This window comes from Coregonus lavaretus (genome assembly GCF_964263955.1).
Source record: "Coregonus lavaretus genome assembly, chromosome: 15".
Taxonomy (NCBI): domain Eukaryota; kingdom Metazoa; phylum Chordata; class Actinopteri; order Salmoniformes; family Salmonidae; genus Coregonus; species Coregonus lavaretus.
In genome coordinates this window covers 12,182,391-12,326,569 of record NC_140002.1, presented here as the reverse complement: position 1 = coordinate 12,326,569, position 144,179 = coordinate 12,182,391, and the positions used below count along the sequence as shown (strand labels likewise).

Below are 144,179 nucleotides of genomic sequence, written 5' to 3'. Positions count from 1 at the left end.
AGTAGTAGGCTTGATTACCAACAATGACGAGACAGCCTACAGGGAGTAGGTGAGGGCTCTGGGAGTGTGGTGCCAGGAAAATAACTTCTCACTCAACGTCAACAAAACAAAGGAGATGATCGTGGACTTCAGGAAACAGCTGAGGGTGCCATCCCCTATCCACATAGACGGGACCGCAGTGGAGAAGGTGGAAAGATTCAAGTTCCTTGGCGTACACATCACTGACAAACTGAAATGGTCCACCCACGCAGACAGTGTGGTGAAGAAGGCGCAACAGAGCCTCTTCAACCTAAAACCCTCACAAACTTTTACAGATGCACAATTTAGAGCATCCTGTCAGTCTGTATCACTGCATGGTACGGCAACTGCACCACCCGCAACCGCAGGGCTCTCCAGAGGGTGGTGCGGTCTGCCCAACGCATTACCGGGGGCAAACTACCTGCCCTCCAGGACACCTACAGCACCCGATGTCACAGGAAGGCCAAAAAGATCATCAAGAACATCAACCACCTGAGCCACTGCCTGTTCACCCCACTATCATCCAGAAGGCGAGGTCAGTACACGTGCATCAAAGCTGGGACCGAGAGACTGAAAAACAGCTTCTAGCTCAAGGCCATCAGACTGTTGAATAGCCATCACTAGCACATTAGAGGCTGCTGCCTATAGACATAGACTATAAATCACTGGCCACTTTAAGAAATGGAAAACTAGTCACTTTAATAATGTTTACATATGTTGCATTACTCATCTCATATGTATACAGTGGGGGAAAAAAGTATTTAGTCAGCCACCAATTGTGCAAGTTCTCCCACTTAAAAATATGAGCGAGGCCTGTAATTTGCATCATAGGTACACGTCAACTATGACAGACAAATTGAGGAAAAAAAATCCAGAAAATCACATTGTAGGATTTTTAATGCATTTATTTGCAAATTATGGTGGAAAATAAGTATTTGGTCACCTACAAACAAGCAAGATTTCTGGCTCTCACAGACCTGTAACTTCTTCTTTAAGAGGCTCCTCTGTCCTCCACTCGTTACCTTTATTAATGGCACCTGTTTGAACGTGTTATCAGTATAAAAGACACCTGTCCACAACCTCAAACAGTCACACTCCAAACTCCACTATGGCCAAGACCAAAGAGCTGTCAAAGGACACCAGAAACAAAATTGTAGACCTGCACCAGGCTGGGAAGACTGAATCTGCAATAGGTAAGCAGCTTGGTTTGAAGAAATCATCTGTGGGAGCAATTATTAGGAAATGGAAGACATACAAGACCACTGATAATCTCCCTCGATCTGGGGCTCCACGCAAGATCTCACCCCGTGGGGTCAAAATGATCACAAGAATGGTGAGCAAAAATCCCAGAACCACACGGGGGGACCTAGTGAATGACCTGCAGAGAGCTGGGACCAAAGTAACAAAGCCTACCATCAGTAACACACTACGCCGCCAGGGACTCAAATCCTGCAGTGCCAGACGTGTCCCCCTGCTTAAGCCAGTACATGTCCAGGCCCGTCTGAAGTTTGCTAGAGTGCATTTGGATGATCCAGAAGAGGATTGGGAGAATGTCATATGGTCAGATGAAAACAAAATATAACTTTTTGGTAAAAACTCAACTCGTCATGTTTGGAGGACAAAGAATGCTGAGTTGCATCCAAAGAACACCATACCTACTGTGAAGCATGGGGGTGGAAACATCATGCTTTGGGGCTGTTTTTCTGCAAAGGGACCATGTCGACTGATCCGTGTAAAGGAAAGAATGAATGGGGCCATGTATCGTGAGATTTTGAGTGAAAACCTCCTTCCATCAGCAAGGGAATTGAAGATGAAACGTGGCTGGGTCTTTCAGCATGACAATGATCCCAAACACAACGCCCGGGCAACGAAGGAGTGGCTTCGTAAGAAGCATTTCAAGGTCCTGGAGTGGCCTAGCCAGTCTCCAGATCTCAACCTCATAGAAAATATTTGGAGGGAGTTGAAAGTCCGTGTTGCCCAGCGACAGCCCCAAAACATCACTGCTCTAGAGGAGATCTGCATGGAGGAATGGGCCAAAATACCAGCAACAGTGTGTGAAAACCTTGTGAAGACTTACAGAAAACGTTTGACCTGTGTCATTGCCAACAAAGGGTATATAACAAAGTATTGAGAAACTTTTGTTATTGACCAAATACTTATTTTGCACCATAATTTGCAAATAAATTCATAAAAAATCATACAATGTGATTTTCTGGAGAAAAAAAATCTCATTTTGTCTGTCATAGTTGACGTGTACCTATGATGAAAATTACAGGCCTCTCTCATCTTTTTAAGTGGGAGAACTTGCACAATTGGTGGCTGACTAAATACTTTTTTTCCCCACTGTATACTGTATTCTATAATATTCTACTGTATCTTAGTCCATGCCGCTCTGTCATTGCTCGTCCATATGTGTATATATTCTTAATTCCATTCCTTACTTAGATTGTATTGGGTTATGTTGTGAAATTATTACATATTACTTGTTAGATATTACCGCACTGTCGGAGCTAGAAGCACAAGTATTTCGCAACACCCACAAAAACATCTGCTAAACATGTGTATGTGACAAATAAAATTTTATTAGATTTTTTATTTGAAGCACACATAAACACACACACAAGCACACACACATACAGTGCATTCAGAAAGTATTCAGACCGCTTGACTTTTTCCAAATTTTGCTACGTTACAGCCTTATTCTAAAATGGATACAATAATTTTTCTTCCTCATCAATCTACAAATAATACCCCATAATAACAAAGTGAAAACAGGTTATTAGAAATTAAAAAACAGAAATACCTTATTTACGTACAGTGAGGGAAAAAGGTATTTGATCCCCTGCTGATTTTGTACGTTTGCCCACTGACAAAGAAATGATCAGTCTATAATTTTAATGGTAGGTTTATTTGAACAGTGAGAAACAGAATAACAACAAAAAAATCCAGAAAAAATGCATGTCAAAAATGTTATAAATTGATTTGCATTTTAATGAGGGAAATAAGTATTTGACCCGCTCTCAATCAGAAAGATTTCTGGCTCCCAGGTGTCTTTTATACAGGTAACGAGCTGAGATTAGGAGCACACTCTTAAAGGGAGTGCTCCTAATCTCAGCTTGTTACCTGTATAAAAGAGACCTGTCCACAATCAGATTCCAAACTCTCCACCATGGCCAAGACCAAAGAGCTCTCCAAGGATGTCAGGGACAAAATTGTAGACCTACACAAGGCTGGAATGGGCTACAAGACCATCGCCAAGCAGCTTGGTGAGAAGGTGACAACAGTTGGTGCGATTATTCGCAAATGGAATAACTGTCAAAATAACTGTCAATCTCCCTCGGCCTGGGGCTCCATGCAAGATCTCACCTCGTGGAGCTGCAATGATCATGAGAACGGTGAGGAATCAGCCCAGAACTACACAGGAGGATCTTGTCAATGATCTCAAGGCAGCTGGGACCATAGTCACCAAGAAAACAATTGGTAACACACTACGCAGTGAAGGACTGAAATCCTGCAGCGCCCGCAAGGTCCCCCTGCTCAAGAAAGCACTTATACAGGGCCGTCTGAAGTTTGCCAATGAACAGCTGAATGATTCAGAGGAGAACTGGGTGAAAGTGTTGTGGTCAGATGAGACCAAAATCGAGCTCTTTGGCATCAACTCAACTCACCGTGTTTGGAGGAGGAGGAATGCTGCCTATGACCCCAAGAACACCATCCCCACCGTCAAACATGGAGGTGGAAACATTATGCTTTGGAGGTGTTTTTCTGCTAAGGGGCCAAGACAACTTCACCGCATCAAAGGGACGATGGACGGGGCAATGTACCGTCAAATCTTGGGTGAGAACCTCCTTCCCTCAGCCAGGGCATTGAAAATGGGTTGTGGATGGGTATTCCAGCATGACAATGACCCAAAACACACTGTCAAGGCAACAAAGGAGTGGCTCAAGAAGAGCACATTAAGGTCCTAGAGTGGCCTAGCCAGTCTGTGGAGGGAGCTGAAGGTTCGAGTTGCCAAACATCAGCCTCGATACCTTAATGACTTGGAGAAGATCTGCAAAGAGGAGTGGAACAAAATCTCTCCTGAGATGTATGCAAACCTGGTGGCCAACTACAAGAAACGTCTGACCTCTATGATTGCCAACAAGGGTTTTGCCACCAAGTACTAAGTCATGTTTTGCAGAGGGGTCAAATACTTATTTCCCTCACTAAAATGCAAATCAATTTATAAAAACATTTTCATGCGTTTTTCTAGATTGATTTGTTGTTATTCTGTCTCTCACTGTTCAAATAAACCTACCATTAAAATTGTAGACTGATCATGTCTTTGTCAGTGGGCAAACTTACAAAATCAGCAGGGGATCAAATACTTTTTTCCCTCACTGTAAGTATTCAGACCCTTTGCTATGAGAGTCGAAATTGAGCTCAGTTGCATCCTGTTTCCATTGATCATCCTTGAGATGTTTCTACAACTTGATTGGAGTCCACCTGTGGTAAATTCAATTGATTGGACATGATTTGGAAAGGCACACACCTGTCTATATAAGGTCCCACAGTTGACAGTGCATGTTAGAGCAAAAATCAAGCCATGAGGTCGAAGGAATTGTCCGTAGAGCTCCGAGACAGGATTGTGTTCAGGCACAGATCTGAGGAAGGGTACCAAAACATTTCTGCAGCATTGAAGGTCCCCTAGAACACAGTGGCCTCCATCATTCTTAAATGGAAGAAGTTTGGAACCACCAAGAATCTTCCGAGAGATGGTTGCCCGGCCAAACTGAGCAATCGGGGGAGAAGGGCCTTGGTCAGGAAGGTGACTAAGAACCCGATGATCACTCTGACAGAGCTCCAGAGTCCCTCTGTGGAGATGGGAGAATCTTCCAGAAGGACAACCATCTCTGCAGCACTCCACCAATCAGGCCTTTATTGTAGAGTGGCCAGACGGAAGCCACACCTCAGTAAAAGGCACATGACAGCCCGCTTGGAGTTTGCCAAAAGGCACTTAAAGACTCTCAGACCATGAGAAACAAGATTCTCTGGTCTGATGAAACCAAGATTGAACTCTTTGGCCTGAATGCCAAGCGTCACGTCGGGAGGAAACCTGGCACCATCCCTACGGTGAAGCATGGTGGTGGCAGCATCATGCAGTGGGGATGTTTTTCAGTGGCAGGGACTGGGAGACTGGTCAGGATCGAGGGAAAGATGAACGGAGCAAAGTACAGAGAGATCTTTGATGAAAACCTGCTCCAGAGCGCTCAGGACCTCAGACTGGGGTGAAAGTTCACCTTTTAACAGGACAACTACCCTAAGCACACAGCCAAGACAACGCAGGAGTGGCTTCTGGACAAGTCTCTGAATGTCCTTGAGTGGCCCAGCCAGAGCCTGGACTTGAACCCGATCGAACATCTCTGGAGAGACCTGAAAATAGCTGTGCAGCGATACTCCCCATCCAACCTGACAGAGCTTGAAAGGATCTGCAAAAAAAAATGGGAGAAACTCCCCAAATACAGGTGTGCCAAGCTTGTAGCATCATACCCAAGAAGACTCGAGGCTGAAATTACTGCCAAAGGTGCTTCAACAAAGTACTGAGTAAAGGGTCTGAATACTTACGTTTTCTTTTTTTATATAAATGTGCAAAAATGTCTAGAAACTAGTTTTTGCTTCGCCATTAAAAACAAACAATTTAATCTATTTTGGAATAAGGCTGTAATGTAACAAAATGTGGAAAAAGTCAAGAGGTCTGAATACTTTCCAAATGCACTGTACACACACACTGTCACGACTTCCTCCGAGGCTGCCTCCTCTCCTTGTTCGGGCAGGCTTCGGCGTTTGTCGTCACCGGCCTTCTAGCCACTGCCGCTCCTCATCTCATCATTCCATTTGTTTTGTCTTGTTTATTACACACACCTGGTTCATATCCCCTCATCAGTACCTTTAAAAATGTTCCCTCTGCCCCCTTGTCTTTGTGTGTGATTGTTTATTGTGAGGATAGTGAAGCTCGTTTGAGCTCCTTGTATTTTGTATCGCCAGGTTATTTTTCCCCATGTGCCTTGTTTGGTTCCAGTGCGCCTGTTTTGCGCACTGGACTGTTTTGACGCTTTACTGCGTAACTCTGTATTTCGAAATAAATCCTGTTATTCTGTGATTTAGCCTCCTGCGCCTGACTCCTTCAAATCACCCATCACACACACAGACACAGACACAGACACACACACACACACACACACACACACACACACACACACACACACACACACACACAAACACACACACACACACACACACACACACACACACACACACACACACACAGTCAACGCTGCTGTTCTATTGTATACTATATTATACTGTGCGACCAAGACACTATCCACTTTATATTTTTAAACACAGTCATACGGTGTATGTAACAATAAAAAAATAAAAAATAAACATAAATAACATAAATAATTTATACTATATATCCTGCTATGTACATTTCAGTTTTATTTCTAGCATACTACCTTCTTCTAATTACTTGCTAGAGCTAGCATGTAAGCATTTCACTGCACCTTTTATTCCTGCTGTAAACTGTGTACTTGACAAATACAATTTGATTTGATTTGATGTCCTTCATTGGTCCATTATGAGAAGGAAAAAGACAGTATTTTTTAATTAAGTCCTTTGCCAACCCCCTGACACCACAAACACTCAGGCTGGAGCACAGATTCTTGACTAGAAGTATGATGCGTTTGTGGCAGCTCAGGAGTCAGTGCTATAGTTTTAGGGATCCATCAACACTAAATCTGGAATCTTTACTCACGCACTTCTAGCGATTGCGTGAGCATCACAAAGTGAACCTGCCTGTCTGCGTTCTCTAGGGAGAATGCTATATTTGGATGAACCTGTCACTTCCGTTTTATATCATACACTGTATGTGATGTGTATGCGTGTTTTTTTAATATAATTGAAAACCGATTCAATAAAAGCATATGCTTGCACACAGAGTAGGCACTGTAGCCTAATTATGCACAGTTATGCTTTGGATATAACCTTTTTGCATAGGACCTGTATGACACACCATTCCTGCAATGCAATTATAATCAATATTTATTCCATTATGTGAGAAGTTAATGTGATAATTTGCCCACTCAGACAGACCAAACTGCATTTGAACTGTCTAAGGGAGCGGTGTGATGATTGCTCCTAAAATAACACCACAGAAGAAGAGAAATGAACGGAGAAGTGGAATCATATTATCATAACACCACAGGGTAGGGAAGTTAGTAGAGGAACATGGGGGCTAACATTACTCATGATGAACTGCATACAGAGACTGGAAAGATCCCACATGAAACAAGGTTTTCACATCAGCTATGGTACTGTTCTGCCTGAACAAAGTATGACATGTTAGATACAGTATGATAAAGGCAACAAATAGCTGTTTATTAAGATTATCCAATATCATGGAGAATTTGTATTTATTTATCAGCAAATAAGATGCCTAAAGATCAGGTGAATAAAGGGCACTATTTCAAATGGTTACTTTCCCCACATATTTTGTTTATCCATTTGTTTTCTGTAATAATATGATAATTAAGAGAAGTTATAGACCTACCTAATGATGACATTTACAGTATTTGGCACTCATTTCCCACTAGGTACAAACCGGTTGAATCAACGTTTCAATGTAATTTGTCAACGTATTGTGACGTGGAATCTACGTGGAAAATACATTGGATTTTTAAAAGGCATCAACGTAAACTGTTGTTCTGAGGGTGAAATTTCAACCACAGGATTATGTCATCATGGTAACCAAATTTAAACATAGACAAACCTTGTATAAAATATGTTGAATTTGTACCTTTGAAACAACATCAGATCTTCAACATTATATCCACTATCAGAAAAAAACAATAGGCTGGGCAGCACCTCCTACTGGAGAATTCATCTTTCTACCGCTACCCTTTGGTCTCCCATCCAGGATTTTAACCTAGCCCTGCTTAGCTATGATATTTGTTACTGACTATTACCAATGTGCTATCTTGAGAATGATTGTTGAGAGATCTCCACTTAAAAATGAAATAAATTCACTGTTGCTATCGAAGTCATTCCAAAGGGTAGGCTAAACAGAGCAAATTAAATATGACCATAGTTTATCACTCATATAGGCCTATATAGCATTTGCAAAGTCATCAGCAGCTATTGTTTTTCAATTCAACCCAGAATTCAACAAAAAATAGACAATCAAATCAAATTTTATTGGTCACATGTGCGGAATACAACAGGTGTAGACTTTACCATGAAATGGTTACTTACGAGCCCATTCCCAACAATGCAGAGTTAAAAAGTAATACAAATATTTGCTGAATAAAAAAAGAAATAGTAGCACGATAAAATAACAATAACGAGGCTACATACAAGGAGTATCAGTACGAGTTAATGTGAAGGGGTACAATGTAGTTGAGGTAATACATGTAGGTAGGGGTAAAAGTAACTACGCAATCAGGATATATAATAAACAGAGTAGCAGCAGTGTACAGTGCCTAGGGAAAGTATTCAGACCCCTTGACCTTTTCCACATTTTGTTACGTTACAGCCTTATCCTAAAAATGATTAAATTCCCCCCAAAACATTTTTTCATGTACCCTATAATGACAAAATGAAAACAGGTTTTTAGACATTTTTGCACATTTATATATATATTTAAAAGATATTAAAAACATACTTACAATAAGTATTCAGACCTTTTGCTATGAGACTCAAAATTGAGCTCAGGTGCATCCTGTTTCCATTGATCATCTTTGAGATGTTTCTACAACTTGATTGGAGTCCACCTGTGGTAAATTCAATTGATTGGACATGATTTGGAAAGGCACACACCTGTCTATATAAGGTCCCACAGTTGACAGGGCATGTCAGAGCAAAAACCAAGCTATGAGGTCGAAGGAATTGTCCGTAGAGCTCAGAGACAGGATTGTGTCGAGGCACAGATCTGGGGAAGGGTACCAAAAAATGTCTGCAGCATTGAAGGTCCCCAAGAACACAGTGGCCTCCATCATTCTTAAATGGAAGAAGTCTGGAACCACCAAGACTCTTTCTAGAGCTGGCCCCCCGGCAATCGGGGGAGAAGAGTCTTGGTCAAGGAGATGACCAAGAACCCGATGGTCACTCTGACAGAGCTCTAGAGTTCCTCTGTGGAGATGGGAGAACCTTCCAGAAGGACAACCATCTCTGCAGCACTCCACCAATCAGGCCTTTATGGTAGAGTGACCAGACGGAAGCCACTCAGTAAAAGGCACACGACAGCCCGCTTGGAGTTTGCCAAAAGGCACCTAAAGACTCTCAGACCATGAGAAGCAAGATTCAACTTCTACAGTTGAAGTTTACATACACTTAGGTTGGAGTCATTAAAACTATAGTTTTGGCAAGTCGGTTAGGACATCTACATCTAATTTTTCCAACAATTGTTTACAGACAGATTATTTAACTTATGATTCACTGTATCACAATTCCAGTGGATCAGAAGTTTACATACACTAAGTTGACTGTGCCTTTAAACAGCTTGGAAAATTCCAGAAAATGATGTCATGGCTTTACATTTACATTTACGTCATTTAGCAGAAGCTCTTATCCAGAGCGACTTACAAATTGGTGCATTCACCTTATAGCCAGTGGGATAACCACTTTACAATATGTATATAATTTTTTTCTTCTTTCTTTGGGGTGGGGTAAGGGGGGGGTAGAAGGATTACTTTATCCTATTCCTTAAAGAGGTGGGGTTTCAAGTGTCTCCGGAAGGTGGTGAGTGACTCCGCTGTCCTGGCGTCGTGAGGGAGCTTGTTCCACCATTGGGGTGCCAGAGCAGCGAACAGTTTTGACTGGGCTGAGCGGGAACTGTGCTTCCGCATATGTAGGGGGGCCAGCAGGCCAGAGGTGGATGAACGCAATGCCCTCGTTTGGGTGTAGGGACTGATCAGAGCCTGAAGGTACGGAGGTGCCGTTCTCCTCACAGCTCCGTAGGCATGCACCATGGTCTTGTAGCAGATGCGAGCTTCAACTGGAAGCCAGTGGAGTGTGCGGAGGAACGGGGTGACGTGAGAGAACTTGGGAAGGTTGAACACCAGTCGGGCTGTGGCAATCTGGATGAATTGTAGGGGTTTAATGGCACAGGCAGGGAGCCCACTGCTTTAGAAGCTTCTGATAGGCTAATTGACATCATTTGAGTCAATTGGAGGTGTACCTGTGGATGTATTTCAAGGCCTACCTTCAAACTCAGTGATCTTTGCTTGACATGGGAAAATCAAAAGAAATCAGCCAAGACCTCAGAAAAACATTTGTAGACCTCCACAAGTCTGGTTCATCCTTGCGAGCAATTTCCAAATGCCTGAAGATACCACGTTCATCTGTACAAACAATAGTATGCAATAATAAACACCATGGGACCACGCAGCCGTCATAACGCTCAGGAAGGAGACGCGTTCTGTCTCCTAGAGATTAACTTACTTTGGTGCGAAAAGTGCAAATCAATCCCAGAACAACAGCAAAGGACCTTGTGAAGATGCTGGAGGAAACAGGTACAAAAGTATCTATATCCACAGTAAAACGAGTCCTATATCGACATAACCTGAAAGGCCGCTCAGCAAGGAAGAAGCCACTGCTCCAAAACCGCCATAAAAAAGCCAGACTACAGTTTGCAACTGCACATGGGGACAAAGAGCGTACTTTTTTGAGAAATGTCCTCTGGTCTGATGAAACAAAAATATAACTGTATGGCCATAATGACCATCGTTATGTTTGGAGGAAAAAGGGGATAGCTTGAAAGCCGAAGAACACCATCCCAACCGTGAAGCACGGGGTGGCAGCATCATGCTGTGGGGGTGCTTTGCTGCAGGAGGGACTGGTGCATTTCACAAAAAGATGGCATCATGAGGAAGGAAAATGATGTGGATATATTGAAGCAACATCTCAAGACATCAGTAGCTCAGCTGGTAGAGCACGGCGCTTGTAACGCCAAGGTAGTGGGTTCGATCCCCGGGACCACCCATACACAAAAATGTATGCACGCATGACTGTAAGTCGCTTTGGATAAAAGCGTCTGCTAAATGGCATATTATTATTATTATAAAGCTTGGTCGCAAATGGGTCTTCCAAATGGACAATGACCCCAAGCATACTTCCAAAGTTGTGGCAAAATGGCTTAAGGACAACAAAGTCAAGGTATTGGCCTTGACCTCAATCCTATAGAAAAGTTGTGGACAGAACTGAAAAAGCGTTTGCGAGCAAGGAGGTCTACAAACCTGACTCAGTTACACCAGCTCTGTCAGGAGGAATGGGCCAAAATTCACCCAACTTATTGTCGGAAGCTTGTGGAAGGCTACCCGAAACGTTTAACCCAAGTTAAACAATTTAAAGGCAATGCTACCAAATACTAATTGAGTGTATTTAAACTTCTGACCCACTGGGAATGTGATGAAAGAAATACAAGCTGAAATAAATCATTCTCTCTAGTATTATTCTGACATTTCACATTCTTAAAATAAAGTGGTGATCCTAACTGACCTAAGACAGGGAATTTTTACTAGGATTAAATGTCAGGAATTGTGGAAAAACTGAGTTTAAATGTCCTTGGCTAAGGTGTATGTAAACTTCCGACTTCAACTGTATATGTTGTTTAAACGTAAAATCCATATCAATCCAAATGCCTAAGTATATATATGCGGGAACATGTTCGATTGGAGAACCATCTAATGAGCGAACATGTAGTTCATCTAAAACATTCTTACGAGAGTTTAAAAACAACATGTATTTCATTTTGCCCATATTAAGCACAAGTTTTAATTCAGCAAGGGATTCCTGCATAGCTATCAAATCTGACTGTAGTTTTTATACTTAGTGATGGTGTTGGAATTGTGCGCAGCCACGCAGTCGTGGGTGAACAGGGAGTACAGGAGGGAACTGAGCACGCAGCCCTGATGGGCCCCCGTGTTGAGGGTGGAGTGCAATAGAGATTGATTTGTCTGTGGATCTATTGGGGTGGTATGCGAATTGGAGTGGGTCCAGGGTTTTGGGATGATGGTGTTGATGTGCACCATGACCAGCCTTTCAAAGCACTTCATGGCTACAGATGGGAGTGCTACGGGGCGGTAGTCATTTAGACAGGTTACCTTGCCATTCTTGGGCACAGGAATTATGGTGGTTTGCATGAAACATGTAGGAATTACAGACTGGGTCAGGGAGAGGTTGAACATGTCAATGAAGAGACTTGCCAGCTGGTCATTGCATGATCATTGCATCCTGGTAATCTGTCTGGCCCTGCGGCTTTGTGAATGTTAACCTGTTTAATGGTCTTACTCACATCGGCTACGGAGAGTGTGATCATACATTCGCCCGAAACAGCTGGTGCTCTCACGCATGGTTCAGTGTTGCTTGCCTCGAAGTGATCGTAGAAGGCATTTAGCTCTTCTGGTAGGCTTGCGTCATTGAGAAGCTCTCGGCTGGGTTTCCCTATGTAATACGTGATAGTTTGCAATCAATCAATCAATTTTATTTTATATAGCCCTTCTTACATCAGCTAATATCTCGAAGTGCTGTACAGAAACCCAGCCTAAAACCCCAAACAGCTAGTAATGCAGGTGTAGAAGCACGGTGGCTAGGAAAAACTCCCTAGAAAGGCAAAACCTAGGAAGAAACCTAGAGAGGAACCAGGCTATGAGGGGTGGCCAGTCCTCTTCTGGCTGTGCCGGGTGGAGATTATAACAGAACCATGCCAAGATGTTCAAAAATGTTCATAAGTGACAAGCATGGTCAAATAATAATCAGGAATAAATCTCAGTTGGCTTTTCATAGCCGATCATTAGAGTTTAAAACAGCAGGTCTGGGACAGGTAGGGGTTCCATAACCGCAGGCAGAACAGTTTAAACTGGAATAGCAGCAAGGCCAGGCGGACTGGGGATAGCAAGGAGTCACCACGGCCGGTAGTCCCGACGTATGGTCCTAGGGCTCAGGTCTCTCAGTTGGCTTTTCATAGCCGATCATTTAGAGTTGAAAACAGCAGGTCTGGGACAGGTAGGGGTTTCGTAGCCGCAGGCAGAACAGTTGAAACTGGAATAGCAGCAAGGCCAGGCGGACTGGGGGCAGCAGGGTGTCATCATGCCCGGTAGTCCTGACGTATGGTCCTAGGGCTCAGGTTCTCAGAGAGAAAGAGAGAACGAGAGAATTAGAGAGAGCATACTTAAATTCACACAGGACACTGGATAAGACAGGAGAAGTACTCCAGGTATAACCAACTAACCCCAGCCCCCCGACACATAAACTACTGCAGCATAAATACTGGAGGCTGAGACAGGAGCGGTCCGGAGACACTGTGGCCCCATCCGAAGAAACCCCCGGACAGGGCCAAACAGGAAGGATATAACCCCACCCACTCCGCCAAAGCACAGCCCCCGCACCACTAGAGGGATATCCCCAACCACCAACTTACAATCCTGAGACAAGGCCGAGTATAGCCCACAGAGGTCTCCACCACAGCACAAACCAAGGGGGGGGGGGGGGCGCCAACCCAGACAGGAAGATCACGTCAGTAACTCAACCCACTCAAGTGACGCACCCCTCCCAGGGACGGCATGAAAGAGCACCAGCAGGCCAGTGACTCAGCCCCTGCAACAGGGTTAGAGGCAGAGAACCCCAGTGGAGAGGGGAACCGGCCTGGCAGAGACAGCAAGGGCTGTTCGTTGCTCCAGCCTTTCCGTTCACCTTCACACTCCTGGGCCAGACTACACTCAATCATATGACCTACTGAAGAGATAAGTCTTCAGTAAAGACTTAAAGGTTGAGACCGAGTCTGCGTCTCTCACATGGGTAGGCAGACTGTTCCATAAAAATGGAGATCTATAGGAGAAAGCCCTGCCTCCCGCTGTTTGCTTAGAAATTCTAGGGACAATTAGGAGGCCTGCGTCTTGTGACCGTAGCGTACGTATTGGTATGTACGGCAGGACCAACTCGGAAAGATAGGTAGGAGCAAGCCCATGTAACGCTTTATAGGTTAACAGTAAAACCTTGAAATCAGCCCTTGCCTTAACAGGAAGCCAGTGTAGGGAAGCTAGCACTGGAGTAATATGATCAAATTTCTTGGTTCTAGTCAGGATTCTAGCAGCCGTATTTAGCACTAACTGAAGTTTATTTAGTGCTTTATCCGGGTAGCCGGAAAATAGAGCATTGCAGTAGTCTAATCTAGAAGTAACAAATGCATGGATTAATTTTTCTGCATCATTTTTGGACAGAAAATTTCTGATTTTTGCAATGTTACGTAGATGGAAAAAAGCTGTCCTTGAAACAGTCTTGATATGTTCGTCAAAAGAGAGATCAGGGTCAAGAGTAACGCCTAGGTCCTTCACAGTTTTATTTGAGACGACTTTACAACCATCAAGATGAATTGTCAGATTTAACAGAAGATCTCTTTGTTTCTTGGGACCTAGAACAAGCATCTCTGTTTTGTCCGAGTTTAAAAGTAAAAAGTTTTCAGCCATCCACTTCCTTATGTCTGAAACACAGGCTTCTAGCGAGGGCAATTTTGGGGCTTCACCATGCTTCATTGAAATGTACAGCTGTGTGTCATCCGCATAGCAGTGAAAGTTAACATTATGTTTTCGAATAACATCCCCAAGAGGTAAAATATATAGTGAAAACAATAGTGGTCCTAAAACGGAACCTTGAGGAACACCGAAATGTACAGTTGATTTGTCGGAGGACAGACCATTCACAGAGACAAACTGATATCTTTCCGACAGGTAGGATCTAAACCAGGCCAGAACTTGTCCGTGTAGACCAATTTGGGTTTCCAGTCTCTCCAAAAGAATGTGGTGATCGATGGTGTCAAAGGCAGCACTAAGGTCTAGTAGCACGAGGACAGATGCAGAGCCTCGGTCTGACGCCATTAAAAGGTCATTTACCACCTTCACAAGTGCAGTCTCAGTGCTATGATGGGGTCTAAAACCAGACTGAAGCATTTCGTATACATTGTTTGTCTTCAGAAAGGCAGTGAGTTGCTGCGCAACAGCTTTTTCTAAAATTTTTGAGAGGAATGGAAGATTCGATATTGGCCGATAGTTTTTTATATTTTCCGGGTCAAGGTTTGGCTTTTTCAAGAGAGGCTTTATCACTGCCACTTTTAGTGAGTTTGGTACACATCCGGTGGATAGAGAGCTGTTTATTATGTTCAACATAGGAGGGCCAAGCACAGGAAGCAGCTCCTTCAGCAGTTTAGTAGGAATAGGATCCAGTATGCAGCTTGAAGGTTTAGAGGCCATGATTATTTTCATCATTGTGTCAAGAGATATAGTACTAAAACACTTAAGTGTCTCTCCCGATCCCAGGCCCTCGCAGAGCTGTGCAGATCCAGGACAGCTAAGCCCTGGAGGAATACGCAGATTCAAAGAGGAGTCCGTAATTTGCTTTCTAATGGTCATGATCTTTTCCTCAAAGAAGTTCATGAATTTATCACTGCTGAAGTGAAAACCATCCTCTCTTAGGGAATGCTGCTTTTTAGTTAGCTTTGCAACAGTATCAAAAAGAAATTTTGGATTGTTCTTATTTTCCTCGATTAATTTGGAAAAGTAGGATGATCGAGCAGCAGTGAGGGCTCTTCGGTACTGCACGGTACTGTCTTTCCAAGCTAGTCGGAAGACTTCCAGTTTGGTGTGGCGCCATTTCCGTTCCAATTTCCTGGAAGCTTGCTTCAAAGCTCGGGTATTTTCTGTATACCAGGGAGCTAGTTTCTTATGACAAATGTTTTTCGTTTTTAGGGGTGCAACTGCATCTAGGGTATTGTGCAAGGTTAAATTTAGTTCCTCAGTTAAGTGGTTAACTGATTTTTGTCCTCTGACGTCCTTGGGTAGGCAGAAGGGGTCTGGAAGGGCATCAATGAATTTTTGTGTTGTCTGAGAATTTATAGCACGACTTTTGATGCTCCTTGGTTGGGGTCTGAGCAGATTATTTGTTGCGATTGCAAACGTAATAAAATGGTGGTCCGATAGTCCAGGATTTTGTGGAAAAACATTAAGATCTACAACATTTATTCCATGGGACAAAACTAGGTCCAGAGTATGACTGTGGCAGTGAGTAGGTCCAGAGACATGTTGGACAAAACCCACTGAGTCGATAATGGCTCCGAAGGACTTTTGGAGTGGGTCTGTGGACTTCTCCATGTGAATATTAAAATCACCAAAAATTAGAATATGATCTGCTATGACTACAAGGTCTGATAGGAATTCAGGAAACTCAGAGAGGAACGCTGTATATGGCCCAGGAGGCCTGTAAACAGTAGCTATAAAAAGTGATTGAGTAGGCTGCATAGATTTCATGACTAGAAGCTCGAAAGATGAAAACGTCATTTTTTTTTTTGTAAATTGAAATTTGCTATCGTAAATGTTAGCAACACCTCCGCCTTTGCGGGATGCACGGGGAATATGGTCACTAGTGTAACCAGGAGGTGAGGCCTCATTTAACACAGCAAATTCATCAGGCTTAAGCCATGTTTCAGTCAGGCCAATCACATCAAGATTATGATCAGTGATTAGTTCATTGACTATGACTGCCTTTGAAGTGAGGGATCTAACATTAAGTAACCCTATTTTGAGATGTGAGGTATCACGATCTCTTTCAATAATGGCAGGAATGGAGGAGGTCTTTATCCTAATAAGATTGCTAGGGTGGACACCACCATGTTTAGTTTTGCCCAACCTAGGTCGAGGCACAGACACAGTCTCAATGGGTATGGCTGAGCTGACTACACTGACTATGCTATTGGCAGACTCCACTAAGCTGGCAGGTTGGCTAACAGCCTGCTGCCTGGCCTGCACCCTATTTCACTGTGGGGCTAAAGGAGTTAGAGCCCTATCTATGTTGGTAGATAAGAGGAGAGCACCCCTCCAGCTAGGATGGAGTCCGTCACTCCTCAGCAGGTCAGGCTTGATCCTGTTTGTGGGTGAGTCCCAGAAAGAGGGCCAATTATCCACAAATGTTATCTTTTGGGAGGGGCAGAAAACAGTTTTCAAGCCCTGACACGTCCGACGAGCGACAGAGCCGGTGAAGTGGGATTCGATCTTAGTCCTGTATTGTCCTGTATTGACACTTTGCCTGTTTGATGGTTCTCCGGGGGGCGTAGCAGGATATTTTAGAAGTGTCCGGATTAGTGTCCTGCTCCTTGAAAGTGGCAGCTCTAGCCTTTAGCTCAGTGCAGATGTTGCCTGTAATCCATGGCTTCTAGTTGGGAGATGTACGTACTGTCACTGTGGGGACGACGTCGTCGATGCACTTATTAATGAAGCCGGTGACTGATATGGTAAACTCCTCAATGCCATCGTGATGAATCCCGGAACATATTCCAGTCTGTGCTAGCGAAACAGTCGGACCACTTCCGTATTGAGCTTGTCACTGGTATTTCCTGTTTGAGTTTTTGTTTGTAAGCAGGAATCAGGAGGATAGAGTTATGGTCAGATTTGCCAAATGGAGAGAGAGGGAGAGCTTTGTATGCATCTCAGTGTGTGGAGTAAAGGTGATCTAGAGTTTTTTTCCTCTAGTTGCACAGGTGACATGCTGGTAGAAATGAGGTAAAATGGATTTCATTAAAATCCCCAGCCACTAGGAGCGCCGCTTCTGGATGAGCATTTTCTTGGGACTTCCTTAATATTAGAGATCGCGCACCAGCTGTTGTTATCAAAGAGACTTACACCATCCACAGATCTTACCGGACTCTGCCGTTCTGTCCTGCTGATGCATAGAAAAACCAGCTAGATGTATATTATCCATGTCCTTCTTCAGCCATGACTCTGAGAAGCATAGTATATTACAGTTCTTAATGTCCTGTTGATGGGATAGTCTCGAACGGTGCTTGTCCAGTTTATTCTCCATCGATTGCACATTCACCAATAGAACAGAGGGTAGATGCGATTTATTCACTCACCGCCGTAGTCTCATCAGGGTGTCCACGCGTCGGCCTCTATAGCACTGTCTCCTCCTTCTTTGAGTGGCGGGGATTTGGGCCTAGTCCAGAAAAATCAACAATGTCTTCAGAAAGTATTCATACTCCTTGACTTGTTCCCAATTTTGTTCTGTTACAGCCTGAATTCAAAATGGATTCAATATTATAATTTTTTACCCATCTACACACAATATCCCATAACAACAAAGTGAAAACATGTTTTTAGACATTTTTGCTAATTTATTGAAAATGAAATACAGAAATATCTCTTTTACAAACAGTGCCTTCAGAAAGTATTCACACCCCTTGACTTTTCCAATTTGTGTTGTGTTACAGCCTGAATTTAAAATGGATTAAATTGAGATTTGTTGTAACTGGCCTACACACAATACCCCATAATGTCAAAGTGGAATTATGTTTTTCAACATTTTTATAAATTAATAAAACATTTGAAAGCTGAAATGTCTTGAGTCAATACGTATTCAACCCATTTGTTATGACAAGCCTAAACAAGTTCAGGAGTAAAAATGTGCTTAACAAGTCACATAAATTGCATGGACTCTGTGTGCAATATAGTGTTTAACACGATTTTTGAATGACCCCTCATCTCTGTACCCCACACATACAATTATCTGTAAGGTTAAGTTAATAATTACACTTTGGATGGTGTATCAATACACCCAGTCACTACAAAGTCACTACAAAGATACAGGGGTCCTTCCTAACTCAGTTGCCGGAGAGGAAGGAAACCTCACAGGGATTTCACCATGAGGCCAATGGTGACTTTAAAACAGTTACAGATTTTAATGGCTGTTATGGGAGAACACTGAGGATGGATCAACAACATTGTAGTTACTCCACAATACTAACCTAATTGACAGAGTGAAAAGAAGGAAGTATGTACAGAATAAAAAATATTCCAAAACATATATCCTGTTTGCAATAAGGCACTAAAGTAGTACTGAACAAATGTGGCAAAGCAATTATATTTTTGTCCTGAATACAAAGTGTTATGTTTGGGGCAAATCCAATACAACACATTACTGAGTACCTCCGTATTTTTAAAGCATAGTGGTGGCTGCATCATGTTAAGGGTATGCTTGTAATCGTCAAGGACTGGGGGTTTTCAGGATAAAAAAATTAATGGAATGGAGTTTAGCACAGGCAAATTCTGAGAGGAAAACCTGGTTCAGTTGGCTTTCCACCAGACACTGGGAGATGAATTCACGTTTCAGCAGGACAATAACCTAAAACACAAGGCCAAATATACACTGGATTTGCTTACCAAGAAGACAGTGAATGTTGCTGAGTGGCCTGTTTACAGTTTGACTTAAATCTGCTTGAAAATCTATGGCAATCCTTGAAAATGGTTGTCTAGCAATGATCAACAAACAATTTGACAGAGCTTAAAGAATTTCAAAAAGAATAATGGGCAAATATTGTACTATCCAGGTGTCCAAAGCTCTTAGAAACTTACCCAGACAGACTCACAGCTGTAATCACTGCCAAAGGTGATTCTAACATGTATTGACTCAGGGGTGTGAATACTTATGTAAATTACATATTTCTGTATTTCATTTTCAATAAATTTGCTACAATTTCTAAAAATATATTTTCACTTTGTCACTTTGTCACTTTGGATTGCACACCTGGATTGTACAATATTTGCACATTATTATTTTTAAAATTCTTCAAGCTCTGTCAAGTTGGTTGTTGATCATTGCTAGACAGCCATTTTCAAGTCTTGCCATAGATTTTCAAGCCGATTTAAAGGGGGATTTCACCCGGAGGTAATGTGGGCTTGTTTTCATCATTCAGGCATTTCTAGGTCATTGAGATGTGCGTCACACATAATTGCCCAGGAGGAAGGCAGGTCTGGGTTTCGCACGCTGAATGATACACCCTATGATGGCTTCCGGTGTATTGATGGGGGACTACAACTCGTATGGGTCAGTGCTTCGTGCTCTGGCCCCGTCCCTCCCCCAAGGATAGCTTTTTTGAAAAGGAGGCGGAGACTAACACAATCCTTTGGGCAAAACTGAAAGAATTAACCAGACCACAATGGCTTCAAGTGATTCCTCTCATCAACACAAATTCGACAATGGAGCATTTTTTGATGTTCTATTAGCTATATGGTGACATTCAACCATACATGTTTCAACTGGAATATAGCGAAGAGGATTCGAAACAAACAGTTAGATTTAGCTAGAAGCTCAGCTACAACTGATGCCAGCACCAAGAGGGAAGATGACAAATATGGTGGCTAGCTAAGTAAGTAATTTTTCCTGCAAGCCACCGAGCTATCTAGCTAACTTTATTTTATCTACTGAAACCCATATTGTGTATTGTGTTACAGTGGCGGGAAATCAAATTATTTTTCTGTTTGCTAACTTAGGTAGGTAGCTAGCTAAGTTAGCTAAACAACTACAGGTAGCCATATCTATGACAAAAAATTGAAGAGGTTTTACAATCGGAGATCTATTGTATCTCGATTGTAAAACCTCTTCTCTTTTTAGTCGTAGATATGGCTACTAAACAGCAAGCTACAACATTACAACCAGCCACCTAAAGTTTGGTATACCAGCAAACGTTAGCATGACTGGAGTTGGCTAGCTAGTTAGCCTGGTGCCTGCTAACTTATGTGCCACGCCTCACATTTGTAACTTTTTAGCAAACGTGTCACATCAGCAACTGAATGAGCCAAGATGTCTGACAAGAAGTTACTTGTGAATACTTGCAGGCGCGCGCACTTAGACATGATGGCGTATTGAATAGAAAGCGGTACAAACCACCTCAAGATAAAAACATAATATTTGAAATCAGTAAGTTAGACTAAATATTAGCATTTCATATATTCGCAGTAAATAAAATTCAATCTGGATAATAACACAAAACAAATCATAAGGCTAGAGAAATATATCGACAAATATTACGACAACACGCAACACCCAAACATGGCGGAAGATAAACGAGGAGAACCAATCCCCAAGAGAAAACGCGACTCGTCGACTGATACACATGATATATGCTTTTCATCACTGGGTCTGGTAAGTGTGGAAAGCGACCTGTTGAAGTCGATAAATGACAAATTGGGCATACTAGAATTGGTCAGTAAGGACGTAAAAGAGTTGAAAGCGAGTCTTGAAATGAGTGACGAAAAAGTATCGATAATGGAAACAGAAACCAAAAATTTTTTTAAAATGACAGTAACTAAGATGGAAACGGACGTTAGGGAACTTAAAAAGGAGAACAACCTTCTGAGAGAAGCCTTACTAAACATCCAAACTAGATCGATGAGAGAAAATCTAGTACTTACGGGTATTCAGGAAAAGGAGGGAGAAATAACTGAGAATATTATGAAGGATTTCCTGCATACAGCGCTTCAAATACCACTCGAGGCTGTCGATAAAATCCAACTCGAACGTGTACACCGTTTCGGACAAAGAAGACAGAAATATGATCGCCCTATCGTTGCCAAATTTGCATAAAGCTATGGTTAAAAGCCTAGGAAAAAGACTTGCTGGCACAAAAATAGGCATGAATGATCAGTTCCCGAGGGAGATTGCAGAAAGGCGCAAAGTTCTGTATCCAATCTTCAAGGAAAATAGATTAAAAGGGAAACGTGTGGCACTTGTGGTCGATAAACTATATATTGACAACCAAATGTTCAGAGACACAAAGACTACTCCATGGCTATTCTAAAAGTTGTAATAGAGGAGTTGAATAATGGAACACCCAATACTAGCAATGATAGGGATTGGAATATTAAATAACATTTATAGTAAGTATAGTATTTAAAAAAGGATAAAACGATATAACAAGAAAAGATAACAAGCAGAATAATACATCTTCAAATACAACTAATTAGAACATGGCTTTTTTGGCGAGCAATTGTTGGGGTTGGTCCTGTGTTCTCCCTGGCGTCCTTTCCCCCTTGTGGCAGGTGTGGGAAGTGGGTGCGTTTGCACGCTCGGCCCATTTCCTCCGCAGTCAACCATGTGGTGTGCATTTTTGTGTTTGGAAAGGTGCAGTGTTAATTGAGTGAGAGTGGAAATGGTTGCATATCCTAGAGTCGACGGGTATCTATGAGCAGGGGTAGTGAGAGAGAGCTTTCAATTTTGTGTAGATGAGGGATATACATTTTTAAATATAGTATACAGTGGGGGAAAAAAGTATTTAGTCAGCCACCAATTGTGCAAGTTCTCCCACTTAAAAAGATGAGAGAGGCCTGTAATTTTCATCATAGGTACACGTCAACTATGACAGACAAATTGAGAGAAAAGAAAATCCAGAAAATCACATTGTAGGATTTTTAATGCATTTATTTGCAAATTATGGTGGAAAATAAGTATTTGGTCACCTACAAACAAGCAAGATTTCTGGCTCTCACAGACCTGTAACTTCTTCTTTAAGAGGCTCCTCTGTCCTCCACTCGTTACCTGTATTAATGGCACCTGTTTGAACGTGTTATCAGTATAAAAGACACCTGTCCACAACCTCAAACAGTCACACTCCAAACTCCACTATGGCCAAGACCAAAGAGCTGTCAAAGGACACCAGAAACAAAATTCTAGACCTGCACCAGGCTGGGAAGACTGAATCTGCAATAGGTAAGCAGCTTGGTTTGAAGAAATCAACTGTGGGAGCAATTATTAGGAAATGGAAGACATACAAGACCACTGATAATCTCCCTCGATCTGGGGCTCCACGCAAGATCTCACCCCGTGGGGTCAAAATGATCACAAGAACGGTGAGCAAAAATCCCAGAACCACACGGGGGGACCTAGTGAATGACCTGCAGAGAGCTGGGACCAAAGTAACAAAGCCTACCATCAGTAACACACTACGCCGCCAGGGACTCAAATCCTGCTGTGCCAGACGTGTCCCCCTGCTTAAGCCAGTACATGTCCAGGCCCGTCTGAAGTTTGCTAGAGTGCATTAGGATGATCCAGAAGAGGATTGGGAGAATGTCATATGGTCAGATGAAACCAAAATAGAACTTTTTGGTAAAAACGCAACTCGTCGTGTTTGGAGGACAAAGAATGCTGAGTTGCATCCAAAGAACACCATACCTACTGTGAAGCATGGGGGTGGAAACATCATGCTTTGGGGCTGTTTTTCTGCAAAGGGACCAGGACGACTGATCCGTGTAAAGGAAGAATGAATGGGGCCATGTATCGTGAGATTTTGAGTGAAAACCTCCTTCCATCAGCAAGGGCATTGAAGATGAAACGTGGCTGGGTCTTTCAGCATGACAATGATCCCAAACACAACGCCCGGGCAACGAAGGAGTGGCTTCGTAAGAAGCATTTCAAGGTCCTGGAGTGGCCTAGCCAGTCTCCAGATCTCAACCCCATAGAAAATCTTTGGAGGGAGTTGAAAGTCCGAGTTGCCCAGCGACAGCCCCAAAACATCACTGCTCTAGAGGAGATCTGCATGGAGGAATGGGCCAAAATACCAGCAACAGTGTGTGAAAACCTTGTGAAGACTTACAGAAAACGTTTGACCTGTGTCATTGCCAACAAAGGGTATATAACAAAGTATTGAGAAACTTTTGTTATTGACCAAATACTTATTTTCCACCATAATTTGCAAATAAATTCATTAAAAATCCTACAATGTGATTTTCTGGATTTTTTCTGCTCATTTTGTCTGTCATAGTTGACGTGTACCTATGATGAAAATTACAGGCCTCTCTCATCTTTTTAAGTGGGAGAACTTGCACAATTGGTGGCTGACTAAATACTTTTTTTCCCCACTGTACATCAATTTTTTTTTTTTATTGTCCTATCATGATGGAAAGATCCCCAACCCTATATCCTGGACACCCACCTGAGTGACCCATACACCAAAGAGAAGTTCCCATCACTTTTATGGACCTGCTTTGAGTATGCAGCCTAAACAGAGAAATAAATGCGATCAGAGACCTACCTGAGCAGCACCGCCCCCTCAGGATTCTGAGCCTGCCTGGCAGGGTTGGTCCTACAAAGCCAGAGCCCCCTGGTGGGAGAGCATCATATACAAGGAAATTCTCAAAGCTGCTAATGAGAACCTTGACAACCTTTTACCTAGCCGGTGGGGATTCCGGTGGTAGTGGCAGTGCTGGTAGTGACAGTGCCCACCCAGGTAGTGGCAGTGCTGGCAACACTGGCTGCAGTAACCCATGGGGAGGGGGTCACACTCGGACAATCAGAGAGGGGGTTTATCATTGTGGCCCAGGTGGCACAAAATAATCAAAGGTCTGACTGCACGGGATATAACAACCGTTGAGTATCTGATTTTATGGTGGATTGTGGAGGAGGGGGGATGAGTGTGATGGAGTATGTGAGTATGTGCGTGTGTGTTTGTCCGGCATCTGTTTTGGGGGGGTGGGGATGTTGGGGGGGGGTACGGGATGGACCACTGTAATTATTTGCTAGGATAATAATTGCTTGTCAATAAATTAAATGTAATACAATGGCAATCCGGGTTATATGTTAAAATCCTACGTATGAACTGCCAACATTATTACGCATATTAATTATTAATGATGGAAAATAAGATATGCAAGATATTTTAATAGTTATATATAGAGGTGACAGCATTGGAAATGCTTTTGGCGGTTAATCTTCTTCTGTTTTGTGCGTGGCACTGTGTGCTGTTTTCGATGGATGGGTCCTGGCCTCTCGGGGCCCTAGGGATCCGGAGGGATGTGGGTGGGATGCCGATCACTGGGATGACGGCTCAATTTGGGATGGGGAGGGGCTTTAGCGGGGGAATTAGTGGAGAACAATTGAAGGGATACTTAGTAGCAATGCAAATATCATGGTACAGTTATATGGACACTCAATCATTACGGGGTTTTTTAATGGTACATTTACAAACATATATAGTGATAAATAGACTTGAAACTTGTATCTCATTATGGTGTATGGTGAAATAAGTATAGCCAGTTATAATTGTAATGGCTTAGCTGATAATAACAAAAGAATAACAATATTTACATGGCTCAAAGAGAAGGAATATAATATCTATTGTTTACAGGAAACTCATTCAACAATTCTAGATGAAGTTGCGTGGAAAAAGGAATGGGGGGCGAAATATACTTCTCCCATGAGCAAAGACATTCAAAAGGGGTGATGATATTAATTAATAGTAATTTCGATCCGAATGTGCAAATTGTCCAAATAGATACGCAAGGTTGATGGATTATTTTAAATATGTTATTGGACAATAAACAGATATGGCTCATTAACATTTATGGACCAAATAATGATGATCCACACTTCTTTGACAATATACACTGCTCAAAAAAATAAAGGGAACACTTAAACAACACAATGTCAATCACACTTCTGTGAAATCAAAATGTCCACTTAGGAAGCAACACTGATTGACAATACATTTCACATGCTGTTGTGCAAATGGAATAGACAACAGGTGGAAATGATAGGCAATTAGCAAGACACCCCCAATAAAGGACTGGTTTTGCAGGTGGTGACCACAGACCACTTCTCAGTTCCTATGCTTCCTGGCTGATGTTTTGGTCACTTTTGAATGCTGGCGGTGCTTTCACTCTAGTGGTAGCATGAGACAGAGTCTACAACCCACACAAGTGGCTCAGGTAGTGCAGCTCATCCGGGATGGCACATCAATGCGAGCTGTGGCAAGAAGGTTTGCTGTGTCTGTCATCGTAGTGTCCAGAGCATGGAGGTGCTACCAGGAGACAGGACAGTACATCAGGAGACGTGGAGGAGGCCGTAGGAGGGCAACAACCCAGCAGCAGGACTGCTACCTCCGCCTTTGTGCAAGGAGGACTAGGTGGAGCACTGCCAGAGCCCTGCAAAATGACCTCCAGCAGGCCACAAATGTGCATGTGTCTGCTCAAACGGTCAGAAACAGACTCCATGAGGGTGGTATGAGGGCCCGACGTCCACAGGTGGGGGTTGTGCTTACAGCCCAACACCGTGCAGGACGTTTGGCATTTGCCAGAGAACACCAAGATTGGCAAATTCGCCACTGGCGCCCTGTGCTCTTCACAGATGAAAGCAGGTTCACACTGAGCACATGTGACAGACGTGACAGAGTCTGGAGACGCTGTGGAGAACGTTCTGCTGCCTGCAACATCCTCCAGCATGACCGGTTTGGCGGTGGGTCAGTCATGGTGTGGGGTGGAATTTCTTTGGGGGGCCGCACAGCCCTCCATGTGCTCGCCAGAGGTAGCCTGACTGCCATTAGGTACCGAGATGAGATCCTCAGACCCCTTGTGAGACCATATGCTGGTGCGGTTGGCCCTGGGTTCCTCCTAATGCAAGACAATGCTAGACCTCAAGTGGCTGGAGTGTGTCAGCAGTTCCTGCAAGAGGAAGGCATTGATGCTATGGACTGGCCCGCCCATTCCCCAGACCTGAATCCAATTGAGCACATCTGGGACATCATGTCTCGCTCCATCCACCAACGCCACGTTGCACCACAGACTGTCCAGGAGTTGGCGGATGCTTTAGTCTAGGTCTGGGAGGAGATCCCTCAGGAGACCATCCGCCACCTCATCAGGAGCATGCCCAGGCATTGTAGGGAGGTCATACAGGCATGTGGCCACACACACTACTGAGCCTCATTTTGACTTGTTTTAAGGACATTACATCAAAGTTGGATCAGCCTGTAGTGTGGTTTTCCACTTTAATTTTGAGTGTGACTCCAAATCCAGACCTCCATGGGTTGATAAATTTGATTTCCATTGATAATTTTTGTGTGATTTTGTTGTCAGCACATTCAACTATGTAAAGAAAAAAGTATTTAATAAGATTATTTCATTCATTCAGATCTAGGATGTGTTATTTTAGTGTTCCCTTTATTTTTTTGAGCAGTGTATATAATAAATGATCAACCCTGCAAGCAATTCAAGACAATATTATTATGGCGGGGGTTCATAATACTGTTTTAAATAGCTCAATGGACCGTAAAGGAAATCACACCACAAACAATCACCCACATGCTCTTAAGGAAATCGTGAATGTCATGGATACATTAGAACTAGTAGATATATGGAGGCTTAAATATCCTGATCTAGTGAGATATACATGGCGGAGACTCAATCAAGCTAGTCGTCTTGACTTCTTTCTTATCTCATTCTCGTTGGCGCCAAAAGTTACAAAAGTGTTGATAGGGGACAGAATGCGGTCGGACCATCATATAATTGGCATATACATTACCCTTACTGAATTTCCACGTGGGCGAGGATATTGGAAATGTAATCAAAGCCTATTGGATGATAATTTATTTATAATTAGAACAAAGGAATTTATAACTGACTTTTTCCAACATAATATAGGTACAGCAAATCCCCTTATTGTATGGGACACCTTTAAATGTGTCTTTAGAGGCCATGCTATTCAGTACTCATCTCGAAAACAAAAGCAATTTAGGTCAAAAGAGTTTATACTAACAAAGGAAATAGAAAGTCTAACAGAACAGATAGATGGCAATAAAAACTGTAACATAGAGGCTCAGAATAAATTAGAGGAAAAACTAAAATAAATGGAGAAACTTATTCAAGAAAGAGCAAGTGTAATATATTATAAAAATAAAGCAAACTGGATGGAATACGGGGAAAAATGCACCAAATTATTTTTTAATCTTCAACATAGGAATGCTACCAAAAATAATTTAATGAAATTGGTTACAATTGACGGAGTAACCCATGATTCACCAGATTATATTTTGAAGGAGGAAACAAGGTACTTTAAGCATATGTTTTCGTTTCAGTCGCCTCCATCTCCTCTATCTGAAGCTAATTGTAGAGATGTTTTTTCTATTGATAATGTAAAATTAACAGCCAAACAGAAAGACTCATGTGAAGGTGAAATTACAGAGGAGGAACTTCTGGATGCAATTAAAGACTTTAAGTCTGGGAATGTCACGGTTCAGACAGACGACCAGAGGACCACAATTGCGTCACACCAGAAAGTTTATTAAAACTTAAGGGAAAAGGGAAGTAGGGAGTGAATGAAGGCTCCAGGGGTAACAGGGATCCCGTCCAATGTGCTGGGTCTGTGCCCCCCCCAGTGGCAGCGATGCGTCCTATGAAGCCGGTGGTGGGTGGTCCAGAAGTCCTGGGGGGGGGAGACACAGACACAACAGGGCGGAATGAAACAAGGCAGCAGTACAGTTCAAGGGAAATCCAAAATACGTAGTAGCAAGGCAGAAGGCTGGTCAGAGTTACCGGGATTGAAGAGTAGTCAGGAGTCGTTATGGCAGAAGCAGGTCTGGATCTCCTGGGGCAGAAGAGTATCCAAAAATCAGGCAGGTCCGGGGTCACAAAACCAGGGTGAGCCAGAAGCGCGAGCAAACAGGTTCCGGGTGTGAGCTTTGCAGACGATCTGACACCGGAGAGCTGAAAGACAGGGCCTTAAATACTGGGAGAGGTAGTGGGTAATGCAGCGCAGCTGGCAGAGTAATTAGAGCAGAGCAGAGCAGGGACAGGTGGAGCTAGTTAGGCTGAGTAGAGAGAGTGGTGAGCAGAGTGGAAGAAAATTAAGGTGGTAACCCGGTGGAGTGAGAGGCTCATGACAGAACCCCCCCCCCCAAGGGACGGCCCCAGAAGTCCCAAGAGCAACACCACGCCGGGCGGGAGGAGGGGAGCCGGAGGAGGGCTAGAACTCCTCCGAACGGTCCGAGTGAACGTCCTCAACCTCGGAGGAAGCCGGAGGGCCGTGGTCGGGAGATGGGACAGGTCCCGAGACAGGATCAGGCACAGGACAGGAAGCCGAGCGGACAGGACGGTTAGGGACCCCTCTGGGGCGGCCCCTACGGATTGCAGGTTGATCAGGATGCCGTTGGTGGAAAGCGGTGATGAGAGTCCTATCCACAATCCGACTAGCTGGCACCCAGGTCCTTTCCTCAGGTCCATAGCCCTCCCAGTCAATGAGGTACTGGAGACCCCTACCCCTCCGTCTGGACCGAAGCAGGCGGCGGACGGTGTAAACCAGACCACCATCGACGAGCCGTGGAGGAGGAGGACAAGGCGCAGCAGGGACCAGCGGACTCTCATGGATGGGCTTAATCTTAGACACATGGAAAGTGGGGTGCACCCTCAGGGAATTAGGCAGTTGGAGCCGGACAGCAGTTGGGCTAATCACTCTTATGATAGGGAATGGGCCAATGAACCGAGGTGCCAGCTTCTGCGACTCCACCCTGAGTGGCAGGTTCTTCGATGACAACCACACCCTTTGACCAACATGGTAGGTGGGAGCAGGAATTCTCCGACGGTTGGCCCCGGTAGTGTAGCTGGCAACGGATCTGAGGAGTGTGGCTCGGGCTTGTGACCAGGTGCGGCGACATCGACGGGCAAAAGCAAGTGCAGATGGGCAAGTAACCTCCTCTTCCTGGCTGGCAAATAGAGGAGGCTGGTATCCATAAACACATTGGAAAGGGGACATACCGATGGCAGAGCAGGTCAGAGAATTGTGTGCGTACTCCACCCATGTCAATTGCTGCGACCAGGAGTGGGGGTTGCGTGAAGTCATGCATCGCAGTGCCTTCTCGAGCTCCTGATTAGCCCGCTCTGACTGCCCATTGGATTGGGGATGGAATCCGGAAGTCAGACTGACTGTGGCTCCCAGCAGGTGACAGAACTCCTTCCAAAAAGCGGAGGAGAATTGTGGACCACGGTCAGAAACTACATCCTTTGGCAGTCCGTGGATCCGGAAGACGTGTTCCAGGACCACCTGGGCGGTCTCCTTGGCGGTTGGGAGCTTGGGGAGGGGAATGAAGTGTGCCATCTTGCTGAAACGGTCAACTATGGTGAGAATGACGGTCATGCCACTTGAAGGGGGCAGCCCCGTGACAAAGTCAAGGGCGATGTGAGACCAGGGACGTCTGGGCACAGGCAGGGGCTGCAGCAATCCGGCTGGGGGCTGGCAGGACGACTTGTGTTGGTTGCAGATGGGGCAGGCTTGGACGAATTCCCGTACATCCTTTCTCAGAGAGGGCCACCAGAACCTCTGGGCGAGCAGGTTGTAAGTGCGGGTGGAGCCAGGGTGACAAGCTAGGCGGGAGTCATGTCCCCACTGAACGACCTGGGACCTCAGGTCTTCGGGGACAAAAAGGCGGTCAGCTGGGCAAGTGCTGGGACCTGGCTGGTTACGGAGAGCCTCCAGCACCTGTTCCTCAACAGCCCAGGTCAGAGCTGCAACGATGCAGGGACTTGGCAGAATCGACACAGGGTCCTTGGAGGGGGTGTCATCCTTCTGGAATTGACGGGAGAGGGCGTCTGGCTTGGTGTTGCGTGATCCAGGCCGGTATGACAGAGTGAAATTAAACCTGGTGAAGAACAGGGCCCAGCGGGACTGCCTGGAGTTCAACCGTTTGGCCGTGCGGATGTACTCCAAGTTCTTATGATCGGTCCAAACGAGAAATGGAATGGTGGACCCCTCCAGCCAGTGACGCCACTCCTCCAAGGCAAGCTTCACAGCCAGCAGCTCACGGTTCCCTATGTCGTAATTGCACTCAGAGGGGGACAACCGACGTGAGAAAAAGGCACAGGGATGGAGCTTCCTATCCTCCGCAGCCCACTGAGAAATCACAGCACCAACTCCCACATCCGAGGCGTCCACCTCCACAATGAATTGCCGGTCCACATCAGGCATCTGGAGGATGGGAGCGGAGGTGAACCTCACCTTGAGGGTACTGAAGGCTTTGTCGGCTGCTGGGGTCCAGGTGAAGGGTTGCTTGGTGCTGGTTAGAGCAGTGAGAGGGACAGCAACGGTACTGTAGTTCCGGATAAACTTTCTGTAGAAGTTAGCAAACCCCAGAAACTGTTGCAGCTTCTTTCTGTTCTCCGGAACTGGCCATGAAGTGACTGCTGATACTTTGGCAGGATCCATTTGGATACTTCCCTCTGCCACTATGTACCCCAGGAAGGCCACTGTCTTGACGTGAAACTCACATTTCTCTGCCTTGGCGTAGAGGGAATTCTCCAGAAGACGATGAAGGACTTGCTGGACATGGCGGGTGTGTTCAGACAGGTTTCTGGAGTAGATTAAGATGTCATCCAGGTAAACGAAGACAAACTTGTTTAACATGTCCCGCAGTACATCATTCACTAGAGCCTGGAACACAGCAGGAGCATTGGTGAGGCCAAAAGGCATAACCAGATACTCGTAGTGGCCTGTTGGTGTATTGAATGCGGTTTTCCATTCATCTCCCTCCCGGATCCGCACTAGGTGGTAAGCGTTTCTGAGATCCAACTTGGTAAAAACAGTGGCTCCCTGGAGCAACTCAAAAGCAGAGGTGAGCAGAGGCAGAGGGTAACGGTTTTTCACTGTGATGTCGTTGAGTCCCCTGTAGTCGATGCAGGGGCGAAGAGATCCGTCCTTCTTCCCCACAAAGAAGAAGCCAGCACCAGCAGGAGATGAAGATGAACGGATTAATCCTGCGGACAGAGAGCCATTGATGTAGTCCTCCATGGACTTTCTTTCAGGAGCAGACAACGAATAAAGACGACCCTTTGGAGGGGCTGTTCCAGGGAGGAGGTCGATGGCACAGTCGTACGGTCGGTGAGGGGGCAGAGATGTGGCTCTTGCTTTGTTAAACACCTCTCTGAGACCATGGTAGCATTCTGGGACATTGGAGAGGTCAGGAGCGGAGTTAGTAGGTACTGGCCGAGGGGGTAGTGCGGCAGCAAGCAGGCAGGTTCGGTGGCAGTCCTCTCCCCACTCCCTGATCACCCCGGTCACCCAGTCGAGCTGAGGGTTGTGCCGGCGGAGCCATGGGTAACCCAGGATGAGGGGTTGGCCTGGAGAGGGGAGCAGGTGAAACTGGATAGTTTCTTGATGGTTTCCGGACAGACCCATCGAGACCGGGGCCGTGACATGAGTGACCGATCCGAGTAAGTGTCCGTCCAGTGCCCGGGCAGGAATAGGAGGTGTCAAACGGAGGTTCTCCAGTCCCAGTTGGCGTGCCAGCTTGATGTCCATTATGTTGGCTTCGGCGCCAGAATCCACCAGAGCAGCCAGGGTGTGAGTTGAGTCAGAGAGGCGGAGGTGAACTTGCAGCAGGGGTTTGCGGTCGGAGGACTGGATGGTCATTGAACTCAACCGGACTCCCCCTATGCCCGGTGAGCTTCGGCCCTTTAAAGGGCAGGTTACCACACGATGTCCATCACCTCCACAATAGAGGCAGAGGTTTGAGGTGAAGCGGCGCTGGCGCTCTGCAGGAGTGAGAGAGGCTCGCCCAATCTCCATAGGCTCAGACTGATCAAGCTGACCTGGGTGAGTGGCAGTAGATGACAGGAGCCCAGTCGGATCTCTCCGAATGCCGGTAGTAGGTGGACCTTGGCGCCCCCTCTCACGACGACGGGTCTGTATCCTTCTGTCGATCCTGACAGTCAGTGCGATGGCTTCATCAAGAGTGGAAGGCAGTTCATGGGAGACCAACTCGTCCTTGATATAGTCAGCCAAACTATGGAAGAACGCGTCCACCAACGATGGTGTGTTCCAAGAACTTCGTCTAGCCAGGGTTCGGAAGTCGATGGAATGGTCTGCGACTGTACGTCTGCCTTGTCGAATACTGAACAGTTCACGAGACGCCTCTGCGGTTGGTGAATCCAGGTCAAACACCTTCAGCATCTCCTCAGCAAACAGGTCGAAGGTTGCACATGCGGGGGTTTGACGTTCGAACTCTGCTGTTCCCCAGAGTCGAGCTCGGCCCGTCAGGTGAGTGATGGCATACCCAACTTTAGCCCCCTCCGTGGCGAAGGTCCTTGGCTGCAAGGAGAACTGAAGTCGGCAGCTAGTCAGGAATGGCCGGACCTGGGTTGAGTCGCCGTTGAACCGCTCGGGGTTTCCAATCTTGGGTTCCGGAGCAGCGGCTGCAATGACCGGGGCAGGTAACTCGGGGGCAGGGCTGGTGGGCAGACTGGCTGGGGTAAGGTTGGTGAGGAGTTGAATGATCATGGCGAGTTGTTGTTGCTGCTGCTGGAACTGCTGCTCATGCTCATCGGTTTCCATGTCGGGGAAAGTGTGCGCTGAGTCCATAATGGTCAGATCGTACTGTCACGGTTCAGACAGACGACCAGAGGACCACAATTGCGTCACACCAGAAAGTTTATTAAAACTTAAGGGAAAAGGGAAGTAGGGAGTGAATGAAGGCTCCAGGGGTAACAGGGATCCCGTCCAATGTGCTGGGTCTGTGCCCCCCCCAGTGGCAGCGATGCGTCCTATGAAGCCGGTGGTGGGTGGTCCAGAAGTCCTGGGGGGGGGAGACACAGACACAACAGGGCGGAATGAAACAAGGCAGCAGTACAGTTCAAGGGAAATCCAAAATACGTAGTAGCAAGGCAGAAGGCTGGTCAGAGTTACCGGGATTGAAGAGTAGTCAGGAGTCGTTATGGCAGAAGCAGGTCTGGATCTCCTGGGGCAGAAGAGTATCCAAAAATCAGGCAGGTCCGGGGTCACAAAACCAGGGTGAGCCAGAAGCGCGAGCAAACAGGTTCCGGGTGTGAGCTTTGCAGACGATCTGACACCGGAGAGCTGAAAGACAGGGCCTTAAATACTGGGAGAGGTAGTGGGTAATGCAGCGCAGCTGGCAGAGTAATTAGAGCAGAGCAGAGCAGGGACAGGTGGAGCTAGTTAGGCTGAGTAGAGAGAGTGGTGAGCAGAGTGGAAGAAAATTAAGGTGGTAACCCGGTGGAGTGAGAGGCTCATGACAGGGAAAACTCCAGGGTTGGATGGCATAGCAGTCGAAGTATACCAAACCTTTTTTGATATACTAAGAGGACCGCTATTAGCATGTTTTAACCACTCCTATGTAAATGGTAGATTATCTGACACTCAAGAAGAAGGTCTGATCTCATTATTACTGAAACAGGACCCAGGTGATAAATATAAAGATCCAGTCCATTAAAAAAATTGGAGGCCCCTTACACTTCAGTGTTGTGATGCAAAGATTCTAGCAAAATGTATAGCGCATAGAATTAAAAAGGTATTGTTGGATATTATTCATTCTAATCAGACAGGTTTTTTACATGGAAGATACATTGGAGATAATATAAGGCAAGTATTGGAAACAATAGAACATTATTGAAAATCGGAGAAACCAGGCCTGCTATTCATAGCAAACTTCGAAAAGGCATTTGATAAAGTACGACTGGGGTTTATATATAAATGCCTGGAGCATTTCAATTTTGGTGAATCTCTTATAAAATGGGTCAAAATCATGTATAGTAACCCTAGGTGTAAAATAGTAAATAATGGCTATTTCTCAGAAAGTTTTAAACTGTCAAGAGGAGTGAAACAAGGTTGTTCACAATCGGCATATCTATTTATTTTGGCCATCGATATGTTAGCTATTAAAATCAGATCCAACAATAATATCAGGGGATCAGAAATCCAGGGCTTATTATTTTTATTTTTTTGTCATTTAGCAGACACTCTTATCCAGAGCGACTTAGAGGAGCAATTAGGGTTAAGTGCCTTGCTCAAATACACGGACAGATTTTTCACCTAGTCAGCTCGGGGATTAGAACCAGCGACTTTTCGGTTACTGGCACAACGCTCTTAACCACTAAGCTACCTGCCGCCCCACTTAAAAACAAAGGTGTCATTGTTTCATGTTTTCTTTTAAATCCACAACTAGAATCACTCCACAGCCTCATAGAGGATCTAGATACATTTTCTAACCACTCTGGATTACAAACAAATTATGACAAATGTACTATATTACGTATTGGATCAATAAATAAATAAAAAATTATATTGCCATGTAGTTTACCAATAAAATGGTCTGATGGTGATGTGGATATACTCGGAATACATATCCCAAAGGAAATAAATGATCTCACTTCAATAAATTATAATAGAAAGTTAGCAAAAATAGATAAGATCTTGCTACCATGGAAAGGTGGGTGCCTGTCAATTTGTGGAAAAATCACCCTGATTAACTCTTTAGTATTATCCCAGTTTACCTATTTGCTTATGGTCTTGCCTACGCCTAGCGAACAGTTTTTTAAATTATATGAGAAAAAAATATTCAATTTTATTTGGAATGGCAAGCCAGACTAAATTAAACGGGCCTATATATATAATGAATATGAATTCGAAGGACAGAAATTATTAAATATAAAAGCATTAGATCTATCACTAAAAGCTTCAGTCATACAAAAGTTATACTTAAATTCAAACTGGTTCTCTATCAAATTAGTAAGATTGTCTCACCCAATGTTCAAGAATGGCCTTTTTCCCTTTATTCAGATTACAACCACTCACTTTCAGTTATTTGAAAAGGAAATCATCTCCCAGATATCACTATTTCTAAAACAAGCCATAGAAAGTTGTTTGCAATTTCAATTTAATCCTCCAGAAACGACAGAACAAATAATGCAACAACTATTGTGGTTAAACTCAAATACACTAATTGACAAAAAAACTTATTTTTTTGACAAAATGTTTAAAAAAGGTATAATCTTTGTAAATGATATCATCGGTAGGACTGGTGGAGTTATGTCGCACATGCAGCTAACAAAAACATATGGAAATGTCTGCTCTACCCAAAATTACAACCAAATAATTGCAGCCTTACCGCAAAAATGGAAGAGGAAAGTGGAAGGAGGAGAAAGTAAGGAACTTGTCTGCCGGCCTTGCATTAAAGAACATAATTGGTTAAGGAAAACTGTGATAAATAAAAAGGTATATCAGTTTCATTTAAGGACCAAAGGATTGACAGCCGTCCCATATAGATTGCAAAATAGTTGGGAAGAGATTGTTGACGTACCAATCCCATGGCATAGTGTTTATGAACTGATACGCAAAACGACACTGGATTCAAAACTTAGAATCTTTCAATTTAAATTATTATATAAAATTCTTGCTACCAATAGAATGTTATTTATATGGGGGATACAATCTTCCCAGCTCTGCAGATTTTGCTGCGACAAGACAGAATCATTAGATCATTTGTTTTGGTACTGTCCATTTGTAGCTTGTTTTTGGACACAGGTCCAGGAATGGCTAAAGGATTGCAGTATTTACCTGGAGCTAACCCTGCAGATAGCATTGCTACTGATCTGAAAAGTCATAGTCAATCGATCAATAATATAATAATACTATTAGCAAAAATGTTTATTTTCAATTCACAATCTGTAGAAACAATGAGAATAGAAAGGTTCAGAACGTTTGTAAGACATCACAGTACAGCTGAAATATATATGGCAAATAGAAATCCTATATGGATGGTATTAAAAGATAGATGGGAGGTGTTGAATGGAATTGAAGGATGGGACTAATAACAACTAACAACAAACAATAACAAGATAACTAATAATGTAGACACACTGTGTCCATAATAAGTGTATGGGTTGTAGGTTGGGAGCTTTTGTGAAGGAGCACAGTTAGAAAGATATGGCATATAGAAGTAAACCGGATGGACATCATGAAAATGATCGCAGAGGTTGAGAGTAGAAGAAGTTCAGGAGAAAGAACAAACAAAATATAATTACTGTAAAATTGACTGTGTCCATAAAATGTAGATAATGGGTATGGGCTGGAAGTAGAGGCCTAGGCGTTGTTGTTCACTAGTTTGCTCCAAGTGGGGAAAGGGTGGCGGGGTTGGAAAGTAATAAAGGGGAATATATATATATTTTTTAAAGGATATGTATGTATGTATGTATGTATGTATGTATGTATGTATGTATGTGTGTGTATGTGTGTATATGTGTATGTATGTATGTGTGTGTATGTGTGTGTATGTATGTATATATATCTATGTATGTGTGTATGTATGAATTTATATATGTGTGTATATATATATATATATATATATAAACATTGGGGATTGGAAGTGATGCAGACAATTACATTGATGGAAGTTACAATCTATCTGCAATATTTAAAAAAACAACAACATCCAAACAGATGTAAATATTAATTATCGGCTATCCAGCTAGCTAGCTAGCTAGCTAAGTTTACTAGCTAACAGTGAGGAGAAACAATAATACAACAATTTACTGTTGTAAATCACAAACTGATAAGCTGGTTTTACTATAAAGATATTTGCCTAGGCATGCCTGATAGACATGGCTGTAGCTAGATACTGTCTGCCTACCTACCTACAGTGCATTAAAAATCTGTAATTTAAAGGGATTTTTATTTGGATTTCATGTAATGGACATACACAAAATAGTCCAAATTGGTGAAGTGAAAAAAAAAAAACTGGTTTCAAAAAATTCGAAAAAATAAATAACGGAAAAGTGGTGCGTGCATATGTATTCACCCACTTTGCTATGAAGCTCCTAAATAAGATCTGGTGCAACCAATTACCTTCAGAAGTCACATAATTAGTTAAATAAAGTCCACCTGTGTGCAATCTAAGTGTCACATGATCTGTCACATGATCTCAGTATATATACACCTGTTCTGAAAGGCCCCAGAGTCTGCAACACCACTAAGCAAGGGGCACCACCAAGCAAGCGGCACCATGAAGACCAAGGAGCTCTCCAAACAGGTCAGGGTTGGGTTATAAAAAAATATCTGAAACTTTGAACATCCCACAGAGCACCATTAAATCCATTATAAAAAAATTGAAAGAATATGGCACCACAACAAACCTGCCAAGAGAGGGCCGCCCACCAAAACTCACGGACCAGGCAAGGAGGGCATTAATCAGAGATCAACAAAGAGACCAAAGATAACCCTGAAGTAGCTGCAAAGCTCCACAGCGGAGATTGGAGTATCTGTCCATAGGACCGCTTTAAGCCATACATTCCACAGAGCTGGGCTTTACGGAAGAGTGCTGTGGGGATGTTTTTTATCGGCAGGGGCTGGGAAACTGGTCAGAATTGAAGGAATGATGGATGGCGCTAAAACAGGGAAATTATTGAGGGAAACCTGTTTCAGTCTTCCAGAGATTTGAGACTGGGATGGAGGTTCACCTTCCAGCAGCACAATGACCCTAAGAATACTGCTAAAGTAACACTCGAGTGGTTTAAGGGGAAAACATTTAAATGTCTTGGAATGGCCTAGTCAAAGCCCAGACCTCAATCCAATTGAGAATCTGTGGTATGACTTAAAGATTGCTGTACACATTTTACATTTTAGTCATTTAGCAGACGCTCTTATCCAGAGCGACTTACAGTTAGTGAGTGTATAAATGTTTCATACTGGCCCCCTGTGGGAAACAAACCCACAACCCTGGCGTTGCAAGCGCCATGCTCTACCAACTGAGCTACACCGGGCCCAGTGGAACCCATCCAACTGGGAGCTGGAGCAGTTTTGCCTTGAAGAATGGGCAAAAACCCAGTGGGGGGGGGGGGGGGGGGGGGGGTGATAGTTATGCATGCTCAAGTTTTCTGGGTTTTTTTTGGTCTTATTTCTTGTTTGTTTCACAATAAAACATATTTTGCATATTCAAAGTGGTAGGCATGATGTGTAAATAAAATGATACAAACCCCAAAAAATCAATTTTAATTCCAGGTTGTAAGGCAACAAAATAGGAAAAATGCCAAGGGGGGTGAATACTTTCGCAAGCCACTGTAGGTACATTTGTACTGTTCAAAGGTTGAGGGTTATGGCATATTTCTTTCTATTAGGCTAGATATTGTTCTATATGTAATCTCTGTGCCTGTGGACATGTATGCATGTTCAACTATTCTACCCTAATGGTGATGTCAACTGTCATTCAAACTGTACAATAAATTATAATTTATTATCTATTTTTGTCTTACAGACAATACTGTCTTGCGCCTAGGCTTCTTCCTGGAGTGGATTCTAGATGGAGAGAAACATAATTCCGTGAACTGTATCCCTTTCAATGGATTGGACATTATGTTGAAATTCAAGCAGAAGATGTCTCAAGAGGACCTGAATGGCAGTTTGATCATGACATGTCTGTACAAGTATACCCTGAACTTTACTACATTGATCATACTGTATTTTCTTACTGTATGTTTCTGTGTGATTGACAATTTCATCATGACCACCTCTCCCATCATCTGCTAATCACCAGTTCTCTTAGCTAAAGATTGTTAAACCAGAGAATGTGATTTAACCAAACAATTTTGGTATTCATTACTAGGAGTTTTCAACCAATCTTAGCTTGGCGATGCTGTCGTCGTCCTCGATTTGTGGAAACAGCTGTCTCATAAAATGTCTGTGTCCAGTTGCAGGAGGTCAGTTTGAATTGAGAAAACGCTCCATTATTAAAATTAATACTTTTTTTGCTCCATGAAATAATCGAACAATGTGTATGCCCCATCTTGTCTATTTCAAGTCTTCTCTCATTGACTGAGACAGGTGTCTGTCACAACTTTCTTTTTTTTTTTTTACGGACAGTCAGGTGCACACTCCAACACAATTTACAAATGCAGTATTTGTGTTTAGTAAGTCCACCAGATCAGAGACAGTAGGGATGACAACACGTTATTTGTATTAACTTATTTAATCTGAGTAGCCCAATTGAGACCAGGGTCTCATTTTCAATGGTGCCCTGAGACCACAAAATATTAAAAAATATATAATAACAAGTACACGAGAACATCACCAACATCACAGCCATCATAAACAAGTTACTAAATCAATCAATCAATACAATTGCACACCTCGGTGAACTAATTTATTATCAGGGTTTTAAAATGCCCAAGTGGCACCAGGGAATCCAAATGTAATGAATTTTGTAAGTGATTCCAAAAAATGTGGAGCGTGCAAAAGCGGATTTACCTAATTCCGTGGAGACCCGAGGAATCTGAAGAGTTAACCAACCATGTGAATTGGGTTATATTTATAGGTGCGTGAATTGGACCATATTACTGTTCTGCCTGTGCATTTGAAATGTAACTAGTACTTTTGGGTAACAGGGAAAATGTATGGGAGTAAAAGTAAAAAGTACACATTTCCTTTAGGAATGTAGTGGAGTAAAAGTTGTAAAAAATATAAATAGTAAGGTAAAGCACAGATACTGATTTTAAAAAACTACCTAAGTAGTACTTCAAAGTATTTTTTCTTAGTTACTCTACACCACTGGTATTGTGTTTTGAGAATCTGCAGAGAGAAGAATGAGGTGGTTGTGTCATTACTGTTGTAGTCTTGATTTTATATCTTTCAGTGTCCCTTGCTGGTTTCTGTCCCACAATCTTGTTGTGCTCCATAACCCCAAGGTGTGTCCCCTCCCTCATGCTTGTGTATCCAAAACTCAGCCGATTTTGGGTATTTTTCAGCAGGACACTGTGGAAGGACTCCAGATAACCTGAGTTTTACAAAGACAAAAGGTAAAAATAGAAAAAGTGTTAGACTAAATTGATGATATGGTCTGGAAGGTTATCTGTGGACCTCAGGCTACAGTGGCTTGCGAAAGTATTTACCCCCCTTGGCATTTTTCCTATTTTGTTGCCTTACAACCTGGAATTAAAATGGATTTTTGGGGGGTTTGTATAATTTTATTTACACAACATGCCTACCACTTTGAATATGCAAAATATTTTTTATTGTGAAACAAACTAGAAATAGGAAACAAATCTAAAAACTTGAGCGTGCATAACTTTTCACCCCCCCAAAGTCAATATTTTGTACAGCCACCTTTTGCAGAAATTACAGCTGCAAGTCTCTTCTATAAGCTTGGCACATCTAGCCATTGGGATTTTTGCCCATTCTTCAAGGCAAAATTGCTCCAGCTCCTTCAAGTTGGATGGATTCCGCTGGTGTAGCACAATCTTTAAGTCATACCACAGATTCTCAATTGGATTGAGGTCTGGGCTTTGACTAGGCCATTCCAAGATATTTAAATGTTTCCCCTTAAACCACTCGAGTGTTGCTTTAGCAGTATGCTTAGGGTCATTGTCCTGCTGGAAGGTGAAACTCTGTCCCAGTCTCAAATCTCTGGAAGACTGAAACAGGTTTCCCTCAAGAATGTCCCTGTATTTAGCGCCATCCATCATTCCTTCAATTCTGACCAGTTTCCCAGTCCCTGCCGATGAAAAACATCCTCACAGCATGATGCTGCCACCGCCATGCTTCACTGTGGGGATGGTGTTCTCGGTGTGATGAAAGGTGTTGGGTTTGTGCCAGACATTGTGTTTTCCTTGATGGCCAAGAAGCTCAATTTTAGTCTCATCTGACTAGAGTACCTTCTTCCATATGTTTGGGGAGTCTCCCACATGCCTTTTGGCGAACACCAAACATGTTTGCTTATTTTTTTCTTTACGCAATGGCTTTTTTCTGGCCACTCTTCCGTAAAGCCCAGCTCTGTGGAGTGTAAGGCTTAAAGCGGTCCTATGGACAGATACTCCAATCTCCGCTGTGGAGCTTTGCAGCTACTTCAGGGTTATCTTTGGTCTCTTTGTTGATCTCTGATTAATGCCCTCCTTGCCTGGTCCGTGAGTTTTGGTGGGCGGCCCTCTCTTGCCCTCTCTTGGCAGGTTTGTTGTGGTGCCATTTTCTTTCCATTTTTTAATAATGGATTTAATGGTGCTCTGTGGGATGTTCAACGTTTCAGATATTTTGTTATAACCCAACCCTGATCTGTACTTCTCCACAACTTTGTCCCTGACCTGTTTGGAGAGCTCCTTGGTCTTCATGGTGCCGCTTGCTTGGTGGTGCCCCTTGCTTAGTGGTGCTGCAGACTCTGGGGCCTTTCAGAACAGGTGTATATATACTGAGATCATGTGACAGATCATGTGACACTTAGATTGCACACAGGTGGACTTTATTCAATCATTATGTAACTTCTGAAGGTAATTGGTTGCACCAGATCTTATTTAGGAGCTTCATAGCAAAGTGGGTGAATACATATGCACGCACCACTTTTCCGTTATTTATTTTTTCAAATTTTTTGAAACAAGTTATTTTTTTCATTTCACTTCACCAATTTGGACTATTTTGTGTGTGTCCATTACATGAAATCCAAATAAAATGTATATAAATTACAGGTTGTCATGCAACAAAATAGGAAAAACGCCAAGGTTGATGAATACTTTTGCAAGGCACTGTACATCTAACCACCTGTAACCCATAACACAAACCCATTCAAACACTACCCAATTAATGTTTATGCCATGCTTACTGTAAATTGAGCTACCTTAGCCGTCAGCTTGTAAATATTTTTGCCAACTTACCTTAACCTTGTGCAGAGCTAGGGGTTGTAAGCACATGCAGATTCTGTACCACCTATAACAAAACACACAACAATACACAATTGAACCACCCCACTAATTGTATTGATCTCTATCAGACGATGACTAACTTACAAAGAATGCATTAATGATTAAAGCATAAAAGGTTGATACTGTACTGATATGAATTGTTTCACATAACAGGCTGTGATTCATGTGAGGAACATTAGGGGCTAGGATGAGATAAAACGTGTATTTCTTATAGATAAGACTTGTATTTCTCACAGATACGAACACTGCCTCTTTGTTGTCTGTGAACCATCCTTGAACGTAGTACAGTGGAATGGTGTCTTTTGGGTGCTGACTCCACAGGTTGTTATGATAAAAACGTATGCCTGGCAACAGTGTGCAACAAGTGGAGTGCCAAGAGGCTGGGACTAGCCTGTGCGCCAACGAATTGGCTGAGTAAGTCTAAACCACGCTCAGTCTCTACTCTGATTGGCCAGCAGAGAGTGGGAACTATCTCTGTCAGAGTATTTGAAGAAGAACCTGTAACAATGGATTAGTTCTCTGTCTGCCCTGCGTGGTATTTCAGTGAGGGGGGTACTTTAAAGTAGATTAGACAGTGCGAGCTATGATAAACTCATAGGAGGTACTTTAAATTAGATTAGACAGTGCGAGCAATGACTGGAGGCTCATAGGGGGTACTTTAAAGTAGATTAGCCAGTGCGAGCTATGATAAACTCATAGGAGGTACTTTAAATTAGATTAGACAGTGCGAGCTATGACTGAAGGCTCATAGGGGGTACTTTAAAATAGATTAGATAGTGTGAGCTATGACTAGAGGCTCATAGGAGGTACTTTAAAAGTTAGACAGTGCGAGTGTTGTCGTATGCATGAGAGTGTGAATGATAAACCTGTATACCTTGATAGAAAACTAATTGGGCTGTCCAAACTGTATAATTTGGGGATAACTTTTGGGTTTGTGGTTGCTTAAACCGTATAACCCGTTAATAACAATTGGGAACATAAAGCTAAAGTGATGAATTGTCTGACTGAACTGAGGCGTTTGAGCTGATATGATTGAACTGTGGCGTTTGGTGTTAGACATTGCATAATACTGGTTTTAGGTGCTTGGGTTGAGGCTTTTTGGTTGATTATTTGATGTAACGTTTGATGTTTGACCCTGCAAAATACTGGTTAAACAATTAGACTGAAATAATTCGGTTTATCGTTGAAATATAAACATGTACCAACTTTAACTAATTAGGTGGGAATCATTTGATTTAAATAAATAGATTAAAGTACTTTAAATAACGACAAAATATTGGAAACACTAAAACGAGAAATAGCTCCTCAAAAGCCTACTCCCGCTGGAGAGGGAAGAGAGAGTTGCGAGGGGAGGGGCTGGAGACAGCGAAAGTGTGGCTTTTGGAGCCCTGATAGACTGGGAGTTGGCTGGGAACACCACGGGGCGATTGTTTGAGAGGTACCTATAAATTTATAACGATATATACGTATGGGCTTGCTCACCCGAACGTAGACGTACGTCATGGGTGAGAAAGTAGAGAATATTTACATTTGCATTTTTGGTAATTTGGCAGACGCTCTTGTCCAGAGCGACTTGCAGGAGCGATTGGGGTTGAGTGCCTTGCTCGAGGGCACATCGGCAGATTTTTCGCCTGGTCGGCTCGGGGATTGGAACCGGCGACCTCTCGGTTGTTGGCGCGGCGCTATTGGTCACTAAGCTGCCTGCCGCCCCATATGAGTTTAAGGTTGTGCCGTTGTTTGATCATGTGATAAGGTTTAATGGGTAATCGGACCATGACTAATGTGGTTATGGAAGTAATGTATCAATAGTGGAGAGCCAATAGGGGGCTCCATTGAACTATTATGGTTTATTTGGCATTTCAATGGCATAAGGGGAAATCTGTATGTATGAGGGGAATTCGATTATGTATTATTAAAGAGAGGACAAAATACTTAAAAAAAATAAAAAAGATTAGAAATTGAGAGCTGAACATGTACAGTGGGGAAAAAAAGTATTTAGTCAGCCACCAATTGTGCAAGTTCTCCCACTTAAAAAGATGAGAGAGGCCTGTAATTTTCATCATAGGTACACGTCAACTATGACAGACAAATTGAGGAAATAAAATCCAGAAAATCACATTGTAGGATTTTTTATGAATTTATTTGCAAATGATGGTGGAAAATAAGTATTTGGTCACCTACAAACAAGCAAGATTTCTGGCTCTCACAGACCTGTAACTTCTTCTTTAAGAGGCTCCTCTGTCCTCCACTCATTACCTGTATTAATGGCACCTGTTTGAACTTGTTATCAGTATAAAAGACACCTGTCCACAACCTCAAACAGTCACACTCCAAACTCCACTATGGCCAAGACCAAAGAGCTGTCAAAGGACACCAGAAACAAAATTGTAGACCTGCACCAGGCTGGGAAGACTGAATCTGCAATAGGTAAGCAGCTTGGTTTGAAGAAATCAACTGTGGGAGCAATTATTAGGAAATGGAAGACATACAAGACCACTGATAATCTCCCTCGATCTGGGGCTCCACGCAAGTTCTCACCCCATGGGGTCAAAATGATCACAAGAACGGTGAGCAAAAATCCCAGAACCACACGGGGGGACCTAGTGAATGACCAGCAGAGAGCTGGGACCAAAGTAACAAAGCCTACCATCAGTAACACACTACGCCGCCAGGGACTCAAATCCTGCAGTGCCAGACGTGTCCCCCTGCTTAAGCCAGTACATGTCCAGGCCCATCTGAAGTTTGCTAGAGTGCATTTGGATGATCCAGAAGAGGATTGGGAGAATGTCATATGGTCAGATGAAACCAAAATATAACTTTTTGGTAAAAACTCAACTTGTCGTGTTTGGAGGACAAAGAATGCTGAGTTGCACCATACCTACTGTGAAGCATGGGGGTGGAAACATCATGCTTTGGGGCTGTTTTTCTGCAAAGGGACCAGGACGACTGATCCGTGTAAAGGAAAGAATGAATGGGGCCATGTATCGTGAGATTTTGAGTGAAAACCTCCTTCCATCAGCAAGGGCATTGAAGATGAAACGTGGCTGGGTCTTTCAGCATGACAATGTTCCCAAACACACCGCCCGGGCAACGAAGGAGTGGCTTCGTAAGAAGCATTTCAAGGTCCTGGAGTGGCCTAGCCAGTCTCCAGATCTCAACCCCATAGAAAATCTTTGGAGGGAGTTGAAAGTCCGTGTTGCCCAGCGACAGCCCCAAAACATCACTGCTCTAGAGGAGATCTGCATGGAGGAATGGGCCAAAATACCAGCAACAGTGTGTGAAAACCTTGTGAAGACTTACAGAAAACGTTTGACCTGTGTCATTGCCAACAAAGGGTATATAACAAAGTATTGAGAAACTTTTGTTATTGACCAAATACTTATTTTCCACCATAATTTGCAAATAAATTCATTAAAAATCCTACTATGTGATTTTCTGGAATTTTATTTCTCATTTTGTCTGTCATAGTTGACGTGTACCTATGATGAAAATTACAGGCCTCTCTCATCTTTTTAAGTGGGAGAACTTGCACAATTGGTGGCTGACTAAATACTTTTTTCCCCACTGTATGTGTGAAGATAGTTTATTAACCACACCCGTATGTCAGAGGTTTTGTGCCCCACAGGTGAACTAAAGGAGAAGGTGACCCACTCTATCTAACCAGGAGACTGGTGAGCATCCAGTCCCTAAAAAAAGAAAAACTGGAAGCAGGCCTGTTGGGAAGGGCCCTACCAAGTCCTATTAGATCCACCTGGGTGCATGTCACACACTGCAAAAAGGTAAACCCAGTTACACCTGACGAACAAACACAGAGTTAGGAGAAAGAACCGATCACCACTAGGGCTCGGGGGTTGGCTCCTTAACGAAGATTCCCTTACCCTGTCTGATCATCCCTGTGTGAGTTCGATAGAAGGTAAAGCAATGGGTTGGCCTCTGGCGTCTGACATGTTCTCAGGGCGAGGGTGGGGATTCACAGGTCTCCCGACGGTAGGTAGCTGTCTGATTGTGGGGGCCATATTCCTAACACACTCAAACCCTCCTGATTAGCCAGAAGTAGTAGTTAACCTAACACAAGTTGATAAAATAATACCTGAGCACAGTCTACAAAGGCATAGGAGACAGCTAGACGTAGGGAAAGGGGAAGTACTAGGGACTTTAGAGAAGGACATCACCATATGTATGTCACCATGTACATCCTGGGACTATGTAGTTGCTCATACCAAGCGGGGGGGGAATATGTCAATCTCCATACACAGTTTAGGGACAGGTGTAGTATTGTGAAAGTAGGGAATTACCAGAAATGGCAGTGCAACCCATATAAGGGTAGGTACTGTCTGAAAGTCTAAATTACGCTAAAACAGGTTACAGACCTGAACAAGTGAGATATCCTCCTCAACTGGGGCACCCTATAGAGTAAACCTCTCTGAGGGAGGTAGTGAGACCGGGGCTGTGGTGAAGATAGTGCAAACTATAGACCTGAAGAAAGTAGGACAGGTGGAGACGGGGTGTAGAAATCTTGACCTGTGGTTGGAATGGGTTCAGTATACGGCAAGAACTATGTCTAAAGAGGACTGTTATGCCTGTGGGACAGCCAAACCAAGGCTAACAACTACTCCGTTCCCCTTGACAGGCTTTAACTCTCTGTCAGGTTTATCCTCCATGCAAGCCACCTGGGAATGTGGTGAAGGAGTCTTATGGTAACTTGCACTATCTGTATCCCCCGATAACAAAGTCACCCCGACCTAGGTTGCCTCCGTTTGAAGTCTCAGGGGATTCTAATTGTTTTTCTAGGACTAGTAAGAGAGGATACAGGGTAGGGCATCTTAGCTACTGCTCCCACACAGAGAATGTCACAACTAAAGAGACCATGACTAATCTCTCCTCTTTGTTGCAGCCAGAGGATTTTAGGAACCAAAACCAGGCCCGTGCTGACATCTGATGGTTGTGTGGTGATAACAGATTGTGAACTCACCTACATACTCAAACAATCAAACGTGTCAGAGACTGGTGAGTTGTCACGTAGAAAGTAGGACCTCCTCCCGGTATCCTTTGATGAAAGGATATATATTGATGGGATAGGAGTACCCCGAGGGGTTCCAGGAGAATTCAAAGCTAGGAATCAGATCGCAGCTGGGTTTGAATCAAGTCTTTTCTGGTGGTCAACAATTAATAAAAACGTAGATTGGATGAATTATATTTACTATAACCAGCAAAGATTTATAAACCACACTCGTGATGCAATAAAGGGATTAGCTGAGCAGACAGCGGCAACTAGCTTAATGACATGGCAGAAAAGAATAGCTTTAGATATGCTTTTGGCTGAGCGGGACGGGGTTTGTGTTCTGTTTGGATCTATGTGTTGTACTTTCATCTCCAACAATACAGCACCGGACGGGTCCGTGACCAAAGCGCTTCAGGGACTCACCACGCCGGCGAACGAACTGGCTGAGAACTCTGGTATTGATAGTTCCCTAAACGGTTGGTTTGACAACATATTTGGTAAATGGAAAACTATTGTTGTAACTATTCTGGGTGAAGTTATAGCTTCTATGGGTATACTTGTTCTTTGTGGATGTTGTCTTATTCCCTGTGTCTAAGGGTTGGTGAGAAAAGGAGATGGAGAAGGTGGTTTCCCAACAGATGGTGAGATACGGCCCAATCCCGGACTCCGACCTAAGGAATGAAGGATATGACCTACCAGTCTTGGTGGAATCACACCCTAGAGGGTGTCTAAAGGGGGCCAAAATTTACTTCCCTGTTTGTGTTTTATGTTTTAATAATCTTGTGTTTTGTGTTCTATTAATCCTGTGTTTTATGCTTTATTAATTAAGTTAACCATTGTGATTATTTATTCCTCCTGATGTGAAGGTAAAGGATTCCTGGGTGGCTGGTAGCCAACTCAGTACATGTTAGGTGTAGGGGAGGATTGTCACGATCGCTGGAGGAAGTGGACCAATGCGCAGCGTGATGAGTGAACATACTTATTTATTAGAGAACAACACAACGAACAAAACAACAAACCTACGGTTACACAAACCAAACGGAACAAGATCCCACAACACACTGTGGAAAACAGGCTGCCTAAGTATGGTTCCCAATCAGAGACAACAAGCAACAGCTGATTCATGTTGCCTCTGATTGAGAACCACATCGGCCAACATAGAAACAAATGAACTAGATAATAAACCTAGCACACAAAACACATAGAAACAACACACCCTGGCTCAACATAACAGAGTCCCAGAGCCAGGGCGTGACAGTACCCCCCCCCCCCCAAAGGCGCGGACTGCGACCGCGCCAAACATAAACCGAACAGGGGAGGGCCGGGTGGGCATTCCTCCTCGGAGGCGGTTCCGGCTCCGGGCTTGACCCCCACCCTCCAACAAACCCCCCAAAGCGCCCCTGGTCCGGTCTGGCCCTGCTGGCCGGAGCTGGACTGAACACTGGTGGAGCGGATTGCTCTAGCTCCGGAGTGGAGCAGCTGACCGGTGCCGGACCAGGCACCGGTGGAACAGGCACGGGCTGTGCCGGACTGACGACGCGCACCACAGGCTTGGTGCGGGGAGCAGGGACGGGCCGGACCGGGCTGACGACGCGCACCATTGGCTTGGTGCGGGGAGCAGGGACGGGCCGAACCGGGCTGATGAGGCACACCACTGGCTTGGTGCGGGGAGCAGGAACAGGCCGGACCGGGCTGACGACGTGCACCATAGGCTTGGTGCGGGGAGCAGGAACAGGCCGGGCCGGACTGACGACGCGCACCACAGGCTTGGTGCGGGGAGCAGGGACGGGCCGGACCGGGCTGACGATGCGCACCATTGGCTTGGTGCGGGGAGCAGGGACGGGCCGAACCGGGCTGACAAGGCGCACCACTGGCTTGGTGCGGGGAGCAGGAACAGGCCGGACCGGGCTGACGACGCGCACCATAGGCTTGGTGCGGGGAGCAGGAACAGGCCGGGCCGGGCTGGCGACGCGCACCATTGGCTTGGTGCGGGGAGCAGGAACGGGCCGAACCGGGCTGACGAAGCGCACCACTGGCTTGGTGCGGGGAGCAGGAACAGGCCGGACCGGGCTGACGACGCGCACCACAGGCTCGGTGCGAGGGACAGGAACAAGCCGGACCGTACTGGGGACACACACCACTGGCCCTACGCGGGGATCAGGAACGGGCCGGACCGGACTAGCAACACACCCCAGTACCTCTCGCCGTGCCTCTACATTCTCCTTCCCCCTGGTGACCAGTGACTCCCGTAACCTGGCGGCCTCCTTTGCCAACCCGCTGAACCACTCTATCCCGGCCTCCTGCTGCCCCGTCGTCCACGGCGTGAGCCCCCCCCTAAAAAATGTCTGGCCGTCTCTCCTCCCCGTGGGCCAGGCCTCCATGGCTCTCGCCAGACTCTCGCTCCTCTGCTCCCAAGTCCAGCCTCTCTCCTCCTCCCGCGGCTTGACCCAGTCGAGGTTGATATCCTTTAGAGCCCTCTCTGGTGTTGGCTCCTGGACAAGCTGCTTGGTCCAGTTATGGTGGGATCTTCTGTCACGATCGCTGGAGGAAGTGGACCAATGCGCAGCGTGATGATTGAACATACTTATTTATTAGAGAACAACACAACGAACAAAACAACAAACGATACGAAACGTGAAGTCCTACGGTTACACAAACCAAACGGAACAAGATCCCACAACACACTGTGGAAAACAGGCTGCCTAAGTATGGTTCCCAATCAGAGACAACAAGCAACAGCTGATTCACGTTGCCTCTGATTGAGAACCACACCGGCCAACATAGAAACAAATGAACTAGATAATAAACCTAGCACACAAAACACATAGTAACAACACACCCTGGCTCAACATAACAGAGTCCCAGAGCCAGGGCGTGACAAGGATGGAAGGTTTTTAACATTTATTTTCTTTTATAATAAAATGTTAGTGTGAATCTATTTTTGTTATGCTGTTATCCTCATGCTTACTTATGTGTTGTTCAACTATGTTATTTGGAGTGACACCATAAATGGTGTCAAAAAAGGGAATCCTAAATTTTCCCTTAACATTTTTTGGAATAACACCCAGTGGGTGTGAAAAGGGGGATTGTGGGGTTCTATTTTCTCATAACTGGATGGGATGACTAACTTACAAAGAATGCATTAATGATTAAAGCATAAAAGGTTTATACTGTACTGATATGAATTGTTTCACATAACAGGCTGTGATTCATGTGAGGAACATTAGGGGCTAGGATGAGATAAAACGTGTATTTCTTATAGATAAGACTTGTATTTCTCACAGATACGAACACTGCCTCTTTGTTGTCTGTGAACCGTCCTTGAACGTAGTACAGTGGAATGGTGTCTTTTGGGTGCTGACTCCACAGGTTGTTATGATAAAAACTCATGCCTGGCAACAGTGTGCAACAAGTGGAGCGCCAAGAGGCTGGGACTAGCCTGTGCGCCAACGGATTGGCTGAGTAAGTTTAAACCACGCTCAGTCTCTACTCTGATTGGCCAGCAGAGAGTGGGAACTATCTCTGTCAGAGTATTTGAAGAAGAACCTGTAACAATGGATTAGTTCTCTGTCTGCCCTGCGTGGTATTTCAGTGAGCCCGTATACGAACCAACATACTTATCATACATACATTTTGCATATAATAAATTTAGCTTGGATTGAATATCTCTTGATTATGTTTTCTCTTATTCCAATACCAGATTTGAATTACGCAATTTCTAACACTAGCTTGACACACCTAACATGGACATTTCATTATTGTCAGCTTGCTGTTAGCTAGCGTCACTAAATTGGCAGCAAGATTGCTAGCCAGCTGAGAACCAACGAACCAACCATAGACAATTTATACACATTCACCATTGCTACCAACACAGAAACAGAGTGAGTGAGTTAGCTATGTTGACAATTCAATGTTTTCCAGAGAAGGGTGGAACTGATGGCTACCAGATTGAGTGACTCTTATTTGCTAACGTTTGTCAAATATAGAACGAACAAACAAACATGTTTACTCTGCTGAAAGTACCAGTCTAACAGTGACTACCATGGCATAGGCGAAATTGATTGACAGTGTGTATCCAAAAGATAGCTAGCTAGCTGTATGATTTAGCTGATGGCTTTCAGAGTTCAATACAGGACTGTAACATTAGCTAACTAGCTAACTTACCAAGTCCAGCTAGGCTAGCATGCTAGCTAATGTTACATTACATCTAAACGAGAATATTACATTTTGTTGTGAAGGGAAAAAACGATGGTATCTCATCACTTCTCAGCTGTCGTCGAAATGGATTCCCCATCATTTCATCTTGAAAATCCCTCTGATAATATTTGGTCACCGCAAACATCATTCTTGATAACCACAAGCCACTGGCAGCATCGGGGTAAGTCTCTTTTTTATTATTTTATTTATTTATTTATTTAACCTTTATTTAACCAGATAAGCCAGTGTGGTGAAAAGACAAACGTTGCTGATAATGCCGTGATGATAAGAAGTCCGCTGACACTGTACTTTGTTTATAAAGGTTTATTATAACAAAGAGTTTCAGCGTCAGATTTACAGATACCTGCAGATATCTGAAGAACAGCCGGAGCCAATTCTGTAATTTGCTATTCCTATCTCCTCTCTTCAAGACATGGTATTTATATCCTATGTGACATAGTATGGCGTGATTTTAATACCCAATCCCTGGCTTTTCTACATATCTTCCCATATCCTTTTTTCCAGGAATTTAGTAATGCTTTCCAGATGTTTCAGCAAGCAGAGCCAAGTTTCCTCTAACACACTTTTTGCAAACGTCAGCACAATCATAGACCCTAAGACACTACATATTTCCCCCCTTCGAGACTAATTAAGTCTCGAAAACAAAAAGAATAGGATTATGACAAATAACAATTTTTGTTCTTGAGTAACTTTAGCAATAAACCAAAATGTATGGAGAGTAAACACATGTTTATATACACACATTTTTGTATGTAGTGTAAATACATTGTTATGGAGTGTAAATAAATTGTTATGGAGTGTAAATAAATTGTTATGGAGTGTAAGAGCGAAAAACCTGTCTGGCAGCTTTCATTCCAAATATCCATCAGTCAGTCAAGACAGGAAAATTCTCTCACGGCCCCTCTGCCCTAGGCGACCACCTAAGTACTCCAGATCAATTTATAGATCTTTATCAATACATTTTAAGCTATGATGCAATTTAATACACATGAAAACCCCAGCAAACAAAATACAATCAAAATGTCCACATTCAGGCTGGTCGACCCATCGGACCCTCCTGTGGATTCTCTCTGTCCTTGCCTAGACCCAATATCCCTAAGCTTCAACGAAATAAACAAAAACATCTGAGGTCCCCACATGTACCCAACAACAGAAAACATAATTCTTCAAAAGATTAATACAGAAAGAATATAACACTGGAATGTAGTCCACTACACTGCAGCTTCCACAGTGTCGACTTTCAATGCATCGTTGATGATGGAATCGGAACATTTCCACTCCTTCCTTGTTCCACTTTCTCCAGTCCATTCATATTGTCCATGTTTGAGTATTTGAGTCCCTCTACATATTCCCCCATATGCTTCTGGAAGAAAAGAAAAGACCAAACAGTATCTTTTGCAAAACAACACATTCAAATTAAAACTTCAATATCAACTAAAAATATAAGAATTCCAAAAATGATATGAATTCCATTTCCCCCCTTTGATTCATCACAATAATATAATTATCCCACAATCAGATATTCCAAATTTCCTAGAGTTATTTGAACCCTAGTTTTCATAGCATTTTAATCTGACTTTTACCAATTTTTTCAAAAACCATTTCACTGATTTATTCACAAAACTCTTTCCCATTTTCTGAGGATATTAAATCGGGAAATTCCCACCTGCTTATGACTTCTTTACACAAGAACTTTGCAACCGACTGAGCATATTTTAGCTTAGTTGAACATCTTATGCACCACTTGGTATATGAATGTAACCAAGAATAACAGTCACACATAATTTTTCAGACAGATTGTGCACCTGCCTATGACATAGTCAATCTATTTAAGAAAATATGGTTCCAAAAAACTCCTACTCCTTTGTGATCTTTATCCTAATCTCCCCTCTTGCAACATTAGCTAACCCATAGCTTCCTAAATCATCATGGTTTCTCCAAAACAATAATTGATTGCTACTCTAAGGATTTTTTCATTGTCTTCAAAACACTTGCTTTCGAAAGTCCTTCAATTTCTGGTTCAATCCCTTGGATTGCTTCATCTTTCAATGGATACTGATTCTTCCAAGGAGGTCTGCCTCCTGGTCGAAGTTCAACTTTCACCTCAATTGGGCTGATTTCACAAATCCAATATCGGTACTGTGTTGATATCACAAACATTCTTGAACTTTTTGCAACATCTCTTCTTCCATAGATTCTCAATCCATCTTCACACTTCAAACAGATTCATTTATCATCCGTACAGCTTATGACTCTCCTTGTCCTTGAGCCAAAATCATCATTTTCAGAAATCGCTGATCTTCACTCCTCCAAATCCTTCTCCTAATTAGTTGATTTTACATAGTGAGATGTGTAACCTCTTCAGGCTGAACACAGATAAAAGCCTTTCTGCTATCCATCATCACTTCCCATAGTCCAGGGCTTAACTTCATTCTAGGGGGCTTAACTTCATTCTAGGGGGCTTATATTTCCTTATGAAAACAAAAATCCCTGTTCTCAACCAAAACATATATATATATGTATAAATCTCTAACATAGATCTTATTGTAACATGAGTCGACACACAGCTGGCATACATCAAATGCAGCGGCTCACTCTGTCTCACACACACAGGCTCCGTTTTCTCATACACACACGAAAATAATGGATCCGTTTATACAAAGCATGCTTACCGCCGTTCCTATTTTCCTTTATATTCCATTCTAAATTTCTGCTACCTCAGGTTGTAGACATTCAAAAGAGAGGATTACTTCAGACAAATACTTCGTCAAATAGATTCTGAGCGGTAACATACAATTGAATATATCTTCTACAACCTGCAGTTCCCAGAACTGACTTGAGAGTTAATCTAATAACTATCAAGATTCATGGCCCATCATTTGATCGCCTTGTTTTCAAGGGCTTCCTTAAATTAACGGCGTCCTAAAAGTATACTTTTTCGTTATTTTATAGCCTTATTCCTTCATGCCTTTCCTTGGACACTCCTTTTACTTTTATTCAAGCCAAATATCGGTGTGCCCTATCGGTGTGCCCTATAGACACTCCCCCCTTTTTGCGTTGTACCCAACGCAACGAATTTAGAAAATGTTGAACGGAATTCTCATCACACAGCAAATACCAGCAAAACGCACACATAAGTAATTTAACGGTACATCCCCTCTGCGCACACACTCTGGACTCACAAAACGACCAGCGCCCAATGTTTGTGATTAAGCTCACCTTATCTGCCGGCTTCTTGAGCGGGAGTCACTTTGTAGCCCAGGAATGGAATGCAGAGAAAAGACGTAACACGTCCCAAAGACCTCGCCGCCATTAATGTGGTGAAAAGACAAACGTTGCTGATAATGCCGTGATGATAAGAAGTCCGCTGACACTGTACTTTGTTTATAAAGGTTTATTATAACAAAGAGTTTCAGCGTCAGATTTACAGATACCTGCAGATATCTGAAGAACAGCCAGAGCCAATTCTGTAATTTGCTATTCCTATCTCCTCTCTTCAAGACATGGTATTTATATCCTATGTGACATAGTATGGCGTGATTTTAATACCCAATCCCTGGCTTTTCTACATATCTTCCCATATCCTTTTTTCCAGGAATTTAGTAATGCTTTCCAGATGTTTCAGCAAGCAGAGCCAAGTTTCCTCTAACACACTTTTTGCAAACGTCAGCACAATCATAGACCCAAAGACACTACACCAGTTGAGAACAAGTTCTCATTTACAACTGCGACATGGCCAAGATAAAGCAAAGCAGTGCGATAAAAACAACAACACAGAGTTACATATGGGGTAAAAAAACATAAAGTCAAAAAAATACAACAGAAAATATATATACAGTGTGTGCAAATGTAGCAAGTTATGGAGGTAAGGCAATAAATAGGCTATAGTGCAAAATAATTACAATTAGTATTAACACTGGAATGCTAGATGTGCAAGAGATTATGTGCAAATAGAGATACTGGGGTGCAAAAGAGCAAAATACATAACAATATAGGGATGAGGTAGTTGGGTGGGCTAATTTCAGATGGGCTGTGTACAGGTGCAGTGATCGGTAAGGTGCTCTGACAACTGATACTTAAAGTTAGTGAGGGAGATAAGAGTCTCCAGCTTCAGAGATTTTTGCAATTCGTTCCAGTCATTGGCAGCAGAGAACTGGAAGGAATGGCGGCCAAAGGAGGTGTTGGCTTTGGGGATGACCAGTGAGATATACCTGCTGGAGCGCAGACTACGGGTGGGTGCTGCTATGGTGACCAATGAGCAAAGATAAGGCGGGGATTTGCCTAGCAGTGATTTATAGATGGCCTGGAGCCAGTGGGTTTGACGACGAACATGTAGTGAGGACCAGCCAACAAGAGCGTACAGGTCACAGTGGTGGGTAGTGTATGGGGCTTTGGAGACAAAACGGATGGCACTGTGATAGACTACATCCAATTTGCTGAGTAGAGTGTTGGAGGCTATTTTGTAAATGACATCGCCGAAGTCAAGGATCGGTAGGATAGTCAGTTTTACGAGGGCATGTTTGGCAGCATGAGTGAAGGAGGCTTTGTTGCGAAATAGGAAGCCAATTCTAGATTTAACTTTGGATTGGCGATTCTTAATGTGAGTCTGGAAGGAGAGTTTACAGTCTAACCAGACACCTAGGTATTTGTAGTTGTCCACATACTCTAGGTCAGACCCGTCGAGAGTAGTGATTCTAGTCGGGTGGGCGGGTGCCAGCAGCGTTCGATTGAAGAGCATGCATTTAGTTTTACTAGTGTTTAAGAGCAGTTGGAGGCTACTGAAGGAGTGTTGTATGGCATTGAAGCTCGTTTGGAGGTTTGTTAACACAGTGTCCAATGAAGGGCCAGATGTATACAAAATGGTGTCGTCTGCGTAGAGGTGGATCTGAGAGTCACCAGCAGCAAGAGCGACATCATTGATATACAAGAATTGAACCCTGTGGCACCCCCATAGAGACTGCCATAGGTCCAGACAACAGGCCCTCCGATTTGACACATTGAACTCTATCTGAGAAGTAGTTGGTGAACCAGGCGAGGCAGTCATTTGAGAAACCAAGGCTATTTAGTCTGCCAATAAGAATGCGGTGGTTGACAGAGTCGAAAGCCTTGGCCAGGTCGATGAAGACGGCTGCACAGTACTGTCTATTATCGATCGCGGTTATAATATCGTTTAGGACCTTGAGCGTGGCTGAAGTGCACCCATGACCAGCTCGGAATCCGGATTGCATAGCGGAGAAGGTACGGTGGGATTCGAAATGGTCGGTGATCTGTTTGTTAACTTGGCTTTCAAATACTTTCAAAAGGCAGGGCAGGATGGATATAGGTCTGTAACAGTTGTTATGTGCTCTGGTAGGTAGAACGGTGAAAGAACGGCGAAAGATAATGCATTTTCGCGCTTGTTTGTAATTAGCACAGCCAGACACACAAGGGCATGATGAGAAATGTAGTGAAAAACTAACCTTTTCAAAAAAATCTTGCCTAGAGAAGTTCTGAGTTTACTGTGTGTTGGTCGTTCAAAGTAAACAATGCCAAGTTTGTGGGCACGCCCCCTGTACCTAGCGGGGCGGTATATGCATTCGCTATGAATGCCGGACTTTGTGGTTCACTATGAGCAGCCGAATACTACCAGTGAAATGAAAATGTGCTTGTTCTAGCTTGTGGTTTGGATCATTTGTATTTTTATGAGAAAAACGTAATGTTGTTAATATAGTAATGACTATATGCAATGTCAGAGCCAGCGTGAAATTTCCCTTTAAGTCAAAACTGTAACTAGGCCAGTCAGGAACATTCAATGTAATCTTGGTAAGCAACACCAGTGTAAATTTGGCCTTATTGTCCTGCTGAAAGGTGAATTTGTCTCCCAGTGTCTGTTGGAAAGCAGACTGAACCAGGTTTTTCTCTAGCATTTTGCTGACCTCTATTCAGTTTATTTTTATCCCCAAAAAACCTCCCTTGCCCTTGCTGATGACAAGCATACCCGTAACATGATGCAGTCACCACCATGCTTGAAAATATGAAGAGTGGTACTCAGTGATGTGTTGTGTTGGATTTGCCCCAAGCATAACGCTTTGTATTCAGGACATAAAGTTAATTTCTTTGCCACATTTTTTGCCGTTTTACTTTAGTGCCTTATTGCAAACATGATACATGTTTTGGAATATTTGTATTCTGTACAAGCTTCCTTCTTTTCACTCAGTCATTTAGGTTAGTATTGTGGAGTAACTACAATTGTTGTTGATCCATCCTCAGTTTTCTTCTATCACAGCCATTAAACTCCGTAACTGTTTTAAAGTCACCATTGGCCTCATGGTGAAATCCCGGAGCAGTTTCCTTCCTCTCTGGCAACTGAGTTAGGAAGAAAGCATGTATTATTGTAGTGACTGGCTGTATTGATACACCATCCAAAGTGTAATTAATAACTTCACCATGCTCAAAGGGATATTCAATGTCAGCTTTTTTTTTTTATGTTTACCCATCTACCAATAGGGGCCCTTCTTTGCGAGGCATTGGAAAACCTCCCTGGTCTTGTGGTTGAATCTGTATTTGAAATTCACAGTTCGACTGAGGGACCTTACAGATAATTGTATGTGTGGGGTACAGAGATGAAGTAGTCATTCAAAAATCATTTTAAACACTATTATTGCACACATAGTGAGTCCATGCAACTTATTATGTGACTTGTTAAGCACAGTTTTACTCCTGAACTTATTTAGGTTTGCCATATCAAAGGGGTTGAATACTTATTGACTCAAGACATTTCAGCTTTTCATTTTAATTAGACCGTTGGCTTTCATACTTTTTGATTTCTCAGTGGGGATCAAGCAATTTCTCCAACTGTCAACACACTGTTAACACATTCAAATGAATAGAGGACGCGTATGCGGAGGTAGGTTGAAATTTTGGGGAGGTGTGCGTTCGGGCTGTGCATCCCCTGCTGACAGTGGTCTCAGAGCTGCACAGCTATGTCACAATGGGACGCCGGACTACCGTGTATCTGTATCATTGCACTCTGAATAACTCTTGAAGGGTTTAATCATAGTCCAAAACATGAGTGGCGCAGTGGTCTAAGGCACTGCATCGCAGTGCTAACTGTGCCACTAGAGATCCTGGTTCGAATCCAGGCTCTGTCGCAGCCGGCTGCGACCGGGAGACTCATGGGCGGCGCACAATTGGCCCAGCGTCGTCCAGGGTAGGGGAGGGAATGGCCGGCAGGGATGTAGCTCAGTTGATAGAGCGTGGCGTTTGCAACGCCAGGGTTGTGGGTTCATTTCCCACAGGGGGCCAGTATAAAAAAATATGTATTCACTAACTGTAAGTCGCTCTGGATAAGAGCGTCTGCTAAATGACTAAAATGTAAATGTATGCATATGCATAGCAGTGTTCTATAATATTGTACCATTGGCTTTCATACTTTTCAAAATCTCAGCACAGCTGAAGCAATTTCTCCAACTGTCAACACATTCAAATGAATAAAGGATGCGTACCAGAGACACGTTGGTTGGGAATTGTGGGGAGGTGCATGTTAGCGCTGTGTGTCCCCCATGGATGGTGCCCCGGGGCCCCAAATGCGGTAGTCCGGCCCTGCTCAGAACTGTGTATATATCTCACTGGGACACAGGACTATTGTGTCTCAGCCTCTGTGGTGGACTAGCTTTAAGTTGAAGTCAGTGGCACTTCAAATGTTGATATTTGGTTGCGTTGACAACCAAACACAATTCAATATCACTTTTGCAATACAGTAAATAGCCTGTTAACTTGTCGACAAGTTAACAAATGATATGTTGGATTCTCCATCTAAACCAAAAACGTAAGTACAAAAATAGGATGAAGCCCGTGGCTCAGACGAAACTATCCAAGCATTAGATGCATCTTCTTTATATGCTGATGTTTGGTTGCATTGCCAACCAAACACAATTCAATATTACTTTTGTAATACAGTAAATAGCCTAACGTTAAGGCTTAAGGCTATCTTACAAACTAATAACAGCATTTATTTAATGTTAAAATGATAAATGGGAGATAATGTCTAGATGCTTTCTACAGTGTAGATCTAGTATATAAATCGCCTGGCTGAGCTGATGAGACAACGGATTGCGCAGTCAGATGGAACAGAGTAAATAGGCATTTCAACTTCATAGATTTAGCCAGTGGTAACTTGTGGAATAGACACCAGCTGGAATGCAGTTTTAACCAATCGGCATCCAGGATTAGACCGACCCGTTGTATAATTAAAAACATATACATTCTGTTTTTAGCATCAACAAAACTCTCTCTATCCTCTATCTTGTTAAGAGTGTTCATGTGTGTTGGCCGCGCCCACTAATTGGCCACACCTGATCTTAATGAGTGCTTGTCTTTGAAATGCGGTCTGTTTGAATAGCCTAAAATAAACAGCTTTGTATGCGTAACAAAAACACGGCATCTTAGCTCCATTCTGCTGGAAAAAGTGGACTAATTCCATAAATAGAGAACAGAATATCATAGGTTTGAATCTCACTAATGCTGTGTCACAATAAAAAAGAAATGTGTTTGCATGATTAATGCCTAAGGCAGCGTTTCCCAAACTCGGTCCTCGGGACCCCAAGGGTGCACGTTTTGGTTTTTGCCCTAACACTACACAGCTGTTTCAAATTATCAAAGCTTGATGATTAGTTGATTATTTGAATCAGCTGTGTAGTGCTAGGGCAAAAACCAAAACGTGCACCTCTTGGGGTCCAGAGGACCGAGTTTGGGAAACCCTGGCCTAAGGAAATGAAATGAATTTCCATGTGTCCAATCTGTGCTTGGAGTTCAAAAAAGTTAACCCAAAATAAGCTAGCAGTGTTATTAAAGGTCTAATTGAAACATTCAGTGAGAGTTTTAAGGAAGTTATTCAAAAACCTCAAAATAACCTAGAATTTCCATTATCTTTAATATAACCTCCAAGGAAAACTTTAAAAGAACCAGAGTAAAACGTTCTCAGAACCTCCCTGCTACAGGTCTTCACCAATATAACCGAGCCTGATTACCCGAGATCTGGCCCGGTATATGACTGGGATCCAAAATTCTGTAGTTGACCCTCAAATCTCGGGTTGGATCACGCTCGGTGGCCACGGACCTCGGAACTGTGTGACAATATGTGAAATACCGACAAGATCCAAAATTGTATTTGAAGAAGAAAATATCTTGATAAGAATATCCTAAATATAATTTATAAATCACTTTTGCTACGCATGGCAGAGTTGGTTCAGGTTCCTTCAATATATTAATCTCGCTCCTCCGCCTGTCTGCCTCTCTCTGTCTGGCTTGAGTTCTAGCTATAGGGAACTTGCAACATTGTTTCAACTGGACTGGTGGGCCCTCACTGTTTCCTGCGCCAACGATGTGCTTGCATGGGAGAAGTGTTCAGGAAGCCTATTTTATGACCACTGGAGATATGGGATCAGAAATATGTTGCTAAATCACACCAAGGCGCAATGGTTAGGCCTATCAAGAAGGAGAGTGTTGGAAAGATTTTTCAAATACAGTGAGGAACTATTGACAATGGATATAAAACACTCTATTGACTTTCTGTGTAAGGTGGCGAAGAAATACTTTGAGAAGCTGCGAAGCTCAAGTGGTGGTTAATCAGAAATACTATCAGACATCACCAAATGGGAACTTTTAGGCCTATGGGCCTACATTTTCACACAGGCCAGGTAGGCTACTTCTATGCGGGCTCAAGCGAAATATAAAAATAATAAACATGAACAAAAAGGGTAAACAATTCACATAATTAAATAATGAATGCGCACAAATTAGCAGGAGACAGAGAGTATGGTAATATTTTATGTATCATTAAGGCAAATGTTGGGAAATGTCAAAAGTAAAATTTAGTAAACATGATTGACATTCTATAATTCAGATGTATGTTTAAATAAGCAATATAGCCAATACAGTGTGTAACCATGCCTTAATGTATGTATGTGTATTATTTTTGAGAAAGGGTCTGCCACCAATATAATGAGATAAGAGGAAGAGGTCATATGGAAAAGTTCACATAGCCTTTTTGGAGAAAACAACATGTGACATCTAGACGTTGAAAGATAAGGGTGGCGTGGCCATGAAAGAAGTTAATCAATTATCCTAAGGGTAGTAACAGTATATGCTATCTAAGGATGACTATGCACTTGTATTTGTATAAAAGGAGATCTTTGAGCCAAGGAGAGCCAGTTGTTCCATGGAGCAAGCTCGGCTTTGTTATGCAATAAAGTCTAATTCTTGGATTCACAAGCTCCGGTGTCTTGAGAGATATTTTTGAGTTGATTATTTATTAGTCAAATATTTCTACGACAAGAGCGCATTCTGGAGAAAGACTGGCCTATGCGTCTCCTCCACACACCCTATCCCTTCTTCTTGTATAGACATTTTCAATTAGGGATGTATTTTATGAAAATACTAAGCTCTAGTGTTGATAACAAATACATTATTTTAGATACATCTGAAAATGCATGTAAATTTTAACGTTCACTGCCAGACAAGTCAAAACAATTTTGCTGGCTTTCGTGGCAATAAAGCAGAATTGTTTTATCTTTCCGACCCAATTTGGATCCAATTCTCCCTCGTCTCTGACATATATTGGGTCGAATCTGGTCCACCTCGGATCCAAATCGGATCGGGTATTGATTTTTGTCAGTCTCGATTGGGGATTTCACGGATCCAATTCGGTTCAGATCTGAATTTTGGGATCCGAGAAGACCTCTACTCCCTGCAACCTAAAAATAAACATTCCCAGAACAGGCAAAACGTTCACTTCTGTTCTCAGAACATTAAAGAAACGTTCAGTTTTACCGTTCAGGAAACATATGACTTTGTTCCCACAACAACTGTCAAACCAAAAACACAACTTCCAAAGAACCATAATGTGCTAGCTGGGTTGCACTATTTGATGAAGGTTAGTGACAACACGTTGTTGTAATAAAATACAAAATATCTGACATTGCATTTCCATTTGAACTTTGTTGTGCTTTTACAGTGAGGGAAAAAAGTATTTGATCCCCTGCTGATTTTGTATGTTTGCCCACTGACAAAGAAATGATCAGTCTATAATTTTAATGGTAGGTTTATTTGAACAGTGAGAGACAGAATAACAACAACAAAAAATCCAGAAAAAACGCATGTCAAAAATGTTATAAATTGGTTTGCATTTTAATGAGGGAAATAAGTGTTTGACCCCCTCTCAATCAGAAAGATTTCTGGCTCCCAGGTGTCTTTTATACAGGTAACTGTCACGGATTCTGCCGAGGCTGCTCCTCCTCCTTGTTCGGGCAGGCTTCGGCGTTCGTCGTCCCCGGAGTACTAGCTGCCACCGTTGAATGTTTCTTTGTTTGATTGCTTTTGTCTGTCTATTGCACCTGTGTCCGTTTGTGTCTGATTATGTGTTCTATAAGTTGCCTGTTTTGTATTGGTTAGGTTGTGTGTTGTTTTTCGCCTGTCAGTTAGTGCTGCGTGTTTGCTCTGTTTGTTGTTTTGGAGATTACGCACAGTTTGCGTAATCGCTCGCCTCTGTGTGTTTTTGAGGCCGTTTATTGTATTTTGCCTAGTGGTATACTAGTAAACTTTGTTGGACTAAGCTTCGGTGTCCTGCGCCTGACTTCCACACCACACTTACATCAGCCCTTGACAGTAACGAGCTGAGATTAGGAGCACACTCTTAAAGGGAGTGCTCCTAATCTCAGCTTGTTACCTGTTTAAAAGAGACCTGTCCACAGACGCAATCAATCAATCAGATTCCAAACTCTCCACCATGGCCAAGACCAAAGAGCTCTCCAAAGATGTCAGGGACAAGATTGTAGACCTACACAAGGCTGGAATGGGCTACAAGCAGCTTGGTGAGAAGGTGACAACAGTTGGTGCGATTATTCGCAAGTAGGAAGAAGCACAAAACTGTCAATCTCCCTCGGCCTGGGGCTCCATGCAAGATCTCACCTCGTGGAGTTGCAATGATCATGAGAACGGTGAGGAATCAGCTCAGAACTACACGGGGTGATTTTGTCAATGATCTCAAGGCATCTGGGACCATATTCACCAAGAAAACAATTGGTAACACACTACGCCGTGAAGGACTGAAATCCTGCAGCGCCCGTAAGGTCCCCCTGCTCAAGAAAGCACATATACATACCCGTCTGAAGTTTGCCAATGAACATCTGAATGATTCAGAGGTGAACTGGGTGAAAGTGTTGTGGTCAGATGAGTCCAAAATGGAGCTCTTTGGCATTAACTGCCGTGTTTGGAGGAGGAGGAATGCTGCCTATGACCCCAAGAACACTATCCCCACCATCAAACATGGAGGTGGAAACATTATGCTTTGGGGGTGTTTTTCTGCTAAGGGGACAGGACAACTTCACCGCATCAAAAGGACGATGGACGGGGCCATGTACCGTCAAATCTTGGGTGAGAACCTGCTTCCCTCAGCCAGGGCATTGAAAATGGGTCGTGGATGGGTATTCCAGCATGACAATGACCCAAAACACACGGCCAAGGCAATAAAGGAGTGGCTCAAGAAGAAGCACATTAAGGTCCTGGAGTGGCCTAGCCAGTCTCCAGACCTTAATCCCATAGGAAATCTGTGGAGGGAGCTGAAGGTTCGAGTTGCCAAATGTCAGCCTCGAAAACTTAATGACTTGGAGAAGATCTGCATAGAGGAGTGGGACAAAATCCCTCCTGAGATGTGTGCAAACCTGGTGGCCAACTACAAGAAACGTCTGACCTCTGTGATTGCTAACAAGGGTTTTGCCACCAACTACTAAGTCATGTTTTGCAGAGGGGTAAAATACTTATTTTCCTCATTAAAATGCAAATCAATTTATAACATTTTTGACATCCGTTTTTCTGGATTTTTGTTTTGTTATTCTGTCTCTCACTGTTCAAATAAACCTACCATTAAAATTATAGACTGATCATTTCTTTGTCAGTTGGCAAACGTACAAAATCAGCAGGGGATCAAATACTTTTTCCCCTCACAGTAAATGGATCAAAGCCGGGTGATAACACATTTTGATGACAACTAAACCAAAAATCAGACATTGTTTTCCATTGGAATTTGGTTGTGCTTCTAGATGGTTAAAAGGATAGTGATAACACATCGGGAATTCAACAAACTACTGGCTGTCTTTTTGAGTGGTTGAATAAAGGTTGAAATCTCATTGATCAACATCTCAACCAAATGTTAACCAAGTTGAAATGACATGGTTTGCCCAGTGGGTTATTTACAGGCTGTCAGTAGGCTATGTAATATTATGAAGATAACGAGGGGAAATTCATTCTACAATAGAATGTAGAATGAATGGGATATTTCCATCATATTCCCATCATTGCTATCATGAGTCATGGCCACAACCTTTTCGTACACTTTTGTAATGTTTTGTTTTGTGATTTCCGAGAGCAGGGCAAGGAATAACGTCAGAGCTAGTGCCTGTGCTATCAGCTGATTGGAGAATGAATCCCGATGTGCGTGCATACCGCCATACAGAAGTAAAAGAGTTACGGGAAAGACGCGACGAAGAGGAAGACGGGTATTGTTAATAAATATCAAACAAAAAGTCTGAGAAGTGAACGTTACGTTTAAATATAGGATTTTGCTTTTCCATTCTCTCGCAATGGAATGTCGAAATGTAAGTATCGATCTCTAGGCTACATTTGTCAAAATTATGAAGTGCAAGCATTTGAAATGTCTTATGTTTTAGGCTACTTTGTTAGATGTATTTCATAATGAAAATAACGGGAGACAAGTTAAAATAATGGATATAGTAAATCAATCTGATAAAACGACATTCAGACATTGACATGACGTTCCAATGCACAGTTTTATTCCGACAAAATTGACGTTCCAAAGTCAATGTGATTTTGGTGCGTTTCTGAAAAGAAAAGTACTCCAAAACAAAAGATGACCAGAGACTCAACACAAAATTGCACAACGAATTTGGATCAATGTAGATATGATGAGACAATGTAATTATTTGGTTGGGCTAGCCTACTAATAATGGAGTTGGGAGAGCAGCTGCAGGCTCAGACTTGCATTATTTGATTGATTTCAAATCAATAGTGCATAGAACTGTTGACAGATCATATGTGTTTAACTCATCAGATGTAATTTACATTTTCAACAGTTTTTGTACTGTTTTAGTAAACTGTGTTATCGGCTGAATTTCATTTTCAGTCCAATGTTCATTTGCATAATAATTATTGGAAAGATTTAAAACTATGCTAAAACATAGGATGAGAAGTGCCAACCATGGGTGGACTGGGACAAAGAATTATCTACACCAGCCCACATCACATCACTGCCCGCAACCCAACGCCCGCACCCAAATGGTCTGCCAAATGCTCAATATAGATTATTATGACAAATTGCTCAAATGTCATAAAAAAATAAGCAGGTCCAAGGACCGCAGGCAGTGTCATAAAAAAAAGTGTTTATAATTATTTAATGTTTTTAAAATGTAAACCAGCCCACCCTAATAAAAGGTGGTCCGGCCCTTCTGACATTTGGCAGAATTGCCAGACGGCCAATTCGCCATGGTGCCAACATTTGATTGGGGGTGGTGAAAAGATATTGTGCAGGGGTTTGGACTGGTTCCAAGAGATAACATTAACCTTATTGACCTTCGGTATAATAAGCACAGGCGCATGCAAATCACTCAGGAAAATCCAGGCTTGAATAAGGACAAACATTTGGTTAACTACTGTATTACCTGTACTCCAATGACTGGTTTGTGCGGTAATGCAGGTATAATGCATTATACACTACATGACCAAAAGTATGTGAACATCTCATTCCAAAACCATTGGCATTAATATGGAGGCTTTCCACTAGATGGCTTTCCACTAGATGTTGGAACATTGCTGGGGGACTTGCTTCCATTCAGCCACAAGAGCATTACTGAGGTCGGGCACTGATGTTGGGCGATTAGGCCTGGCTCGCAGTCGGCGTTCCAATTAATCCCAAAGGTGTTCGATGGGGTTGAGGTCAGGGCTCTGTGCAGGCCAGTCAAGTTCTTCCACACCGATCTCAACAAAGCATTTCTGTATGGACCTCGCTTTGTGCACGGGTGCATTATCATGCTGAAAGGGCCTTCCCCAAACTGTTGCCACAACGTTGGAAGCACAGAATCGTCTAGAATGTAATGTATGCTGTAGAGTTAAAATCTCCTTTCACTGGAACTAAGGGGCCTAGCCTGAACCATGAAAAACAGCCCTAGACCATTATTCCTCCTCCACCAAACTTTACAGTTGGCACTATGCATTCAGGCAGGTAATGTTTTTCTGGCATCTGCCAAACCCAGATTCATCCGTCAGACTGCCAGATGGTGAAGCGTGATTCACCACTCCAGCTGACACTTAACATTGCGCATGGTGATCTTAGGCTGCTCAGCCATGGAAACCCATTTCATGAAGACGAACAGTTATTGTGCTGATGTTGCTTCCAGAGGCAGTTTGGAACTCGTTAGTGAGTGTTGCAACTGAGGACAGATTATTTTTACGCGCTACGCGCTTCAGCACTTGCCAGTCCCGTTCTGTGAGCTTGTGTGGCCTACCACTTTGCGGCTGAGCCGTTGTTCCTCCTAGACGTTTCCACTTCACAAAAACAGCACTTACAGTTGACCGGGGCAGCTCTAGCAGGGCAGACATTTTATGAACTGACTTGTTGGAAAGGTGGCAACCTATGACGGTGCCACATTGAAAGTCACTGAGCTCTTCAGTAAGGCCATTCTACTGCCAATGTAGAATGCATGGCTGTGTGCTCGATTTTATACACCTGTCAGCAACGGGTGTGGCTGAAATAGCCGAATCCACTAATTTGAAGGGGTGTCCACATACTTTTGTATATATAGTGTAACACAGGTATAACGCATCATAAGACTTGTATGACCCCTTATAATGTCTTATTATCATCTCATAATGACCCTGACTGAATACCAGCCACTTTGAGTCAGTTCAAATGAAATGTGGACACATTATGAGACATAACACACCCCTTGTTTATAAGACATTATAAAGGTTAATACATTCTTATAACAAGTTATAAACCATTACACCTGCAGGCTTTAAGTTGAGTGCTACCAAGTTCATAACCTGGTGTCTGCACAAGCCTGCACCTGCAAGGCTGCCCTGTGTACTGTTACCAGTTCAGTGGAGATTCTTGATTCCTATGGTATAGTAACACGCAAGCTTAACCTTTTACTGCAGTGGACTAAATCAGGGTTGTCTTAAACAAATCTACTTTGAAACAAAAGTATACACCTCACACATATGGTTATGGGCTTAAAAAAAGAAGACACCTGTCAGATATAGAGTTGAAATGTATTACATTTTGAGTTTGCATCCCAAGATTACACTTTATATACATCATAGAAGACTGAAATATAACAAAACTGTCTGACATAGAAACACTGGATTTTCGTCTGGTTTTTTGAAACAATGTTTATTAGCAGCTGCATAATGTGTAGCATACTCACTGAACTTGACTCTGTGAATCATTTTAGAAAATGAGATATTCAAAAGCAATCCGACATAGACAACTTGGTCTATTGGGATTTGAGCAAAGAGAGATATATTCAGTAGGGGTGGATGATTTCATGCAAAGTGTTTGGCTTTCATTTTTTTCCGGTAGGGATAGAACCAGTTGGTACATTACACAACTCATCCTTGCTGAACTGTGTGGGCTTGAAAATTGTGTGTTTGTAGGAGGACCTTAGACTTTCGAGAAACTTCAATTATCTGTGTATCATTTGAAGACTTGCTACCATGTGCTTGTGAGTAGAGTAGACAGATGGTAATTTGTATACTAACTCTCACCAGTCATTTGACCTGCATAATTTCAAGATCTGTTATGTCAGAGATGACTTGGTCAATGATTGATAATTACATAAAAAGTATATAGCTTGACACGTAGCTTGGATATTTTGAGCTAGGGTACATTTCTGTTATGTTTCTGCCCAATAACATGGCATTCTATTGGAATATTAAAAAGAGATGGGGTGGCACTTGACCTAAATATTCCCTCTTCAATCTCTTGTTTCCACTCATAGTATACCCACTAAGATGTGTTTGGTAGCTGAACAATGGGTCTTGGGAAATGTAACTGCCACCAAGTTATTTCAGTGGTAACCACCCCTCAAACCACTCCTCGTCTTTGGTTTTTGTTTTGTGACCACATAATTGAAATTTTTACATTTTACATTTTAGTCATTTAGCAGACGCTCTTATCCAGAACGACTTACAGTTAGTGAGTGCATACATTTTCATACTGGCCCCCCGTGGGAAACGAACCCACAACCCTGGCATTGCAAGCGCCATGCTCTACCAACTGAGCTATAGGGGACAATAACTCAGGTCAACAGGTATAATGTATTATAACTTGTTGTAAGTAGGTATGAGCCCTTATCATGTTTAATTAAGCACTCATTAATGCCTAGGGCTGATTATTCAGGATTAATCAGGAATAATGTTAAGACATCATACGGGGTCATATGTGCTTATGTCAATAATGCATAATGATTATGCATTATTACTGCATCATAATGAATTATGGCCTTTGTCCTTAAGTAAAGTGTCATTGTCTCACGTCAGATGGCGTCACTTCATTACCCTTTGCGAGATACGAGACAGATCAGTGCAGGTGGAATCTGATGTAAGACAATGGTAAAGTGTTGGAGGCCATTATCTAAAGATGGGAAAAAAACATCACCCACTATAGTGGCCTATCGATTTACCTCTGTGAAAGTCAGATAGTTTAGGCCTCAGGAATATGTTATACCTGCGAGGCCACACTTGTTTTCTTTGGCATGAAATTCACATGAGGATGTTGCTTTCATTTCACCAAACTACCATAATGTACTAGCAATCTTCAGTAGACAAGGAAGGCTTCTGGCCTCTGATCCCTGACACTGAAACAAACATCAGCTGTGTCCAAAATGTCACCCTATTCCATATATAGTGCATTACTTTTGACCAGGGCCAATAGGGCTCTGGTCAAAGTAGTGCACTATACAGGGAATAGGATTGCAATTGGGACACAACTGTCCCCTAACAGCCAAGAAGAAATAGATGTGCAGATGAAACTCAAGTCCCCATAGGACCTGGGTGGAGAGACACAGTCAGAGCACAGGAAGCTAATGTGCTTTTAAACAAAGCGTAAGGGATTCTGTTCCTTAGCCTATTCATTAGAGGTGAACAATGCACTCTGAGAGTCTGTTTATCGCTCCGCAATGATATGACAATACAATGCCCAATGTCACTGTATGTTATTGGTATAGAATGATAAATCGACTTATTAGCAATTCGTTTTTTAAGTAAACTTTTTTATTTATTAAGGTATTGTTTATTAACGTCGATTATCTCGTATTTTCCATGTGCAGACGGATTATTAGGGATAAGCAGGTCCCTGTGGTAGCCTATGTTCTGGTACTACACCTACACTGTGTTCTAACCCTTGTCACTCTGTCTTTTTTATTTTCTTGTCTATTTTCAGTTCATTTTTAGCACCATTTGTGCTCCACTTTCATTTGTATCAAAGTGTTTGGAAATTATACCTCATTACTTGGAGTAGCATATTTGGTCCACTTGACTCATAGCCATACTTGTTGCCCAACTCTCCATGCAGACCATACATCAAACCATGTTATAAGAGCTAGATAGCAACCTAAACGTTTATGAGCTATTTATATAGATGACTACAGTAAGTTACATCTGCCCTAGACAGATATACAGATGGTTGGCCAAATCAATGGAGCTTTCTTATAGCCTGTATCTGTTACTGTATTCAGAATTACAAAAACGTTGCCTTCCATTGTTTGGCTGGACAGCAACAAGTTGGCTAAAGCAGAGACAGACATGGCACCCAGGCTAGCTTTCACATTGTACAAGAGAGACAGACATGGCAGAACAGCTGACATTGGCCTTGGTGTTTCAAAGAGAATAAAATAAAATAAATGGAATTCCAGTTAAATTAATTGAAATGGAACCGACCCCATCCCGGTGTTTGTCCCCCTCAGGATAGGTGTCCCAGGACCCACGAGGATGACATCATGGACATCCCCCTGGACGACCCCGAAGCCAACAAGGCTGCTGCCAAGATCCAGGCCAGCTTCCGTGGTCACATGACTCGCAAGAGAATGAAGGAAGACAAACCAAGAGAGGAGGTGAGAGCTTCTGCAGAATTAGGGTAGCAAAATTCTAGTCTACTAAGCTAACATATGAAATTGTTTTAAGATGGTCATACCATGGATCTTTTAGATATTCCATTTATTTTTTATTTATTTTATAACATATTGAATTTGGCATTTACTACTATCGCTCATAGAAACACATTGAATAACACATTCATTCATAAATGGTCAAACAGACAGTCAAAAAATAATGATAAGGAATAAGGTTTTAAAGTGTCTGTCCTATATCTAGGTGATAAAAGAAAGCTCAGGAAATATTTGTGTTTTTTTGGACACATATTTAAACCCATTTTTTTTGTTAGCTCAAAACTACCTCCATAAACCTGTACCGGGTTACCTTCAAACAAGTCTCGTGACACTTGTGGGGGTTGTAAAGCAAAACGGAGAACACCATCGTGTTCATATGAGTCTCCCCTTTCCACAGTGGGTTCATATTAGCTCAAACGGTTTGGACGCTACAGACAAAAGATGGCACATCGGCGGTACTGACTTCTTCTATTAGTCAAAGATGCAGAGCAAACCCTTTTCTATTATCATACACCAGAGAATGAGGGGAGATCTTAAGTGCCATCTTTTTGTGTTACAGATGTAGGATCTTAATTTGAGCCAGTTTGCTACAGCAGGAAAATAATCCTGGATAAACAGGAAATGTGAATTATTATGTGGATTATAATTAATGGACATTTTTTGTAGGAGTTGATACATTTTTCTTTGGGGCAAATATATTTTTTGAAAATGTAAAGTGGAAATTACAAACTTTAGAAGAGTTTTAAAACATTGAATACACTACAAGTTTGCATTTTAGAGATATGACTTTGGTGCATACACTGTGATCTTTAAGAAGTTATTCTAGTGAATAAATAACTATGCATAATGAAGATCAACTGTATTGTACAATGTAAGAGGTCATACGAAAGTGAGTTACTTTGTATACAGTGTGGTTTGTAATATTAGAGGACTGGGAAAGAAAGTGGAAAATAATCTTTAGTCACATAGTAGTTACATTGATCCGAAGAGAGTGATTCATTACCATGTTATTACATTATACTAATATGCAATAACACTCACTGTCTATCATTCATTGGACACAACTTCAGGTTTCAAATTCCAATAAATCAAAGGTCATGTCATTGATACCCACAGTAGGGATGACTGGCATATATTAGCTGCATTATCAGTACATAATAATTGCCAAGGCATGTTTCCTGTCAGAGTAAAGGTAGTCTTGTTGCTATTACTTACTATTACTCTTAACGTTAGTCTTATTCTTACTCTTTCTATTACTAATATACTCTTAATCGTTGCGATACGCTCAACAGAGTGTTAGCAAACTGTGTGTGTTCCCTCAGGAATCAGTAACCCAGCCACCCTCCTATCGCCCAACCCCCGAATGGGAAAAAAAGCTTTCAGAGCGATGCTGACTTAATTGCGTGTTGCTAGGCAATAATACAGATGGTATCCAGTTAATGTCATGAGAGTGCAAGATCTCGACTGTGTTTTGTATGAGTAATTAACACTTACACCAGTCAAATACCTTTGTAGACGAGGAAGAGTTTTGTACACATTTTCTATGATTTAATTTACATTTATAAGTTGTTATAGCATTGTTATAGCATTATGTCTGACAGTTCTTCACGATATGATTTACTTCATAATACTATCTTTGATCTTGATGATCTCACAACTTTTAGCACTACACAACTGCTTTTAGCACAAAATATTTAAAGGTGCGCATCTAGGATTGATGTTCCAAAAAGCTTTCTTTCTTTCCATTTTCACAGTTGCTAATGTACTGGTGGTAATATGCTCTCATCATACAGTGAACCCTTTAAAAGCTGTCTTTTTTAGATCACCTTCATTATGCTAATGTTTTGGACCAGTCATATCCTGCCATTCCAGCCTGTGATGCCGTGTGTGTGTGTGTGTGTGTGTGTGTGTGTATGTGTGTGTGCTTTTCAGAAGCGACGGGAGCAGAAGTAGAGGAGAGAGATGATGCGTCAGAGCTTGAACTGCTAGGTCGTGGTTCCTGGCAGAAAGACGCATGCCACTCCAATATCAAGAGCTCTTATTATGAAGAGAAAAAAATGTCACCGTACCGTACAACACAAATAGAACTAGATCTAGGTTTGGAATACCCCCACATATGAGTGAACTCTCTCTTTCTCTAATACACACACACACACACACACACACACACTCTCTTATTCACAAACACACTCTCCTTCCTCCTATAGTATCAGGGTCGATAAATGCCTATGACCCAAAATAATATTTTACAGCATGATTTTTTTTGTTGTAAACAAAACAAGTGCACTCAAGTGGAAAATAAGTTTTGATGGATTTGAAGGGTGAAGTGGCACTTTGCTCTTTCCAGAGCAAGTGTAATAGCAAGGTGGCAAGGGAATGGCAAGGTGTGGACAGTTGATTTGGGGGAATGTACGTTTGTACTCACTTAACTGGCTATATAATCGTATACATTTTACAATAAAGAAGTATGACTTTTCTGATCTGACAGTTTAATAACTTTTTTAATGTGTGTGTTTTGTGCAACTCTAATAAAGTGAAATTGATTGAAATAGAATTGATAGGACTGCTCAGTACGTAACGTATTCAATTATGTTAACGTTTTATTATTTAGGGACGGATGATGCAATGGACCCATTTTCTTTGTACTTACTCTTTTATTTGACTTTCCTTGGTTGTCTTGGTTGTCCCTGTGTGTATATATATAGTAACAGTAAAGTATCTACATGGTTCAATAAAAACTGCTAAGTGTGAAAGTCTGTATGGTGTTTGGCAGGTTTGATTGCTGTGAAAAACGAATAAATAGAGGAATAGCGATTGAAGCAATAATATGAGCGCAATGTACAGTTTGTTACCTTCTTCTTGCCATAGGCCCTTAAGAGCGTGATTTCCTTCCCTTGTGTTGTGGCTAATCAATCTTTTAAACCTGGCAAATTTGTCTCTCATGTAGAACTGATTGCATGTTAAAAATGTATACAGTGAAATGCGCTCACCACTCACTATGTGCAGTCTTGCAGAATAACACATTACAACACCTTTACACTGAATGTTTGGATTCATCTGTTTGGAAAGCTTTTCGGTGGATATGACTTGTAGCCTACTGCACCAAAGGTATGCACGCCCACCAACCCTATTTCTCTCTCTCTATTTGCCCCTGTCTGTTTCACTCACACACACCCATCCACACACAGGCACCTCCCCAACACACACATACTGTATACAACAACAGCAATGATAAAACCCACTCCTGAACACCTTCCACCTCCCACCTTCCCCTTCATCCACCCCCATCCTCTTTTGACATTCTAGTCGCTCCCCACCCTGCATGGCTCCTCCCTGAGCTAATACACTGTGTGCAACCTTATACCAGCAGCACTCATGTTTTAATTACTATGCACAAATCACAATGGACAGGAGAGGACAAGGGAAACTGGAGCGTGTGGTAATTATCCCATCCTGCCTTCCCTTCCGGATAGTAGCTACCTCAGTTATATTTAACGCCAGCTAAAAGGGCACAGGCTGAATCACGCTACCGATGCAGGATTCATACGTTAGCCACATCAGCAACTGTTAAATAAGACAGACCATCATGGTGCTATTGATTGTGGTGGTGGTGGTTGCTATGGAGTTGCTGGAGGGGGTTGGTGGTTTTTGGTTGGTGGTTGATTGTCGTCTAAAAAAGCCAAGCTGCTGTGTAGGGATTTTATCGCCATTTCTTTTGGAGTTGCCATCTCGGTCAAGAAATGCTTGGCTGTACCATACAAATTTGACCTAGCTTTGCAACTGTTTCTTTGCTTATTCTCAAGGATAAGAATAGTTTGCTGGTGAAATTGCCTCAAGTGTGCCGTTTTCTGAACCGGAACCCCCACCATGAAACAGACACTGTAGTATAGCCGCAGACTAAGCAGCACAACATATTAATTCAAACACCCTCATTACTAACTATAGCTCATGTAGCCAGTTTTGCCATTTGAATTTATACCAGCAACACAACCTCAGATGCAGAAATAGCAGCGACACAACAGCCCCAGCTGTATGCCATGGAGCCGCACAGCAGATATTTTCAAGTTGCACTTCTTGAAGTTGAACCCTCCTGTGTAGACTTGCACTCGGGCCGCTCAGAGCCCAACGGCCTCCCACGCAGGCTCCCTAACATGGAGTGGGAATCAGCTCTGGGATGCTAATGCAGGCTCAAATCACTGAGGTGGGAGTTATGAAAGATGATTTTTTTTAGAGGGTTTCCAATAGCAACCCACCACCGCCACTGTTATCGCCCTCCGCCCCCTCTGGTCTTGTCGGTTTGAAACATGCCACTTGGAGTTGTGGAGAGCGAATGAGTATGACTCATGTTTAGCAGATTAACACACAGTTTTAAAGAGAGGCATTACCCACTACTACAACTGGGAAGAGCCTGTCAATGGCTAGCTACATTGTTAAAACACAGACACACTGACATAGCCAAACAAACTCATGTGCAGAGTACAGGTAACTGCCAAAATAAAGGAAACAGAAACACCAACATAAAGTGTCTTAATAGGACATTGGGCCACCACGAGCCGCCAGAACAGCTTCAATGCGCTTTGGCAATGATTCTACGAGTGTCTGGAACTCTATCTGGATCTTCCATAGGTGTTCAATTGGGTTGAGATCTGGTGACTGAGACACACACACACACACACTTTAAACCTCCTAAACTCCTTTGAGACCCCTTTTTCAAAGTCACTGAGATCTCTTCTTACATTTTACATTTACGTCATTTAGCAGACGCTCTTATCCAGAGCGACTTACATTATTTATTTTTTTCATACCCCCTGTGGGAATCGAACCCACAACCCTGGCGTTACAAACACCATGCTCTATCAACTGAGCTACATCCCTGCCGGCCATTCCCTCCCCTACCCTGGACGACGCTGGGCCAATTGCGCGCCGCCCCATGGGTCTCCCGGTCACGGCCGGCTACAACAGAGCCTGGATTCGAACCAGGATCTCTAGTGGCACAGCCTGCACTGCCTTAGACCACTGCGCCTTAGACCACTGCATCACTCGGGAGACCTTCTAGCCATGGTAGCCAAAGTAATGGGCATTTTTATACATGATCCTAAGCATGATGGGATGTTAATTGCTTAATTAAGTTAGGAACCGCACCTGTGTGGAAGCACCTGCTTTCAATATACTTTGTATCCCTCATTTACTCAAGTGTTTCCATTATTTGGCAGTACCCTGTACTTCCAGGGTTTAACATGGGGGGTTGGGTGTGATGGAATGGAATTTCACCACTTCAGGTTGGGAGACAACACACAATAACTGTTTTTCCAATAGAGATATTAAAAAGCACCACAACCTACAAAATCACAATCTAAGCCCCTTATAAGCAAGGCTACTAAAGTGCACAAAAGTACTACGTCAAATTCACTGTGAAGAAACGGAAGCAAATGGAGCAAAACAAGGAGGGACTACCTGAACTTGTCCAATTTTCATTGTAAAATGTTTTGCTACGATGTGCATTAATGAATACGACCCCGTTGACTCCTGTAGACACATTTGCTGAGACGGATTCGTTTGTAAGGAGACACATTGTGGGAGATTTTTTATAAAAATGTTCTACGTTTTCTAAATTTCTACAATGAAATTATTATTATTATTATTATTTGATTTTTTTTTGGGGGGGGGGGTGAAAATGGTTGGTTTTGTCATTATTGGCCACTATTCTTGTAGCTAGGTATTACTGCACTGTTGGAGCTAGAAACATAAGCATTTTGCTGCACCTGCGATAACATCTGCAAAATATGTGTACATTACCAATGTTTTTTATTTTAATTTTATTTAGTCATGTGGCCACTGGAACTTGCTGTGGTGTAATGTCAACAGCAGAGGGTGTCATCAGAGCATAACAACTGTGACAAGTGCCATCAGCCTAGTCTCATAGACTAGATGTAACATAGTAAATGTAAATCCGGGATGCTCAAATTAGTATGATATGTTACGTTTGGTATGGTTACACAAGGAGGGTGTTAGCGAACCCTTCCCCTAACCCTAACCTTAACCCTTTAACCTAACTCCTACTCTTAACCCTAACCCCTAACCCTAACCCCTAGCTAACGTTAGCCAGCTAGCTAACATTAGTGTTAGCCATCTAGCTAGTGTTAGCCACAACAAATTGGAATTTGTAACATATCATACGTTTAGCAAATTCATAACATATTGTAAGTTAAGCAAATTCGTAACATATTGTACGTTTTCTGAAAATCTTAACATCACATAATACAAAATGGATGATGGACACCACAAATTAATACATACCATACGAAACGTAACATATCATACTAAATGTGGTCCTCTGTAGCTCAGCTGGTAGAGCACGGCGCTTGTAACGCCAAGGTAGTGGGTTCGATACCCGGGACCACCCATACACAAACATGTATGCACACATGACTGTAAGTCGCTTTGGATAAAAGCGTCTGCTAAATGGCATATTATTATTATTATTATAAATGGTGTGTTTCAGATTTATGTACAGAATAATACAAAATGCTCTGAGACCAGGTTGGTGCCAGAGGGGATAGATGGAAACAACCAAATAGAGTAACCTAGAGGTCATATTACACCCATCGATTTGTGAAATTTCAATTAATCGACCGAAGGTAACACAGTTAACAAAACGACCTATTGGATACAGTTTATCTCAATATAAGACTATGTTGATATCAATGAGGTCACTTTGCTGAATTATTTTATTTGATAAGGGGGGTGGGGGGGGTCTGCGCTTTTAATTACATTTAGTTAGTCGTTTTACAGTGTCAGAAGGATGATGAAAGGTGACATAATGGATATTCGTGGGACACCCAATGGGACACCCTGCCCCTTACAATCAGTTTCTGCTTCAGTGACTGATCAGTGAGAACAATTGATGCCCTTGCAGCTCCTCAGGAGAGTGAAACTGCAATATTAACACTTCTATACTTCCTCTACCACCTCTGATCTTAATCTGTACTACCGTAATCATAGTTTATTTGATGAGTTCTTAATGTAATGAGTACTTTAAGTGACATTAAAAGTTTGTCAGATGTTTTCAGACCTCTAATGTCATGGGACGTGGTTTCATAACAATAATAATAATATAATTTCATCTTGACATTACTCTACTTTTGAGGCGTGAAAAGATGGAGCAAACGTCCATTTATGAGTGAAATGTCCCTTTAAGGTAACCAAATAAAACAAAAACAATTTCTTCCTCTCACAATACCTACATTATTCAGCAAATAAATGCAATTTACCAACCCACCTTCGAATGCTATCAATCCCCCTTCCATTCATCAAGAATGCTGTTGTCTGTTTTTAGCTAGAATGGATGTGGGGGCTAACAGAAGTGCTCTTCTATACAGATGATTGACAAGTTGAGTTCCAAAATGTAAATGAGAACAGCCAAAACAACAAAGGATAGTGCCTCCTGTTCAGTTTTCTCAGGCTTTACGATTTTGATAGTATACCTCTCGCTACCACCCATAAACCATGTTGATGTCCAAATACCAGAGAGAATATTTATCATCCCACAGATGACGTTTTTTAAATGAAAAATCTATGGTTATTGTACAGGAAAAACAATGATTTGAGCGAAAATCCCTCTCCCCATGAAGTGTATTTGGCCCATATACCCTGTTGCGTCCCAAATGACACGCTATTTTGGGCTGTTACGGTGACCGTATTACTGCCACACCGGCGGTTATGAGTCATGATGGCAGTCAAATTCCATGTGACCATTTAGTCACGGTAATTAGGCTTCTCCAAGCTCTGATGCTGCTGATGGTCATTAGTAGCCTACCAAACTTGCTAACTGCCTGGTACTCAGCACTCTATTGTCCCTCTACTCACGCTGACATCAATGCAAATGTGATCGAAAATCTAATCAAACACCTCATGAGTGCCCATGAGCTTATTTACATTTACATTTACGTCATTTAGCAGACGCTCTTATCCAGAGCGACTTACAAATTGGTGCATTCACCTTATAGCCAGTGGGATAACCACTTTACAATATTTTTTTATTTTATTTTTTGGGGGGGGTGGGGTAAGGGGGGGTAGAAGGATTACTTTATCCTATCCCAGGTATTCCTTAAAGAGATGGGGTTTCAAGTGTCTCCGGAAGGTGGTGAGTGACTCCGCTGTCCTGGCGTCGTGAGGGAGCTTGTTCCACCATTGGGGTGCCAGAGCAGCGAACAGTTTTGACTGGGCTGAGCGGGAACTGTGCAGAGGTAGGGGGCCAGCAGAGGTAGGGGGCCAGCAGGCCAGAGGTGGATGAACGCAATGCCCTCGTTTGGGTGTAGGGACTGATCAGAGCCTGAAGGTACGGAGGTGCCGTTCCCCTCACAGCTCCATAGGCAAGCACCATGGTCTTGTAGCAGATGCGAGCTTCAACTGGAAGCCAGTGGAGTGTGCGGAAGAGTGGGGTGACGTGAGAGAACTTGGGAAGGTTGAACACCAGACGGGCTGCGGCATTCTGGATGAGTTGTAGGGGTTTAATGGCACAGGCAGGGAGCCCAGCCAACAGCGAGTTGCAGTAATCCAGACAGGAGATGACAAGTGCCTGGATTAGTACCTGTGCCGCTTCCTGTGTAAGGCAGGGTCGTACTCTCCGAATGTTGTAGAGCATGAACCTACAGGATCGGATCACCGCCTTGATGTTAGCGGAGAACGACAGGGTGTTGTCCAGGGTCACGCCAAGGCTCTTCGCACTCTGGGAGGAGGACACAACGAAGTTGTCAACCGTGATGGCGAGATCATGGAACGGGCAGTCCTTCCCCGGGAGGAAGAGCAGCTCCGTCTTGCCGAGGTTCAGCTTGAGGTGGTGATCCGTCATCCACACTGATATGTCTGCCAGACATGCAGATATGCGATTCACCACCTGGTTATCAGAAGGGGGAAAGGAGAAGATTAGTTGTGTGTCGTCTGCGTAGCAATGATAGGAGAGGCCATGTGAGGATATGACAGAGCCAAGTGACTTGGTGTATAGCGAGAATAGGAGAGGGCCTAGAACTGAGCCCTGGAGGACACCAGTGGTGAGAGCACGTGGTGCAGAGACAGATTCTCGCCACGCCACTTGGTGGGAGCGACCGGTCAGGTAGGACGCAATCCAAGAGTGAGCCGCGCCGGAGATGCCCAACTCGGAGAGGGTGGAGAGGAGGATCTGATGGTTCACAGTATCAAAGGCAGCAGACAGGTCTAGAAGGACAAGAGCAGAGGAGAGAGAGTTAGCTTTAGCAGTGCGGAGAGCCTCCGTGACACAGAGAAGAGCAGTCTCAGTTGAATGACCAGTTTTGAAACCTGACTGGTTTGGATCAAGAAGGTCATTCTGAGAGAGATAGCAAGAGAGTTGGCTAAAGACGGCACGCTCAAGAGTTTTGGAGAGAAAAGAAAGAAGGGATACTGGTCTGTAGTTGTTGACATCAGAGGGATCGAGTGTTGGTTTTTTGAGAAGGGGTGCAACTCTCGCTCTCTTGAAGATGGAAGGGACATAGCCAGCGGTCAAGGATGAGTTGATGAGCGAGGTAAGGTAAGGGAGAAGGTCACCGGAGATGGTCTGGAGAAGAGAGGAGGGGATAGGGTCAAGCGGGCAGGTTGTTGGGCGGCCGGCCGTCACAAGTCGCAAGATTTCATCTGGAGAGAGAGGGGAGAAAGAAGTCAAAGCATAAGGTAGGGCAGTGTGAGCAGGACCAGCAGTGTCATTTGACTTAACAAACGAGGATCGGATGTCGTCAACCTTCTTTTCAAAATGGTTGACGAAGTCATCCACAGAGAGGGAGGAGGGGGGAGGGGGAGGAGGATTCAGCAGGGAGGAGAAGGTGGCAAATAGCTTCCTAGGGTTAGAAGCAGATGCTTGGAATTTAGAGTGGTAGAAAGTGGCTTTAGCAGCAGAAACAGATGATGAAAATGTAGAGAGGAGGGAGTGAAAAGATGCCAGGTCCGCAGGGAGTCTAGTTTTCCTCCATTTCCGCTCGGCTGCCCGGAGCCCTGTTCTGTGAGCTCGCAATGAGTCATCAAGCCACGGAGCAGGAGGGGAGGACCGAGCCGGCCGGGAGGATAGGGGACATAGAGAGTCAAAGGATGCAGAAAGGGAGGAGAGGAGGGTTGAGGAGGCAGAATCAGGAGATTGGAGGGAGAAGGATTGAGCAGAGGGAAGAGATGATAGGATGGAAGAGGAGAGATTAGCGGGAGAGAGAGAGCGAAGGTTGCGACGGCGCATTACCATCTGAGTAGGGGCAGAGTGAGTAGTGTTGGAGGAGAGCGAGAGAGAAAAGGATACAAAGTAGTGGTCGGAGACATGGAGGGGAGTTGCAGTGAGATTAGTAGAAGAACAGCATCTAGTAAAGATGAGGTCAAGCGTATTGCCTGCCTTGTGAATAGGGGGGGACGGTGAGAGGGTGAAGCTAAAAGAGGAGAGGAGTGGAAAGAAGGAGGCAGAGAGAAATGAGTCAACGGTAAACGTAGGGAGGTTGAAGTCACCCAGAACTGTGAGGGGTGAGCCATCCTCAGGAAAGGAACTTATCAAGGCGTCAAGCTCATTGATGAACTCTCCAAGGGAACCTGGAGCGCGATAAATGACAAGGATGTTAAGCTTGAATGGGCTAGTGACTGTGACAGCATGGAATTCAAATGAGGAGATAGACAAATGGGTCAGGGGAAAAAGAGAGAATGTCCACTTGGGAGAGATGAGGATTCCTGTGCCACCACCCCGCTGACCAGATGCTCTCGGGGTATGCGAGAACACATGGTCAGACGAGGAGAGAGCAGTAGGAGTAGCAGTGTTTTCAGTGGTAATCCATGTTTCCGTCAGCGCCAAGAAGTCGAGGGACTGGAGGGTAGCATAGGCTGAGATGAACTCTGCCTTGTTGGCCGCAGAACGGCAGTTCCAGAGGCTGCCGGAGACCTGGAACTCCATGTGGGTGGTGCGTGCAGGAACCACCAGGTTAGAGAAGCAGCAGCCACGTGGTGTGAGTTGTTTGTATAGCCTGTGCGGAGAGGAGAGAACAGGGATAGACAGAGGCATAGTTGACAGGCTACAGAAAATGGCTACAATAATGCAAAGGAGATCGGAATGAAATGAACTAAACATCTGGGAAAGCGAGAGAGCGGGGCCTCCCTCACTTACGTTTCACTGAAACACCCAAATTTAACTCTCCCAACTTCCACCTCAGAAACTATAATTGTTGTAAACTACAGCGGTTCAATGTTTTCTAGGAATAGACTAACTTAGTTTATTCAGCTAGCTAACTTGGTACAGTATTCTTCCGTGAAAACCGTCCAGGGCACCTAGTCATATGACGCCACAGCCAACTAGCATGCCGGACTCCAACAACACGGTTTAGCACCAATACTCGGCCACAACAAACCACCAGTGTGTCAACACGCCAAGCAGATCATTCGTGTCCGTGTCTAACGTTGTGGGTTAGTCCCGACAGTAGCTTCGTGCTTCACCGGGCAATACTAACCTACAATAATTACATACAACAACCCACAATAACTACCTACAATACCTAACTAACTAACTACAATCTAAATACATAGTTTAAGCTTTACTCAACAAAGCCCAAACTATGTAAATAAGCCATATAAACCAAGCTTACCTCCCGCCAGAGAGAGACACAACCTCACCCGACGACGACGAAACACGAGGGTTGCGCTTATGTTGCGCAACATTTCTATAGGCTATGCAATTGCGTGAGAAAACAGAGTTTTGATGGCCTCTATTAAAAAGAGGAGGATCCCATCAGCTTTCTATAGACTAGGCCTGCAAAATTTTATTTATTAACTTTCCTAATATTAAGCACATTGATTCGCTTTAACACAGGAACATAGCCTACCTGGCTGGCATGAAAATGAACCATGGGAAATGCATCCTCCAATCGCTATTTAAGTGCATAAATGACATGTATTTTTTTCCCACGCCCTGTTCCGAGACAGTTGCATGATAATGGTCCATTATAAATCAAAACTAATTTCACACATATATTATTTAGTATATATAAAGACAACATTAAATGAAGAATAGTCTGATGGGTGACAATATTAGCCTATCACTTGTGAATTATGTATTATTACTTGTGAATGATGCCCAGCTTGTGCATTAAGGCAAGAAACAGTTGCACACCTCATGTATCCTAGCCCATAGGCCTATATGTTTTGATAAGGTGTGTATCACAACTAAAGTGGCCAAATAACTTCAGCTTTATAACCGGTGTAAAGCCTAACTGGCATACATAGGCTGTGTGTGAGTTTCAAGTTTGGGGAAGCTAATTTTCACCATAAAAATGCACCTTTATAATAAAGCAGTACATGCATAATCACATTTGCCATCACTTTCGAGAACAGTTTTTTCCCGCTAATTGGTTGCATTTTGGAACATCCGCGCTTATAGCCTACTGCTGTGTGTGTTCATTACTGCGCTTATAATGTGAAAAAATAGTCTAATAGTTTATCAATATTTTAAGCTAAACGATCAGCCAAGTTTTTTTGATGCGAGTGGTTGTATTGATTTGGGATCTATCGCATCCCACAACTGTCCCAGAGTATGTTTGGAATATTTATTTATTGCACAGAAGGACAAGTTGACCAATATAATATGTCAACTTTTATACTATGGGGGATAGTAGATTGACATAGACTAGTGCTTTTGCTGTTCGTTAGGCCTACTCATCTTTTTGGCTGATGAAAAGTAGGCTAAATGTGGACAGTTCCTCGGAATTCGATAACAGGGTCACACAGTTGCGTCCCGGATGTGTATGCCTTCATTCACTTGTAGCCTACTTCTTAGCTGAAATGCCTGTGAGAAGGACCCGATCACATGACGGGCATTGGCTACATCTGAGAGAGCTATGTGAGTGAGAGGTGCTTCGGAGCAAGGCAGCCGGGAGAAGGGAATTATAATTAACCTATTATATTCAGGCCAAGGGCACAATGGCCAGTTTGGCCGCAAAAGGCATGGATTTTTTAGGGTGCATTACGGCCACACAAGGGGGATGCCGGCGAGAAATTCGAGGCCTGGTATATTATCAAGTGCTTGTCAAATTGTGAATGTGTCACGTCTACCCCCGCTCCCCCGCTTGACGTCACTGGTCTACTAACCACCGGTCCTGGAAACCATCATTATGCACACCTGGACTTCTTCACTCCCTGATTACTTCCCCTTTATCTAGCACTCCGTTGTATCACCCATTAGGTAGTATTGTTTCCTGTTGTCATGTTTAGACGCTACTCCTGTTTTTGTATTCACTCTATGTTCGTTCCTATTAAACTCACTGACTGCACCTGCTTCCTGACTCCCTGCGTCTCTGTTACAGAATGAGAGACTGATGAAGTGTGTGCAGCTTGCGACTTTTTTCAAATCATCATTAGAGTCCCATCATGCAGCCTTATAATGTATTAAAAATCAAAACATATAGCCCAATGTTTGTATCACAACTAAAGTTTCATAAATAACTCTAAATTAAGCATATAGGACCAGTTTCTTTGTTAACCGCTCAACACAGAATAGCCGCATGTGCATGCTTCCTTTGAAATCATTTGGATACAAATATTTGTAGGCTGTGTGTGGAAGCCAGGAGATGTTAAACGTGTTTGTGCTAATTAACGGTCAATTACAGTGAGACGGGCAGTGATTTGCTTGACAATCACCAGCTGACAAAATTTCATGACCGCCACAACCCTAACCCTATTCCCTTTATAGTGCACTACTTTTTACCAGGGCCCAAATAGCACTATAGGGAATATGATGCCATTTGAGACGCAGGCCTTTCCTTTACTCAGCAGGACCATTAGAGGAGGGCCCTCCTCTCTATGCCCCTTATATTGAGAACAGAGGAACAACAAGTGGCTCCAGACTGAGGCAGAGTATAAACATTCAGTTGCCAGGGTAAAACCTGAATAGCCTAGGTCTTGCCATGGCATTGTCAGCTCATTTTGGCCATTTCCATTTCAGGAGTGTATTTGAATAAGCTTAAGTGACGTTTTAAAGGGACATTTATGTATTCATTGAGGTGCTGCACTTGGAATGTAACTCATGCTTAGAAGCTTACTATGCAAGTTTTAAAAGTAGTCTAACTGCAAATCCAGAATTGTACAGAAAATAAACAAGATGTGTGCTTTATTTTCTGTACGATTGTTCTACTAAACACACACACACACACACACGCTGCTGTTGTGTTGCTTTGTTGTGCTGTGCACCCAGTCCTAGTGGAGCCCTGCCTTGGAGGAATGTCTGTGTGCTCTTTCGGGGGACGTGCCCAGAGTGGACAAATCATGCTAATTGTCTGGGAGAGAAACGGAGCGTTAGACCCAAGATGAAGGCAGAGAGGGAGGCTCTCTCCAAAGCCATAGCCGCTCCTCAACTTTTGCTGCTCTGGTGTCTTCTTGTCTCATCACAGTCAGGTAAGGGAAACTATCCCCTGTTTTGGGGCAACACATCTGTGCTGACTTAAAGGAATGTGTAGTGTTCACTTGCAAGGCTAAGACAATGTGGGTGGGAGGTATTTAGAGTGGAGTGGGCAAGTGTACAGTAGGTTGGTTTATGCATATTTTCTGACTGACATATTTGTTTGGCTGATAGGTTGGACACATACATTTTGTGTTTTTCATATCCTACTTGCAAGAATATGTTAAATTATGGCTACTTTAAATGTTTTCATGTAAATTAATCTATTCAATCAAAATATATGACTGTCTTAATCATTCAACACCCCCTAATAAGGCCCCTATTATGAATTTAAATGTCTCAGCATATTTATTGAATGAATTAAAATGTAAATTTGATTAGCATATATGCATAAATAGCATTTAATTACAAAAACAACTACATAAAACACAATTTCCATGTCAAACAAGCAAATAAACATTTCCTTGTTGTGTACTAGCTTATATTCCGATAAAACCCCATTTAAAACATTCAAACTGACTGCACATTGCCACACAGTACGTCTTTATATTACTATTCCTAAATTACTAGAACAAAAATGACACTCTGATGACACTCATAAAACTATACATAATCTGCAAATATAAAAAGAGATTGATGAAGATATATTATTTGGCAGAAAGCAGTCACAATGGGACCCAGATTAAATCCTGGAGTAAAATGTACTTTCAATGTACATTCTCTATTGAGAACGATTTTTAGTCCAGGACTGCTTAGTCTGGGTTTGGGAAACTGGCAAATAGAGTTTACTTTAGAGAGTTTAGGCATTCGTTCTGGAGTACAGAAGCTGTTTAGTTCATATCAATGGTATTTGATCTCTGTAGAGCCCATGTGGAAACTACGCTACTCAGATGTCTTCCAGTTGGTTCAGCAGGTTCGCCAAAGCCCTCCACCAGTATTCACGGTGATGTCATTGAACCAAACTGCTCTGTGAGAATGGCACAATCAGAGGATTCTCCAAGATGAGAGGATCATGGTTAGAAGGAAGATGTTGGTTGGTATGACGTTGGCGAAGGACCTGATCTCATGGTATTGAGGTGTGACCTAGATACATAAATGGGAAGCTATATGCGGAGTCTATACTTTTGTACATACACTACCAGTCAAAAGTTTGGACACACCTACTCATTCAAGGGTTTTTCTTTATTTTTACTATTTTTTACATTGTAGAATAATAGTGAAGACATCAAAACTATGAAATAACACATATGGAATCATGTAGTAACCAAAAAAGTGATAAACAAATCAAAATATATTTTATATTTGAGATTCTTCAAATAGCCAACCTTTGCCTTGATGACAGCTTTGCACACTCTTGGCATTCTCTCAACCAGCTTCATGAGGTAGTCACCTGGAATGCATTTCAATTAACAGGTGTGCCTTCTTAAAAGTTAATTTGTGGAATTTCTTTCCTTCTTAATGCGTTTGAGCCAATCAGTTGTTGTGACAAGGTAGGGGGGGTATACAGAAGATAGCCCTATTTGGTAAAATACCAAGTCCATATTATAGCAAGAACAGCTCAAATAAGCAAAGAGAAATGACAGTCCATCATTACTTTAAGACATGAAGGTCAGTCAATATGGAACATTTCAAGAACTTTGAAAGTTTCTTCAAGTGCAGTCGCAAAAACCATCAAGCTCTATGATGAAACTGGCTCTCATGAGGACTGCCACAGGAATGGGAGACCCAGAGTTACCTCTGCTGCAGAAGATACATTCATTAGAGTTACCAGCCTCAGAAATTGCAGCTCAAATAAAATAAATGCTTCACAGAGTTCAAGTCACAGACACATCTGAACATCAACTGTTCAGAAGGGACTGTGTGAATCAGGCCTTCATGGTCGAATTGCTGCAAAGAAACCACTACTAAAGGACACCAATAAGAAGAAGAGACCTGCTTGGGCCAAGAAACACGAGCAATGGACATTAGACAGGTGGGAACTTGTATTTTGGTCTGGAATCCAAATTTGAGATTTTTGGTTCCAACCGCTGTGTCTTTGTGAGACGCAGTGTGGGTGAACGGATTATCTATTTCCCACCGTAATGCATGGAGGAAGAGGTGTTAGGGTGTTGGGGTGCTTTGCTGGTGACTCTGTGATTTATTTAGAATTCAAGGCACACTTAACCAGCATGGCTACCACAGCATTCTGCAGCGATATGCCATCCCACCGGTTTGGGCTTAGTGGGACTATCATTTGTTTTCCAACAGGACAATGACCCAACACACCTCCAGGCTGTGTAAGGGCTATTTTACCAAGAAGGAGTGATGGAGTGCTGCATCAGATGACCTGGCCTCCACAATCCCCCGACCTCAAACCAATTGAGATGGTTTGGGATGAGTCGGATGGCAGAGTGAAGGAAAAGCAGCCAACAAGTGCTAAGCATATGTGGGAACTCCTTCAAGACTGTTGGAAAAGCATTCTAGGTGAAGCTGGTTGAGAGAATGCCAAGAGTGTGCAAAGCTGTCATTAAGGCAAAGGGTGGCTATTTGAAGAATCTCAAATATAAAACATATTTTGATTTGTTTAACACTTTTATTGTTACTACATGATTCCATATGTGTTATTTCATTGTTTTGATGTCTTCACTATTATTCTACAATGTAGAAAATAGTAAAAGTAAAGAAAAACCCTTGAATGAGTAGGAGTGTCCAAACTTTTGACTGGTACGCTATATCAATCTAATTGTTTATGAGATATATCAAAAAGGTGTGCAGACTCAAACATAGAAACATGATACTTGGTACTTTTAGAGGTGCGGTTGTGTCATGTCAATGCAGTTGTGTTGTCATCAGCAGAATCACTGGGGCCCTCTGTCTCCGGGCTCAGCCAATCGGGGAGCTTGTGTTGCTCTGAGGCCTCTTTTCATGGGCTGCCAGGGAGGAAATTGGTCCAAACAATCCCCCCTTTTGTCAGCTTATCCCAGCCATCCAAGAGGACTGTGAGCCGTTACCACGGCGATGCAGTGCTGCCACGCAGGCTCGCTCCAGCGCACTCTGCCCCGACGGAGGAGGGGGCCCGGTGCCCACAGTCGAGTCATCAGCAGCCTGACGCCCACAACAACAGCCAGCAGAGTTAGCTACAGTCATTTGGCTTTCACTTTATAAGCCCACTCTGATCACACACTGTAGGCTATTTCCCTCAAAAAGAAACCTCTGGTCAATCAACTGAAAGAATTGCTGCAAAATCTGTTGGCCATAAGTTAGACAGTTTGAGATATGCCTTGTAGTGAACTTGTTGAACTAGCTAAGGGGCTGAGAGGAAGCTTAGCATAACCCAGACAATAACCTGTTAACGATGTCACACCTTCCATCCACAAATGCATGTCACTTAATCAAGGACGGTTTAGACACGACTGGGATGGTGGTATTGGTGGTGTGGAGATTGTGGACAGTCCAATATTCTTCAGAATACTAACCTTCACAGTGTAATGGAATAGAAAGGTCCACAGGAGGCTGCTGAGGGGAGGACGGCTCATAATACTGTCTGGAACGGAGCTGATGGAATGGCATCAAACACATGGAAACCATGTGTTTGATGTATTTGATACCATTCCAGTAATTCCGTTCCAGCCATTAACACGACCCCGTCCTCCCCAATTAAGGTGCCACCAACCTCCTGTGGAAGTGGGCCAAGTGTCCTTGGGTACACGATCTGGTTAAAGTTTGTTATTGGATGGCTTGATAGTGTAACCAGTGTGAAATGGCTAGCATTTCAATCGTTGAGGTGACAGAGGGTCCCTTGTTCGAGCCCAGGTTGGGGCGATTAAAGGGACGGAAGCAACACTGTTACACCAGGCCTATTTAAAAGACACTTGTAGCAACCTGAAATGGCATTGCAGGTAGGATACACCTGTACCCTATTGCGTTGTAATGCATGTATCAGTTTATCCATGTCACACATGCGTGTAAGTGGTGGAACACATGTTCCATTCGTATAAACTGAGACGGGTATAGAATAGAAATCTGCTAAATATACAGTATAACCTAAATAAATAGACTCTGTTCCATCTCCTCTGTATCCAGGAAGTGTCAAGGGGGTCAACATCACCAGCCCTGGCTCTCTGATCCGGGGCACATTGGGCGGGGAGGCTCTCCTCTCCGTTCGCTACAGCAGCTCCAGCCCTGACGCGCCCGTCATCAAGTGGCAGCTGAAGAGGGATGACAAGCCCGTCACCGTGGTCCAGTCCATCGGCACCGAGATCATTGGGAACCTGAGGCCCGAGTACCGGGACCGCATCCTGGTGTTTGAGAATGGCACCCTCCTACTCCACAACCTCAAGCTCTCTGATGAGGGCACCTATGAAGTGGAGATCTCCATCACGGATGATACTTTCACCGGAGAGGGGAGTATCGACCTGACTGTGGATGGTAGGTGGTCCATAGTGTAAGCAGGAGCCTATCTCCTGATTCTGTAGCGTGAGGCAGCTTGATGTACAAGTACACCCCCTGGACAGGATGCTAGTCTATCACAGGGTCTTACCTCCTTAATGCTGAGATGCATTGGGCACCATTTTTAGAGTCTTTGGTATGACTCGACCCTGCAACCTTCCAATCTCAGGGAAGACACTCTAACCACAAGGCAATTGAGATGGTTGGTGCATAGTCTAGGATAAGTTTACTTGTCCTTCATGACATGACTTGCATGAAAGAGGCTCTGCTTGTAGGAACTTCTGGGATTGTCTGTTATAAAACCAAATTATTTTTATCCTTTTTGTTTATACAGTATTTCTCACATATTTGTATGACCTTAACATTGGCTGAATTGTCAAGGAAAGTGCGGGGGACAATGGTCCAAACCGTGTTTGTTCCTGTAAAGTCATCGTCGCATAGAGGGTCACCTGAGAAGTTGTTTATGTACACCTGAGTTCATTAGCTCACCTGTAACTCACATATTTTTTTTCTTCTTAAACTCATCATATCAGTATAACATTTGACCCAGAAGGAACAAGAGATCCTAATCTTTTAGTTGGGGACATGTCTTGACGTGTCTGACTACTATACTTCTTCTCCATAGAGCCCATATCCAGACCTTACATCCACATGGAGGCCTCCTCAGTACTGGAGCTCAGCGAGCACTTCACCCTCAACTGCTCCCATGACAACGGAACCAATGCCAAGTACAGCTGGCAGAAAGGCGGGAAACTGTTGACCAATGAGACGCGTCTGCAGCTGTCACCTGACCAGAAGCTCTTGACGATCGTGCGGGTGCTGATGGTGGATGATGACATCTACGGCTGCTCTGTGGAGAACCCTATTGGCAGCATGAAGAGCCTGCCCATCAAACTCACTGTCTACAGTAGGCTACACAGTGGTACTATAGGCTTGAACCAGTGGCAATTCAAAGCCACAATCTGTAATCCGGTTTTCGGTCAAACGGCAACCCTGCCACTTGCTTTGCTATAAAATTGAGGGATGGGGCTGGATGACTCCTGTTATACTCTCTGGCTCTCTAACCCACGATATAGATGACTTTAGAAAGTACTCACTAAATCAATGTAATCTCAGAGCGCTTTTCCCTATAGTCCTACTTGGTACTGGTTCAAGCCTAGGGCATGCAACAAATACTTCACTGAAAAGCAAGTCCTTGTATGTGAGAGAAGGGGTGAAAAAAAGGCAAATGCAAGCTATAGATAGTTTTTATTTTACTAACTGTAGCCTAATGTACCAGCAGCAAAAAGATAATGCGTGGGAGGGAAGTTGATCACTGGCTATACATCCAGTACATCACTCCATCACAGAGACATGAGTGTGTGCGTGGGATGACGGGGGAGGAAGTACATACTGTAATTCAGCTTGAACATATTGTTAAGTAGTTCTACTGTGCCGTTTGTTTTCCTATTCCCTATATAGTGCACTACTTTTGAACAGAGCCTTATGGGCCCTGGTCAAAAGTAGTGCACTAAATGTGGAAAAATGTGCCATTTGGGACACAATCTATGACCCTCTTCCCCTCCTGACCCTCCCCCAACAGGGAGGAGTTCCCTCTACATCATTCTCTCCACCGGGGGTATTTTCCTCCTTATCACCTTGGTTACGGTGTGCGCCTGCTGGGGGCCATCAAAGAAGTAAGAACCAAACCCACTTTTGTCTCACTCTCTACATGTTTCTGGATGCTTCTGTCTGTTCCCGGTCCTACGGGTTGGGAATACAGTGAGAAGCTTAGTAAAATGGCAGAAGCATATTGATAGTCAAGTTCATTAATGCAATCCAGTTAACGTGATAATAATTATTGAATTATACAATTATTAATCAAATGTTTTATTAAAATAATAATTACAATGTTATAATACAATAATTGTACTGATATACTGTAGTGTTAAATTTGACATGAACAATGTTGTTTTGAACAGTTTTATACTGTATAATTTTAGCACACTGTTGAATCTCATTTACATTGTACGTTTATTGTGCAGAGAGCGGCAGAAACGGCAAATGAAGCCCAGAGGTTTGGCAGGGCTGCCAAGACATTTAATAGAACACCCTGATTATTCCCCAATCAATCATGCAGGTAAGGAACCTACAAATTACTTTGATTTATATTTCCTAATTATTCATAAGAATGTATAAATTGTTTTGCTGCACCAAAGGTTTTCATCCAATGTCATTTTCATCCTGTACAGTTGACGTTGTACCAAAAATGATGACTGAACATGAACACAAGAATCCAGTGGCACTCTACATCCTCAAAGAGGTACCTCTTTAAATAACAAAAAATATATAAAGCTGTCATCAGTATCTGACTCAAAACATAGCTAAATAAACCTTTGTTTGAATAAATTTGAATGTAATAAATCGATAAAATGCCCAGAGATATGGTGGGGGCTTGTAGGTGTTTATTTCTCAACCCTCATTCAGCTGTTAAAATGACTACAATAGTTCAATGTAGAAAACAATACAGCCAATACACCTTAGTATTGTTTGGGACCTGTTCAGAGCATTGTGTGTGTGTGTGTGTTTCTGAGTATTGACTTGGTTTCCCTCGTTGTAGGATTCCCATCAGGGCGACCATGACTCACCCGGCAACATGGGCATGGGCCCCCCCTCTGAACCACCCAGCAGTCCCCCCAGCTACAGCAGCTCCTTGCCCCCCTCCTCACGCTCCCCTGACCCCCCCGCCCGCTCCTCTCGCAGGTACCCCCGCACCCCAATCAGCTCCCCCCCTTCGCATCACAACAATAAGGTGCAGAGCAAGTCCTCCACCCCCTCCCCACCCCGCACTCGAAGCTCCGGGCGCATATTCCGCGCCCCAGTCGGCGTACCGCCTGCCTGTCAGTTGGAAGAGCCCACCCCCACACTGGAGAGCAACGGTACCACTCAGCCGTGATTGTCTATCTACAAGTCCTGGAGGGATAAAGTGTGTGCAGACTTATGTTTCAGCCCAACACTAAGACATCTGGTCTAAATTGAAAACTGTGACTAGTTGAAACAGGATCGTATTCATTAGGCACCAAAGGGAACAAAATGGCCTGAAACAGGGAGGGACTAACTGGAATTGTCCAATAAGAAATATTATTTTTCTTTTTTCGTTGCAAAACGTTTTAAAACATTTTGTTTTGAGTGGCCTAATGAATATGGCACTGGTGTGTTGAAGCTGGGCTAGGAAAAAAGCTGGCACACAGTGTGGCTCCTGTTGTCCACCCCTGGTCAACATGCTCTTCCCCCCTCCATGCCTTGGTGCTGCAGAGAGACATGTATATCTCTGTATGTTCACATGGTGACTGTATGTATATACAGTACCAGTCAAAAGTTTGGACACACCTACTTATTCCAGGGTTTGTCTTTATTTTTACTATTTTCTACATTGTAGAATAATAGTGAAGACATCATAACTATGAAATAACACATATGGAATCATACAGTAACCAATGTTTATTTTTTAAAATCTAAATATATTTTATATTTGAGATTCTTCAAATAGCCAACCTTTGCCTTGATGACAGCTTTGCACACTCTTGGCATTCTCTCAACAAGCTTCATGAGGTAGTCACCTGGAATGCATTTCAATTAACAGGTGTGCCTTGTTAAAAGTTAATTTGTGGAATTTCTTTCCTTCTTAATACATTTGAGCCAATCAGTTGTGTTGTGACAAGGTAGGGGTGGTATACAGAAGATAGCCCTATTTGGTAAAAGACCAAGTCCATATTATGGCAAGAACAGCTCAAATAAGCAAAGAGAAACGACACTCCATCATTACTTTAAGACATACGGAAAATGTGCAGTCGCAAAAACCATCAAGCGCTATGATGAAACTGGCTCTCATGAGGACCGCCACAGGAATGGAAGACCCAGTGTTACCTCTGCTGCAGAGGATAAGTTCATTAGAGTAACCAGCCTCAGAAATTGCAGCCCAAATAAATGCTTCACAGAGTTCAAATAACAGACATATCTTAACATTAACTGTTCAGAGGAGACTGCGTGAATCAGACCTTCATGGTCGAATTGCTGCAAAGAAACCACTACTAAAGGACATCAATAAGAAGAAGAGACTTGCTTGGGCCAAGAAACACGAGCAATGGACATTCGACCGGTGGAAATCTGTTATTTGGTCTGATGAGTCCAAATTTGAGATTTTTGGTTCCAACCGCCGTGTCTTTGTGAGACACAGTGTGGGTGAACGGATGATCTCCACATGTGTGGTTCCCACCGCGAAGCATGGAGGAGGAGGTGTTATGGTGTGGGGGTGCTTTGCTGGTGACACTGTCTGTGATTTATTTAGAATTCAAGGCACACTTAACCAGCATGGCTACCACAGCATTCTCCAGCGATACGCCATCACATCTGGTTTGCACTTAGTGGGACTATCATTTGTTTTTCAACAGGACAATGTGGGTCACACCTCCAGGCTTTGTAAGGGCTATTTGACCAAGAAGGAGAGTGATGGAGTGCTGCATCTGGTTGAGAGAATGCCAAGTGTGCAAAGCTGTCATCAAGGCAAAGGGTGCCTACTTTGAAGAATCTAAAATCTATTTAGATTTGTTTAACAACTTTTTGGTTATTACATGATTCCATATGTGTTATTTCATCGTTTTGATGTCTTCACTATTATTCTACAATTTAGAAAATAGTAAAAATAAAGAAAAACCCTTGAATGAGTAGGTGTGTCCAAACTTTTGACTGGTACTGTATGTAAATATGTTTTATATGACGTTATAGTGCAGTAATGTTTGTCTCAGAACCCAAATACACTGTCATCCTCCACAACTGTATGGGTCAGTTTTAGGTTTTAAGTTATGACACGTTAGTTAGCCTACTATTTTTTCTTCCATTCTATTATGTCCTATTCTTTAAGACCTGTTAAATTGTATAATGTAGAAAACCTCTCTTTAAAGATACCAATTTCTTCATATGTTGGTACATTTTGTATTGTGTGGATGTTTGTTATTTAACTAATAATTTTCTGTTTTATTTTGTATCATAGCTGAATAACCATTAAATGTTTTTCCTTTGTATAGATTCATCGAATTTTTAAGAAAATCAAACGATACATTGTACATATCAGTAGAGATGTTTATTAAAGGCATGATGAGGAGGAAATATTGGTTGTCATTTATACATTTGTTTCACTCAAAGTTAAACTTCAGTGAATCTTTGAATGTTTCAAACACTTTATCCTCAATATTGTCAGTTTGCATCTTCATGTGAGCATGCAATTTTGCTATTTATTTTGGAAAAACAAGTTAGTGTAGCAGATGGCAATCTGTAAAACTCACTCCTCAGCTTGAAGAGTCTCCACTTGCGCTGCTGAATAGCAACTTTTTCAGTGGCGCAACTGTATAAGACGCTTCAGGAGGGCGGTTACGTGTCGAGGCAGAGGTCCTGGGTTCGAGCCTCGGTATGAATGAATCAGGAGGAAGCGGTAATCGCTAAGCAAGCAGCGTGACGTCTTTTACAATGGTGCTGTGTTCCGGATCATCAGTTGTGCTCAGCTCAATGCTGGGGTCGCTGTGGAATGGGTTTGGGGGGTGAATGTAGCAGATGGCGATCTGTGAAACTCACTCCTCAGCCTGAAATGTCTCTACTGGTGCTGCCGAATAGCTAGCTTTTTGGTGGCGCAACAGGGTAAGATGCTTCTGGAGGGTGGTCAGGGGTGTTAGCGAGGCAGAGGTGCTGGGTTTGAGCCTTGGTATGAGCCGAATCAGGAGGAAACGGTACTCGCTAAGCAAGCAGTGTGACTTCCTTAACATTAGCTTATGTGGGACTTCTTCAGACCGTGGTAGGCTGCACCCATCGTTGTCGACATCAATGTAATCTCTTCTTCTCTCTCCACAGAGAATGTTTGTGCCCTGCAATAAAACAGAGGGGACATACTTTCAACACAGTACAGTACAAGCTTCATGTAATTTGTTAATTTTTGTCAAATGCTCCTCATTCTGTTCTCACACACACACAGAGAATTTGTTTGCTGATTCACAGTCATAGGACAATAGTACGCCTGTTCAGTGACCACTACAGCTGTGTAGTTGAGGCATGGAGAAGAAAGAAAGTGATTCATCTGCCTATCCCAATATATACATTAATGTATACGTTGGAGTAGAGACATTACACAATTTGTCCACAGAACAGGGACAGATTATTACATGCCTGGATAACAATTACGTGTTGTTACTATGTTTTCTCATGAGAAAACTATGTCACTGTGTACTTGGACTTTTCAGTGGGCCTAAATCAAACCGCCTATTTCCATAGATGGAAATTAGCAATTTATCTGCAAATGTATTTCAAGCCAATCCAGCTTGATTCAGCTACCTGAGAAGAGTTTGACATTAGGTTTCTGTAATGCAATTGTAGCTGACCAGTGTAGAGAGTAACAACAGCTGAAGAGGGGGCCTGTAGTGCAGAGCAGAGCGTCTATGGTCACGACCTGTTCCACAAAAGCCGGGCCTCGGGTCCTGGCACATACACCGCTTACATTCCTACTCTCTTGGAAAAGTGTATTCACACAAAATAGGCAGCTGCGACAGCAGCACACTTCCAACAAAGGCCTGGGAATTATCGCACCACGGTAGCCGGCCAATGTAGAGGGTGAGAAGGTGGACTCGATCCGTGGACTCAGCGGTGCAGACGAGAACCAGGACAGCGATGTGTGTGTCTGTGTGCAAGCTTTGTCAGTGGTTTATAACCTAAATAAAAGCTTGGCCTTTAGTCGTAACGGCAGTATACTGTCCACCACTTATTGCTACTTTATTACCATGTATCAAATAATTGCTCCTCTTTTAATCGTGGAGGACAGGAAATACACAGGGGGAGGTTGAATACATCTGTTTAACAGATTCTAACAGCCTAAATATAATTTTATCAACTCACTTTTATGCCTTGGGTGCTTCTGAGCAGAGAGGAAGTTTGGAGCAGGCTGGACTGTGCATGGTTGAGTCAAACTAAATTTTGATTGACATCTGGTACGACCATTCAGATCGCAGATTCTCTAGAAGGAACCAATATAAATTAAGTGTGGGGAGCCAAAATGGTCGCACTGTTAATACGTCACCAACAACAACAACAAGCGTCTACTGTGGCAGTTGAGAAGCCAAACACACTTGAATAATTCAGAAAGGTTATGTTCACAGATGTAATACTCGCAAATGATTTATAGGCCTCCGGACATTTAATACTCATTTCAACGCTGTTGCAGATCGTGAAACGTATTAGGTTGGTTGAAGAAGTAGCTAGCTAACGTTAACTCAGAAGTTAACAAACGTTGCCTGGATAGCTAGCAATCTGGCTAGCAACATGGCCCCTATAAATCTTAAAGTAAAGGGCACAACCAAAGTTTCAATTAGTGGGATAACAGTACATGCTCAAAGCAAACATGGTCATCGAAATAATGTATTGGCCGAGAGGAATCAAGCAGTTGCACCTGTTGGCGCCTGGGTGGAGAGTGGACAAGACTACCAGGAGGATGAGCATCCAACTGTAAGTGTAGCCGTACATAAATTATTCTACTTGAATAGGTAGCTAGTTAGCATATTTACCTGTTGACTTATTCTCTCGTATGAGCCAGGTTCGTGCCCTGCTAACTGAGGAGCTACAGGTGGAGATGCAACGGGAGAAAGAGGATAGTCTTCGCCGGTTTCAGGAAGAAGTGCGCCGCCGCGTGGCACAACAGGCTCAAATCCTCAAGAGGCGGCAGCTTCAGAAGTCATGCGAGACGGTGACTAGCCTATATTATGTGGATAATGGACATATTTTATTACAATTGCTGTTCATGATGGAGCACAGTTAGTACGCCAACATCATTTAAAAAAAACATAAAAACAACAAAGCCTTACAAATGGCAGGAATACAGTTATCTTGTTTTCCAAATGACATTGACTATGGGTAAATGAGCACCACCTCTATCAAGAGCCTGCGTTGTTTCTCTTTACAGGTGGAGCGTGAGGGGAGAGTGCTCCAGCAGTCCAGCGATGCAGCGCAGAGGTTGACCCCCACGAAGAATCCGTTCCCCTACTCCCCACAGCGAGAGCTAGCCATCTGCAGCCCCAACTCTCGCTGGGTCCGACCACAGGGCCATGAGAGCAGCAACAGAGAAAACAGGACAGATCAGCAAACGCATCAGGTGGCTAAACTTATCTGTGATGATCTACATTGACATTTACATGTTAGTCATTCTATGCCATGGATTCAATGGATGTAAGAAAAACATCCACATATCTCGGTCATTGCAAGAACATAAAAAAACTTCTAAATACCAGTAGCCTTGCATAATCTGTGCTTGTTACAGTAAAGGAAAAGCAAGTAGTATTTGTTTTTTATCTGTTGTTATAAAAACATTGAATGAAGCCACACACAAGCACTGAGTGGATATTGTTAATGATTCGAATCTATATCTAACGTATGTCCACGGCTGCGTTTACACCGGTCTTCTGACCAATCAGATCAGATCTTTTGGGTAAAAGATTAGAATTGGCAGCCTGTGTAAACACAGCCTATATCCATCATTGAGCTCTGCAACAAAGGCTGCATTTACACAGGCATCCCAATTCTGATATTTTTGCCACTAATTGGTCTTTTGACCAATCAGATCCTTTGTCTGTAATTGGGCAAAAGATCACAATTGGGCTGCTTGTGTAAATGCAGCTATATAGACCTAGGCTACCTACCTGTTTATCCTCAATAATGTCAATGGATTATTTACACAGATGTTGAAGCCATTCTGCTCATATTAAGTCAGTGAAATTGCCATTACTTCTGTCATTAGCTCTATAGATAAAATAGGTAATCATACGGGTTGGTTTTGGTATTTCAGCTCAGCAAAGTCATGAGGCAGGTCAGGCACAGACTGGCAGCCTGTCAGACGGTCCGAGACGGAGAAGTGATGTCAGAGCTCCCTGGGGGAATATGGAAGGTGTCTCCTACCAGAGATGTGAGTTTGTTTATACTGCCCCTTTCTAACTGGCCAAAGTCAGTTATTACAAAAATGTCAGATAACCATAGAATTAGAATGAATTTATTCTACCTCTATATATTTGGCCAGCAGCATACCACCCTGCATCCCACTGCTGGCTTGCCTCTGAAGCTAAGCAGGGTTTGTCCTGGTCTGTCCTTGGATGGGAGACCAGATGCTGCTGGGAGTAGTATTGGAGGGCCAGTAGGAGGAACTCTTTCCTCTGGTCTAAAAAAATAAATATCCCAATGCTCCAGGGCAGTGATTGGGGACATTGCCCTATGCAGGGTAAAATATTGATGTTTCTTTGGATATAACTTTATAATTTGGAACTCTCAATTGCAGGAATACTGTATTTACTGTAAGACATTTTATGCTTTCTAACTCAAAACAGAAACCTGTATCTCGGGTGACAAGAGAAGAGGAAGCAGAAGAGGAGGATCATGAAGAAGAAGAAGAAGAGGAGAAGGAGGAAGATATTCCTTTGATTGGGCAACACGACTCCCCTCTTCAGAACTTTGATCCTCACGAGGGTCACAGGAGCAAGACTGTCACCTTTGACAACAATCCGGTCGGTCACCACAAGTGTTCTCTTTTTAACACTTCTCCAATTTCCAAACACTCCCATTTCCCCAAACCCCACACAGTCAATAGTCCTGTGACTCACATCCTTATCCTAACATTCCTTTAGTCAGGCTATAGCAAGTTGTTTGTTTATCAATCTATATAGTTTCCTTTGTAACTCCAACTAAGCTACCCTAAAGGTTTAATCTTTCATAATGCACAACGAGAGGTGCTCAACTCTTACTAAGTTCTGTAAATGAGTCTTTGGGTGCCTTTGTCCAGGAGTCACCCAACTTTTCTGAAAAAGACTGCTTGAAGGCCAAAACGCATCTACTGTGACAGCTAATAATCAATATTTCACACCCGTGTGTGTTGCAGGTGTGTCCGAGGCTCTTTAGTGAGCCTTATCCTGCAGGTCATAGTAATGAGTTTAGTACTGACCATAGAGCTACTCAAGTGCTGTGGCCCCAAGAAGACCAGGAGGAACTGAAGAGACAGGTGATTAAGGCCAGTTAGAACTATATTATAGGGTTTTAGTGTTTATGAATATACACCCCTTCTTGGATGGCTATCAAATAACTTTTATCACTGACCATATTTACACACAGCCCTCCACCAAATCCCCCCTTTAGAGATTAACTAATACTGTATGAAACACAATGATTCATGCAGTACGGTGGCTTAGTGTATTTTCAGGCCAAAAAGTACAACATATTTTCAAGACACACTTTCAACTAGTTAGCATTTAGTAAAATACACTACATGGCCAAAAGTATATGGACACCCCTTCAAATTAATTGATTCAGCTATTTCAGCCACACCCGTTGCTGACAAGTGTATAAAATCGAGCACACTGCCATGCAATCTCCATAGACAAACATTGGCTGTTGTTTGGATGCCACCTTTCCAACAAGTCAGCCCTGCTAAAGCTGCCCGGTCAACTGTAAGTAATGTTATTGTGAAGTGGAAACGTCTAGGAGCCAGGAGAACGTTACCTGCCCGAATGCATAGTGCCAACTGTAAAATTTGGTGGAGGAGAAATAATTGTCTGGGGTTGTTTTTCATGGTTTGGTCTAGGCCCCTTAGTTCCGGTGGAGGGAAATGTTAACGCTACAGCATACAATGACATTCTAGACGATTCTGTGCTTCCAACTTTGTGGCAACAATTTGGGGAAGGCCCTTCCCTGTTTCAGCGTGACAATGCCCCCCTGCACAAAGCGAGGTCCAAACAGAAATGGTTTGTTGAGATCTATGTGGAAGAACTTGACTGGCCTGCACAGAGCCCTGACCTTTGGGATGAATTAGAACGCCGACTGCGAGCCAGGCCTAATCGCTCAACATCAGTGCCCGACCTCACCAATGCTCTTGTGGCTGAATGGAAGCAAGTAACCCACAGCAATATTCCAACATCTAGTGGAAAGCCTTCCCAGAAGAGTGGAGGCTGTTATAGCAGCAAGGGGGGGACCAACTCCATATTAATGCCCATGATTTTGGAATGAGATGTTCGTCGAACAGGCGTCCACATACTTTTGGCCATGTAGTGTATTTGCTTAAAACTTTGGTCTTTGCTTCCAATGCATTAATATGCACATTTTATAAAATTATACCCCTTGACACCATAAAACAACTTTACCTTAACTCTAACAATGTTTGTTTGTAGCGTCAGTCTCAGTTTCTGATGTACCGGCGCCTAGTCATGGACATTGAGAGAGAACAAGTCAAGGAGCATCAGAGACACAGGAAGCACCTGAGGAGAATCGGAAGGTGACTCGGCACAACCACAATTAACGCATTTATTTCCTCTTCTGGATATACTCTCTTCCTGTTTGAGCCATATGTGGTTTTCAAAACATGTCACTTTTAGTAATCGGTGCTGTCAAATGTTGAGTTCATATCAGGGTAGGGGTACATCTCATTTCAATGCAGTCAATTCAGATATTAAACAGAAATTCTAGATTTCCTTAGTTTTTCCAATTTGAATCTGTGTACTTGTTGAATTGACTTTATTTAAATGGAATTAAACCCAACCCTGATTCATATATACATTCATACTCCTTCAACATGGTCTCTACAATATAATTTTTTTATTTTTTTTATGTGGAACAATGTAGATAGTGGCATTACATCCAATTGCTAAATAAGCACACATTTTAATGAAGTTTTGTCTGAATTTCTTTTTCCACTGTAGGATAAAAGCAGAAAAGGAACAGAAGAGGTTGGAAGAGGAGAGGAAGCTGGAGAGACTGCAGCAGCTGGAGGAGGATAGACTGGAAATGGCTGAGAGGGAATTTCTAATTCTGGAGCGACTGAGACTTGAGGAAGAGGAGAGGGCAGAGGTGTTAGAGAAGAAAGAGAGAGGAAAGAAAGATAAAGAAGCCACAAGGTAACTTTATTAATCAATACAATCTGAAATTAAATGGGCTAGATACAGCCCAGAAGGTTTTTGATAATTGTACAGTATCTGTCCCTTTATTCTATCTTCTGCCAAATATTCTGCCAATATATTATTTTTTTGTCCTTGAGCAACACTACTTGAGTGCACTACTCCTCCAAAAGTCACATTGGGAAATATGAAAGACGTTATTCTTTCTAGAAATACCAGTGTAAAAAATTGAATTCTGATGTTTGCTCGTGATAATCATGGCAAACAATTTTTTGATACTTTAGAAAACACATACATCTAGATTCTAGCCTACTCCTGACCCTACTCCTAGACTAGAAATCATGCTGAATGTTTAATATCCATTTAAAGTACTTTTTAGTCCAGGAATAATCTGGGTCCAGGTAACCGGCCCTAAATGTGTTTGTGTTGGTGAACCTAGAGAATAAGGCCCTGTGTCCCAGCCTGTGTTGTGTGTGTTATTATGTGACAGGTTGGGTACTTTGACAGAAAATGGAACAATACAGATTGTATTGTGTCCTGTGGCAGGTACATCGAGGCTCTGAGAGCTCAGATGAAGGAGAGGATAGCTCTGGAGAATACAGAGCTCCCTCCTCTCTGTTGCTGCGGAGACAGTTTCTGGGACTCCCATCCTGACACCTGCGCAAACAACTGTGTCTTCTACAACAACCCTAAAGGTACAAACGGCACCACATGTCTCAACCACAAGCCAATAGGCTACCTCCAAAAGAACAGTATGGTAATTATTTGACCTGCTGCAAGCCAAGATAGGTGACTTGCACCCTTGATGTATGTTTACCATGTAGAGTATGTATCATTTCCACATAGAATATGTTCATCAATTATTACGCAACTATGTCAAGGTCCCTCAACATGAACCTACTGACGTTTATCAGTTACCCATTTATAGTAACCTAACCTGTTCATTCAAAGTATCAACTTCCTTCCATATTTTCCTCATTTTGATTCTTTCCTATTTTCCCTATTCTAGTTTACCTGCGTCGTGTTCATTAGGGCACGCAATATATATATATATATATATTTTTAAACATTGCAACCGAAAATGATAAAATGAGGGTTTCTTATTGGGCAAGTCCATTTTTCAGTCCGTTTTCCTACGTTTGGTCCCTGATGAACTCGACCCTGAGGTTCAGTATGATGTGCTATGAATGGGATGGATGTGTTCATGATTCTGTTTGTCTTTCATCCAGCCTATGTCCAGGCTCTGCAGTCTGCGCTGTTGAGCTGTGATCTCAAGGACGGCAGCCACTCCACTCACCAGCGGGCCTCGGCTCGCCAGATCGCCTCCATGCACGCCCTTTCACCCAGGAAGGAAACCACAGCTCACAGGAAGTTAGCCGCCTCGCACAGGAGCAAAAAAAAAGAGTACATTTGAATTTCAGCCCTCTTTGTTTTTTAAAATCAATAATGACCTTTAAACATGTCATTTTGTCATGCTATTGATTTTGAATCAAACCTTGCCGTCTCTCACTCTTGGATACTTATCAGTTGTTATTCCTTGAAACGTGATGTAATTTATTTTGTATGGTTTTATTTTAATTATCTGTCTTTAACTATGTCAAAGATGTACACTTGGTTTTACTCTGTCCTTAATTGCTGAAAAATTGCTGATTTAAAAACCTGACATTTTATCTTTTGAACCTCGGGATGATGCTTCAGTGGTGTTTTTTAGTCCTATAATGTATTTTGGATGCAGCAGTGGGCGTAATCATGGTAGTATCCTAATCCTTCTTATTACAGTATATATTATTCCATTCCTATGGAAAAAGTGTGGGCTGAAAATGTTGTCAGCTGGTTTAAAATTAGTATTTTTTTTTTATATCAAGGTATTATTAATCTGTTACTCATTGCATTGTTAGGGTGATTTGTCACTGTTTCCTATCGCACGCAGTAAGATGAGTGAATTTATTTGTTTGTGTTCACCAAAACTGAATGAATGTAAAAGGCCTTCCTACATGATAAAAATGCTCATGTTTATTCATGAAAAATGAGAAGCTAAACTTGTAGGATACAGTGCATTCGGAAAGTATTCAGACCCCTTGACTTTTTCCACATTGTGTTACCTTACAGCCTTATTCTAAAATTGATTAAAAAAAAAAAAAAAACTCCCCCTCATCAATATTCACTCAATACCCCATAATAAAGCAAAAACTGTTTTCTTAGACATTTTTACAAAAAATAAAAACAGAAATATCACATTTACATAATATAAGTATTCAGACCCTTTACTCTGTACTTTGTTGAAGCACCTTTGGCAGCGATTCCAGCCTTGAGTCTTCTTGGGTATGACGCTACAAGCTTGGCACACCTTTATTTGGGGAGTTTCTCCCATTCTTCTCTGCAGATCCTGTCAAGCTCTGTCAGGTTGGATGGGGAGCGTCACTGCACAGCTATTTTCAGGTCTCTCCAGAGATGTTCGATCGGGTTCAAATCCGGGCTCTGGCTGGGCCACTCAAGGACATTCAGAGACTTGTCCGAAGCCACTCCTGCGTTGTCTTGGCTGTGTGCTTAGGGTCGTTGTCCTGTTGGCAGGTGAACCTTAGCCCCAGTCTGAGGTCCTGAGCGCTCTGGAGCAGGTTTTCATCAAGGATCTCTCTGTACTTTGCTCCATCAATCTTTCCCTCGATCCTGACTAGTCTCCCAGTCCCTGCCGCTGAAAAACATTCCCACAGCATGATGCTTCACCGTAGGGATGGTGCCGGGTTTCCTCTAGATGTGACGCTTGGCATTCTGGCCAGAGTTCAATCTTGGTTTCATCAGACCAGATCATCTTGTTTCTCATGGTCTGAGAGTCCTTTAGGTGCCTTTTGGCAAACTCCAAGCTGGCTGTCATGTGCCTTTTACTGAGGAGTGGCTTCCGTCTGGCCACTCTAACATAAAGGCCTGATTGGTGGAGTGCTGCAGAGATGGTTGTCCTTCTGGACGGTTCTCCCATCTCCACAGAGGAACTCTGAAGCTCGGTCAGAGTGACCATCGGGTTCTTGGTCACCTCCCTGACCAAGGCCCTTCTCCCCCGATTGCTCAGTTTGGCCGGGCGGCCAGCTCTAGGAAGAATCTTGGTGGGTCAAAACTTCTTCCATTTAAGAATGATGGAGGCCACTGTGTTCTTGGGGACCATCAATGCTGCAGACATGTTTTTGTACCCTTCCCCAGATCTGTGCCTCGACACAATCCTGTCTCATATCTCTATGGACAATCCCTTCGACTTCATGGCTTGGTTTTTGCTCTGTGGGACCTTATATAAACAGGTGTGTGCCTTTCCAAATCATGTCCAATCAATTTAATTGACCACGGGTGGACTCCAATCAAGTTGTAGAAGCATCTCAAGGATGCTCAATGGAAACAGAATGCACCTGAGCTCAATTTCGAGTCTCATAGCAAAGGGTCTGAATACTTATGTTAATAAGGTATTTCAGTTTTTTATTTGTAATACATTTGCAAAAATGTCAAAAAGACTGTTTTTTCGCTTTGTCATTGTGTGTAGATTGGTGAGGGAAAAAATTATGTAATACATTTTAGAATCAGGCTGTAAAGTAACAAAATGTGGAAAAGGTCAAGGGGTCTGAATACTTCCCAAAAACTCCAAGGCACTCTTACCAGAAAATAACCTTTATTGACTTGGCATCCATTTTGGAAAATTAAAACGAGGTTAACGTCAATGCCACAACTAAGCCTGGGAAACGAGAGCACCTTACCATAAACTATTACTATTAAAGAGTGCACACATTTTTCTGCTTTTTAACAAATTGCATGTGTGTAGTTATAATTTGATGGTTAAGACACCTAATAATTAAAGGTTTTCTCAACGCTTTATTTGAAATTCTGGTGCGTGTTTTTCCACTCTCACTGTCAATGTAACACAGTTCATAAACTCTGTAATCATGAGACTCATCATGACCACCCTCAAGGTGTTTGTACATCAGTAACTTTTCAATAGCCTTTTCACAAACTGTTATAAATACTATTTTATTTTCACACTGACCTTTTCAGCACTTCCGGGGAAAGGGGATATTTAGTCAGTTGTACAACTGAATGCGTTCAACCGAAATGTGCCTTATGCATTCAACCCAACCCCCTCTGAAATCGACATCCATGTCATCCGCGCCCGGGGTGCAGGTGTTGTTGGGGGGGTTAACTGCCTTGCTCAAGAGCAGAACGGCTGATTTTTCCACCGTGCCGGCTTGGGGATTCGAACCTATGGTTGATGCGTAACCAAGCTTGGTATAGCTTTGTTTGGCTCAGCAGTGTGTAAAGCCCCCAACATGACCCTAGAAACGTTTCAATTTGTAATTTTAGAGAATGCATAAAAATAGCAATATTTACTTTTCAAAAATACATATGTATTTTCATTTTCTGCTGTAGGTAGGCTATGCCACATTTCACAGAAGACAAACCGTACTTCTCTGCTACTTGAAGAGTTAATGAACGAGATTGTTTTCTCATGGCCCGGTGCCCCGGGTGAGTAGAGATTACATTTCAGGTACAATAGAACGGTCTGAAATGTACAAACTCCGCGCCCCCATAGCACCGGGCCATGTAAAACGAACTCATTTGTCACTCCTTTAATGCCGTGACGTCAGACACGGGAATCACATGTCTACACACTTCGGAATATAGATTTTGGTGCGGCGTCTGGCCTGAGCTTGGAAAACATTAGGGAAGGACTGCCTTCAAACTATTATGGACACAATCTGTTAACATATGTACACATTTCCATGTGACACGGTAGAGAAGTGCATAGAGTATTTATAAGAACCGGCTTTTATAACGCTATCAGCGGACTCGAGCAAGTATGGAAATCGATGAGAATTCATTGTTTGCGGAGATTCACCCCCATCATCATGAAGTAGGAATAGCCAAACGACTGAAACTGTTTTGATCAGTGCTCGGAGTGTTTTTATTCTTTATATTTTAAATTAATACATTTAAATAAATACAAATAAAAATCGGTGTGTTTTTAATCAAAGAGGAAAAAATATCAAGCTAGATCCTGTGAGAAAAGAAGCTGTCCCATGTAACGTTATCGTTTAAGTTTGTTTTTAGCTAGTTTTAGAGATTTTTTGTAGTCCTAGTTTTTTAACAGATAAAAATTCATCAATTGGATGTATAGAAGGCGCACGATATAACTTTTGAAGCCATGTCTGAGAGAAAATTGTAAGCGGTTTTAACACGTTTTACGAAGTTATCTAGGCTACTCCACCAAAGATGAGGTCTTCTTTGGCTCCCGGCATTAGACTTATCACGTCCTTCTCAAGAGAGAGCTGGTAAGTTGACACTATCTTTGAATTATATTGTGACACCCTTTATGTAAACAAAACTAAATGTATTGCATTATACAGTATGTACGTTGATGATGGGGGAGGGGAAACGGCGGTTTTGTCCCTAATCAGCTAGACGTCAATGATTGGCGAGAGATTTGGTGTCATTCTATCTATGCATTACTGACATTCTAAGATGGGTAGAATGTTAGGAATTAGTCACGTCTAGATTTAATTTGAGTGTTTAATTAGGTATAGTTAACCCCATATTCAAAGATGTATTTTGCAAAAAGAAGCATAGGCAATCAGACTGACAAGCATTTTACATGCAAACATCCTAGGTGAAGGCTGTTGGATTTGGAAGGCTGTTGGATTTCTATAACAATTCTGCAATCAACAAAGCGTTCTGCATTATTGCTGTCACTGATACAGTATGCTCAAAGGTTTAAAGGTCACAGCAGGTTTAGTCTCAGGCACTACACTTCCTCCTGAATGGTTGTGTCTGAATTGGCACCCTATTCCCTATGTAGTGTACCACTTTTAACGAATAGCTCTCTGGTCAAGGACGCATCCTATGTGTTGTGTGCAGTTAGCCTGAGGATGAGGAGGTTACACCAGGTTCTAAGTGAGGTGTTAACTGAATCTAACTGTGGTAAAACCTGCCTTTCCACTCCAGGAAATGTAAAGTCAATACAGAGTGTGCACTGTGTGTGGGTTGTAACTAGCTGCCTTCATGTGCAGTGTGCACCTAGTGTTATGAGGTAGCTAGGTCCCTGTACTGCTCCCAGCACTGAAGAACTCTTCTGAATACCCTGTTTTGTTTCCATGTCAGGTTCCCACAAAAAAAAACAAGCTTATGTGTACTGTACAGACAAGGCCATGTGAGCCCATGTGAGCGATGGTTTTGTGTTCTCTTCAGAACCCTCTCCAGGATGGTAGTTTGAAGCCTGCCTCTCTATCTCTCTCCCCTCTCCCTCCCTCCCTCCTGGTCCTATGATACTAACATCCCATAATACCCAAGCCCTGGAGACCTCTAGTCTAGACCATGTGAAAGAGACTGTCCTAAAAACTGGAGAGGGTGTGCTTTGACTTACAAAGAGGACGAAGTTCATGGCATGGTATTTGCTTTGGATAACATTAGAATGAGCTCTTCTACTCTCTCTGTCCAGGTACCGAGGTTTCACCCTCTTCCTCACCTTCCTCTTCTATACCAGCTACCATCTCTCCCGGAAACCCATCAGCATCGTCAAGGTAATACACTGACTCCATAAACCTGTATTAAACATTATTGTAATTTAAGGCCACACTGTTCAGCTTTATATTGTAACATCTCTAGGTGTTCTAGGCCACAAACGCCCTAGACCACTTGAGCCGCACTACAATAATTAGCAATATATACTGAACAAAAATATAAAAGCAACATGTAAAGTGTTGGTACCATGTTTCATGAGCTGAAATAAAAGATCCCAGAAATGTTCCAGATGCATAAAAAGCTTATTTCTCTTAAAATGTTGAGCACAAATTTGTTTACATCCCTGTTAGTGAGCATTTCTCCTTTGCCAAGATAATCCATCCACCTGACAGGTGTGGCATATCAAGAAGCTGATTAAACAGCATGATCATTTCACAGGTGCACCTTGTGCTGGGGTCAATAAAAGGCCACTCTAAAATGTGCAGTTTTGCCACACAACACAATGCCACAGATGTTTCAAGTTTTGAGGGAGCATGCAGACTGCAGGAATGTCCACCAGAGCTGTTGCCAGAAAATTGAATGTTAATTTCTCTACCATAAGCCGCCTCCAACGTTGTTTTAGAGAATTTGTCAGTACATCCAACCGGCCTCACAACCGCAGACCACGTTTAACCATGCCAGCCCAGGACCTCCGCATCCGGCTTCTTCACCTGTGGGATAGTCTGAGACCAGCCACCCGGACAGCTGATGAAACCTAGGAGTATTTCTGTCTGCCCTTTTGAGGGGAAAAAACGTATTCTGACTGGCTGGGCCTGGCTCCCAAGTGGGTGGGCCAGTCTCCCAAGTGGGTGGGCCTATGCCCAGTCATGTGAAATCCATAGATTTGGGCCTAATTTATTTATTTCAAATGACTGATTTCCTTATATGAACTGTAACTCAGTCAAATCTTTGAAATTGTTGCATTTATGTTTTTGTTCAGTATAGTTTGTGAGAAAGTGATTTCATAGTTGCTGTTTTTCTTTCGAGACGTTTAGTTATTTGCCGTCTTTATGCAGGTTGTCTTGAAGGCTGAGTGTTTTGTTTCCTTGTGTGTAATCTCTGGTTATTGCCCCATGCATGTACAGAGTCAGCTGCACAGAAATTGTTCCAGCCTCATTCGGCCGCCAAACCTCAATGGAACTGACAATGAAACCTGGTGTGACTGGGCACCCTTTGGTGAGTCCTCTGCTTGATTCGAGTTCATTGTTAATTTTAAGAAGGAATAGAAATTCTTCCAAAGTCTTTATGAGTGCTTCCAAAACGAATATATTGAAAGCATACCATGTCAGTAGAATGGGACAGCAGATTTCATTTGGATATTTTCTGTGTCATCTTGTTCTGTCCAGACCAGGAGAACTACCAGACACTGTTTGGAGCCGTCGACAACTCCTTCCTGGTTGCTTATGCCATTGGCATGTTTTTCAGGTAGGCAGAATGAATTATTTGTTTGTGTTTTGTGTGTGTGCTTGCATGTGTGTTAAAACTCACTACAAGGAGTTGACCAGATTATGTGTTGTGTGGTTTGACAGTGGGATATTTGGAGAGCGCGTGCCCCTGCGCTACTACCTGACCATCGGGATGCTTCTCAGTGGTCTCTTCACGTGTCTGTTTGGCCTCGGCTTCTACTGGAACATCCACTCGATATGGTACTACGCCTTTGTCCAGGTACAGGTTAAATCTCCTCCAAAACCATTCAGTCACTTGCTCACACTTTGCAGCAGTTACCATTTAAACATTGTTGTATCTAATTTTTTTTTCACCATCCTACCCTGATTGGAGTAAACTAACAGACAACAATACTTCTACTGCAACTTACAGCTATATTCGCTCACATCTACGGTACCTGTAGTTAAATAATACATATATTCCTAATTTACTCTTTCTTCAAGTGCTGGATTTTCACCCTCTGTGGCCAATCCACTATTCATTCTGATCTTAACTCCAACCCCCCGATATCCAAAGATGAACCCATCTTTCCCAGGGAAGTAATATACATCCCTCCATTTTACTATGATGTCTTATGAGGGTCCTGAACTTCCTTATTTATAACATTTCTACCGATATTGCCCTAAAAATAAATACTTTACCCAAGAGTATAATGATATTTCCCATTGACTGATCGTGGTTTTTCAGATCACCTAACAATACCGTTTGCAGGTCCATCTGAACCCTGATATTATGACATACAGTGAGGGGAAAAATGTATTTGATCCCCTGCTGATTTTGTACGTTTGCCCACTGACAAAGACATGATCAGTCTATAATTTTAATGGTAGGTTTATTTGAACAGTGGGAGACAGAATAACAACAAAAAAATCCAGAAAAAGGCATGTCAAAAATGTTATAAATTGATTTGCATTTTAATGAGGGAAATTAGTATTTGACCCCTCTGCAAAACATGACTTAGTACTTGGTGGCAAAACCCTTGTTGGCAATCACAGAGGTCAGACGTTTCTTGTAGTTGGCCACCAGGTTTGCACACATCTCAGGAGGGATTTTGTCCCACTCCTCTTTGCAGATCTTCTCCAAGTCATTAAGGTTTCGAGCCTGACGTTTGTCAACTCGAACCTTCAGCTCCCTCCACAGATTTTCTATGGGATTAAGGTCTGGAGACTCCAGACTCCAGATTCCAGGACCTTAATGTGCTTCTTTTTGAGGCACTCCTTTGTTGCCTTGGCCGTGTGTTTTGGGTCATTGTCATGCTGGAATACCCATCCACGACCCATTTTCAATGCCCTGGCTGAGGGAAGGAGGTTCTCAACCAAGATTTGACGGTACATGGCCCCGTCCATCGTCCCTTTGATGCGGTGAAGTTGTCCTGTCCCCTTAGCAGAAAAACACCCCCAAAGCATAATGTTTCCACCTCCATGTTTGACGGTGGGGATGGTGTTCTTGGGGTCATAGGCAGCATTCCTCCTCCTCCAAAAATGGCGAGTTGAGTTGATGCCAAAGAGCTCGATTTTGGTCTCATCTGACCACAACACTTTCACCCAGTTCTCCTCTGAATCATTCAGATGTTCATTGGCAAACTTCAGATGGGCCTGTATATGTGCTTTCTTGAGCAGGGGGACCTTGCAGGCGCTGCAGGATTTCAGTCCTTCACGGTGTAGTGTGTTACCAATTGTTTTCTTGGTGACTATGGTCCCAGCTGCCTTGAGATCATTGACAAGATCCTCCCGTGTAGTTCTGGGCTGAATCCTCACCGTTCTCATGATCATTGCAACTCCACAAGGTGAGATCTTGCATGGAGCCCAAGGCCGAGGGAGATTGACAGTTGTTTTGTGTTTCTTCCATTTGCGAATAATCGCACCAACTGTTGTCACCTTCTCACCAAGCTGCTTGGTGATGGTCTTGTAGCCCATTCCAGCCTTGTGTAGGTCTACAATCTTGTCCCTGACATCCTTGGAGAGCTCTTTGGTCTTGGCCATGGTGGAGAGTTTGGAATCTGATTGATGTACTCCGAGCATGTGCTGACCAACTGGCAAGTGTCTTCACTGACATTTTCAACATGTCCCTGACTGAGTCTGTAATACCAACATGTTTCAAGCAGACCACCATAGTCCCCGTGCCCAAGGACTCTAAGATAACCTGCCTAAATGACTACCGACCCGTAGCACTGACGTCTGTAGCCATGAAGTGCTTTGAAAGGTTGGTCATGGCTCACATCAACAGCATTATCCCAGAAACCCTAGACCCACAACAATTTGCATACCGCCCCAACAGATCCACAGATGATGCAATCTCTATTGCACTCCACACTGCCCTTTCCCACCTGGACAAGAGGAACACCTACGTGAGAATGCTATTCATTGACTACAGCTCAGCATTCAACACCATAGTGCCCTCTAAGCTCATCACTAAGCTAAGGATCCTGGGACTAAACACCTCCCTCTGCAACTGGATCCTGGACTTCCTGACGGGCCGCCCCCAGGTGGTAAGGGTAGGTAACAACACATCTGCCACACTGATCCTCAACACGGGGGCCCCTCAGGGGTGCGTGCTCAGTCCCCTCCTGTACTCTCTGTTCACCCATGACTGCATGGCCAGGCACGACTCCAACACCATCATTAAGTTTGCCGACGACACAACAGTGGTAGGCCTGATCACCGACAACGATGAGACAGCCTATAGGGAGGAGGTCAGAGAGCTGGCCGTGTGGTGCCAGGACAACAACCTCTCCCTCAACGTGACCAAGACAAAGGAGATGATTGTGGACTACAGGAAAAAAAAGAGCACTGAGCACGCCCCCATTCTCATCGACGGGGCTGTAGTGGAACAGGTTGAGAGCTTCAAGTTCCTTGGTGTCCACATCACCAACGAACTATCATGGTCCAAACACGCCAAGACAGTCGTGAAGAGGGCACGACAAAGCCTATTCCCCCTCAGGAGACTGAAAAGATTTGGCATGGGTCCTCAGATCCTCAAAAAATTATACAGCTGCACCATCGAGAGCATCCTGACTGGTTGCATCACCGCCTGGTATGGCAACTGCTTGGCCTCCGACCGCAAGGCACTACAGAGGGTAGTGCGTACGGCCCAGTACATCACTGGGGCCAAGCTTCCTGCCATCCAGGACCTCTATACCAAGCGGTGTCAGAGGAAGGCCCTCAAAATTGTCAAAGACTCCAGCCACCCTAGTCATAGACTGTTCTCTCTGCTACCGCACGGCAAGCGGTACCGGAGTGCCAAGTCTAGGTCCAAAAGACTTCTCAACAGCTTCTACCCCCAAGCCATAAGACTCCTGAACAGCTAATCATGGCTACCCGGACTATTTGCACTGCCCCCCCACCCCATCCTTTTTACGCTGCTGCTACTCTGTTAATTATTTATGCATAGTCACTTTAACTCTACCCACATGTACATATTACCTCAACTACCTCGACTAGCCGGTGCCCCCGCACATTGACTCTGCAACGGTACCCCCCTGTATATATAGCCTCCCTACTGTTATTTTTTTTTATTCCTGCTCTTTTTTTTCTCAACACTTTTTTTGTTGTTGTTTTATTTTTACTTTTTTAGTTAAAAATAAATGCACTGTTGGTTAAGGGCTGTAAGTAAGCATTTCACTGTAATGTCTGCACCTGTTGTATTCGGCGCATGTGACCAATAAAATTTGATTTGATTGATTGCTTCTGTGGACAGGTGTCTTTTTATACAGGTAACAAGCTGAGATTAGGAGCACTCCCTTTAAGAGTGTACTCCTAATCGCAGCTTGTTACCTGTATAAAAGACACCTGGGAGCCAGAAGTCTTTCTGATTGAGAGGGGGTCAAATACTTATTTCCCTCATTAAAATGCAAATCAATTTCTAACATTTGTGGATTTTTGTTGTTGTTATTCTGTCTCTCACTGTTCAAATAAACCTACCATTAAAATTATAGACTGATCATTTATTTGTCAGTGGGCAAACGTACAAAATCAGCAGGGGATCAAATACTTTTTTCCCTCACTGTAACAACCATTCCTGGACCTGACTTCAAAAGCGCGGCACCGATGGACAATACCAGAAAATAGGTTATATTGATTATGTTTCCTGCACAAGGCTGACTGTTCAATGCCCCATATATTGTGCATTCTTTTTGTAGCAAGTATTTCAGAGTTACCTTTGAATTCAGGCCCGACCTGGGGCATGTTCATAAGTGTATGTAACGGAAAACAAAAAATGAGCGTTTCTTACTGCACAAGTCCAGGTAGCCCCTCTCTGTTTCAGTATCATATGACAGTGATAATGTGAGGGAGGCTGAGAGTGTGTTTCCATGCCAGTGCATTTATCAAGGTTGTGTGAAAATGTAATGATGTGGGTAACCGGCCCACCCCCTTCTCTCTTTTTCTCTGTCTTTGTATCTCTTTCTTTTTCTTTATCTCTTTTTCTCTCTTTCTCGTGGGGATACAAAAAGTATCTCGATCTCCCTCTCTTTTTCTCTCATGGGGTCGTGTGTAGGGACATATTTAATGTTGAAATAAAAAGCATTTAAAATCCTAAATCTCCCTCTCTTACTTCCCTAGGCAATGAATGGACTGGTGCAGACGACGGGCTGGCCTGCAGTGGTGGCCTGCGTTGGGAACTGGTTCGGAAAGGGGAAGTGAGTGATACATATCCTTACTGTAGACCGGTTCAGCAATGCTGACTACACAGTATCAGTACCCTCTTTTCCATCTAGTGCAGGGTTTTTACTGTTGCTCAAGGTCAGTCACATGATGTGAAAGTGAATACGAAACTCTCTGATCGGCGCCTTTGGTTGAACAGGTTTGAGTGTAATGAGTTTTTGGACATTCAAAATAGGAACAATTTACAGGCATCCAGTTCCAAATTCAGCATTTGAATGCCAAAAGCTGTCCTCAGTATTTAGGAAGCAGGCTCACTGTCTCACTGTTCACTGTCAAGCTATACAATGTATCTCAAGGTAAATCCACCTCTCTCATTTCCATCCTATCTGTGTGTGTCTGTCCCTCTCCCTCCAGACGAGGGTTCATCATGGGTGTCTGGAACTCCCACACCTCGGTAGGCAACATCCTGGGCTCGCTCATCGCTGGCGTCTTTGTATCCTCGGCCTGGGGCATGTCCTTCATCGTGCCTGGCATCATCATCGCCTCCACGGGCGTTCTCTGCTTCTTCTTCCTGGTGGAGAGTGAGTGTGACCTCTGACCTCTTGGCCCGTATTCATAAAGCGTCTCAGAGTAGGATTGCTGATCTAGAATCAGTTTTGCCTTTTATATTATAATGAATGGACAGAGGGGGCTTGATCCTAGATCAGTGTTCCTACTTTGAGACACTTTATGGATATGCCCAGACCTCCTTCAAAACACGCCTCAACATGTCCATAGTGCTGACTGTGAAATCCATTACAACCTATTGAAGCTTGATAGATCATAGTCAAAATGAAATGTTCATTGCCACTATAAAGTTATTATGGATGATACGTTTTTATTAAGCTAGTTTGAAAAAGGATCATGTTGCATTCTCAGGCAGCATTTATCAGAGTTTTCACTGCAGGCATTTCATCTTAAACCTAGACTGTTCACGTTTAGCAAAATGTAAAATGAGAGTTGGCTTGTCCCAAGACTGTATTTTGACATGAAAATATTTGTGAGCAAAATATTTATTCTGTCACAGAACCAGAAGATGTCGGCTGCAGCCCTCCGCAGCACCATGTAAGTACAACCAAAGAACACATAAAGTAATTGGTGTCCTTAGTAGTATAGAGAAGGGCTGCCTTGCTCAAGGCCAGTTGGTGTAGGTGGCACCTGAGATATGATGCATGGCCCGCTTCACTAACCTCTAGGCTACCAGCCACGCCCAGATTTTGACCATTTTTTTGTGATGACCACCATTTTGTGATTACATTATTTTCCTTTCCTTCGAAATACTTGATATTATAGAGTAATAGAAGAAATGTTAGACAGAATATACTCAACCTTAAAACAGTCAATAGTTGCAGCCCTGGTTAGAACAATGCTAATTGCTGTGTATGGACAGGAGGACAACGAGAAGGAGCCTCTCTTAAAGAACTCATCCAGTAATGAGGAGATCTTCAGCAGTCCTGGTCAGTCCAACTCTATCTCCTCTGAGCCGGCAGAGGAGCACACCAAGGCCATCAGCTTCTGTGGGGCCCTCAGGATACCTGTGAGTGGGGATCACTATCTACTTTCATTTCAAGCCGTTTCAGTCGCTGAATCTCATCAAATGTTACGCAAGTATTCCTCTGGCAAAACAGACACAGGCAATCAACTTAATAATGGGTTGTATTTTATGTCAAGCCTTGAATTCCTGTTTCACCTCTGTGTGTTGTGACTCATTGTTGGTAATTACTCTCCAGACCCACACTGTTGTTATGACAGTTGCTATGACTGTAATATGTGTGTTGTTATCTTACAGGGCGTGATGGAGTTCTCCCTCTGTCTGCTGTTCGCTAAGCTGGTTAGCTACACCTTCCTCTACTGGCTTCCTCTCTACATTGCTAATGTTGGTACGTGCTCAGTTTAGCTCCTATTTGTTTACAGTTTACATTTACATTTACATTTTATTCATTTAGCAGACGCTCTTATCCAGAGCGACTTACAGGAGCAATTAGGGTTAAGTGCCTTGGTCAAGGGCACATCGACAGATTTTTCACCTAGTTGGCTCGGGGATTAGAACCAGCGACCTTTCGGTTACTGGCACAACGCTCTTAACCACTAAGCTATCTGCCGCCCCGTGTCGTTTCACCTGAGGGTTCAAATGCTAACAATGTTAATAAGCTGATAATGATTTGCTTTGCATTGTGAGATGCGCTGTAAGTTAATTTGGCGTACTGTGTCACTTAAAATTCCCAATGTTTATTTCCTCAGCCCATTTTGACCCCAAGGAAGCTGGGGACATGTCAACACTATTTGATGTAGGAGGAATTGTTGGTAAGCCTTAACAGTTTTGTTGCTGACTTTATATGGCATTATCTAACCTCTATAGCCCAATAATCTGTAAGATCATATGAGGAACCAGGAAGCTCTTCTCTGATTGACCTGGATGTTTTGTCTACACTGTAGTCATAACAAATTGTAGAAATAACGAGTGGTTTCTGTATTCATTATGAATCACCAAGTAATATACATATGTGGTTTCTGTACAAAGAGCAGGGAGCTTTTCTAAAGCCTCATAAAGAAGGGCAGTGATTGGTAGATGGGCAACAATAACAAATCAGACATTCAATATATCTTTAAGCATGGTCAAGTTAATAATTATGCTGTGGATTATCTATTAAACCACCCAGACACATCAAAGATACAGTCGTCCTTCTAAACTGAATCCTGGCTTAGGAAGACCACCAAAAACTCTGAAATGTCCATCCCCAACTACAACATTTTCCGTCTAGATAGAACTGCCAAAGGGGGTGGAGTTAGCCTGGTCTGTGCCCAAACAGTTTGAGCTTCTACTTCTAAAAATCCACCTCTCCAGAAATAAGTCTATCACTGTTGCCGCTTGCTACAGACCCCCCTCAGCCCCCAGCTGTGCCCTGGACACCATATGTGAATTGATTGCCCCCCATCTATCCTCAGAGTTCGTACTGCTTGGTTACCTAAACTGGAATATGCTTAACACCCCGGCCGTCCTACAATCTAAACTAGATGCCCTCAATCTCACACAAATTATCAAGGAACCTACCAGGTACAACCTGGTAAACATGGGCACCCTCATAGATATCATCCTGACTAACTTACCCTCTAAATACAGCTCTGCTGTCTTCAACCAGGATCTCAGCGATCACTGCCTCATTGCCTGCGTCCGTAATGGGTCCGCGGTCAAACGACCACCCCTCATCACTGTCAAACGCTCCCTAAAACACTTAAGCAAGCAGGCCTTTCTAATTGACCTGGCCCGGGTATCCTGGATGGTTATTGACCTCATTCCGTCAGTAGAGGATGCCTGGTTGTTCTTTAAAAGTGCTTTCCTCTCCATCTTAAATAAGCATGCCCCATTCTAACTAAGAACAGATATAGCCCCTGGTTCACCCCAGACTTGACTGCCCTTGACCAGCACAAAAACATCCTGTGGCGTACTGCATTAGCATCGAACAGCCCCCGCGATATGCAACTTTTCAGGGAAGTCAGGAACCAATATACACAATCAGTTAGGAAAGCAAAGGCTAGCTTTTTCAAACAGAAATGTGCATCCTGTAGCACTAACTCCAAAAAGTTTTAGCACCTCTTCCCAGCTGCCCACTGCACTGAGGCTAGGAAACACTGTCACCACCGATAAATCTACGATAATCGAGAATTTCAATAAGCATTTTGCTACGGCTGGCAATGCTTTCCACCTGGCTACCCCTACCCCGGCCACCACCTCTGCCCCAATTACAGAGATCATACGTTTCCTGAAGGTCTTGACCAGGTTTGCACACACTGCAGCAGGGATTTTGGCCCACTCCTCCATACAGACCTTCTCCAGATCCTTCAGGTTTTGGGGGCTGTCGCTTGGCAATACGGACTTTCAGCTCCCTCTAAAGATTTTCTATTGGGTTCAGGTCTGGAGACTGGCTAGGCCACTCCAGGACCTTGAGATGCTTCTTACGGAGCCACTCCTTAGTTGCCCTGGCTGTGTGTTTCGGGTCGTTGTCATGCTGGAAGACCCAGCCACGACCCATCTTCAATGTCTTACTGAGGGAAGGAGGTTGTTGGCCAAGATCTCGCGATACATGGCCCCATCCATCCTCCCCTCAATACGGTGCAGTCGTCCTGTCCCCTTTGCAGAAAAGCATCCCCAAAGAATGATGTTTCCACCTCCATGCTTCACGGTTGGGAGGTGTTCTTGGGGTTGTACTCATCCTTCTTCCTCCAAACACGGCGAGTGGAGTTTAGACCAAAAAGCTCTATTTTTGTCTCATCAGACCACATGACCTTCTCCCATTCCTCCTCTGGATCATCCAGATGGTCATTGGCAAACTTCAGACGGGCCTGGACATGCGCTGGCTTGAGCAGGGGGACCTTGCGTGCGCTGCAGGATTTTAATCCATGACGGCGTAGTGTGTTACTAATGGTTTTCTTTGAGACTGTGGTCCCAGCTCTCTTCAGGTCATTGACCAGGTCCTGCCGTGTAGTTCTGGGCTGATCCCTCACCTTCCTCATGATCATTGATGCCACACGAGGTGAGATCTTGCTTGGAGCCCCAGACCGAGGGTGATTGACCGTCATCTTGAACTTCTTCCATTTTCTGATAATTGCGCCAACAGTTGTTGCCTTTTCACCAAGCTGCTTGCCTATTGTCCTGTAGCCCATCCCAGCCTTGTGCAGGTCTACAATTTTATCCCTGATGTCCTTACACAGCTCTCTGGTCTTGGCCATTGTGGAGAGGTTGGAGTCTATTTGATTGAGTGTGTGGAGAGGTGTCTTTTATACAGGTAACAAGTTCAAACAGGTGCAGTTAATACAGGTAATGAGTGGAGAACAGGAGGGCTTCTTAAAGAAAAACTAACAGGTCTGTGAGAGCCGGAATTCTTACTGGTTGGTAGGTGATCAAATACGTATGTCATGCAATAAAATGCAAATGAATTACTTAAAAATCATACAATGTGATTTTCTGGATTTTTGTTTTAGATTCCGTCTCTCACAGTTGAAGTGTACCTATGATAAAAATTACAGACCTCTACATGCTTTGTAAGTAGGAAAACCTGCAAAATCGGCAGTGTACAGTGGGGGAAAAAAGTATTTAGTCAGCCACCAATTGTGCAAGTTCTCCCACTTAAAAAGATGAGAGAGGCCTGTAATTTTCATCATAGGTACACGTCAACTATAACAGACAAAATGAGAAAAAAAACTCCAGAAAATCACATTGTAGGATTTTTAATGAATTTATTTGCAAATTATGGTGGAAAATAAGTATTTGGTCAATGACAAAAGTTTCTCAATACTTTGTTATATACCCTTTGTTGGCAATGACACAGGTCAAACGTTTTCTGTAAGTCTTCACAAGGTTTTCACACACTGTTGCTGGTATTTTGGCCCATTCCTCCATGCAGATCTCCTCTAGAGCAGTGATGTTTTGGGGCTGTCGCTGGGCAACACGGACTTTCAACTCCCTCCAAAGATTTTCTATGGGGTTGAGATCTGGAGACTGGCTAGGCCACTCCAGGACCTTGAAATGCTTCTTACGAAGCCACTCCTTCGTTGCCCGGGCGGTGTGTTTGGGATCATTGTCATGCTGAAAGACCCAGCCACGTTTCATCTTCAATGCCCTTGCTGATGGAAGGAGGTTTTCACTCAAAATCTCACGATACATGGCCCCATTCATTCTTTCCTTTACACGGATCAGTCGTCCTGGTCCCTTTGCAGAAAAACAGCCCCAAAGCATGATGTTTCCACCCCCATGCTTCACAGTAGGTATGGTGTTCTTTGGATGCAACTCTGCATTCTTTGTCCTCCAAACACAACGAGTTGAGTTTTTACCAAAATGTTCTATTTTGGTTTCATCTGACCATATGACATTCTCCCAATCCTCTTCTGGATCATCCAAATGCACTCTAGCAAACTTCAGACGGGCCTGGACATGTACTGGCTTAAGCAGGGGGACACGTCTGGCACTGCAGGATTTGAGTCCCTGGCGGCGTAGTGTGTTACTGATGGTAGGCTTTGTTACTTTGGTCCCAGCTCTCTGCAGGTCATTCACTAGGTCCCCCCGTGTGGTTCTGGGATTTTTGCTCACCGTTCTTGTGATCATTTTGACCCCACGGGGTGAGATTTTGCGTGGAGCCCCAGATCGAGGGAGATTATCAGTGGTCTTGTATGTCTTCCATTTCCTAATAATTGCTCCCACAGTTGATTTCTTCAAACCAAGCTGCTTACCTATTGCAGATTCAGTCTTCCCAGCCTGGTGCAGGTCTACAATTTTGTTTCTGGTGTCCTTTGACAGCTCTTTGGTCTTGGCCATAGTGGAGTTTGGAGTGTGACTGTTTGAGGTTGTGGACAGGTGTCTTTTATACTGATAACAAGTTCAAACAGGTGCCATTAATACAGGTAACGAGAGGAGGACAGAGGAGCCTCTTAAAGAAGTTACAGGTCTGTGAGAGCCAGAAATCTTGCTTGTTTGTAGGTGACCAAATACTTATTTTCCACCATAATTTGCAAATAAATTCATTAAAAATCCTACAATGTGATTTTCTGGACTTTTTTCCCTCAATTTGTCTGTCATAGTTGACGTGTACCTATGATGAAAATTACAGGCCTCTCTCATCTTTTTAAGTGGGAGAACTTGCACAATTGGTGGCTGACTAAATACTTTTTTTCCCCACTGTATCAAATACTTGTTCTCCCCACTGTACCTAGGTGTCTGGTTAGACCGTAAACTGTCCTTCCAGACTCACATTAAGCATCTCCAATCCAAAGTTAAATCTAGAATCGGCTTCCTATTTCGCAACAAAGCCTCCTTCACTCATGCTGCCAAACATGCCCTCGTAAAACTGACTATCCTACCAATCCTTGACTTCGGCTATGTCATTTACGAAATAGCCTCCAACACTCTACTCAGCAAATTGGATGTTGTATATCACAGTGCAATCCATTTTGTCACCAAAGCCCCATATACTACCCACCACTGTGACCTGTACGCTCTCGTTGGCTGGCCCTCACTACATATTCGTTGACAAACCCACTGGCTCCAGGTCATCTATAAATCACTGCTAGGCAAATCCCCGCCTTATCTTAGCTCATTGGTCACCATAGCAACACCCACCCGTAGTATGCGCTCCAGCAGGTATACAGTCATATGAAAAAGTTTGTGCACCCCTCTGAGGCTGCATAATAATTTACTCTGTCGTCACAGAAAATGATCACAGTGGCATGCCATTCATTTTCTAATAAAAGCTGAGTACTGGGGTATTGTCCAGACAAAGATTTTTAGTGTAGCAATATTAAGTTGTATGAAATTAAATCAGATGTGAAAAATAGGCTATGCAAACATTTGGGCACCCTTGTCATTCTGTTGATTTGAATACCTGTAACTACTTAGCACTGATTAATGGAACACACAATTGGTTTGGTGAGCTCATTAAGCCTTGAACTTCATAGACAAGTGCATCCAATCATGAGAATAGGTATTTAAGGTGGCGAATTGCAAGTTGTTGTTCTCTTTGACTCTCCTCTGAAGAGTGGCAACATAGGGGCCTCAAAACAACTCTCAAATGACCTGAAAACAAAGATTGTTCAACATTATGGTTTAGGGGAAGGCTACAAAAAGCTATCGCAGAGATGTAAGCTGTCAGAGTCCACTGTGAGGAACATAGTGAGGAAAAGGAAGACCACAGGCACAGTTCTTGTTATGGCCAGAAGTGGCAGGCAAAGTAAAATATCGGAGAGGCAAAGGCGAAGGATGGTGAGAATGGTCAAAAACAGCCCTCAGACCACCTCCAAAGACCTACAACATCATCTTGCTGCAAATGGTGTCACTGTGCATCGTTCAACAATTCAGCGCACTTTGCACAAGGAGAAGCTGTACGGGAGAGTGATGCAGAAGAAGCCTTCTCTGCACACATACCACAAACGGAGTCGCTTGAGGTATGCAAACGCACATTTGGACAAGCCAGCTTCATTTAGGAATAAGGTGCTGTGGACTGATGAAACAAAGATTGAGTTATTTGGTCATAACAAGGGGCGTTATGCATGGCGACAAAAGAACACAGCGTTCCAAGAAAAACACTTGCTACCCACAGTAAAATTTGGTGGGGGTTCCATCATTCTGTGGGGCTGTGTGGGCAGTGCCGGTACTGGGAATCTTGTTAAAAGTTGAGGGTCGCATGGATTCCACTCAATATAAGCAGATTCTTTGGAATAATGTTGAAGAATCAGTCACAAAGTTGAAATTACGCCGAGGCTGGATATTTCAACAAGACAACGACCCAAAACACTGCTCAAAATCTACCCAGGCATTTATGCAAAGGAACAAGTACAATGTTCTGGAATGGCCATCCCAGTCCCCAGACCTGAATATCATTGAGAATCTGTGGGATGATTTGAAGCGGGCTGTCCATGCTCGGCAACCATCAAACCTAACTGAAGTGGAGATGTTTTGTAAGGAGGAATGGTCCAAAATACCTTCATCCAGAATCCAGACACTCATCAGAGGCTATAGGAAGCGTCTAGAGGCTGTTATTTTAGCAAATGGAGGCTCTACTAAATATTGATGTGATTTTTCTGTCGGGGTGCCCAAATTGATGCACCTGTCTAATTTCGTTTTGATGCATATTGCACATTTTCTGTTAATCCAATAAACCTAATTTCACTACTGAAATATTACTGTTTCCATCAGTTATTCATAGATAGATCAAAATGAAATTGCTGATCCAAACACCCAATTATTTATAAATGGAAATCCTGTAAATTGTCAGGGGTACCCAAACTTTTTCATACGACTCTATCTCACTGGTCATCCCCAAAGCCAACACCTCCTTTGGCCGCCATTCCTTCCAGTTCTCTGCTGCTAATGACTGGAACGAACTGCAAAAATCTCTGAAGCTGGAGACACTTATCTCCCTCACTAACTTTAAGCATCAGTTGTCAGAGCAGCTTACCGATCACTGCACCTGTACACAGCCCATATGAAATTAGCCCACCCAACTACCTCATCCCCATATTGTTATTTATTTTGCTCATTTGCACCCCAGTATCTCTATTTGCACATCTTCTTCTCCACATCTGTCACTCCAGTGTTAATACTAAATTGTAATTATTTTGCACTATGGCCTATTTATTGCCTTACCTCCATAACTTACTACATTTGCACACACTGTATATAGATTTTCTATTGTGTTATTGACTGTATGTTTTGTTTTATCCCATGTGTAACTCTGTGTTGTTGTTGTTTGTATCGCAATGCTTTGCTTTATCTTGGCCAGGTCGCAGTTGTAAATGAGAACTTGTTCTCAACTGGCTTACCTGGTTAAATAAATAGAAAATAGAAATAAACTGAGCTGCAGGACAGGAATGAAACTGCTCAGGGATGTTACCATGAGGCCATTGGTGATTTTAAAAGAGCTACAGTTCAATAGCTGTGATGAGAGAACTGAGGATGGATCAACATTGTAGTGACTCCACAATAATGACCTAAATGACAGAGTGAGAAGAAGAATACAAATATAACGAATACAAAATATTCTAAAATATGCAACAAGGCACTAAAGTAATACTGCAAAAAAACACGGCAAAGCAATACACTTTTTAGCCTAAATGCAAAGCCTTATGTTTGGGGCAAATCCAACACAACACATCACTGAGTAACTGCCTCCTTATTTTCAAGCATGGTGCTGGCTGCATCATGGTATAGGTACGCTTGACTTCGGCAAATACTGGGGAGTTTTTCAGGATTAAAAGAAACGGGATGGAGCTAAGCACAGGCAAAATCCTAGAGGAAAACCAGCTTCAGTCTGCTTTCCACCAGACATTGGGAGAGGAATTCACCTTTCAGCAGGACAATAACCTGCAACACAAGGCCAAATATACCCTTGAGTTGCTTACCAAGAAGACCGTGAATGTTCCTGAGTGGCCTAGTTACAGTTTTGACTTAAATCTGCTTGAAAATCTATGGCAAGACTTAAAAATGGCTGTCTAGACATGATCCCCAACATCTTGACAGAGCTTGAAGAATTATGAAAAGAATAATGGGCTAATATTGCACAATCCAGGTGTGTAAAGCTCTTAGAGACTTACCCAAGAAGACGCACAGCTGTAATCGCTGCCGAAGGTGTTTCTAACATGTATTGACTCAGGGAGCTAAATACTTATGCAATGACTATATTTTAGTTATTTAATTTTGTAAACATTTTTTACAATGAAATCCATTTTAATCCCATTTTGTAACACAATACAGACCATAGTCATAACAAGTAACTGCTCTAGTAGTCTGCCAGAAGAGTTCATTAGAATTGGTCAATTAATGGCTCCTACTGTATGGTGTCTGCGCACTTCCCATATTATTGATCTTCAATGTAGTTCCCTAAATGCCATGGATTAATTTTTTTCAGATTATGTAGGACTGCTGTCTTCCCCTATGTGTTAAGGGTATGTGTTAAGTGTGTGTTGTCTGTCTGCAGGGGGCATCGTGGCTGGACTGGTGTCGGACCAAACTGGGGGCAGAGCCTCTACTTGCTGTGTCATGTTAATCCTGGCTGCCCCTATGGTGAGTGTGCATTCACACAAGACATCACTGGCTTTAAACCATGTGTAACACCATGGCCATTTTTAGTGTCACTTTATTATAGTACACTTAGGACTCCTTAAATTCTAAATGTGGCATTCAAGGGTAATCTGCACATTTCAAACTTTAGAAAACCGGTGCTGGGCAAAATATACTGTAGATCAAGAAAGGAAAGGCCTGAATTACAAATGTGGACAAGACACTTTTATATTCACTTATGAAAAGGGGCAATTCTCTCTGTCAAAGTTTTGATCACTTAATCACATATATGCAATGTAAATATGACTGCATGATGGACGCAGAAAAAGGAATTTGGCTGCGCTTGGAGCTCTCTGGAATTGGCAGTGAACTTCACCCGCTGCCCAAGCCTAAGAAACATTTTGTGTTAGGTCGTGAGCTCCTTGACAGTAGTGTGTCAATCCGTTTTTCAGCATAGCTCAATGTTTTCCTTTTGGGTCTGCATGTGGGTTAGTAAATCATTAGTAAATCCTTCAAGAGTGCCACATTTTACCCACGATCCAGTCTAAATGTTTGTTTTTGTTGCTTTCCTAGTTGTTCCTGTACAACCACATTGGACAGCATAGCCTAGCAACCACAATCGGTAAGAGTTAAGTTATTTTGTATGAAATTTGACTTTGAAGCCATAGAGCCATTTTGGTCTCAACCCCTCTTACTGAAAACAACATAAATGCTCCAATTTAACACATTGTACATTGTACTTTACTGTGTGTCGGTTGTGTGTTTATAGCCTGTGGATTTCACATTTACGCTTAGTCATTTGGCAGACACTCTTATCTAGGGCGACTTGCATTCGGTACATTCAACTAAAGTAGGCAACCAACATAACAACCACATATCACTATGAAAAGCTTCTTTAAAAATAGCCTTGATCTGCTAGCTAGCGTCCTGTACATGCCTGATCCCCATGTTGCTGTGTTCCTCTGCCCTGTAGGGATGCTGTTGGTGTGCGGAGCCCTGGTGAACGGCCCCTACGCCCTCATCACCACCGCCGTGTCTGCTGACCTGGTAAGCTCATCCATCCCAGACTGCACTGCTGCATGCCACTCTCACATGAGGTCCTCAGCTCTCCCAAAGTCACACAGAGGAGATAAGCTCGGCATTGCCCCCTCACCCCAAATTCCCCAGGTCCCCTGTTAGTCCAAGACTGTGTCTAATGCGTCTTTCCTCGATTCCTCGCATTCTATCTCCCTCGCCTCTTTCTCAAACCGTATTGGAGAAGAAGATCCAAGGTCCCTCCCGTCAGACCTTCACCTTCCATGTGTTTTGAGGAGAGGAGGTGAGGAGAGAGGATGCAAGGAATCGAGGAGAGACACATTTGGAAAGAGCCCAAGTCTTTTATGCAGTCACGGACTGAATGTTGATTCATAATGAGGGTTTTTCCTTTCATAGGGGACGCATGAGAGCCTGAAAGGAAACTCTAGAGCCTTGTCAACGGTCACTGCCATTATTGACGGCACGGGGTCAATAGGTATGTGGGGAATTTCTGGGACACACGGGGGATTGGTACTCTTGATCTTTTTTCTTTTTATTTGATGCTTGTAATTGTCCTCCCGAGTGGCGCAGTGGTCTAAGGCACTGCATCGCAGTGCTAGCTGTGCCACTAGAGATCCTGGTTCGAATCCAGGCTCTGTCGTAGCCGGCCGCGACTGGGAGACCCATGGGGCAGCGCACAATTGGCCCAGTGTCGTCCAGGGTAGGGAATGGCCGGCAGGGATGTAGCTCAGTAGAGCATGGCATTTGCAACGCCAGGGTTGTGGGTTCGATTCCAGTATAACAAATAAAAATGTATGCACTCACTAACTGTAAGTCGCTCTGGATAAGAGCGTCTGCTAAATTACTAAAATGCTATGATGCATTTGTGTGCGCCTGTGTCAATGCATGAAGGAAGGTTTTTATTTTAGGTCACCTATGTTTTGAGATTAACTTCAATGCTCAGTTATTGCAGTGTTATGTGACAATGACTAATTGTATACAGTTTATGTACAAGGTCCATGGCTCATACAAAACTATTTTCCATTGTAAATCATGTAGTGTTCTAAAGGCAGAATTTTTATTATTGTTGTCCCAAATCAAATTGTATATCCAGTCCTGGTTTCAGGTGCTTGGGTTCCCCTGCGCAAGTGTTTCTCTTATTCTCTGACTGTCCTCTAGGTGCCGCCCTAGGTCCTCTGTTAGCAGGGCTGATCTCTCCGACGGGATGGAACAATGTCTTCTTCATGCTGATCACTGCCGATATCCTCGCCTGTTTGGTTAGTTTTTAGTCTTTATGTTTTTATTAACATGTTTTATAAATCACTGCAATATTTTAGCCACATGTACAAAGAGGGTGCTACACCTGTGGATTGTGGACAAAATGAATGATACTCTTAATACCATATGACAGTGTTTCCCGACCCTTGTTTGAGTACCCCCAACAGTACACAGTTTCGTTGTAGCCCTTGACAAACACACCTCATTCAACTCATTTGAGGTTTTGTTGACAAGTTGAATCAGGTGTGCTTGTCCAGGATTGCAATAAAAAGGTGTACTGTCATGGGATGCCACCTTTCCAACAAGTCATTTCGTCAAATTTCTGCCCTGCAAGAGCTGTCCAGGTCAACTGTAAGTGCTGTTATTGTGAAGTGGAAATGTCTAGGAGCAACAACGGCTTAGCCGCGAAGTGATAGACCACACAAGCTCACAGAACGGGACCGCCGAGTGCTGAAGCGCATAGCGCGTAAAAATCGTCTGTCCTCTGTTGCAACACTTCTACTGAATTCCAAACTGCCTCTGGAAGTAACGTAGAACTGTTCATCGGGAGCTTCATGAAATGGGTTTCCATGGCCGAGCAGCCGCACACAAGCCTAAGATCACCATGTGTAATGCCAAGCGTCGGTTGGAGTGGTGTAAAGCTCGCTACCATTGGGCTCTGGAACAGTGGAAACGCATTCTCTGGAGTGATGAATCACGCTTCACCATCTGGCAGTCCGACGGACGAATCTGGGTTTGGCAGATGCCAGGAGAACGCTACCTGCCCAAATGCATAGTGCCAACTGTAAATTTCGGTGGAGGAATAATGGTCTGGGGCTGTTTTTAAATTGTGTTTATAAATATATAGAAAAATATATATTTTTCGGAAAGTATTCAGACCGCTTGACTTTTTCCACATTTTGTTATTTTACAGCCTTATTTTAAAATTTATTAAATAGTTTTTTCCCCTCATCAATGTACACACAATACCCGATAATGACAAAGCAAAAACAGGTTGTTATACATTTTTGAAAAAAACCCCCGGAAATATCACATTTACATAAGTATTCAGACCCTTTACTCAGTACTTTGTTGAAGCATCTTTGGCAGCGATTACAGCCTTGAGTCTTCTTGGGTATGACGCTACAAGCTTGGCACACCTGTATTTGGGGAGTTTCTCTCATTGTTCTCTGCAGATCCTGTCAAGCTCTGTCAGGTTGGATGGGGAGCGTCGCTGCACAGCTATTTTCAGGTCTCTCCAGAGATGTTTGATCGGGTTCAAGTCCGGGCTCTGGCTGGGCCACTTATGGACATTCAGATATTTGTCCCGAAACCACTCCTGCATTGTCTTGGCTGTGTGCTTAAGGTCGTTGTCCTGTTGGAAGGTGAACCTTCACCCAAGTCTGAGGCCCTGAGCTCCCTGGAGCAGGTTTTCATCAAGGATCTCTCTGTACTTTGGTCCGTTCATCTTTCCCTCGATTCTAACTAGTCTCCCAGTCCCTGCCGCTGAAAAACATCCTCACAGCATGATGTTGCCACCACCATGCTTCACCGTAGGGATGGTGCCAGGTTTCCTCCAGACGTGATGCTTGACATTCAGGCCAAAGAGTTCAATGTTGGTTTCATCAGACCAGAGAATCCTGTTTGTCATGGTCTGAGAGTCCTTGGGTTCTTGGTCACCTCCCTGACCAAGGCCGGGCGGCCAGCTCTAGGAAGAGTCTTGGTGGTTCTAAACTTCTTCTATGTAAGATTGATGGAGGCCACTGTGTTCTTGGGGACCTTCAATGCTGCCGACATTTTTTGGTACTTCCCCAGATTGACACAGTCTCTGAGCTCTATGGACATTTCCTTCGACCTCATGGCTTGGTTTTTGCTCTGACATGCACTGTTAACTGTGGGACCTTATATAGACAGGTGTGTGCCTTTCCAAATCATGTCCAATCAATTTAATTTACCACAAGTGGACTCCAATCAAGTTGTAAAAACATTTCAAGGATGATCAATATAAACAGGATGCGCCTGAGTTCAATTTTGAGTCTCATGGCAAAGGGTCTGAATACTTATGTAAATAAGGTATTTCGGTTTTATATTTTTTATACATTTGCAATTTAATCCATTTTAGAGTAAGGCTGTAACGTAGCAAAATGTGGAAAAAGGCAAGGAGTCTGAATACTTTCTGAATGCACTGTATGTTTAAAAACAGATCTATTTTAGTAAGCTATGTTGAGTGTGCTGTCTCCCTGTTTTCCAGCTGCTGTCCAGGCTGGTGTATAAGGAGGTGAGGGGCTGGTGTGGACACAGCCCCAGACAAAGAGGGTGAGCCGCTCACAACTACACCACTGGGAATCATATAACCATTCAGGAAACCCAAATTAATGTTAGTCATAAAATCATACCTGTTTTATCCAAGGAGTGAACAAATACTGGCTACTTCACTTAAAAGGGGCAAAATGCAATTGAACTTGAGTGTGGACTAAAATGACTATTCCTTTAAATACAGGTCAAAGCCACAAATAGAGTTCAATGTGTCAAATCGGAGGGCCTGTTGTCTGGACCTCTGGCAGTCGCTATGGTGGTGCCACAGGGTTCAATTCTCGGGCCGACTCTATTCTCTGTGTATATCAATGATGTCGCTCTTGCTACTGGTGACGCTCGGATCCACCTCTATGCGGACGACACCATTTTGTATACATCTGGCCCTTCATTGGACACTGTGTTAACAAACCTCCAAATGAGCTTCAACGCCATACAACACTCCTTCCGTAGCCTCCAACTGCTCTTAAACACTAGTAAAACTAAATGCATGCTCTTCAACCGAACACTGCTTGCACCCGCCCACCCGACTAGAATCACTACTCTCGGCGGGTCTGACCTAGAGTATGTGGACTACAAATACATACAGTGGGGAGAACAAGTATTTGATACACTGCCGATTTTGCAGGTTTTCCTACTTACAAAGCATGTAGAGGTCTGTAATTTTTATCATAGGTACACTTCAACTGTGAGAGACGGAATCTAAAACAAAATTCCAGAAAATCACATTTTATGATTTTTAAGTAATTAATTTGCATTTTATTGCATGACATAAGTATTTGATCACCTACCAACCAGTAAGAATTCTGGCTCTCACAGACCTGTTTGTTTTTCTTTAAGAAGCCCTCCTGTTCTCCACTCATTACCTGTATTAACTGCACCTGTTTGAACTCGTTACCTGTATAAAAGACACCTCTCCACACACTCAATCAAACAGACTCCAACCTCTCCACAATGGCCAAGACCAGAGAGCTGTGTAAGGACATCAGGGATAAAATTGTAGACCTGCACAAGGCTGGGATGGGCTACAGGACAATAGGCAAGCAGCTTGGTGAGAAGGCAACAACTGTTGGCGCAATTATTAGAAAATGGAAGAAGTTCAAGATGACGGTCAATCACCCTCGGTCTGGGGCTCCATGCAAGATCTCACCTCATGGGGCATCAATGATCATGAGGAAGGTGAGGAATCAGCCCAGAACTACATGGCAGGACCTGGTCAATGACCTGAAGAGAGCTGGGACCACAGTCTCAAAGAAAACCATTAGTAACACACTACGCCGTCATGGATTAAAATCCTGCAGCGCACGCAAGGTCCCCCTGCTCAAGCCAGCGCATATCCAGGCCCGTCTGAAGTTTGCCAATGACCATGGGAGAAGGTCATGTGGTCTGATGAGACAAAAATAGAGCTTTTTGGTCTAAACTCCACTCGCCGTGTTTGGAGGAAGAAGAAGGATGAGTACAACCCCAAGAACACCATCCCAACCGTGAAGCATGGAGGTGGAAACATCACTCTTTGGGGATGCTTTTCTGAAAAGGGGACAGGACGACTGCACCGTATTGAGGGGAGGATGGATGGGGCCATGTATCGCGAGATCTTGGCCAACAACCTCCTTCCCTCAGTAAGAGCATTGAAGATGGGTCGTGGCTGGGTCTTCCAGCATGACAACGACCCGAAACACACAGCCAGGGCAACTAAGGAGTGGCTCCGTAAGAAGCATCTCAAGGTCCTGGAGTGGCCTAGCCAGTCTCCAGACCTGAACCCAATAGAAAATCTTTGGAGGGAGCTGAAAGTCCGTATTGCCCAGCGACAGCCCCGAAACCTGAAGGATCTGGAGAAGGTCTGTATGGAGGAGTGGGCCAAAATCCCTGCTGCAGTGTGTGCAAACCTGGTCAAGACCTACAGGAAACGTATGATCTCTGTAATTGCAAACAAAGGTTTCTGTACCAAATATTAAGTTCTGCTTTTCTGATGTATCAAATACTTATGTCATGCAATAAAATGCAAATTAATTACTTAAAAATCATACAATGTGACTTTCTGGATTTTTGTTTTAGATTCTGTCTCTCACAGTTGAAGTGTACCTATGATAAAAATTACAGACCTCTACATGCTTTGTAAGTAGGAAAACCTGCAAAATCGGCAGTGTATCAAATACTTGTTCTCCCCACTGTAGGTGTCTGGTTAGACTGTAAACTCTCCTTCCAGACTCACATTAAGCATCTCCAATCAAAAGTTAGATCTAGTTCGCAAACAAAGCCTCCTTCACTCATGCTGCCAAACATGCCCTCGTAAAACTGACTATCCTACTGATCCTTGACTTCGGCGATGTCATTTACAAAATAGCCTCCAACACTCTACTCAGAAAGCTGGATGTAGTCTATCACAGTGCCATCCGTTTTGTCACCAAAGCCCCATATACTACTCACCATTTTGACCTGTACACTCTTGTTGCCTGGCCCTCACTACATATTCGTCACCAAACCCACTGGCTCCAGGTCATCTATAAATCACTGCTAGGCAAATCCCCGCCTTATCTTAGCTCACTGGTCACCATAGCAACACCCACCCGTAGTCTGCGCTCCAGCAGGTATATCTCACTGGTCATCCCCAAAGCCAACACCTTTGGCCGCCATTCCTGGAACAAACTGCAAAAATCTCTGAAGCTGGAGACTCTTATCTACCTCACTAACTTTAAGCAGCAGTTGTCAGAGCAGCTTACCGATCACTGCACCTGTACATAGCCATTCTGAAATTAGCCCACCCAACTACCTCATCCCCATATTGTTATTTATTTAGCTAATTTGCACCCCAGTATCTCTATTTGCACATCATCTTTTGCACATCTATCATTCCAGTGTTAATACGAAATTGTAACTATTTTGCAGTATGGCCTATTTATTGCCTTACCTCCATAATTTACTACATTCACACACACTGTATATATATTTTCTGTTGTATTTTTGACTTTTTGTTTTGTTTACCCCATATGTAACTCTGTGTTGTTGTTTTTATCGCACTGCTTTGCTTTATCTTGGCCAGGTCGCAGTTGTAAATGAGAACTTGTTCACAACTGGCTTACCTGGTTAAATAAAAATAAAATATAAAATAGAGCTACTCCACAGGGCTTTATACATTAGCCTTTCCCTAGAGGTTAAGGGTGCTCATTATTCTACTCCAAAGTGGCCTCCAGGCTGCTGATTAATTGGCCAGCTTTAAGTGAAAATTTGCAGTTGCACCTCAGGCTATTTTTAGAGATCAGAAGTTGTCAATTACGATTAATCTGGGACCTTGATTGCGTCTTGAGAGTTGTATATTTCCACCAGGTTCCCATAGGATTTAAGACATGATTGTCTTGAGTTGGGGTTATTAGACACTGGATCAAATAAAATCAAATGATCTACATATGTTTTTTAATATATTAGTCAAATGCTTACTTACGTGCCCTTCCCAACAATGTAGAGAGAAATAATAGAAAAGTAAAAACACGTAATAATAAATACACAATGAGTAACGATAACTTGGCTATATACATGGGGTACCAGTACAGAGTCAATGTGCAGGGGTACGAAGTAATTGAGTTGAGTATGTACATATAACTTGGAATAAAGTAACAGATAATAAACAGTAGCAGCAGTGTATGTGATGGGTAAAAAAAAAGTTTGTGCAAAAAGGGTCAATGCAGATAGTCCGGGTAGCTATTTCGTTAACTATTTAACTAACTATTTAGCAGTCTTATGGCTTGGGGGTAAAAGGGTCCTGTTGGTTCCATACTACGCTTGCCGTGCAGAGAGAACAGTCAATAATTTGGGTTTAGGGCCTTCCTTTGAAAATGTTTAGGGCCTTCCTCTGACACCGCCTGCTATAGAGGTCCTGGATGGCAGGGAGCTCGGCCCCAGTGATGTACTGGGCCGTACACACTGCCCTCTGTAGCGCCTTGCCGTTGGATGCCAAGCAGTTGCCATACCAAGCGGTTATGCAGCCAGTCAAGATGCTCTCAATGGTGCAGCTGTATAACTTTTTGAGGATCTGAGGGCCATGCCAAATCTTTTCAGCCTCCTGAGGGGAAGAGGTGTTGTTGTACCCTTTTCACGACTGTGTTGGAGTGTGTTGACCATGATAGAGCCTTAGTAATGTGGACACAGAAGAACTTGAAGCTGTCGACCCGCTCCACTACAGCCCGTCAATGTGCATGGGGGGCGTGCTCGGCCCTCCGTTTCCTGTAGTCCACGATCAGCTCCTTTGTCTTGCTGATGTTGAGGGAAAGGTTGTTGTCCTGGTACCACACTGCCAGGTCTCTGACCTCCTCCCTACAGGCTGTCTCATTGGCATCGGTGATCAGGCCTACCACCATAATGTTGTCGGCAAACTGAATGATGGTGTTGGAGTTGTGGGTGAACAGGAAGTACAGGAGGTGACTAAGCACGTACCCCTGAGGGGCCCCCGTGTTGAGGGTCAGCGTGGCGGTGATGTTGTTGCCTACCCTCACCACCTGGGGGCGGCCCTTCAGGATGTCCAGGATCCAGTCGCAGAGGGAGGTGTTCAGTACCAGGGTCCTTAGCTTAGTGATGAGCTTGGAGGGCACTATGGTGTTGAACGCTGAGCTTTAGTCAGTGAACAGCATTCTCACATAGGTGTTCCTCTTGTCCAGGTGTGAAAGGGCAGTGTGGAGTGCATTAGAGATAATCTGTGGATCTGTTGGGGGCGGTGTCTGGGATGATGTTGTTGATGTGAGCCATAACCAGCCTTTCAAAGCATTTCATGGCTACAGATGTGAGTAGTCATTTAGACAGGTTACCTATGGCGTTCTTGGGCACAGGGATAATGGTGGTCTGCTAGAAACAGGTAGGTATTACGGACTGTGTCAGGGAGAGGTTGAAAATGTCACTGAAGACACTTGCCATCTGGTCAGCGCATGCTCTGAGTATGCGTCCTGGTAATTCGTCTGGCCCAGCAGCCTTGTGAATGTTAAGCTGTTTAAAGGTCTTACTCACATCAAATGTTATGCAGAATCGTCTCTTCTTTATTCTTGCACAACATCAAGTAACGGATTCTTGATTACAAGTACCTTTCCATGTTAATGCAGATCTATATTAACGCTGGGCAACTGTGCTTAAGAGCCATTGTTACAATGTGGCTGTTTTATCACAATATCAAATCATTTCTGGGTAACAATTTAAGTACCTGACTTTGATTGTTTTCAATTAAAATGGTCAAAAAGACACCGCTTCTTAGCAAAGAGCAATTTCTCAAGCACTAATTTTGCTAGGGCTGTCTGGGAGTGGGGAGGGGACACTGAACTAGCTAATGGAGTTTTGAACGCTTTCTTATTGGTCCCACCAAAACAGGCTGAAATTTGAGACTGTGTTTTCGAACAACTCTTTCACTAAAAGGGCTTTATCATTTTCACAATTTGACAGTATTATTCCATCCTCATAGTGTGGAAATTATAAATAAAACACAGAAAAATCTAGTTTTTGACTGCACTGGGCCTTTTTTGGAAACTATAGTAGGACTACATTACCCACAATGCACCTGGTAACATGTCTGGTTTTGTCATAATGCAGTTACACTACAGGCCAAGGTGTCCGTCTCTTTGTGCTACAAAACGGTGTCGAAGGTAAAAGGAAGCTGTATCCACCCCATTATCCACAACTGTGCATGGCGCCGGCCACTCTCACGCTGTCCCTTTTATTTCAAGTCCCAAACTAACCCTCATATCCTGTGAAATAATGCTGCTTTCAAATAAAGCAAGACTCCATCCCCAACAACAATTGTGCACCTCATGGCTCTATGCTGCCCCCCATTTATTCCACCTCCCAAACTAACTCGATAGCATTAGCCTCTCTCCAGCAAAATTGTGAATAGGCTAGGGGCCATATTGACTTGCAAATTCTTTTGGAGGGTATACTCAGTTGAAGATTCTGTGGTGGTTCCTTCACCGCCAGTCCTCAAATATGAAATTACATTGAATTAATCAGATCCAATGATCTGGTGCCTATGTTAATGACCGGAATAGGTTTGCATTCGGTCCATTCTGAAATAGGCTAATCTAACCTTGTGTTGGCAGGTTCAAAGAAATCTGAGTGGCCGTCTGGGACAAGAGACCGTATCACACCTGCGAGGAAGGACGCAGGAAAAAGGACCCAGTATTAATCCCTGAGGCACACCACGATTCATACAGTACTGGTCCTTTCATCCTTCATCCTTCAGCCTTAATGGACCCAGACCCCGTCACCAGCGGATGAAAGGAGCTGAAAAAGGAGGAAGGGGCCATTGATATTCTGGGATCGTCTGATGGAGAGAACATGTCCCTTCCTCAAGTAGCCACAAAGCTCTTTCTCTTTTAAACAACTAATGCCTTTCTTATAGCCCCTCTCGGGGCTGTGTGCGTCTTTTATCATAGAAATTCTGTGCACACTGTGCATTTCCCCAATCTCCTGCCTCTAGTTAAGATCACGTGCCAGTATTGGGCAAGTTACATTCGGGGGAGCTCATTTTACACAGCCGGGGGACAACAAACTACATAAGCAGCAAGGGAGGAGTTTTTAATCAAGTGCTGTGGCGGCGAATGTCATCACTAACTAAAACACAACAGAACAATTGTCTGACAGATCAAAAAAGCAATAATCATTTCTCAGATGGCACCATCACATTATTCTATTTGTCTCTGATGCAAATAGTTGTTGAAATGTTTGTTGACCAATGATAATAATAATAATAATATAACATGCCATTACAGGCTTACAGTCATAATGATTAGAAGTTAGTTAGTATCCACCATGTGCACTTCGTTGTTTCGTTTTTGACTCCACCTCTCATAGCGGGCCAAGTCGTCAATTTTGAGCAGGGTGTGGTGATACTGATGGTTTGTCGGGACTAATAGTTTCTACGGTTGTGGATAGATCAGGAGTTCCCAAACTTTTTTGGCCCGCGACCCCCTTTTAGATTCTTTTTGAGACCCTGCCATGTAAAAAAAAAAAAGGTGATGTAATAAACGGCCAACGTTTACTTTTTTAATTGTGTCTATGACCGTCTATTACAAATTAGTCTGACAGCACTTTTGACAGTATTTCAATCTGAAAGAAGTATGGTTTGAAGTGAATGAAATGCATCAGAAAGGTATTGGAAAGTTTAGAAGATCATCAGGCAATAATTTTTAGAATGATATTCTGTGTAGAAAATAACATAATCATTGATGATGTTCTTTTCCCCCCAGTCTGATTTAGTTAGCGCCTAGTCTTTTGCACTCTGTTCTAATGAGTCCTGCGTGGCTTGTGGGCATTGTAGAGGGAAACAGAAGACACGTGTTCCTGAGAGTCTTATCTTTCAGTGATGGGTTAAATATAATTTGGTAGCTTAAAGATGGAGCCACATTTGTAGGAAGAAAACAGAAACCGCTATGTTTATTACAACTGCAACTAGTGGCTTCTATGAAATATGCACAATTTCAGACTTTCTCTCGCGAACCCCATTGGGAAATGGTGGGCTAGATGGAGTTAATCTACGGAGAGAAGTTTCTGTAACTAGCAGGTTAGGAGAATTAACGTAGCAGCTTAAGAGAATGAAGTTAAGGTTAGGAAAAGGGTTAGGCTTAGCTAAAATGCAACGGCTGTCAACAACTGTTGTCCTCGACGCGACAACTAGATAGAGCTGTACTCCATCTAGCCACAATCGTAGAAACCATCAGTCCAGACAAACCATCAGTATAATAGCAAGGGCATTTGACTTTTGCCGTCGGGCTCCTAGATTGCAAGTTGAGCACTAACTCCTCCCACGCGGCCAACAGCCGGGGGACCGGGCCATGCAAAATGAGCTCACCCAATGTTTTCATGTGTGACTTTGATTGTAAGTGTATCTGTTTCAGTGGCACGTAACAACTACTCTCCTACATATTTATTTGGGCAGGGAAGCTAAAACTTTTAATTTGGCTGTATACTCCAGCATTTTGGATTGGAGATCAAATGTTTTGAGATCAAATGATCCGACAATACATAATGTCACCTTTTATTTTAGGGTGTTTTCATACATATCTGTTTAACCATTTAGAAATGAAAGCATTTTATGTATCTAGCACCTCCATTTTGAAAGTATTTGGACAAATTCAATTAGTGTATTAAATTTAGTCAAGTTGAGTATTTGGTCCCATATTCCTAGCACACAATGACTACATCAAGCTTGTGACTCTGCTAATTTGTTGGATGCATTTGCTGTTTGTTTTGGTTGTTTCAGAATTTTCTGTGCCCAATAGAAATGAATGGCATTGTGTCATTTTGGAGTCACTTTTTTATTGTAAATAAGAATAGGATATGTTTCGGAACACGTCTACATTTTAATGTGGATGCTTCCATGATTACAGATAATCATGAATGAATCGTGAATAATGATGAGTGAGAAAGTTGGAGGCATAAATATCATACCCCACTGTTATTGATAATGGTGAACGGTTAGCATGTTTTGGGGGCATGATCTTTGTGCATCTAACTTTCTCACTCATCCTTATTCACCCTCAAATAACAGGTGACATTCTGTCTTGTAGGCTCATATAAAACATTTCATGTCAAATCCAAAATGCTGGAGTATAGAGCCAAATGAAAAGTTTTAGCTTCACTGTCCAAGTAAACACCTAGGGGACCAGTGTCCACTTGGTGTTTCATTCCTTGTAGATATTTATTTTTTGTTTAAAATTTTAGTCATTTAGAAGACACTCTCTTATCCAGAGCGACTTACAGTAGTGAGTGCATACATTTTCATACTTTTTTTGTACTGCTCCCCCGTGGGAATCGAACCCACAACCCTGGTGTTGCAAGCAGCATCCTGTACCAACTGAGCATCCTCGCTAGTGGAGGTGATAATTGTACTTCAGTGACCCTCTGTTGCTTTGTTGTAGTCAGATGTGTTGCTAGAGGTGGCGTAAATAAAAAATTAAGGAGGGATGCACATCATTGTAGTGCCCCAAATGAAGTCCGACGTTATGACATGCATAAGCTATGCAGAGGGCAGGCTTTATTATGTTGTTATATGACTAATATTCAAAGTAGGTTTAGAAAAGTTTTATATGATGTAGTGTATGTACATCTGATGTCTGATTAAGCTGAATAAATCTGAGCATGACCAACTGTATTTCAATTCCTGAAAAGGGCATGTTTTACTTTTATATAGAATGAATATTCAAAGGGGAATTATTTATTAAAAGGAAGTCTACCTAAAATCTGAAATGTAAAATGCTCCAGGATGTTTTTATCTTGTCATATTTTATGTAATGTGGAAAATTGGTAACAGCACAGAAACGGCTGATACTCGCTTATCTAAATCCCATATTACTCAAAAACATCTATTCTGATACCACATCACCCATGGCTGCATCTCAAATAGCACCCGATTCCCTTTATAGTGCACAACTTTTGACCAGGGCCCATAGGACTGGTCAAACAGTGTACTATATAGGCAAAATGGTACTATTTGGGATGCACTAAACTTCTAACACCATCTGGACCTTTCATTTCCACGACCCTAAGTGAACTATTAATTAATCAGAACAAGCCCACTTTATTAATTATGTTAATGATGTATGAATGTGGTTTGAACTCAATGTGGAGACACCTGACGTGCACCATTCACCATTCAAATCTGAGGTAACCCATTGAATAGGCATTACCTAATCAGACCATCAAAGCTGAACACATGCACATGATGTCAATGTTTGATTCTATTCTACCACCGTGGGTGCATCTCAATAGTGTTTCCTCGCGTCCTCTTTCCTAGCCGCCTCCTCAAATTGTGTTGGAGGCGAGGAGAGGACGCGAGGACTCAATTAAATACTATTGAGATTCTACCACCATGATCTGAATTCATAGTTTCCTGAAAGGAGTGGATGATGTGAGAGGGTCAGGGGATAGCCTACTTCGCCGTAGTAACGGTACCTTAGCAACTGCAGAGTTAATGGGTGATATTTAAAGGGCTGGTAGTGGATCCCTCCCCCAGGTTTCATACAGGTTGTATTCCATCCCCCTTGCATATCAACAGGCAGGAGAGGTTTGCTTCTGACAGTGACTGACTGAAGTATGTAAGTCTAGTTTCGTTAGATTATTTGCAAGATGAATTAGCATTAAGATGTTTTTGATCTTGATATTATTTTTTGCTACAAGAGTGTCTTTATATTTCAATGTGTTATGTACCAACTGGTTGACAGGAAAATGCTAATATTTATATTAATCTATTAATTTATTTATTCAAATATATGCAATTAATATTTTAAAATGATGATAAATAAGGTTACTTTTACTTGCTTTTCATGGTAATGATCCAGCATGAATGTAATAAATGGAATGGATGAATAGCTGCTCTGAATGAAAAACATAAAACTTTTTTCCACACATATAATATTTCATATAATTTATTAATTTCAACCTAGACATCAACATCTGTATTTCCTTCTGTACCTGCATACTTACTCTCAACCCCACGGTACACCACAATGACATGAAATTAATTGTAGACAGGTGAGCATGGTACCAACGATCCACATGAGTAAAGGACAACTGTCATTTGTGCCTTTCCCAGTTCCCATTTCATTTTTTCATAGAGAGACGAGGAGCGAGGGACAAAGTCACTATGGGTACCAGCTCCTCATCATACGCACCCAAGACGGTCTACCTAGATGTGGATGGGAAAATGCAGAGGGTGAGTGAGACTAGAAATCTGTATATAATGATGAGATGCTCATGGTCCAAAATAAGCCCATATAAACGGATTGGGCTTATTTTTAACAGATTTTGGCAAGAGTGAAACCTCTCGCTTCGCCTCTTCCTCTCTGGTGAGACTGAGTGACAGAACTTATGATCCTGGTACACCAGCTGCCATTATCAGTTCATGACAGCTGATATAATGCAAATAATATCAACAACAATGGCATGCATGTTTTTAAGGCATTATATAACACTTTATAAGGAGGAGCTTTAAGTAGTGTAACTGAATCATAAGTATTGAAGGGATGCTTGAGGTATTTAAATTATATTAATTTGTAATTGTCATGAATGAGGATGGAAAGAAAGTTGAAGGAAAATGTGTTTTGGTTTTGACATTGACATTGATTGCCATAGCGGATTTTTAGATACAGCAAATTACATTGTAGTAAATGTGAAGTAGTTTGATGGATAGAACTTACAACTCAAACCACTTGAACTCTCTCTGCCTTACATGTGGCCACCTTGTGTTCATCTCCTGTGAGAGTATGGGGGCTCTGGTCAGGTCAAGAGGTGACGAGAAAAGACGGGTGATGTGTGTCACAGGTGGTTGTGACACAAAGGCAGCCGTAACACCTAGAGTGAACATGCTCTGTCTCTCATCATTATTGATATTCATTCTATTGGTTTCAGTTTACAACACCATAAGGAGTTTACGGTTATAAAGAAAATCATTACTTGAGGAGTATTATTTATCTTCAGTATCCCTGAAATACTTTGTATGTGCAAATACAGTACCAAGACAGTATTAAGTATGAAGATAGACAGTTTGATCTACATCAGTACTATTTGTATCGATATTTGTATTTAATGTTTTTGCCAATGTTTTTAGGTGATTTTCAGTCGATACTGCAGCCCCTGTGACATCCGAGAACTGCTGTGTTCTTCCTCTAACATAGCCAGGTCAGTGGCACCTCACTGCCCTCTTTCACTCTCATACATACAGATGTAGGATCTTAATTTGAGCCAGTTTGCTACAGCAGGAAAATAATCCTGCAGAAACAGAAAATGTGGATTATAATTAATGGACATTTTTGTAGGGGTTGATATATTTTTCATAAGGGGAAATCAAGTCTGAAATTTCAAAGTGGAAATTACAAACTGCAGAAGCCTTTTAATCCACAAATACACTACAGGTTTTACATTTCCTGCATTGCAGGAAAGTTCTCCTGCAACAGGGTGGTCAAATTAAGATCCTACATCTGTACACCCTTATGTCCTGCACTTATCAACAACGTTAAATCAATATGCTAACTGCCTAACATTACTTATCATGCTAAAACTCTTGAGTTTGCATTATGGATCTCCTTGCCTTTGAAACTTGCATTGTCTGTCCTCATAGTTTAAAGTGTTCTTTTATTTACCATTTATCTTTTCCCCACTTAACATGATGCAGCCTACAATACTTTGATGTATTTAATACTTTGTGTAATACTTTGATTTTCCTCAGAAATACAGCTATAATGCTGATGGACTCAGAGGGAGCGTTGGTCTCCATCGATCCCACAATGCCTACCAACACCCCAAAGTAATGACACGTGTTTTTGGAAACACTTTATTTTTTACAGTCCACTGTTTGCCCTGGTATTTATTCAGACAATACATTGTGAATAGGTAATGTATATTAGTCATTGGTTTGGTGTAGACATACGTAGCAGAAAGTTTACATTATTACCATATAATCTCCTATAAAAAAATATAATAAAAAAAAAAAATGTAAACAACAACAAAAAAATCTGCTGGAACAATACTGTAAGATAATATTGTGACTCTATGTAGGTAAACGTTTTTCCAGATGGTTCAAGCTAAATCACTTAAATTGGAGGGTGGGATACTAGCTGCAATTACAGTGTTTACTGAAATCTGCCATCTGTTGTTGTTGTTTTCTCTCATCGCAGCTCCCTGTACAAAGTAATGCCTCAGTCGACTGGTCAGCTGGGAGGTACGCTACAACTCGAAGCATTTGCGAATTCTATCATTTCCAGTCACATACAGTAATGGTAAATAGATAATACAGTAGCAAATTCAGAACCACAGAAACATATTTTTCCTCCTTTCAGACAAAGAAGACATGTTCCAGAATGTTTTGTCTCAGGTGGCAGAGCAATTTAGCAGGTGATATAGAAGTATTACATTTTTTATATTTTAGTCATTTAGCAGATACTCTTATCCAGAGTGTATTGTTTAGTATAGTTTATCTGCTCAAGTTTGAAAAGAAAATATCTGTGGCCATCGCACCAATGTCTGGTTTTGTCTCTCTTTTCATTGATCTGTTCAGTCTAATGTGTTGATTTTATTGATTTTATTTGTAAGAAAATAAGTATAAAACATAGGTGTCCACTGTTGCCTAGGCTCACACAGATTTCTGCTCAAGTAAAGGAGTTATGTTTTCCTCCATTTCTGTTTCAGGGCTTTTAGAATCAATGAGTTGAAGACAGAGGTGACCAATAGGCTTGCCATGTTGGAGAAGAGAGTGGAGTGTGAGTGATGCCGTTACTGTATTAACGTTGGCACCACTGGCTTTAGTTTGTGGGAATATTCACACATACACAGTATATGCAATATAAAAATGGAATATGTAAAAATAATATATAGTTTTTGTTGTGAAATATTTAATACTGTATACAATGACTCTCTGTTGCAGTAGAAGGGCTTAAAATGGTGGAGATTGAGAAGTGCAAGAACGACCTGAGGAAATTACGGGATGAGATGAACTCAAAGGGAGGAGGAAGGTCAGACAACTGCAAATAAACCAAATTAACATATCAGATAGTAGCAGTAATAATAATCATAATAATGAATTAAACAGAATCCAGAGGAATATGTTTACATTTACAACATTGAAGTTTAAAAGGTCAATGTTGGTATGGTCAATGTTGAAAATATTATATAGAAGACGCTCTTAAATCCATGATGATTGATTCAAAGGGCCTTTTAAGGGCCCAAAGTAACATATTGTTCAGTAAATTTCCCTTAAAGGGGCTATCTGCAATTGCTACATCCATTTTTGGATTGTTAAATTAATTATATCCATTGATTCTTGAAGAATATAACTTATAAATGCCTCATGAGCTAAGTTCAACTGCCGTACCCCTTCAGAACCCAAAATATAAGCATGTTTTACAATTTTTTTTGTAAACAATGTAATTGTAAACAAACACTGTATAGCCTCAAAACATGGTTAAAACTATAATGGTTTAACTGCAGATTGTCTCATTAATACTGTATGTGTGGTCTATTATGATTAAAATCATGTAAAATAAGAGCCTCTTAAAATGTACTAAGCCATATGTTGCCCTTAAATCAGTGTTGATTGAAGGCCCATTACATGAAAGACCCTTGAATATGTTCTTATATATACTTAACCTAAAGGCTACAGCTCTTCTGTTTTCCCCAATGTTGCTTCTTATTATTAGAGTGACTTGTGGCTGCAAATATAGCTTCACAGGGGACGGCAAGAAACTGTCCCCAAGACGAGATGTCCCAAATTACCCAAAGGTAAACAGTTAAAGCTGTGTTGGAAAAACTTGTCAATAATCAACTGACTGGCTTTCTTGATGTCTATAGTATTCTCTCTGGTATGCAATCTGGTTTCCATTCAGGTTATGGATGTGTCACTGCAGCCTTAAAGGTCCTAAATGATGTCACCATTGCCCTTGATTCTAAGCAATGTTGTGCTGCTATTTTTATTGACTTGGCCAAAGCTTTTGATACGTTAGACGATTCCATTCTTGTGGGCCGGCTAAGGAGTGTTGGTGTCTTTAAGGGGTCTTTGGCCTGGTTTGCTAACTACCTCTCTCAAAAACAAGCTTTCTCTGCCCTTAACCTTGTTCTGAACACCTCCAAAACAAAGGTCATGTGGTTTGGTAAGAAGAATGCCCCTCTCCCCACCGGAGTTAATACTACCGCTGAGGGTTTAGAGCTTGAGGTAGTCACCTCATACAAGTACTTGGGAGTATGGCTAGACGGTACACTGTCCTTTTCTCAGCACATATCAAAGCTGCAGGCTAAGGTTGAATCTAGACTTGGTTTCCTCTATCGTAATCGCTCCTTTTTCACCCCAGCTGCCAAACTAACCCTGATTCAGATGACCATCCTACCCATGCTAGATTACGGAGACATAATTTATAGATCGGCAGGTAAGGGTATTCTTGAGCGGCTAGATGTTCTTTACCATTCGGCCATCAGATTTGCCACCAATGCTCCTTATAGGACACATCACTGCACTCTATACTCCTCTGTAAACTGGTCATCTCTGTATAACCGTCGCAAGACCCACTGGTTGATGCTTATTTATAAAACCCTCTTAGGCCTCACTCCCCCCTATCTGAGATACCTACAGCAGCCCTCATCCTCCACATACAACACCCGTTCTGCCAG

At 42.9% G+C, this 144,179-nt stretch overlaps 4 protein-coding genes across 5 annotated transcripts in view; all 4 read left to right on the top strand.

The window, feature by feature from the left end:
- Nucleotides 1-84,793: 84,793 nt before the first annotated feature.
- On the top strand, nt 84,794-92,308 carry LOC311142453 (hepatic and glial cell adhesion molecule-like; the record flags this gene model as incomplete). Its single annotated transcript, XM_084178101.1, has 7 exons — nt 84,794-84,941; nt 89,008-89,352; nt 89,999-90,280; nt 90,956-91,049; nt 91,398-91,492; nt 91,605-91,675; nt 91,973-92,308. The coding sequence occupies exons 1-7, from the start codon at nt 84,854-84,856 to the stop codon at nt 92,306-92,308; spliced, it is 1,311 nt and encodes a 436-aa protein (XP_084034227.1). The 5' UTR covers nt 84,794-84,853.
- Nucleotides 92,309-96,453: 4,145 nt separating this feature from the next.
- Nucleotides 96,454-105,145, top strand: LOC311142444 (uncharacterized protein). Its single transcript, XM_084178090.1, has 10 exons — nt 96,454-96,894; nt 96,983-97,132; nt 97,349-97,537; nt 98,228-98,344; nt 98,760-98,936; nt 99,308-99,427; nt 100,590-100,693; nt 101,118-101,312; nt 101,859-102,007; nt 102,542-105,145. The coding sequence occupies exons 1-10, from the start codon at nt 96,712-96,714 to the stop codon at nt 102,724-102,726; spliced, it is 1,569 nt and encodes a 522-aa protein (XP_084034216.1). The 5' UTR covers nt 96,454-96,711; the 3' UTR covers nt 102,727-105,145.
- An 830-nt stretch (nt 105,146-105,975) lies between these two features.
- Nucleotides 105,976-138,177, top strand: LOC311142445 (glucose-6-phosphate exchanger SLC37A2-like; the record flags this gene model as incomplete). 2 transcript variants are annotated; one of them, XM_084178091.1, is made up of 18 exons in its annotated part: nt 105,976-106,615; nt 107,779-107,860; nt 108,926-109,016; nt 109,187-109,265; nt 109,370-109,505; nt 113,846-113,922; nt 114,302-114,468; nt 114,954-114,991; nt 115,317-115,463; nt 115,716-115,806; nt 116,168-116,230; nt 124,390-124,475; nt 125,046-125,094; nt 125,446-125,519; nt 125,904-125,982; nt 126,666-126,763; nt 128,995-129,059; nt 135,125-138,177. In XM_084178091.1, the coding sequence occupies exons 1-18, from the start codon at nt 106,557-106,559 to the stop codon at nt 135,138-135,140; spliced, it is 1,497 nt and encodes a 498-aa protein (XP_084034217.1). In that variant the 5' UTR covers nt 105,976-106,556. The 2 variants fall into 2 exon arrangements, with proteins under 2 accessions (XP_084034217.1, XP_084034218.1); XM_084178092.1 differs by lacking the exon at nt 135,125-138,177 and having other exon boundaries at nt 128,995-129,063.
- A 1,491-nt stretch (nt 138,178-139,668) lies between these two features.
- Nucleotides 139,669-144,179, top strand: part of LOC311142447 (high affinity cGMP-specific 3',5'-cyclic phosphodiesterase 9A-like) — a gene marked incomplete at its 5' end in the record, with an annotated part of 13,474 nt that continues 8,963 nt past the window's right edge. The window contains 8 exons of the mRNA XM_084178095.1: nt 139,669-139,737; nt 140,632-140,702; nt 141,250-141,327; nt 141,698-141,741; nt 141,860-141,914; nt 142,209-142,279; nt 142,444-142,531; nt 143,216-143,297. Of these exons, the coding sequence (XP_084034221.1) occupies nt 139,669-139,737; nt 140,632-140,702; nt 141,250-141,327; nt 141,698-141,741; nt 141,860-141,914; nt 142,209-142,279; nt 142,444-142,531; nt 143,216-143,297 (558 nt within the window). The remainder of the gene's footprint in view (nt 139,738-140,631; nt 140,703-141,249; nt 141,328-141,697; nt 141,742-141,859; nt 141,915-142,208; nt 142,280-142,443; nt 142,532-143,215; nt 143,298-144,179) is intronic.

Bases quoted from the DNA above. Each gene is read 5' to 3' on its own strand.
- LOC311142444 (XM_084178090.1), top strand. From the start codon at position 96,712: ATGGCCCCTATAAATCTTAAAGTAAAGGGCACAACCAAAGTTTCAATT. The intron at 97,133-97,348 runs GTGACTAGCCTA...TTCTCTTTACAG, and splicing joins TTCAGAAGTCATGCGAGACG to GTGGAGCGTGAGGGGAGAGT. The intron at 102,008-102,541 runs GTACAAACGGCA...TCTTTCATCCAG, and splicing joins CTTCTACAACAACCCTAAAG to CCTATGTCCAGGCTCTGCAG.